This window comes from Sus scrofa, chromosome 2 (assembly GCF_000003025.6).
Source record: "Sus scrofa isolate TJ Tabasco breed Duroc chromosome 2, Sscrofa11.1, whole genome shotgun sequence".
In the NCBI taxonomy this organism is placed as follows: domain Eukaryota; kingdom Metazoa; phylum Chordata; class Mammalia; order Artiodactyla; family Suidae; genus Sus; species Sus scrofa.
The window spans coordinates 88,692,108-88,798,721 of NC_010444.4; the positions used below are offsets into that span (position 1 = coordinate 88,692,108).

Consider the following 106,614-nt stretch of genomic DNA (forward strand, 5'->3'; position numbering starts at 1 on the left):
TATGTTAAATATAATTATCAAAATGTAATGTATAATATATAATTTTCATATGTATATAAATTCATTTCTGTTTATTCTATTGAATAAGTCAATTTACTAGGAAAAAACATTAAATTCACACACCTCGGTGTTCCCGTCGTGGTGCAGAGGAAACAAATCCAAACTAGGAACCATGAGGTTGCAGTTCGATCCCTGGCCTTGCTCAGTGGGTTAAGGATCCATCTTTGCCGTGAGCTGTGGTGTAGTTCACAGACGAGGCTCGGATCTGGGATTGCTGTGGCTGTGGCGTGCGCCAGCGGCTGCAGCTCTGAATGGACCCCTAGCCTGGGAACCTCCATGTGCCATGGGTGCGGCCCTAAGACAAAAAGACAAAAAAAAAAAAAATTCACACACCTCATTCTTTTATGGCAATAATTAAAATGTCATAAAGTACCATTTTCTGAAATGTTTAAAAATGGGTATATAAAAAAATCTTAGTTATTTCCAGAACGTAAGTCATTCCATGATTCTGTTAAGTTTAGGGGAGCTGCACTCACTTTTCCAGATTAATAAGCTACCATTTATAGTGAAGAACAGCTAAGCTTTGCTTTGTGAAATCCTGCCATCTGGATCAGTAGGGGTTCATTACAGAGAGATTCTTTGCTTTATACATAAATTGTTTAAACAGCAAACTTCTTAGCACTTAAAAATAGTCCATATCTATAAATTCTGTCTATATATACACAATCATATCAGTTGATTAAAATGATACACATCTTGTCTGGTACCCCACTTTATGAAATCTCCTCTTGAAATATCAACCATTACTCACATCAATGTTTTAAATGTTATCTTAGCAGACTAGATGTATTTCTTACTTAGTGTATATTTCAAGTAATGTATATGACTTAGGAAGAGGAAAGGACAGAGTCCAGTGCGTTTGAAATGGTGTCACAGGACAGTTTACACTCGTGTATTGTTCGCAGCTTTTAAAATCTATCTTCCCATGTTCATAAAGATGCTGAAGCAACAACTAAAATCTAGCCCAAAGGTATACTGAGTAGGTAATGGGAGAATGGAATATATGTTGAATACTTGACAAAATGTCTTTGTGTATAAATACTTGCTAATATTATTAATTTATATCACAGAATTCATTCATACAGTATAAAGTTGCCTCCTGGTTTTCTACTTCAAATGCAGGAGCCAAGTCTTAGATCCCCCACAGCAGCCAGCAAGCATATCATAGATGCTCCTAGGTGATGGTAGTTCCCCTTAAAGGGGAGAGAGGGACACAAAACAGGTTCAGTTATTAAAAGGACAGAATTTTTTTGCTCCTCTCGGTTTCCAGTGTCTCAGATCCATCTTTTGCTTCTCATCACAAGGTCTTCCCGTCCTTACAGTGATTTCCTCTGACGTCTGTCCTATCTTTCCATTGCATCCTCTCCCCAAATCTAGAAACTTCCTCTTTTGCTGACCCCTGCCTCTCCAAGGCATATCTATCCTTTGGCCTCTAAATACTTCATGCCTTCTGTAACTGCCACCACAGCTTTCTGCTCTGTACCTTTGATTCCCATCATAAGCCTGGGATAATAAGACCATTGTACGAGGAGTTCTCCATGTGGCTCAGGTCACTGCAGAGGTGCAGGTTCGATCCCCGGCTGTTGCTATGAGTTAAAAGAGTCTAGTGTTGCCACAGCTGTGGCGTAAGTCACAGCTGCAGCTCAGATTCAATCCCTGATACAGGAACTTCCATATGCCACATGTGCAGCCATTAAAAGAAAAAAAAAAAAAGACTATTGTGTGAATAAACACAGTTTATGTGCCTTTTCCCATCTTTGTGGGTGCAGGTAATTAAGTGGCCTTAAAATCTCATCCAAGACTAACTAAATACTGAAAACCAATAGAATAAAGCGAGTAAGCAAGGCAACTCCAGAAGAGGTTCTCTTGGATGTATTTTGCAGTGGGGAACAGGGACTTGTGTCAGTATTCAGGGATGATGCTCCAGGAACTTGGGTGTGTATATAATGCTGGTTGGAAGAAGGATTATGAGGTTGGAATTGTTGAAGTCTCTTCCTCAGACAAAAGAAATATCCCCAAATATCTCCACCATGAAGAAAAAAATTCTCTTCTTGGAGTTCCCGTCGTGGTTCAGTGGTTAACGAATCCACCTAGGAACCATGAGGTTGCGGGTTCAATCCCTGGCCTCCCTCAGTGGGTTAATGATCCAGAGTTGCTGTGAGCTGTGGTGTAGGTCACAGACTCAACTCGGAGCTGGTGTTGCTGTGGCTGTGGCATAGGCCGGCGGCTACAGCTCCAATTAGACCCCTAGCCTGGGAACCTCCATGTGCTGCAGGAGCGGCTCTAGAAAAGGCAAAAAGAAAAAAAAAATTCTCTTCTCTTTGATCTTTTTAGGTTTAGATGTATTCATTATGTAGGTGGACTTGTTTGAAAACCAGTTTTTTTTTTTTTTTTTTTTGGTCTTTTTGCCTTTTCTAGGGCCGCTTGCGAGGCATATGGAGGTTCCCAGGCTAAGGGTCTAATCGGAGCTATAGCCATCAGCCTATGCCAGAGCCACAGCAATGCGGGATCCAAGCCACATCTGCGACCTACACCACAGCTCACGGCAACGCTGGATCCTTAACCCACTGAGTGAGGCCAGGGATCGAACCCGCAACCTCTTGGTTCCTAGTCGGATTCATTAATCACTGAGCCACAACGGGAACTCCGAAAACCAGTATATTTTTACATTTATTCTTCTTCAAGATAATTTCTACTTGCAGATATGGCCAACAGTTTATAAAAATTAAGAGAGACCAGCTGACTCTCAATTAAATGCTTATCTGGTCCACAAGTATCTTCCTGCTATTTGGATTTCACAAGCACCAAATGGTGTCTTAAAATTGGCAAATATAGGTGTAATTCCATTGAACATATATTTCTGTAGAAAATGTTGAGTACGAAAACGACATCGAGAGTTGACTGTCAATATATGTTTTCTTTGCATGTACTGTGTATTTGTTTCTGTGTTTTAGAAATACGTTAGAAGAAGGCTGAGTAACAGAATTAGCAGCAGCATTTTAAAATTCCTCCTCACAATAATCCCAGGGATAGTATTATACTCATTTCAGAGAAATGTCCCTTCCAATACAGCAAACACTTACTGAGTTTACTAAATGTTGACATGAGTGATACCATGATAAATAAGATTCTTGTTTCTGAGGGGCTTACACTGGAGGAGATAAACACACATCCATTCTGATGCCTTGTGGATAAGTTCAGGGTATGGGGGATACATTCAGGGTATTATAGGGATACGTTCAGGGTATCACAGAGATAAGTTCAGGGTATTATGAAGTTGTATGGAAGGGATAATCCATCCATCTGCAGACAGCTTGCGGATGAAGCATGGCCAGGCAAGGAGCCCCCGGGACCCAGGAGGAGTCCCCAGCAGAGATAACAACTCCAGTAACGACAGAGAGTAAAGAAGATTCTGGGGTCTGAGAACAGGTAATTCAACACTTCAGGAGGATAAAGTGAGCAGTAGATAATAATGAGAAATAAGACTCCAGGCATAGTCAGAGCCCAAGTGAAGGCATTTGGACTTGGATACACCACGAGTAAATATCTTGTCCCCAGAAGTGATTAATGAGGCTTATTACGGAGTTCTGTTTGTCTCCACAGCCCAAGCTTTTATACTAAACCATATTTACTTCATAGACATTCTTGAAATTAACTACTTACCAAAGATGTAAATAAATCATATTGTAAGAATGGGAATGGGGGGAACAATTTGGAAAAATACTTAAATACCATTACTTGGAAAAAGCCAGTATTATACAATATTCTACTACTTCCAATATTCCTTATACTTCAAGTCAATTGATTAGACATCTTTTACTCTTGTATTTTGTTGTTGTTTAGGGCCGCACCCATGGCATATGGAAATTCCCAGGCTAGGGATTGAATTGGAGCTGCAGCTGCTGACCTACACCACAGCCACAGCAACACAGGATCTGAGCTGCATCTGTGACCTATACCACAGCTCATGGCATGCTGGATCCTAAGCCCACTGAGCAGGGCCAGGGATCAAACCCGGGGCCTCATGGATACTAGTCGGGTTCGTTACTAGTGAGCCACCACAAGAACTCCTACTCTTGTATTTTATACCATGCTATGCACTCCGCTTTTGTTAGCTCTCATCCACATTAAAATAGCAGACTGACTGGCATCTAACTCTGGGCTTATATTGGGTAGGTATCCACAGTAAGCACTCTGCTTTTTGGGTGTCCAGCCACCGCCTTCAGTAGCAGCCCAACATAGATGTGGATCTGAGACCAGATCTTCACATCAAGGGCACCTCTACCCAGGCACACCCACTAGGCCTGATGGGAGCAGAGGTCTCTCTCAGTTCTGGCACTGGGGACTGACACCCCCTCAACGGATGTCAGGAAGGCCCAGTCGCTGAGGATGACTCTGCTGCCCTTAAACCATTAGCATTTTCCAAAGAGGAACAGAGGCCCAAGGACTGTGGCCTCTGCCCTGCTTAAGAGTCATCCTGCCCCCAAAGGACGGGAAGCACCCCTCTCAGTGACCTCAGGCTCCATCCTAATTGAATGTTCTGCATCCTTTCTCACCATGTCTTTTAAGTAGAAAAAGGTGCAGAGAAAGTCAACTATATTCGTTTGGTGCAGAGCAGAGAGAACAATTTATGTTCAAGAATAAATTGTCCAAGCAGTAAATGACATTGGGGTGAATCCTGTAATGAGGCAGGAGAGAAACATTGAACAGTTGAGGAAACTCCAGAAGGAGAAGAAAAAAAAAAAAAAAAAGGAAAGACTGAGAACCAAACTAAAGAACTAAAGAGATTCAGAAAAAGACATCTGACCACAATTGCACTGATGGTGCCGGGAAACTTGAACTAGGGCCTACTCCACCCACAGGAGGTAGCTTGAGAAACTATTATTTCAGTGAAATTCCATTTGAAAACCCTTGTTTTGGAGTTCCCTTTATGGCTCAGAAGTTACAAACCAGAGTAGTATGTTAGGATGCAGGTTCGATCCCCAAGCTGTGGAGAAGGTTGCAAATGTGGCTCAGGTCTGGCGTTGCTGTGGCTGTGGTGCAGGCTGGCAACTGCAGCTCCAATTGGACCCCTAGCCTGGAACTTCCATATGCTACAGGTGTGGCCCTAAAAAGAAAAAAAGAAAGAAAAAGAAAAACCTCATTTTATCTTTCTCTTTTAAAATTTAATTAAATGCCCTGATTCTTTTTTAAAATTTATTTATTGACGTATAGTTGATTTACAATGTTGTGTTAGTTTCTGCTGTACAGCAAAGTGATTCAGATATATATACATATATATTCTTTTTCCTATTTTCTATTATGTTTTATTACAGAACATTGAATTTAGTTCCCTGTGCTATACAGTAGGACTTTGTTGTTTATCCATTCTATACATAATAGTTTTATTTTATTTTATTGAATTACTATTTTTTTTTTTTTTTGTACTTTCTAGGGCCACACCTGAGGCATATGGAGGTTCCCAAGCTAGGGGTCTAATCGGAGCTGTAGCCGCCGGCCTATACCACAACCACAACCACAGCCACGTGGGATCCAAGCCACATCTTCAACCTACACCACAGCTTACAGCAACGCCGGATCCTTAACCCACTGAGTGAGGCCAGGGATCGAACCCGCAACCCTATGGTTCCTAGTCGGATTCATTAACCACTGAGCTATGACGGGAACTCCCTATACAAAATAGTTTTAAATGCCATGGTTCATATCATAAGAACAAAGAAGGTAATTTTTTCAGGGGGAACACGTTGGGTTTTTTTAAGTTCCATACTATAATCTGTTAGAGGTGAATGAGTAGCAAGCTTAAGCTCACTTGTTTAACTCCTGGGATGGAAAATGGAGGGTGGATATATAGGAGAGTAATATAGAATAGGTTTTTATAATTTGAAAAACAAACTTAGCTGAGAAGTAGCAACAAATGTTTGTTATATTATTCCTTAATACCTTTATATATACCTCAAGCATTTTATACACTTTTAAAAAGCAAATTGGAGATTTAGGAAATATTTAGGTAAAGGACAGAGGAAGCAAGAAGGAGATCAGATATCACTTATATGTGGGATCGAATAAAAAAATGACACAAAAGAAATTATTTTTAAAACAAACAGGAGTTCCCGTCGAGGTACAGTAGTTAACAAATCCGACTAGGAACCATGAGGTTGTGGGTTCGATCCCTGGCCTTGCTCAGTGGGTTAAGGATCTGGTGTTGCCATGAGCTGAGATGTAGGTTGCAGACATGGCTCGGATCTGGCGTTGCTGTGGCTCTGGCCCAGGCTGGCAGCAACAGCTCCGTTCAGACCCCTAGTCTGGGAACCTCCATATGCCGAGGGTGCAGCCTAAAAAGACAAAAGACAAAAAAAAAAAAAAAAAAGCAGAAACAAACTCAGAAATTTCAAAACCAATCTTATGGTTACAGTAGGTAAAATCATTGGGGGAAGGGAAGAATTGAGAGGATGGAAATAACATATACACACTACAGTATAAAACTGATGATTAATGAGAACCTACTGTATAGCACAGGAAAATCTACTCAGTAATTTGTAATATAACCCATCTGGAAAAAAAGAATGGATATACTTATATGCATGACTGATTCACTTTCCTATACACCTACCTGAAAGTAATACACATTTTAAGTCGACTCTATATCAATAAAATTTTGGAGTCTTTTTTGGGGGGGTGGAGGGGCTGCACCCATAGCATATGGAAGTTCCCAGGCTCCCAGGGGTCAAATGGGAGCCCACACCATAGCCACAGCAACACTGAGCTGTGGCTGTGACCTACTCACTCTCACAGCAATGCCAGATGCCTAACCCACTGAATGAGGCCAGGGATCCAGCCCCTGTCTTCATGGATACTAGTCAGGTTCATTACAGCTGAGCCATGACAGGAACTCCAATTTCAATAAAATTAAATTAATTTTTTTTAAAAAAAGAAAGAGATCTAGGGGAATAAGATGAGATAAAGAGGAGAAATAAGTAGGGAGAAATAGAAAAAGAGAAGGGATGGTTTTGAACCTAGAGAGCTTTTTTTTTTTTCTTTTTTTTTTTTTTTTTTTTTTTTTTTTTGGCCACACCTATGGTATGCAAAAGTTCCTAGGCCAGAGATCAAATCTGCACCACAGCTATGACAATCCTGGATCCTTAACCTGCTAAGTCACCAGGGAACTCCCTAGAGAGCTTTTTGAAGGGTTAGGCTAGTGTCACATCACACTGTTTACTAGTGACTTGCCCAATTAACTATTGCCCTTATTGAGTAACCATCTTACTACACATGAGGCTCAAAAAACTGCCCATGGCATTCTGATCTCTACAATCCAGTCACAAAAGCAGTTCTTCCAAAGGAAAAAGGGAAAAAGAAAAAAAAAATGGAGAGCAAATGCAATTGCCTCAAGAAGAAAAGAACAAACAATGAACATATATGTATGAATGAACCTATAGCAACTCAAAACTGCTCCCCTTTGGGAGCAGAACTAGATGCCTCAGCCAAGTTCAAAATGAAATCTCATATCCCTCCAGACCCCTTTCTTGTCATTACTGTATAATTTACATGCAAGTTGTCTACATAGTCAATCGTCCTCTATAGCATCTGGTATTTATCATCAGAAACAGATTGGTGAGAGATTCTGGAGACGCTCTTCATATATTGTGGGTTTTAAACATTCCTCTACAAGTCTGTTTCTTTAAAAGTTAATAGTGGGAGTTCCCGTCGTGGCTCAGCGCAAATGAATCCAACTAGGAACCATGAGGTTGCAGGTTCGATCCCTGGCCTTGCTCAGTGGGTTAAGAATCTGGCGTTGCCGTGAGCTGTGGTGTAGGTCACAGACGAGGCTCGGATCTGGCATTGCTATGGCTCTGGCATAGGCTGGCAGCTGTAGCTCTGATTAGACCCCTAGCCTGGGAACCTCCATATGCTGCGGGTGTGGCCCTAAAAAGCAAAAGAAAATAATAATAATAATAATAAAAGTTAAAAGTGCAGCTAAGCATACAGAAATATGTGAGAGGGAGTTAGGGGGATGGGTCATTCATACTTGGGACTCTCTTAATGTGGCCTAAATGAATCAGGGCCAGAGAGGCGATGATAAAGGGGACTCAATTTTACAGCTAAAAAGATCTTGAATCCTGCTGAATAGCATTGAGAACTTTGTCTAGATACTCATGTTGCAACAGAAGAAAGGGTGGGGGAAAAAATGTAATTGTAATGTATACATGTAAGGATAACCTGACCCCCTTGCTGTACAGTGGGAAAATAAAAAAAAATTATAAAAAAAATTAAAAATAAATAAAAAGATCTTGAAAACCTCCCTTTTCAGCTTTCTGATATTCTATGTGTTTACCAGGAACCCTAGACACAACAGCTAGACTGAAACTGGAAACTAGGTTTTTTGAAGCGCCATTCAGGGTTGCCTTAAGGATTTACTTTTTTCTCCTAAAAGGAGAAAATGGAAATGTTTTGGATTATCAATTTTAGGGCGACTAAGATGTGTCAATGATATTGTTTAAATTCCGTGAGTGGGGTCAGCACTGCCTTCAACTGACCTGGGGACGTCATGAGTCTTATGCCTTCCTGGCAGGTGCTTTCAAATGTTGGTGACACCACCGCTCTTGGTATTCATTCTGAAGACACATATCTGAGGTTCTGTCGGACTCATCCTGCAGGATAGACTATTGAGGACATCGGGTTGGACCCTTCTTGCTTCTCCCTTGCTAGAGCTTCTCTTCTCTGTGGTCTGTGGATTTGATGTAGAAATTCAGAAAAATCTAGAAATGGACAAAGAGATGAATCTCATCTGAGAAGTGTTCACCCATTGGGGCAGAGTGGCAACTTTTAGCCTAGTGCAACAGTGGTAAATTTTTTAAATACGTAAACCAATTTTTAAAAGTGGAATAAGAAGAAGAACTCAGAAGTGACAGTAATTAGGCAAAGTTCATGTGGAAAAGCTGCATTTGGCGTATTTTGGAGCAAGGTGGGTTTTCCTTGTTTTTCCTTAGTTCCTTTTGGGATTATTTTAGTGCTTCAGTGCTACGAAACACAAAATATTGTGAATGTCTTCACTTTTACTGTAATATTCTCCAGCTCTTCCTATATTGGCAAAGGGTAATAGATTATGGATTTCTTAAAGTTGAGCAGCTTGTAATTCCATGCGTAATAAAAATAAGCACAGTTAAAAATTAATTTAATAACTAAATTTGCAGTTCTCTGAATTAACTATTCTTTAAGATTTAATTTAGCAGAGGTGATAATTGTGATTCAACTAAGTCATTTCTAACATATTTTAATATACCCATCCACAAAGCATCTTACACTTTGGAAAGAGAGAGCCTGGAATAGAGGGGTGGGCTGGAGGTATGAATTCTAGAGCACTGGAGTCACTGTCAGGTTCTTCCCCGTGTTGGTCTGAGCAGTTAATTCCAACTCCCTAAGTTTTAGATTCCTGTTTTGTGTAAGCAGGGGCAGGATAGGGGGCATGGCTCCCTCTTCTGCGTGGCTGGCAGGGTTTCGTAAGAACCCAGAGAGATGATGCATGTTAGAGGGTGAATGAAATTAAAGCCCAGAGAATTGGTGAGAGAGGCCCAAAGTAAGCCAGTGGCAGAACCTCAACCAGGATGCAGGTCTTCTGATCCCAGCCCTGGGCTCATACACATATCACATACTTTTAATGAAAGACAAATATTATTGTCTTGAATCTTATGGTCCCTTCTCTTCTGGTTGTGTCGATGGAATATTGGTGATGATGATCAATATTAATTATTTATATTCTTCTAAAATGGTAACCATTTAGTTTTATTTGGAGAGTGAAGAAAGCAACAGATGCTCCTGTGGGAAAAGAAAATGAAAGACCTTGATTTGTGTATGTGGGGTAAGATTTTAGGACAAGTATGCCCATGTCCAGAATAAATGTAGACCACTCCTAGCTGAGCATAAGAACATTAGAAAGTTTATTATCACATCACAGCAATTTAACAAAAATCAGATGGATATAATTTTCAGAGAAGAAACTAAAGATACTCTCAAGCTATGTTCATAGTAATACAGTCTTTCTGAAAGATAATTGGTTTGCTTATGTACCACATGACCACACACACAAAAAATGTTGGTTTTCTTTTTTTGTTTTTAGGGCCACACCTGCAGCATATTGAAGTTCCCAGGCCAGGGTCAAATCGGAGCTGCAACTGAAGGCCTACCCCACAGCCGCAGTTGCAGGCCTACACAATGCCACAGCCACAGTGTAGGATCTGAGCCGCATCTGCCACCTACACCACAGCTCACAGCTATGCCATTTCCTTCACCCATCCAGCAAGGTCAGGGATCAAACCCGCATCCTCATGGATACTAGTTGGGTTCTTAACCCACTGAGCCACGATGGAACCTCTCCCCAAAAATTGTTTTAAACAATGATCATCTTCTAGGTAAAATCAGTGGTTTAAATGAAAATACAAAAGTGGTTCTACCAGTGAAAACTAAGGCAAATATCTCCATCCAAGGTAAGGTTACCAGATTAAATACAAGATGCCCAGTTAAATTTGACTTTCATATGAAAAATGGATACATTTTTCATACAAGTAAAAACATCAAATTTAACTCAGCTCCCTGTATTTTTATTTACTAAATCTGGTCACTATAATATAAGGGGCAATTTTGTTTCCAAATAATGCTCCTGAATAAAATCCAAAGTATATGATAGCCAATATGTTTGGAAAATAATTCACTATAAGTTCAAGTCCTACTGAGGCAATACTTCTCAACTCAGCACTACTTACACTTGAGCCTGGAGAGTTCCTTTTTAGGGGGTGCTACTGTCCATTGTAGGATGTTTAGCAGCCATCTGGCCGCTACTTACTAAGTTCAAGCAGCATCCTCCACTTGCAACAACCAGAAATATTTCTAGACATTGCCAAATGTCCCTGGGGAGGGGGTGGGCAAGACCATCTCTGGTTGAGGATAACCATTTTGAAGAAAGGAGCTTATTTATAACCAAGTGTGGCACATGTTTCTTAGGAGAAAACGAGCCCATCCTGGTCTTGAAGAAATAAGAGGAGACCATATTTCATGTTGTTTTCATTTTACAATGTCTTGGGAGGAGTTCCTATTGTGGCTCAGTGGAAACAAACTCATCTAGTATCCACGAGGACACAGGTTTGATCCCTGGCCTCGCTCAGTGCATTAAGATTCTGGTGTTGCCATGAGGTGTCGTGTAGGTTGCAGACTCGACTTGGATCCTGCATTGCTGTGGCTGTGGCATAGGCTGGTAGCTATAGCACCCATTCGACCCCTGGCCCCAGAGCTTCCATATGCTGCAGATGCAGCCCTAAAAAGCAGTAAATAAATAAATAAATGTCTGTCTTGGGAGAGAGGGAGAAATACCAGTAGAGAACTGATGGGAAATGGTTGAGGAGTTGAGCTGGTAGACGTGGGATTTTTTTGCAACCTGAGGCTCTATTGGACAAGCTTCTCTTTCCTCTTTGAGAGAAAAAAGCAGTAGAAAGTACTCGGGAGAAGGCTCAGGTTCCCAACACAGCCTTCATCCAAGCTCTGAGAGAACACTTAGTACACAGTCTGCTGGTTTCTGGAAAAGCAGTGTTTTATTTGGAAAGCAATAACTGAAATTCCAACCTAGACCACCTAGCGGAATAATCATGCATGTGTGTCCAAAAAAAACAAATTGCCAAGAGATGTATTATGAACCAGAGTTGGGAAAATGTCTCCTATTTATTTTTCAGAAAACAATTTGACAGGGAATGTTGCTGTGATGTTGTTGCTTCTATTTTCCCCCAAGAAAACATATGAATTTAGTTTGCTGTCTAAACCAAGAAGGTAATGCGGTTACACATATTATGGGGAGTTTTTATAGAATTGACCTTTCAAGTCTTTGTGGCTCTAATTACTGTTCTGCAGTCTTATAGAGTCACTAATCATTCCTTCCTGCAAGGAATTTTCAGCATAATCCTATTTTCCACTCAAGTTCTACAGGATTCCCAGATGGGAGTGAAAAAATCAAATCTACTTCCAGTAAAGAGAGACTCAAAAGAACAGTGTTTCAAACAAAATGCCAAGGAGAATGCATGAACTTCTAATTCTGCCTTTATTAATTTGAAGTTCACAAATTTGTATTTTGTGAGGATGATGCAAAAAAAAAGTCTAATAATTGAGTCATTCTAACTAAATGCAGGCAAATACTCTGACAAATGTTACTTTAAAAAAAAATGTAATGTCAAGGCAATTCTGCTCTAAGGGCGAATCAACTCAGTTCTGGTCCACAGTTTTTTCTTAGACAAATAATATCACAATGCCTCAAGATACAGCAAAGACCCATTGCCCTTAAGATAAAGTCAAGAATCCTTACTCTAGTCTAGAAAGTCTTAAATTATCTGACTAGGGTTGATCACACCTTCTCCCTCTCCTAGGGTACAGTCTAAGCTGCTCTAATACAGAGACCCAACAGTAGTGTGGCTCCAATAAAATCAACCTTGATTATTCTCTCACATAGAAGACTGGAAGGATGTCGGTGGTCAGGGATCTAGCATGCATGGTGACTTTGACCCATGACACCATCCATTGGCCCATGTACTTTCTTTCTTGTTTCTCCTCCACCTTATGAGTCATTTTCCTCATTCATATGGTCAAAGCTCACTCACCACCACTCTCTCTGTGTTCCAGCCTATAGAAAAGTAGACAGAGGAAGAAACGAGCAGTTTTCTTTTAAAGATGTGTTGCAGGGTGAGTTTCCCAGGAAATCTGTGATGAGGATTAGCATGTAGGAGGTTCATTAAGAAGTGCTCTTGTCAGGGATGCCCACTCTCACCACTGCTCTACAACATAGTTTTGGAAGTCTTAGCCACAGCAATAGACAAACAAAAGAAATAAAAGCATCCATATAGGAAGAGAAGAGATCAAACTGTCACTGTATGCAGATGAATGATACTATACTAGAAAACCTAAGATCAACCCAAAACTCCTGAACTGATTAATAAATTCAGCAAAGTGCAGGATATAAGATTAACATCAGAAGTCAGTTGCATTCTGTATACCAGCAATGAAACATTAGAAAAGAATACAAAAAAATGGTACTTTTAAAATGTACCTCACAAAATCAAATACTCGAATACACTGACAAAGAGTAAAGGACCTATATGCGAGAACTATAAAACCTTAATCAAAGAAATCAAAGAAGATGTAAAGAAATGGAAAGATATTCCATGTCCTGGATTGGAAAATCAATATTGTGAAATGGCCATCCTACCAAAGCAATCTACAGATTCAATGCAATCCTATCAAATTACCATGACATTGTTCACAGAAAGAAAACAATCCAAACATTCTATGGAACCACAAAAGACCCAGAATCGCCAAGCATCCTGAGAACAAAAACCAAGCAGGAGGCATAACTCTCCCAGACTTCAAGAAATACTACAAAGCCACAGTCCTCAAAACAGTGTGGTACTGGTACCAAAACAGACAGACAGACCAATGGAACAGAATCGAGAATCCGGAAATAAACCCTGACACCTATGGTCAATTAATCTTTGACAAGGGAGGCAAGAACATCAAATGGGAAAAGGAAAGTCTATTCAGCAAGCATTGCTGGGAAACCTGGACAGCTGCATGCAAAGCAATGAAACTAGAACACACCCTCACACCATGCACAAAAATAAACTCCAAATGGCTGAAAGACTTAAATATACGACAGGACACCATCAAACTCCTAGAAGAAAACATAGGCAAAACACTCTCTGACATCAACATCATGAATATTTTCTCAGGTCAGTCTCCCAAAGCAATGGAAACTAGAGCAAAAATAAACCCATGGGACCTCATCAAACTGAAAAGCTTTTGCACAGCAAAGGAAACCAAAAAGAAAACAAAAAGACAACTTACAGAATGGGAGAAAATAGTTTCAAATGATGCAACTGACAAGGGCTTAATCTCTAGAATATACAAGCAACTTATACAACTCAACAGCAAAAAAAACAATCAATCAATGGAAAAATGGGCAAAAGACCTGAATAGACATTTCTCCAAGGAAGATATACAGATGGCCAACAAACACATGAAAAAATGCTCAACATCGCTGATTATAAGCGATGCTTATAATTATAATGCAAATCAAAACTACCATGAGATACCACCTCACACCAGTCAGAATGGCCATCATTAATAAATCCACAAATAACAAGTGCTGGAGGGGCTGTGGAGAAAAGGGAACCCTCCTGCACTGCTGGTGGGAATGTAAACTGGTACAGCCACTATGGAGCACAGTTTGGAGATACCTTAGAAATCTATACATAGAACTTCCATATGACCCTGCAATCCCACTCTTGGGCATCTATCCGGACAAAGCTCTACTTAAAAGAGACACATGCACCCGCATGTTCATTGCAGCACTATTCACAATAGCCAAGACATGGAAACAATCCAAATGTCCATCGACAGAGGATTGGATTCGGAAGATGTGGTATATATACACAATGGAATACTACTCAGCCATAAAAAAGGATGACATCATGCCATTTGCAGCAACATGGATGGAACTAGAGAATCTCATACTGAGGGAAATGAGCCAGAAAGACAAAGACAAATACCATATGATATCACTTATAACTGGAATCTAATATCCAGCACAAATGAACATCTCCTCAGAAAAGAAAATCATGGACTTGGAGAAGAGACTTGTGGTTGCCTGATGGGAGGGGGAGGGAGTGGGAGGGATCGGGAGCTTGGGCTTATCAGACACAACCTAGAATAGATTTATAAGGAGATCCTGCTGAATAGCATTGAGAACTATGTCTAGATACTCATGTCGCAACAGAAGAAAGTGTGGGGGAAAAAAACTGTAACTGCAATGTATACAGCTAAGGATGACCTGACCCCCTTGCTGTACAGTGGGAAAATAATAATAAAAAAAATAAAAATAAAAATAAAAAAAAAGAAGTGCTCTTGTGATCAACCTCTGAAAGAAAGCAGAATTGTGCAGAGGGAGAAGTTAGCCTGCAGGACAATCACAATCAGGCCTCAACTGACCCAATATTTAGCCCTGAAGAGGAGATGGTCCTTCAGAGTTGGGATGAGAAGTTGGGCCTTTGTAGCCCTTGATGAATTATTGGCTATGAGCTTCTTCTGGGAGGGGACAGGACCTTGGATGAGAGGGTCTTCAGCTGAGGCAGTTCCTAAAGAGGAGTGTCAGTCAACAACCCCCCAATGGCCAGATGGCAGCATGCACAGCATATCCATGATGGGACGTGACCTGGAAGTTGCACAAGCCCCTTCTATTTATATCTCCTTATCTAGAACACCTAGAACAGCCACCAGAGCTGCAAAAGAAGCTGGGAAATAGTCTTTGGTGAGGAGGCCCTATAACTTTCCTTAACTAAAAAGAAGAAAGGTGAATGGATATTGGGGAACAATCATGAGAGGGAAGGCAAATTATTGCTTGAGTTTGTTCAGCTTTCAGATTATTTTAGATCAAAAACTATTCCATCGAGGAGGCTACCCACAAAGCACAGAGGCATAAAGAGAGGTAAAAGGGAGACAAGAACTAGAGTTTGCACACATCCAGTGATGTCCCTTGAGTAGTGATGGTGACACTAAACTTGGCTAGGTTTTGAAATGAGCCAGGGGCTGGCTCCCCAGAGCTCTGCAGGAAGAGGTTCTCAGGGTCATGCTTCCAATCTTCTCCCCAAACCCCAGTCCATGAAGAGAACCAAATGAAACAGCATCTCCACGACGTGCCCTACTTTGCACTCTGTCTATGTCCATCTCTAGGCTTAGATGCTTTCCTAAGACCTGTTACATATCAGCACAAGTCACTTCATGTAGAGGATAAAAATACTGAAATATGATTCTGTTTTGAGCCAAAGCACCCAGTAATTATACTGACCCAAGTCAGGTAGCACTAGCACAAATGGATCCCCTTCTATGAGTGGTAATTGGACATAATAAAAGTGTATAGAGAGGAAAGAGACTAAGAAAAGCATACATGCCTGCTTCCCCCTCTATCTGAGCAAGGACCAGTTCCTGCCACTTGACAGGACCAGGGGATGGAACCTAACATAAAAGCCACTATCAATAGGCTGAACATAAGTAGATCAGCAATCTCTGAAAAAGCCTGGTAATGCAACTCTCACTGAGAGTGGTACTGTATTGTATAGCATAGGAGTAACCAACCAGCTGATCCTCTTGTGCAGTTGGAATAAGACAAAGAAAGGAGCCAGTGTGCACTAACAGTGACACCAAAGAGGCCAAAACAGATGGAGGACGAGGGACCATAGATTGTCTGCTTTCCAGAATGGCCAATGGACTCCTAGAAGTATTCCTCTCTCCTCTTCCTCCCGCCCTCGCCCCATCTTGCCCGACACACCCAGTGCTGGAATACAGGAGAGACAGGGGACTTCTCAGCTACATAAAGGGAATTCTCCAAATGAGTTAAGTTTCTGCCCTCCCCACCCTTACAAAAAAAAAAAGCTCAGTTTCTGAATTCCAGGGGTGTCTTGCCAGGATCCTACATACTGGTATTTTAAGAATAAAGCGATATCTCCATTAAGTGATATCCCTTCAGCTCTGGGATTTAGCCGTAGCCAGGCAGTAGTGATGGGCTGCCCAAGTATACCCCTACCAGGCAGTAGAGGATAAACATCAAGAAAGCAGACTCCAGGGGAGTTCCCATTGTGGCAAAGTAGAAACAAACCTGACTAATATCCATGAGAACTTGGGTTCAATCCCTGGCCTCACCCAGTATGTTAAGGATCCAGCATTGCCGTGAGCTGCAGGATAGGTTGCAGACACAGCTCAGATCCCGCATTGCTGTGGCTGTGGTGTAGGCTGGCAGCTACAGCTCTAATTTGACCCCTAGCCTGGGAACTTCCATCTGCCATGGGTACAGCCTTAAAAAGACAAAAAGCAAAAAAGAAAAGAAAGGAAGCAGGCTCCAGATCCCCACTGATCTGGGTTTGCATCTTGCATTAGCTGCATGGCCTTGGAAAAGTCACATATCCTTTCTAAGCCTCCATCTCCTCATCTGCAAAATAGGGACATAATAGTAGTATCTGCCTCACCAGGCTTTTATAAGAATTCAAAGAGTTCTGTCACGGCTCAGTGGTTAACGAATCTGACTAAGAACCATGAGTTTAGGTTCGATCCCTGTCCTCGCTCAGTGGGTTAAGGATCCAGCGTTGCCATGAGCTGTGGTGTACGTTGCAGGAGCAACTCAGACCCTGAGTTGCTATGGCTGTGGTGTAGGCCAGCGGCTACAGCTCCGATTGGACCCCTAGCCTGGGAACCTCCATATGCCACAGGCACAGCCCTAGAAAAGACAAAAAGAAAAAAAGGAATTCAAAGAGGTAAAGTTAGCTCTTGGCACAGGGCCCAGAACATAGTAAGCACCCAATAAATCACAGCTGTAATAGTAGCTCCCCCAAAAATAAGCTTCCTTAGAGGAAATGAATCCTCAGATACCCAGCAGACATGACTGTGGCCGCAACTGTTGTGGCCATGGTACCTAGTAGGCATGAATAGTGTTCCCAAAAGATGGAACAGTGATCTCCAGCAGACACAACAGTGGTCCCCAGCAGATGTGGTGGTAACTCCAGAAGCAGAATGGTGCTCTGTAGATGTAGCAGGACCTGCAAAGCTGCGACAGTCTTAGGCTGATTGAGATCAAGAGGTTGCGCTGGGGCCCGAGGCTGTGATATTGTCAAAGTTGGAGAAGAGGAAAAAAACCATGGAGGAGCTGATAGCATTGTTGAGCATGTGTGTTACAGCCCAAGGTACAAAAACTTGGGGTGTGAGCAAAGTGGAAAAGAGACTCTAAATGGAGCCAGAATGAGGAAAATAGGCAGGGAGCTATGGAGTACACTTCTCTTAGCTGGCATTCCCTGAAGAGTCCAAAAAAGGGCTTTACTCATAGCCCCATATTCCAATGCAGTCATGGAGAGAGCCCAGTAGCAAGGCCCTGAAACCCTGGATTTTCATCTCCATCTGCTACTGACGCTCTGGTAAAATAAGTTAACCTCCTTGAACCCCAGCATATCCATGCAAAGAAAGGGGAGGATAGGGTTGTACTCATACCTGAGGCCCTTTCTGTGATGGTTTTATGTCATCACTACCAGATACAGGTAAAGCCAAGGTCTCCCTAACTCTGCTTCTCAGCTGAAGTGTGTAATTCCCAGGAACTTGGAAATGTTATCATTCCATGAAGTAATCTTGAAATGGAAAATTTACATCCTTTATAGTAATTAACATTCAGTACTCAACCTTAGAACATTATCTAAATTTAGATGAGGAAAGAGGAAGCAAGGAAAAAGGGTTACCCTATCAGACTTGGGAGGGGGGTATTAAAATAAAGACCCAATTAGGGGATGGGAAAGTTTTAGTTTCTTTAGTACTGAGTCAGTAACAGCAAAAAACACCTCCTAGGCAGGAGCTGACTGTCTCAGGGATGGACGTCCCCTAGGGAACCTAGGTATCGGGTACAGCCAAGGTGAGTGAGGTCCTTCTGGGGCTGGCATGGCCTGATCAGGAGTGAGAGACCTTCTATAGAAGACTACACATCTCCAGGGAGAAAGGAGGGCACATTCTAAATGGCTGGAGGCTGCCTCACCTTGGGTGGGTAGGAGGGAAGGAGTTAGGCACTAACTCTAGGAGCTACATTGGGAGAGGTGAACCCATGTTTTGTTTTGCTTTTTGTTTGTTTTGCTTTTTAAGGCCACACCCACGGCATATGGAGATGCCCAGGCTAGGAGTCCAATCGGAGCTACAGCTGCCAGCCTACACCCCAGTCATGGCAATGACAGATCCGAGCTATATCTGCGACCTACATCATAGCTCATGGCAACACCGGATCCTTAATCCACTGAGTGAGGCCAGGGATCAAACTCACAACCTCATGGTTCCTGGTGGGATTCGTTTCTGCTGTGCTACAATGGGAATTCTGGTAAACCCATGTTTTGAAGCTCACCCCCATGCTTCCTCACACATTCCCTCTTCTGATAAAGAGCCTCTGACAATCACTGTCTCACAGGGACAGCATCATCCTCTTCTACTAGTGTAAAGTGACTGCTGATTGTCCACATTCATGGAGAAGGTCCCTGGGGAGGCCAGGTGTCACAGAGAAGACTGGCAGATGGCCCCCAGACGGTGTTCCTTTCCATGGCGAAAGCACCAGAGACCTGGGTCAGGGATTCAGTCTTAGAAGCTCTTCTCTTGTCAGGGTGGGAGGGACGCTGAAGAATAATGAGCAGACCGCCCCCGCTGTCATTAAAAGGCAAGTCTCTTGGAGTTCCCGTCGTGGCGCAGTGGTTAACGAATCCGACTAGGAACCATGAGGTTGCGGGTTCGGTCCCTGCCCTTGCTCAGTGGGTTAACGATCCGGCATTGCCGTGAGCTGTGGGTAGGTTGCAGATGGGGCTCGGATCCTGCATTGCTGTGGCTCTGGTGTAGGCCAGAGACTACAGCTCTGATTAGACCCCTAGGCTGGGAACCTCCATACGCCGCAGGAGCGGGCCAAGAAATAGCAAAAAGACAAAAATAAATAAATAAGTAAATAAAATTAAAAAATAAAAGGCAAGTCTCTTATGAGGTTGACATTAGCCTCAGCCTGGCAAGTACATTCTTAGACAAATAGCAGAGAAGCCTGCTATTAACTTTTAACAGAAAGATGCTTGGCAAGCAACAAGGGTGAAGTTTAATGGGGTCAGCCTCTGATCACCTGATGCATCCACTTCTACCACGTGGCCTGTCTGCCACTTGGACCAGAAGGGTTGTGACTGGGCCAGGAGGACACACGTGTCCACCGCCAAATTTTGCCTCACTGACTCTTCCGGTGACACCCATTTCCAGATTTCAGGATCTGTCTGATCAGTTCCCTTTCTGACTGCCCCAGTCTTTCCTTAAATATGTTAAAATCTTTCATCAGAGCAGGTTAAAATCAAGTCTCTGTTCTCTACATAAGATGTGGCTGCATACTGGGTTTACCCATTACATGTGCTCAGCTGGCAAAAGGCTATTTCTTTTCATAGCCTAATCCTTGGGGTCACCCTGTGGTTGGCCTCCTCCCACATAACACCTACTCTACAGTCTTTAAAATGTCATTTTGTTTTATTTCACTTTTATTTTCTGTGTTCTTTTGAATGTCTCCACTGATTTTTCGAGTAGGATTGCTCTGAGAAAGAACCTTATTTTTAGCATAAATTGAATCAAGGGAGATGAAATCTTATAACAAATTCAACTGCTATAATCAGCTGCATTATATCAAAGGAGGGCAGGTTCTTCTCCATTACAGTTTCTACTTGAGAGACAAAATTGTTCATAAATGATGAAACATATATATGTATAGCATCATGTTTAGAATTACTACTAGCTCTAAAAGTTGGCCAGTAATAAGTCCTCATTTTCTTTTTCATAATAGATTTTGCTTGTCTTCTTAGTGGTCTGCAGCACTCACAGCTACTAAAAACCCCAAGCATAGGCAAATTGCTTAGATTTCCAACTGTGGGTGAACTGATTCAAGCAGGGTTGATTAATCCACTCAGCTCTCCCTGTACTGCCACTAATGAAGAAGACTAAAGAGCAAGTGAAATAGCTGCCACTTTCCAGATTTCAATCTTTCATTTGTTTTAATCATTTTATTTTTACTTATTGATCCTTCAATTAAATATTTTTACATTTTTATTTACTTATTTATTTTAGGCCTACCTAATTTCTTCCACAGAGTATTTCAGACAAGAACACAAGATGAAAATCAGGATGAGAAAAACAATAAATTTAGATAATCAAAGTGGGAGGGAAGACTGAAAAGGTCTATAGGATAGTAGCTCATACATAATTATTATGGTGGAAGTGCTTCCAAGTGGTAAAAGCAAAAATGAAAATATAATAGGTACAAAATTACCTATGAGCCGTAAAGAAATCTCCTAAAGTTAAGTTGTTTTTTTTTTTTTCTGGCACTTAGAGCAGAAGAAAATTTCTTATTTCTATCTTCATATAAGAAAAACTCAGTGATATGGATGACACAATCCCAGAGTGTCCTTTAGAGACATGCAAAGCAAAAGAATTTTGTGGTTTTGAGATTTTTTTTTCCTTGTTAAATTTCTTCCTTCTGCTACTTTTTTTTTTTTTTTTTTTTTTTTTTTTGGCTTTTTGCTATTTCTTTGGGCCGCTCCCGCGGCATATGGAGGTTCCCAGGTTAGGGGTCGAATCGGAGCTGTAGCCGCCAGCCTACGCCAGAGCCACAGCAACACGGGATCCGAGCCACGTCTGCAACCTACACCACAGCTCACGGCAACGCCGGATCCTTAACCCACTGAGCAAGGGCAGGGATTGAACCCGAAACCTCATGGTTCCTAGTCGGATCCGTTAACCACTGCGCCACGACAGGAACTCCCCCTTCTGCTACTTTCTGAGCAACAGATCTTCTATTCTTCTAGAGGTTAGCGTGAATATTTTAATATTTAATAAAATCTAAGCTTAATCTTTCTTTTTACCTGCTCCTAAAAAATACAAGGACATTATAAGACTACATCTAATTGTTTTTCTCCCAACTTTATAATCTATAGTACTTTAGTTCTATCTTGCTTTTGAATTCTACAAATTAAACATCATTGTTATTGTTTTATATGATCAATGTTTATTTATTTATGAAAGCTTTGCTCACAATTTCTTCTTGCATTTCAGACTTTAATTCAAGTTCGTTTTCTGAGTCTGAAGTATATCCTTTAGAATTTCATATTTGAAGATCTGTACTCAGTTTTATTTGTCTTTAATGTCTTAATTTTACTCTTAGTCTTTTCATTAATTATAGAGTTTGAGATTGATATTTTTCTCAGCACATTAAGAATAATATTCCATGTTTCCATCTTCCGTTAATGATTACTCATTCCTATTCGGGTTTTGTTAGGATTCTGTGGTTTGGCGTCTTTCAACAATTCTGAAAATTTTTCAGCCATTATCTCTTTAAATTTGTCTCTTTTCCATTCTTTCTAATACCTCCTTCGAAATTCCAATTAGACATATGGACTTTCTCACTCTCTTCTTTTGCTTTTAGCTTCTCAAATTTCTTTTTAATCTTGTTTCTCTGAGCTATATTCTGTATAAGTTCTTTAGATTTATCTTCCCCACTTCACTAATTATCTCTTAATTTTGTCCAAACTGCCATTTAATTTATGCATTATTTTAAATTTCAATTCTATTTTCCATTTCTAGAAGTTCTACTTCAAATATCCTTGGGTTTTTTGGGGTTTTTTTTAAACAATTTTTTGGTTTCTTGTCCTTATTTTCAGGCTTCTCTTTTGTTTCTTGAAGCCTATTAAATACATTTATTGCATAGTTTGGAAGTCTGAAAGTATGACTCTGTGTCTGTTGTTTCCTTTGGCCCTCACCTATGGGGTCTTATTTCCTTGAATGTTCTGTAATTTTTCTTTTTTTCCTTTGGAATATTATCTGTAGGAATTCTTTGAGAACTGGATTAAAGTTGTTGTCCTCAGAGAGGATTTTCTTTGACTTGGGTTGCCTGGAGGCACTATGAGCCTTCTGCTATTTTTTTTTCACAATATAGAGTAGCATGAGTTTGGGACTACAAAACCACAAGAAGCTGCATCAGCTATGAAGCATTCTTGACTGAAAAAAAAAAATTTTAGCCTGAATCTTTCTTTTTTTTTTTTTTTTTTTTTGCTTTGTAGGGCTGGATATGAGACATGGAAGTTTCCAGGCTAGGGGTTGAATTGGAGCTACAGCTGCCAGCCTACACCACAACCACAGCAAAGCAGGATCCAAGTCATGTCTGCAACCTACACCGCGAAGCAGAATTAACTCAGGTAGTCCTGTAGGAGCCTGGGCTTCGATACATTCTTTGATATGACTATTGATTTGTGGTTTAAGGGCTCCAGGGAGTAACATCCCCACAGGCCTTGTTTACTATAGGGAGGGTCCCTACGCCCAGATGGACGTGAATCCCTAACCCCCTGTGACTCAGTTTACGGGAAGAAAAGGGCAAAGAAACTATGAGACCTACAAGGCATTTCCACCCCTAAAACCCCTATTGGATAAGGACTGATATAGGTAATTGAGTAAGGCCAATGGGAGAAAACTACATCTTTCTGGACGCCATGTTGGTACCCCCTCCCCATCTTTAAGGGATGAAAACCCCTATAGGACAATAGAGATCAGGGGCTCCTCTCCCCGCTTCCAGCAGCCCTGGGAGCTACTTGCTTTCCTATAGTAAAGACTTTGCTTGCTTGCTGCCTGTGTGTTCGAGGAGTTCATTCTTCAACTGTGTGAACAAGAACCGGGATTCCAGTAATATCTTTCTGGCATCAACCACAGCTCGGCAATGCCAGATCCTTAACCACTGAGGGAGGGCAGGGATCCACCCCGAATCCTCATGAATACTAGTCATGAATACTAGATGAGTTCATTATTGCTGAGCCACAATGGGAACTCCAACCTGAATCTAATCATGAGAAACAATAGGTCAAATTCAGAATACAGAACATTCTGCATGACAGCTGGCCTGAATTCTTCCCAAAAAAGTCACTGCCTATTCACAAGCAAAAGGGTAGTCTTTTAATTAAAAGAAATTAAGAAACAGAACAATCAAATGTGATGCACTTTGAACAGCTTCTGTTTAAGTCATATTTGGAAGACAATTAAGAATATTAGAATGCAGAGTATATATTAAATGATATTATGGAATTATTATTACTTTTCTGAGGTGAGATAATGATATTGTGATTATATAGGAAGATACCTGATGAAGTAATTAAAGGTAAAGTATCCAATAATTATAAGTTAATTTCAATTGGTTAAACAAACAAAAAAACCCAGATACTTATCTATAGACACAAACACACACACACACAGATATGTTCACATATGTGTAGATATAGGTACTGGCAAATGTATGGAAAAATTGGTGACTCTAGAACTGTATAGACACAAACACACACACACACAGATATGTTCACATATGTGTAGATATAGGTACTGGCAAATGTATGGAAAAATTGGTGACTCTAGAACTGTTCCATGTGCTTTCTCCTCGACTTCTCTGTAGGTTTTAAAACATTCAAATTTTAAATTTTTGTGGGAAAAGACAAAAGCAAGCCAACAAAAAAAATCCACAGGATGGATAAGTGTAGGTAAAAATTCTCAGGGGGATTTTCTCCCCTACCCAAGAGCCAAGATCAAGAAGGGAAATTTCTTTCTTCTCCCCTTCTGAACAGAGGTTTATTTCTTTTCTTTTTTGCTATTTTAGGGCTGCACCCTGGGCATGTAGAGGTTCCCAGGTTAGGGGTCAAATCAGAGCTGTAGCTGCTGGCCTTCCTGTGACTGCGACCTACACCACAGCTCAAGGCAATGCCGGATCCTTAACCCACTGAGCAAGGCCAGGGATTGAACCCTCACCTCATGGATCCTAGTTGGGTTCATTAACTACAAGTCCATGAAGGGAACTCCCCAGAGGGTTTTTTTCCTAATCTCCTCTTACACTGAGGGTGCAAGTCCCTCAGGTCTCAGCTTTATATGGGAGAGGGCATCCTCTGATTGGTCTCTTCACCATGGGAGGGCCTTGGGCATTGTTTATCCCTTCCACCTGTGAAGGTGATAAAAACAGAAGGTAAATACCCCGGGGTTCACCATTTACTCTCAGCGTAAAAGCTGACTTTCATGCTCATCTAACTACCAGGATTCAGGCTCTAACTGTATATTTGGCCTCTATGAGTTTCTTACTTTCTTACAGCTTAGTAATTCATCTGATTTTTAAAAATATTTTCTCCCCCAAAATGTTCATTATTTTCACTAGGAGGGTCATTTAGGGCATCTGGTTCTAGTATATTACCCCAAACAGAACATTTTAAATAAGTTCCATCATGACTATTTTTCTATCAATTCCTATAGAGATTTAAATAGCAGTAATAGCCACAAGCAAGTTTCAAAAAAATATTCCCTATCATATTATTATTAAAAAGCCTCTGGCCTTAATACAGTATATTTATCTTTCAGCTACCCAGATGAAAATATGGTTGTCTTAACACAAAAAAAGTACTCTAACAAGCCAGTCTTTTCCCCTAGTTTATGAAGCGCATTTACTTAGTCATTGTAAAGTCATAATTGTCCATTATGTACCGAAAATGCATAGTAAAGATCATGAAGGAACATCTTCTTGGTAAATCATAAATTCTTTTCATAACAACAGTGAAAACAGCCCTTTGACAAATGTGATCAATCCCTTTTTTCATGCTTTATTTGCTTATATGAGGATCAGACTCCAAAGCCTGTGTCTCTCGTGCACGCATTTTTTTCTTTATTATAGGGGATTTGGGATGCTCTGGACTAAACTACCCTATAAGGATGTGTTGTTTCAACACAAGGCTCCATTTAAAACCAGGGCAGGAGTTCCCACTGTAGCTCAGTGGTTAACAAACCCAGCTGGTATCCACGAGGATGCAGGTTCAATCCCTGGCCCCGCTCAATGGGGTAAGGGTCTAGTGTTGCCTGAGCTGTGGTGTAGGTCACAGATGAGGCTCAGACCTGGTGTGGCTGTGGCTGTGGCTGTGGCTGTGGCCAGCAGCTGTAGCTCCTATTCTACCCCTGGCCTGGGAACTTCCATGTGCCGTGGGTGTGGCCCTAACAAGGAAAAAAAAAAAAATGAAAAACAAGGCAAACCATCCCCCTAGAGAGCTGAGTGGGTCACCACTGATTTCCTCACTTTGGATGAACAGCAGCCTCAGTTGATGAATGGGAACATTTATTAAAGAGAAAGAGGGAAATAAAGGGAAAATGAACAAACAGCTGTTCAGCAACAAGCAAATCACAGAATCATAACATTCCATGATGTCCCACAGTCCCTGATTATAGGAGAAGAATTATTCCCTGGCATCCACTACATGTGTGGATGGAGGATATTTTTATCACGAGATTTGCCTTAGCCTTTACCAGCCCCCAAAGCTCTCTTTTTCTGATCTGTATGTTGGCCAATATATCTCGCCGTACCTGCCCACTGAGGTACCCAGGAGTGAGAAGATAGTGTTTCTCTGTAGTATAGCTCAGCCTCCCCCTTGGTTCTGAAGCTCAATTTTTGCCCTAGGTTACTAAGACAGCAAAAGCATTCATTTTGCTTGTAGTCAGAGTAATTAAAATTTCTTCTAAATCCTGCTGTCCTTCCCTTCTTTTACAAGAGGGTTGGGCGTTCTTTCTCTAAGAACATGCTCTGCTTGTTTAAAGACTGTCAAGGCAACCTATGGCTTCCCCATCTCCCCTAACTTAGGCTCTGGATAATCACAGATTAACAAACTCAGTTAAAAATGGAAATACCTTGGAGTTCCCATTACAGCTCAGTGGTTAACGAATCCGACTGGTAACCATGAGGTTGGGGGTTCGATCCCTGGCCTTGCTCAGTGGGTTAAGGATCCAGCATTGCCGTGAGCTGTGGTGTAGGTCGCAGACCCAGCTCGGATCCCTCGTGGCTATGACTCTGGCGTAGGCCGGCAGCTACAGCTCCGATTTGACCCCTAGCCTGGGAACCTCCATATGCCACGGGATTGGCCCAAGAAATGGTAAAAAGACAAAAAATAAAATAAAATAAAAAATAAAAATAAAAATGGAAATACCTAAACCTCACCCCCTCCCCCAAAAATGTTAATAATAATGAAATAACTATATGCCAGGCTCTAGGTTAAATATTTATATTTATTCCCTCACCGAAAAAGTGCTACTGGCATCTTCAGTCACATTACAACGGGTACCATTAGCCTTTCCATCTTCTGAATAACTCTCCAGTCGAAAGAATAGCTGTTAAATGTCTTCCCAAGGGCCTACAGTATGGAGCTGGGATCAAAGCCAGGTGGTGTGGCCGCAGCGCCTGCTGCATTCCTAACCAGGACACTTCCTCTGCTTGTTTTCACCAGGCTTTCTCGGAAATATTTCAAATTCACACATCCTGGGAGTCGGCTTCAGGTCTCTGAAGTCAGAGCCTCAACCTAGGAATAAACTGCCACTGTTTTTGTTTGTTTGTTTTTTGTTTGGGGTTTTTTTGGGGGGGACTTTTTTTTTTTTTTTTTTTGGTCTTTTTGCCATTTCTTGGGCCGTTCCCACCGCATATGGAGGTTCCCAGGTTAGGGGTCGAATCGGAGCTGTAGCCGCTGGGCTACGCAAGAGCCACAGCAACTCGGGATCCGAGCCGTGTCTGCAACCCCTACACCACAGGTCACAGCAACGCCAGATCCTTAACCTACTGAGCAAGGCCAGGGATCGAACCCCCAACCTCATGGTTCCTAGTCGGATTCATTAACCACTGAGCCACAATGGGAACTCCAAGAAATTCATTCTTATGGCTTCCCATCCCTTAGCCTGCCCAGGAAGCAGGGTTTTCTGCATTAATCAGACATTGATTCTCACAAAGGCAGAGCGGCAGAGTAGAAGGGCCTTGGACCCAGGGTCAGAGACCTGAGTTTGAGTCCAAGCTCTGGCATTCCTTTGCGTAGTCTGTTCAACCTTCCCGACCTTTAGTTTTCTAGTCTACAGTGGGAATTATAACCATCTTATCTATCTCACCTCAAGGTCGTGAAGACTGAGATCAAATATAAACAGGGCTCTAATCTGAAGGAGATAAATTTGATTACTATTATGTGGTTTACTAAGACTCTCCCACAGAAAAGAGAAGAAGGTGGTGGGGTGTGTGTGTGTGAGCACCTATGAATATACATGCATATATATGCATGCATGGATATGAGTGCAAACATATACATACAAGTAAGTTGGATTGTACAAATGAAGATGAAAAATCTAGTCATAGTATCATGGGAGAAGCCCCGTTCCAGTGTGCTGGAGCAAGACTCAGGCCTTGATTTTTGCTGCTCAACTATCAGATATACAGACAACATTGACAGATTGCTGCTGTAACCAAGATAAGTGGGACATCAGTCCTCAAAAGGACTAGCACTACAGTCCTTAGCACTAGCACTGGTAACTTTGGGGAGCTGCACTGGAACGTGCTGGTTCCACCCAGGGGCACTAGGAAAGGAATGCTTACCCTCCTGGGAGAGAGAGAGTGTGTGTGTCATAAAAGAAAAACGAAGGTATCCAATGGGGCTCTTTGAAGTCCTTTAAAAGGAATTAGCACCCAACCCGGGGACACCGTAAGCTTGTCCTTGAGGGACCTAGGCTGCATCCTCACCTTTCCTTCCCCGTCTCTCTTCTTGTTCCCAATGCCTCTGCTTCCTTTGCTCACTTCAGGTTTTTCTGCTGCACCTCGTCCTTTATTGGATTTGTCATGTCTACTTTCCTTTCCCCCTGGTCAATTTTTAAATGCAGCAGCCAAAATTACATCCGTCCTCGGAATCACTTTTGTGAAGGGACATGCCAGAATGCCATAAGGAAATCTCTTTCTGAGAATTATGCAAGTCAGAATTGCATTTTTAACTGACATGAATGATGAAACACATGATATGTACCAATGAAATGTAATGCTCAAATGGCATAATAAAATACACTTGCAGCTCGCATTTCCCTAGATCCATAAAAGGAAGCACGCTTTCCTTAGACAGATTTTTCAAGTCAGTGACCTAGGCCTTCCCACTTCTCCTGAGACTGATGAAACACTGGTCCACTGTAATATCACAGGAGGAGTACTGCCCCTAGAGAGAATGGAGAAGGACAGCAGATTTAATATTTATGAGTTTGTGGTGCTGGGAAGCAAGAGCCCCTCAATTCCTAGGCCCTAGGAGAAGAGAGTAAGAAATGGAATCAGTGGAGTTCCCATCGTGGCACAGTGGAAACAAGTCCGACTAGGAACCATGAAGTTGCGGGTTCAATCCCTAGCCTCACTCAGTGGGTTAAGGATCCGGCATTGCTGTGAGCTGTGGTGTAGCTCACAGACGCGACTCAGATCTGGCATTGCTGTGACTGTGGTGTAGGCTGGAGGCTACAGCTCTGATTACACCCCTAGCCTGGGAACCTCCATATGCCGAGGGTGAGGCCCTAAAAAGAAAAGAAATGGAATCAGCAATGGAAGTCCACTAATATTTGTGGTTTTGTTTGGGGGGAGGGGGTTGGCCACACACTAATATTTGTTTCCTCTTCCTTTCCGTCCTTCCTTCTGCTTACCAGTTAAGTCTGACCTGATGGATAGGACTTCTGAAAATGGATGGCCTAGGACACGGGTCAGTAACTTTTCCCATGAAGGCCTAGAGAGCAAAGACTTTAAGGCCCTGAGGGCCATGTGGACTTGGTTGCAACTCCCCGAATTTGCGTTTGTGCCACAAAAACAGCTGCAGATGAGCGAACGTGGCTGTGTTCCAATAAAATTTTATTTCTAGATCTTGAAATTTGAATTTTACATAATTTTTACATGTCATAAATACTTCTCTTCTTTTTTTTTTTTTTTTTCTACAACCACTTAAACATGTCAAAATTCCTTTTAGCTGACGACCTTACAAAGCAGATGGAGGGCTAGAGGTGGCCTGTGGGTCACAGTTTGCCAATCCCTGGTCTAGAAGTTTTTATATAGAGAGTATTCTTCACCTTAAGCCCATTGAAACTGAAGTTATTTCATCTCTTTTTGCCCATCCACTTTTCCCTAAGTCCATTATTTTCCCCACCCCCTCCCTCCTTTTCTGATTTACAAGTTTACCACTTCTCCTCTAGCTCCACCTACCTGTCTTTTTTGAGCTGGGAACCTCAAAAGACAATAAGGACCATTTGCCAAAGACCCATCTATAAGCATGCAGCCCTGCAGGGGCACTGACAGAGTGGGAGACACAGAGCCTGGGGCAACCACATTGGCCCAGTCAGTGATCGTCCTCCCCCGCTTCCCTCCTGATGGAGCCCACTCCCACAACAGAGGCTGAAAGTACCATCAGCACCTTTCCACCCTTCCTGGCAAACAAGACATGGGTATGTCTGTGACCCACTCCTGAACAATGAGACCTGAGCACAAAGAAGTCTGTTTGGGTGCTTCTGGAAAAGGTTTTCTTTATTGGATAAAGGTTGAGCGCAATGGAGACTAAGAGATAAAAGAGCAGAAGCGGGAATTCCCATCATGGCTCAGCAGTTAACGAAAATGACTAGTGTCCATGAGGTTGCAGGTTCGATCCCTGGCCCCGCTCAGTGGGTTAAGGATCTGGCATTGCCATGACCTGTGGTGTAGGTTGCAGATGTAGCTCGGATCCCAAGTTGCTGTGGCTGTGGCATAGGCTGGCAGCTACAGCTCCAATTGGACCCCTAGCCAGGGAACCTCTATATGCCGCAGGTGTGGCCCTAAAAGACAAAAAAAAAAAACAAAAGCAGAAGCCTCACTTTTGCCTCCTACTTTGGGATGACATCATATAAAGACAGGAGATGCTGAGCTGCAGCATCTATGAGGGAAGTCCAGGAGCTAATCCAGAGGCATTAACACTACAATTCACTGAACTGACCCTGCAACCCTCTCCCTCTGGACCTCATGTTATAGGAGGTGATCAATCCCTGGGATGGGAATTCTGTTACTGTCTTCACACACAGCCATACACACAGCCTGCGTTCTTGTGAAGTTTCTGTTGCTATGGGGATGATGTGACACAGAAAATGAAAAACAATGATAAGAAAACAGCAAAAAAAAAAAAAATTTTTTTTGGTCTTTTTAGGGCCACACCGGAGGCATATGGAAGTTTCCAGGCTAGGGGGTGAATCAGAGCTGTAACTGCTAACCTGCACCACAGCTCACGGCAATGCCAGATCCTTCACCCACTGAGCGAGGCCAGGGAACCTGCATCCTCATGGATGCTAGTCAGATTCGTTTCCACTGAGCCACGATGGGAACTCTCAGAAAACACCAAATTTAATAGACCCCCACACACACATGATACTAGTTATACTTTTTTATGCCTCCTGATTAAGAAAAGTCACATATCAAGAACTTCCTCCCTGGCAACTCCATCCCATCTCTGTCAAAATGTGTCCTTATCTCTCCCAGCAGTTACTGCCCTATCTCCACCTAACACTTCAAGGCAAGTTCTTGAAAGTTATCTTTATCATGAGTCGTACACTCCACTTGCCATTCTGTCATCCTCATTCCTCAAATGGCAGAACTCGGCTTTTCTTTCTCCCATCCCACTCCCCCCAAAGGCTTTCAATAGGGTCACCAATGACTTCTGGGGTGATAAGCCCAAGCATATGCATTTCCATTCCTTATCTTGCCCGATCTCTTCACCGTATTGATACTATTCGCCATGCCTCTCCCATACCACACTTTCCCAAATTCCTTCTGCATCTTTCATCTTGATCGCTGCCTTCTCTTTCTCTACTGGTTGTAAACATTAGTGTTTCTCAGTATCCTTTCCTCATCTTACACACACTTCTTAGATAGTCTTATCTATACCTACACCTTTGCCTGCTACCTGTCAGTTAATGATGCCCATACCTATCAGTCTCTCTCCTGAGTTACAGACCCATGTAACTAAGTGCCTAATGGACAGCTCCACTTGAATGTCTTAAAGGTGCCTTAACCTCAACATGGCCAAGCCAAACTGTCATCTACCCCTCAGTGAATGCCACGACAATCTGCCAAGTGGCCCGGGTCAGAACCCCAGACATCACCTTGACATCTTCAACCATGGTCCTGAACCTAATATGTATTCCCTCTGCTAACAGTGTTCTCCCCTTTCTTTGTCACAGGGAGAATGCCTCCTCATCCTTCATGACCCCAATGCAAAGCCAGCTCTTCTAGGAAGACTTTTCTAATCCTCTCTAACTACAAGTTGCTTTCTCCTCTGCATTTCCCATTTCTTAGGACACATGCCTATTCTAGCCCTTAGCATATTATTTATATCATCTGTTTTTCCAAGCAGTCTATGAGCTGAAGAACAAAGAACTGTGTTCCATTCATCTCAGTATGGCTATTGATTAACACAGTGCTGGGAACATTCTAGAAGACTGTTGAGAAATATTTGTTGAGTGAATTAACAAACATATACATAAATAATTATTTGTTGGATAACTGATGACAGTAATGAGAAAAAGCTAATTAGTTTTCACAACTGATAGGCAAATATCCGAACTCAACACTTTTGTTAATGATTGTATAGCAACACACACAAAATTTTAGACTTTAGAATTAGGGAAAAAAAAAAATATATATATATGGTCCAGCTCCTTTATGAACTTGTTAGGGCTCATTTGTAATTAGCAGTATCAATTTTCCTGTTGACAGTTAACTACTAAAATATTTTATGTGTTAGTTCCTTTAGTAAGGTTAAACATGCCCCAGGAATTCAAGTAATACTATTCATTTGCTTACAAATCTTTCGACAACCCATAGATGAATTTAAATACAATTAAAATCAAATCATCCCCATTCTAAACTCTTCACATCCAAGTAGACAGAATTTTAGCATATTTGGCAAGTTTGCTTTATGTCCTATGATTTCATTGCACTTTGCATCATGATTTCTTAGCAATACATTTAGACATCTGGCACTAAATTTGGGATTTTCCTGGTACAATAATCTTGTTATTGCTAGATTTTGTAGGAACCACCATTTGGATGGATTAATGTATTATTTAATGAAGCAAAGCATTCCTTTAAGAAATGCTAGTTGTCGGGAGTTCCCATAGTGGCTCAGTGGTAAAGAACCCAGCTAGTATGCACGAGGATGCAGGTTCAATCCCTGGCCTCAGCCAGTGGGTTAAGGATCTGGCATTGCCGGAGCTGTGGTGTAGGTCACAGACATGGCTTGGATCCAGCGTTGCTGTAGCTGTGGCATAGGCTGGCAGCTGCAGCTCTGATTCAAACCCTAGCCTGGGAACTTCCATATGCCACAGGTGTGTCTCTAGAAAGACAAAAAAGAAAAAGAAAAAAGAAAAAAAAAATGTTAATTGTCAAAACTCTCTCTGGACTTCAAGTTGGGTAGACATAGTTATTTGTAATAAATGTCCTCACGATTGCATTTCTGGCTATTTTTCTAACGAATTTTTACATGGTATTTAGTAAAGTATATTAAAGAACCTCAATGAGATTTTTTAAATAGTCTACTTAGACGCTTAGCGAGATTGAAATGAGTAATTTTACATACTTCTTTTCTTGCTTCACTAATCTTCAGTGCCTGATTACTAAAGCAAACTATGTTTTTTTGAGTTCTGAAAAAAAAGTTTTTTTCCTTTTAATTACACCCTAATCGAAAGTCACCTGCTTCATTTACAAGGCCCCTATTCGTGTTAACTAGTTTGGAGAGAAGCTCTTTTCCTGTCACTTAATCAAGAATCTTCCTTTATTAACACTAAACTAAAAAGCAGCTCAAAGTGTACATTTTCCAGGGCTGTGGCATAAATGTCATCACACATTAGAATGTAAATCATATTCCCTTTAAACCATCTTTAAATGTTAATTACTATCTTCTATTTCTATTCCTTTTAAGGATTCAAGTAGAGGAAGTTCCCATGTAGCACAGTGGGTTAAGCATCCGGCAGTACCGCAACTGTGGTGTGGGTTCGATCCCTAGCCGGGAACTTCCACATGCTGGGGGTATAGGCAAAAAAAAAAAAATTCAAGTGGAAAACTTGACATAAGTTGGAGTTCCCATCGTGGCTCAGTGGTTAATGAACCCAACTAGGAACCATAAAGTTGTGGGTTCGATCCCTGGCCTCGCTCAGTGGGTTAAGGATCTGGTGTTGCCTGTGATCTGTGGTGTAGGTTGCAGATGAGGCTCGGATCCCACGTTGCTCTGGCTCTGGCATAGGCTGGCAGCTACAGTTCCGATTAGATCCCTAGCCTGTGAACCTCCATATGCCACAGGTGCAGCCCTAGAAAAGACCAAAAAAAAAAGGAAAAAAAAAGAAAACTCGACATAACTAATGATAAATTTAATCACATATTAATAGACAGCTATCAGCTTCTATGTAGCTGTGCTAAATAACAGTATGTTATATGAGTAATTTTTCCCACTTCGGAAGAACAGGAGGAGCAGGACCAGAGTGGGTATTCCCACGCCCACCAACAAAAAGGTTGAAAAGGTTACTCACATTGTCAGGCTTTCTGGTGAAAGCGGAGGGGCTCCCAAGCAGGTCTGCAGATGGCTTCAGAGAGCAGGGAAAGGAGACTGGCTTTGGAGTTTTCATGATGGTTAGGGTGTGAGGCTAGGGAGAGGGTTTCCATACACAGTCGAGAGCTTGCGCAGCACCAAAGGAAGGAGCACCCAGGCTTTCTTATCAACTTGCTCAGATGAGGACCAAAAGGAAAGGGAGTGGTGAAGCTTGAAAGCTCAGCAAACATCAAAAATGGGGTCATACTCTGTTACAACAGTCAGAAATGGAACAAACCTAGTGTATCAGTTGCTACAATATTTCTGTATGGCTGCAATAATATTACATAACAAGCAGCCCCAAAATCTTAATGGCATACAAAAATAAACTCATTGCTCGCATAGCTGGAGTCAAGAAGACAGCCCTGCTGATGTTGCCTGAACCTACTCACCTGTGTGAGTCAGCTGTCTGCTGATTTCATCTGGCTTTGCCCAGTGTGGCTGTGGGTGACTCAGCTCTGCTCCATGTCTCCTCCTCCAACAGGCTAGCACAGCCATGCTGTCACAGCAAAGACAGAGGTAGAAGGGTAAGTCAAGTCCAATCACAAGTATGTTTTAAGCTTCTGCTTGTAGGACCTTTGCTAAATTCCTATTGACCAAGAAAGCTACATGGCCAATCTTAAAAAAGTAAACGATATATAGAGAAGAGTAAAGCATTGGGGCCATTTTTTGCAATCTATGGCAAGAATGGATTATTAACATATCAAAACCTCTTACTCTACAGTGCCAAGAGAAGGAAGGTCAGTTCAATGAGCTGCTCACTATTAAGTGCCAGCACTGGAATTGGGACTACAAAATAAATGAGATAGTGCTAAAGAGCTCACAGTCTGATATTGGGGGGAAATTAAATAAATTAATATAGTCCTAAAATAAATGAAAATTCAGTGCAATAAATATAACAACAGATTTTTTTTATCTTTTTGTCTTTTTTTCCTTTGTCTTTTTAGGGCCACACCAAAGGCATGTGGAGGTTCCCAGGCTAGGGGTCCAGTCAGAGCTGTATCTGCTGGCCTATGCCACAGCCACAGCAACACGGGATCCAAGCCTTGTCTTGGATCTCACCACAGCTCATGGCAACGCTGGATCCTTAACCCACTGAGCAAGGTAAGGGATGGAACCAGCATCCTCATGGATACTAGTCAAGTTCATTAACCACTGAGCCACAACAGGAACTCAACTTTTTTTTTTTTTTTTTTTTTTTTTTGTCTTTTTGCCTTTTCTAGGGCCGCTTCCCTTGGCATACAGAGGTTCCCAGGCTAGGGGTCTAATTGGAGCTGTAGCCACCAGCCTACCCCACAGCCACAGCAACGTGGGATCCGAGCTGGGTCTGTGACCTACACCACAGCTCACAGCAATGCCAGATCCTTAACCCACTGGGCAAGGCCTGGGATAGAACCAGAAATCTCATGGTTCCTAGTCAGATTCGTTAACCACTGTGCCACGACAGGAACTCCAGTGTTTTCTTTCTTTTTTTTTTTTAACAACAGATATTTTAAAGAGGTAGCACAGAGGAGAAAACAACTCTTTCTCCTCATTTACCATAAATTTCATCGCCAATTTAATGAATTTTATCATAGTCAAATTTCCTCTTCATTGTGAGTACATAAAAAGCTGACTGAGTTTCCCCAAAGAATGGCTCCATGAAAAGGCAGCCTCTTTAAAAGCAAAACTAAATTGTTAAATTCTATTAGGCTAGCAGAAAAGCTTTTGATTCTTTTGTTGTTCAATGACAATGGTCATTTAGTTTCAACCAATATTTATTATGTGCCTACCTGTGCAGGCTATTTTGAGGGAAATTTGCTAGGATTTTGGAATGCCTAGTAAAAATGACTACACAAAAATGATTAAGAAAACAGCATTTTCTGTCAACTTACATTTTAGTCCTGCTTACTCTGAAGTCCACTGCATAAAACATACATGAGCAAAACTGTTTCCTTAACGTAGAAGTTGGGATCCTGCAGCCCCCTCTAACCCAGGCCACTCCTGAGGATGCTGTTTGGAGACTTGAAGAGTCTCTAGACTAATTCATCTCACTAGCGTGCAGCCACATGGCCGGAAACATGTGCCCTTTGTGTCTTCAGTGCTCTCTCAGTGTAGACGTGTGGTGACCCGCTCTATACAGTGACTTGAGTGTAATGTGGCATTAACTGAAGCCTGGATTAGAACTATGTTAGATCTCAAATGGAAGTAAGCTTTGAATATAGCTCACAAATTCCCAGGTCCTTAGCTGTAAATGGAATTATAACTAGGGTGTGTGGGGGTGGGTATTCTTGCCCAGTTTGGCAACCAGATAATGCCTTAATCTTCCAGCCTGTAGCAGACAGCTTCTTAAACTTTGAGATGGAATTCTTTTGAGACTTAGAGATAGGGATATAAATACTTTGCTGGATTTTCTCCATTAGTCAAGGCTGTTTAAGAGGGAAAAGTTTGCCATTGTTCTGAAATATTTTTTCCTCTAGTTAATCCACATTATTTTTAGGGGGCTTTGCCTAAGAGTAAGACTCCTTCCTTACGTTCTTTCTCTCTCTTTTAGGTCCTACTCCCAAGCTTTAAACTGCCACATGGAATCTTTTGGGAGGGCAGAGCAGAAGTGGGCAGGCAATGTTTGGAAGCCGGACTGAAAATAAATTTTCCATAAAACACTACCATCCTATAAATGGTTCTGTCTGGATGGGTTCCTTGAGATGTATTTTATTTCCATTAAAAAACTCAAAAACTTTGAAACACTGTTCACATCTCAAAACTTGATCGAGAAAATCTTCAACATTTGAAGTACTGAAGAAAAAGTTTGAAGAAATAAAAGAAACCAAGTGTTCTCTGAACCACCTTAGGAGGCAAAAGGATCCTGGGGAGCCTTCAGGGTTCGTTGGGGAGGGAACCCAAGATGGGCATTAAAAGCCTGTCCAAACCCGGTTCTTCTGTTTAGAAAACAAGAGGAGGACAAGAAGTAGGAGACCGATGGTGCCCAAAGCTAGCGGGTCAGTGTCACTTTCTTGCTCCTTCGCCTCTTTCTTCTCCTTTGTCTCTACCGGGTCCTGTGTGTCCTCACATTCTCACCAGCCCCTGACTGCCCATCCTCGTTCTTCCCATCCTCCTAAACCCCCTCGCCAGCGACTACGCCCACCCACCCCAGGACCCGATCTGCCCGGGGCGCCGTCCACACGTTCATGTCTTTCCACCGCCCACGTTCCCCGCTCCGGCAGTCCCCGCACTTCCCGGCCAGAGGGGATCTCGGCCAAGGGGGCCGCCCTGGCCTCGGCCCTCCCCCGCCCCGGGCCGGCCAGACCATAAAGCGCCCAGCGCAGCCGCCAGCGCACCCAGCTGTGCGGCGCGGAAACGCGAGCACCGCCCCCGACGGCAGCGGACGCCGCGCTCCCCTCACCTGCGCCGCCCGCCGGGCTCCTGACCCAGGCACCGCGCACCGCCCACCTACTCGGGCAGGGCCCACCGTGCCGTACTCGCGCGCGCTCGCAGGGAGCACTAAGAACCAACATGCTGGCCACGCGCGGAGCCGCCCTGCTTCTCCTGCACCTGGCCCTGCAGCCGTGGCTGGCGGCCGGCGCCCAGGCCACCCCCCAGGGTAAGTGGGCGCGAGCCGGGGCGGGCGCCACGGGCCCGGGTCCCTCGGTCTTGGTCGAGGAACCCGCCGTCCCGCTGCTCCCCTTGGGCGAATTTGGTTCCTGCGGCCTCGCTCGGCACCTCTCTGTCCCTCTGGGTCAGAGTCAAAGCATTTTGTGCTTGGAAGTGGTAATTAGCGATTAGAATCTTTAGAGATTCGATTATCCAGCGATTAAGACCAATTCCCCATACAGTAGTTTGAGGGATGCAAAACTTATTTTCAGGCTAAGCAGAGACTAGGGGTTTACTTCCAAGCTTAAGGCGCGGCCCTAACCCTCTAACGCACAGGTTCCGTCTGGAGTAGGATGAAATCCGGGTTGTGTCCGCCCGGGCTCTCTCGGGCCCGCCCTCCCCTTCACCCCTTGCAGCCTAAATCCTTCAACACCAGGAACCACGTTCGCCCAGATGGTCTGAGGATGACACCCCAGAGAAAGGGGCAGTATTTCTCCTTTGTTCTGCCGCTCGCCTTTTTCTGCTCCAACTTTGCTTGGGACCCTGAGGCCTCCTTTGGGGGTGGGACTGATCTCTTGCTTCTTGAGGGAAATGGAACAGGAAGAACTGAGAAATGGGTCTGCTCTACTCTAAAACTTCGATAAATAATTTGAAAAGCCAACTGGATAATCAGCCTTCAAACTCCTTCGTGAGATGGAGGGAAAATAACGGTTGGGCAGAAGGCACTTAAAGCTTAAACAGAATTTTGAAAAGACCGAAAGGAAGGAATTATTTAAGCAAGAGAAGGTCTTATGGCCCTAACTGGCTAGCCCGTGATGATCTTCATCTGTTTGAAATCGATGCCTGGCGTTGATTAATTACTGACTAAGGAAATAAAGCTGGGAGAGACATGCACCTTGAAGTAAAAACTGTTATTTCTAAAACTAGAATGAAGAATGCCTGTGCGGGTCTTCTCAAGTTCCTGTCCTTCCTACTGCACTAATGGTCTGTTTAAACTTTGCATTTCACCTAGTAACTCATTTTGCTTCCGGAGCAGGCAACCAAAATTGTGCGTGCAGGAGGATACTGTACTGCTTTTTATTTGGGTTGAAATATTTTCCATGTTGTCATTGACAGTATTTATTCATTGCGACCTTGCTTCTAGGGAGGTAAGAAAGGAAGCCCTTTTTAAAAATTGAAGGATGATTGACATATAATGTTATTTTAGTTTCAGGTGTACAACATAATGATTTGATAATTGTATACACTGCAAAATGACCATCACTATAAGTCGAATTAACATCCATCACCTACATTTTTTTTCCTTGTGATGAGAACTTTTAAGATCTCCTCTCTAAGCAACTTTCAAATATGCAGTACAGTATTATTAGCTATAGTGACCGGGCTGTACCTTACATCCCCATGGCTTACTTATTTTATAACTGGAAGTTGATGCGATTTGACCTCTTTCACCTACTTCACCCTACCCCCACCCTTCACATCTGGCAACCACCAATCTGTTCTCTGCATCTATGAGTTCTTTTTTGTTCATTTGTTTTTAAGATTCCACATATGAATGAGATTATAGAGCATTGGTCTTTCTCTTACGCTTTTCTCTTATGCTCTTATGTTTTCTCTTACGCTTAATTACACTAAGCATAACACCCTCTAAGTCCATTGATATTGTCATAAATGGCAACATTTTATTCCTTTTTATGACTAAACAGTATGCTATTGTATATATGTGTATATATATGTATATGTGAGATATGTATGTGTATATATATATATATATATCTCAGATTTTCTTTATGCATTCATCCATTGATGGACACAGGATGTTGTCATATCTTGGCTATTTAAATAGTGCTGTAAGAATCTGAGGGTACATTTATCTTTTGAGGTTAATGGTTTTGTTTTCTTTAGATAAATTCCCAGAAGCGGAATTCCTGGATTATATGATAGTTCTATTTTTAATTTTTTGAGTAACCTTTATACTGTTTTCCATAGTGTCTGTACCAACTTACATTCCCACCAATGGCATACAAGAGTCCCTTTTTCTCTACATTCTCACTAACACTTGCTATTTCTTGTCTTTTTGTTAATAGCCATTCTGACAGATGTCAGGTGATGTCTCATTGTGGTTTTGATTTGCATTTCCTTCATGATTAGTGATGTTGGACATCTTTTCATGTGCCTGTTGGCCGTTTGTATCTCTTCTTTAGAAAAATGTTTATTCATATTTTCTGTCTAGTTTTAAATCTGGTTGGGTTTTATTTTTTATTTTTGTGGTTTTTTTGGTTTTGCTGTTGAGTTGTATGAGTTCTTTATATGTATTAACCTCTTATCAGAGATTTGATTTGCAGATTCTTCTCCCATTCTGTAGGTTGCCTTTTTAATTTCATTGTTTTGCTTTGCTGTGCAGAAGCTTTTTGGTGTGATGTAGTCCCACTTGTTTGTATTTTCTTTTTGTTGCCTTTGCTTTTGGGGTCAGAAAGGATGCTTTTTAACACAACTGTAAAGTTTTCTTGGAGTTTCTGCTGTGGCTCAGTGAATTAATGATGCAGCTTTGTCTCTCTGGATGCACCAGTTCAATCCCCTGTCCAACACAGTAGGTTAAGGATCCAGCATTGCTGCAGCTGTGGCATAGGTTGCAGCTCCCACTCAAATTCGATCCCTATCAGGGAACTTCCACATGCTGCAGGTGCAGCTGGGGAAAAAAAAAAAAAAGTTTTCTTATTGCAGACCTTATTTAATATACTTGATTTCATGAGTGTGATATTTTGTGTTACATCAATTCTTTACATTTGAGCACACAACTTCATGGTGTACTGCAGGAATTTTTGCTTCTTCTTAGATGGAGCTGCCTCTTTTATAGAGGCTTGGAATCGGGCTATGTACTTCCTAAATTATCTAGTTAATTTAGTTGCTGTGGATGATCTGATTAAGTCAAGTTTCTGATAGATTCTTTTATTGAGTTAATTAGTCTTGCAGTTATCAGCTCAACTGAATAATTTGCTTATCTCCTTTTTCTTATGAGCTGCTTCGCTAGTCTTATTAGTATGTATTCGATTTTCATACCCTGGTAGTTGGGCTCATCAGTAGCAGTAATTTCATGTCCAACACCAGCAGGTTGTGCTTAGATCCTGGTGCTATTACTAAAGTGTAATAACATCAGGAGAAATTTGTAGGGTCTCATTTCTTTTTCAAAACACTCTCCAAACTCATTACTAACTAATCCCAGTGCTGCCTCTTGAGAGAGAAGCCAGTAGATTAGACAAACCATACAGATTGAAATACGGTAAATTTAGCTTGAGTTGAATTAGGAGATAATCATGGTCAAAGCAAGAATCAGGAACACAAAGAGTTTATTTTGGCATGCAGTTGCTATCTCTTAAACACACGTCTCTTTCCCCAAGATGCCTTGTCCTGAATGGAACTTTTAAACATATTGCCTTATTTCACTTTGCTCTCACTGGTGGAAGTATAAAGTTTCCAGTTCTCTGGAAATTTAAACATTCTGTGCCCCTTTTGAAGTACAGTAGGCAGCAGTCTTCCTGTTTGGGGAATGTGGGATGCTAGAAGGAACATAACAGATATTCTGCTTTCCAACACTGCTAGTATTAAAATCATTACTGTGTAAAGTCCTTGGAACACATGAAAGAAACAATACAGATCTAATCTGAAGACAGATTGTCTTTTTATTAAAAAGAGTAGACATTTGCAAGTAACTAGGCTTTTGCCTGTTGGTTTTATAACTTTGATTCTTTTTCTTTTTGTACAAAAGCAGTGCTTGTTCATTATTTTTTAAAAATCGGACAAGCAAAATAAAAAGAAATGAAACATGTATAATTACACAACCCAGAGATAGCTGGTATCCTCGTTAGCATTTTGTTGAACTGTCTTTCAAATCTTTTTCTATGCAAATATATATATATATATATATATATATATATATTTCAAATGGGAGCCTGTTATACATATAGTTTTATGATCCTTTTACACTTAATATATCAGCAACATCTTTCCATATCTAAATATCCCACTGCATTATCCTTTTTAATAGGTAGTATTCCACTTTTGAGTGAACCTAAATTCATCTAAGGCTCTAACATAGGACACTTAGTTGTTGCCAGTGTTTTGATGTGATGAATATTTGCGGTGCTACAGGGTGTTGAGTATTTGCGGTGCTACAGGGTGGCTTGGGATGGCTAAAATCCCTGTAATCTCTGTCAAGCCCTTCTGTCTCTGCTAAGGACAATTTATGTTTTTATGACAAAGTGCTATGCCAGCAACGATTCAGGCTTCCCATCTCTTCCAATTACATTTTCACATAACTCCTTCCTAAATAGAAACTCTGAAGTTACCACTGGTGGTGAATCTCCTTGTACCTAAATATATTACCATGTTGTCCATTATTTCCTTAAAATAAATTCCTATAGTTCAATCACTAAATCAAAAAGTATGTGTGTCTTAGGGCCTTTGATACTGCTTTTATTGTTTTTCCAATTTGATGGTGAGAATAATCTTATTGTTTATGTTAGCAATTCTTTCACCATTAATCACTTGAACACTTAGATACATATTATATATGTATGTGTGCTTATTTGTCTTTGTAACTCTTTTTATGTAAATGTTCTTTGCCCCATTTTTTTCTTTTTTTCTTTTTCTTTTTTTTGTCTTTTTGTCTTTTTAGGGCCTCACCCACAGCATATGGAGGTTCCCAGGCTAGAGGTCGAATCAGAACTACAGCTGCCAGCCTGCGCCAGAGCCACAGCAATACCAAATCCGAGCCGCGCCCTACACCACAGCTCACGGCAACACCAGATCCTTAACCCAGGCCAGGGATCAAACCCGCAACATCACAGTTCCTAGTTGGATTCGTTTCCACTGTGCCATGACGGGAGCTCCCCGTCTTTCTATTAGGTTACTTATTTTGTTGATTTGTAAAACTGCTTTATAAATTGTGGGTTGATACTGTGACTCTTTTTAGTACCCACACTATTGTATCCAGGAAACAGCTCTGGAGCCTGAAGTTCATGCAGGCTATGGAATTGTTCAAACAATATTTGCATAAACCAAGAGAAACACTAAGTAACTTTTAGTGAGTACTACCCAAGTTTGACTTTCACCTTTTAAATTAACTGAACTGACTTTTTCATAGCTTTCATAAAGTTTGAGAGAAAGTGTTGCTGGCTTATTTCCACATTGAGGTTTTTTGGTTTTTTTGTTTGTCTGTTTGTTTTTGGCTTTTTTTTTTTTTTGCTTTTAAGAGCCACACTTGAGGTATATGGAAGTTCTCGAGGAGTCGAATCAGAGCTACAGCTGCTGACCTACACCACAGCAACGCAGGATCCAAGCTTTGCCTGCAACCTACACTACAGTTCATGGCCGCGCTGGATCCGTGACCCACTGAGTGAGGGCAGGGATTGAACCTGCATCCTCATGGTTACTAGTCAGATTCATTTCTGTTTACAGTGTGCCACAACAGGAACTCCCCACACTGGCATGTCTTAGCAGAGAAATACTGGGCAACTGTAAATGCACAAAAGGGGAACATTTAGGTCTCATAAAAGTGGCACATTGTTTTGCTGACAGTGTATCTCCCACCACCTCCATGCTTTCTGCTGCATCCCCTGTGTCATTTTATCACTGACCAGGAAAAGACAATTGGTTCTGGTCCAGGAGGCACATGAGGGACCCCAGGGCAGACATTCACAGCTAGAACATAAGAAAATCAATGATTTGGATGCGCTCACCTGCCCCCCTCCCTTACACATTAAGTGTTCAGTGCTTTTCCTAATGGACATTTTCTGAATCACTCTTTCTTCAGCCAGATGCTGAATTGGGGGTTTGAAAATTTTGTCTTCTCTTAGGGACTATAACCGAGTGATGAAGAGGATGTTACATTTCTCTCGTTCAACTGTCCAGCCACTGTAAGAGTGATGAGGAAGAGCTGGCAAGTTTGACAGCGTGGGAAAATGATGACAATGTCCGTTTACTTCCCAGCTTCCTGTCCAGTCGTCTCCCTTCAAAACCCGTGTTTGCCCCAAATTTAAGTCTTTGACTCATTGTCCCTTTTCTCCCCCTTTCTCCCCAGTCTTTGACCTTCTGCCATCCGCCAGCCAGAGGCTGAACCCGAGTGTTCTGCAGCCCATCCTGTCAGACCCCACCCTGAACGAGCTCTATGTGATCTCCACCTTCAAGCTGCAGACGAAAAGTTCAGCCACCATCTTCGGCCTTTACTCTTCTGCTGACAACAGCAAATATTTTGAATTTACTGTGATGGGGCGCTTAAACAAAGGTAAGCAAGTTTGTAGAAAGCATTTTCTTAAACATCCTGCTTTGCCTCTTCCGGGATGTGGGGGCCTCCTTTCCTTATGATGGGTCCCCACACTGTTGCTGTCAGTTCTCAATGCCAACTTCTTCTGCGTGTACCTTTACCTCTGTAGAGAGGGGCGGTTGATAGTGGGAGAAAGAATGAAGAATTGCTGGTGGCCAAAATGCCTTTTGACATGGTTCCATCCTCAGGTTTTTCTGGATCTAGTTCTGGAAGGGACAGGACCCAGGACAATTTAGGCCACTCTGTGGGTCCCCTCAAGCTGCTATAGCAAATGCCATAGACTGGGTGGCTTAAGCAAGAGACATTTGTTCCCCCCAGGCCTGGAGGCTGCTGAGCCCAAGATCAAGGTGCCAGTAGATTTGGTTCCTGGTGAGAGCATGGTCCCTGGCTTATTGACAGGCACATTCTTATGTGTCCTCACGTGGCCTTTCTTCACTGTGTGCCAGTGAAGAGAGTTCTGTCTCATAAGGACACTAATGCCATCATGGGACCCCACTCTCATGACCTAACCTAGAGCTAATCACGTCCTCAAAGCCCACTTCCTGATATCATCACATCAGGGGTAGGGACTTCAACATCTGAATTGGAGGGGAGAGGGGGACACAAGTGTTGAGCCCATAACCACCACCAACACTATTCTTATGCTCCTTTGGGAGCACATGGCTTAGCAGACCCAGCTCCTAGCTCTGCAAGCACCTTCCTGGTCTTGATGGAGACAGTCCACCTCAGCAGTCGCATTAAATGAACAGCTCTCTTTTCTAGCTGTTCTGAGCCAGTTGACACAGGTCTGTGCTTTGTTTGGTCCCTCTGCTGTCACATGTTTCACTGTCAAAGTGAGTTCCTACATGTCCTACGAAATGACTTCTGAAGAAAAAGATCACTGCTTTTTCATCTCCTTCTCTTCCACCCATGCCCTGGGGACAACACCTGTTCCTGCTTATGGAGGAATGTGACAGATACGTGTCCATGCTACTTCATGCTTTTAATAAAAAAAAAAAAAAAGAGGGCTGGTCCTTCAGGCTAGATTTTCTCTTTGTTTCATTGTGCTTTTACCAAGTAGGTATTTCTCAACCTTTAGACGCTCTCAGATATTAAGCGATTGAACACTTACATCTGCAGGTGTTAGGTGCTAAAAGGACTTCCTAATCCCAAGCTTTCATAAGATGACAGAGTCAAAAAGCCAGAAGGAATGAGGGTTTTAATCCCTTTTTTGTCAAGTTACAATATCGTCTTTCCCTTCCCGTACCCCTTACAAGTTTGCTTTGTCTGTTCCTCTCTGCCTCTCAGGGGTGGTGCTGAGGTTTTAGGTAATGCTCTGGCCTAAGGAGTGGGGACGTGGTTCATGATTCAATAGATGATTCAACCTTTCCTGCTTTATCTGCCCCCCTTTAGTCCCAATGGGCATGATCTCGCCCATCTCACTGCCTTGATTCAGAGAACCCCACTTCGCCTCACATCTGTTGAAGGAACAGCTCCTCTTCCAACAACCCAGCTCTTCGGTTTGATCTATAAAAACTGCCCTTCATCTAAAGAACAGTAACTTTTCACTAAACCTTCTTTTTTAAATGCCTTGGAAGCTTTTTCTTTGCACTCACTCTGTTCGGTGGCTAAAGGGCCCTCTGTAGAGTGAAAAACTCTGCTTCTAGCCTTTCACTCTCACAGAATCTCACCCTCTATTTCCAGTTTGGCCATTGTGAGAAAACAAGGGGGCAAGGTCTCCCCAGCTGATTTTTTTCTGTTCACTCTGTGTCAGCCAGGGTGATGCTAGATAGATGGATAGGGAGGGGGGTTCTTCGTGCATTTCCTTTGAAGAATCACCAGTCGTGTGAATAAGCAGTGTATACCAGCTGATCTCCACGTTAGGGGAGAAAAAACAAGAGAAAAGGATTGTGAATAGCTCTCTACCTGCCAGAAAAGATAAAAACTTTTAGGGAAAAAAAAAAAAGATTTTTTTAGAGGTGTCCTAAAAGCATTCAGAAATTAAAATTCTCAGAAAACAAAGGGGAATTGATACTAGTATGAGAGTTGGGAGATTTGAACAGTTTGACATAGAGAATTTCCCTGGTGCAAAAGGAAAAATACAGAGATGGGCCATCCCTCAGGAATCTGAAAGTTCTAGGAAGGAGCAGCAGCCCGTTCTGCCTGGACCAAGAAAGGGATGTGGTTGAGTCCATCAAGTCCAAGGAAAAGATGTGGCATCTGGCTGTGACTGCCCATTGAGATGTTCAGCAGTGGGGTTGGGCTGCACCCCTCAGGCCTACAAGTCTTATTGCCCAGCCTCAAGACCAAAGAAAGAGCTCAGAGACAGCGACAGAGATATCCATGGGGTTTTTTGTTTTGTTTTGTTTTGCTTTGTTTTGACTTTTTTTTTTTTTTTCGACCTTTCAGGGCTTCGCCCATGGCATGTGGAAGTTCCCAGGCTAGGGGTCCAATCAGAGCTGTAGCCGCTGGCCTACGCCACAGCCACAGCAACTCAGGATCTGAGCTGCGTCTGCGACCTGCACCACAGCTCGTGGCAACACTGGATCCTTAAGCCACTGAGCGAGGCCAGGGATCAAACTGCCACCTCATGGTTCCAAGTCGGAATCGTTTCCACTGTGCCACAGCGGGAACTCCAAGACATCCATGGTTTATTGGATGGGGGATCTTGCATGTCTGCAGCAAAAGGTCCTGGAGTGACACCCCACTGTGTATGACAGATAGAAAGCAAGACAAGGCACTTGGGAAAGAAGGAGGCTACCATTTATAGGAGAAATTGACCTCAGGTTGGCTTATCAATTACCAGGGAAACCAGCAGCCGAGGGACATTGCTCACAGCCCCTCGAGTTAACCACTATCACGAGGGCAGATGTTTCCCTTTAATAAACTAGCAGGTGGAGCCATTCTGGCCTAAGGATTAGGCCATTCACCTGAGGATAGGTGAAACCGGGTTGCAAGGACCAAGAGAACAGCCATCATAAGTGGCCTGACCACACAGGTGGCCACACACACCTGCCATGATTTGCAGGAGGTGGAGAATCATCTTCCTGGAAGGTGAGCCCCAGTCCTTATTCATCAGGCAAGGCTCATCTCCTTTGCTGTTGCTCAGCCTGGAAAACAGTGAAACAGAAGAAATCAGTGTGTATCTATAGTGACTTAAAATGCTGGAGAGGGAAAGAGGACACAACTTTCCCTTTATCAAAGGCTGTGATTTGAGAGAGGGTGACTGCACAGATAGCATCAAAGAGCACGCTTTGGTTGTCTCTGGGCCTTAGATGAGCCCCTCTAAGAAACTGAAATGTGTCTCATGAAGACGGCAGAGAATGGGTTTGCCGCTGAGCCCTGCATTTCGGCTCTCACCCTCTCCAGGTCATCCCACCATGTCTGCCTCATCATTAGATCAAGTCATGCCTGACCCCAGAGACCTGTAGTGGCTTCCCATTCCAAACTAAATGTGGTGCAAATGCCCTTGCTTGGCATTCAGGGCTTTCCACTATCTGACTGCCACCCAGTCTTTCCCAATTCATCCATCCTTCCTAACCATCCATGCAGCCTGTGCTTTAGCTGAATGGACTACCTACCGTTCCCTGGAACCCACCCCCCAGGCTGTGTCTCCTTCTCTGTGCTTTGGCTCTTGCCCTCTGCTTCCCGCATACAAGCCCTGCACCATCTTCAGATACTGAAATCCTACACATGCAAGACACACCTCAAATTTGTGACTGACACCTTTCCTTATATGACTGTGTGCCTCCACGGAAGGTGCTCCTCTTAGGCAGCCGTGTACTTGAATCACTTACAGGTCTTTTCTCCAATAGGTTATAAGTGCCCTGAAGGCAGGGATGAGCATCCCTTAACTCACCTTTGCATCTACTGCAGCAGGTGGCACTGTGCCCGGTACATAGAAGTGGCTCATGAAGTGATCGAATAGAGTCAGTGGAGGCTGAGAAGAGTAGCTTGGTTTATTAAAAAAGAGAGACGCTATTGTGGAAGTTCTAGAGTATACAGGGTCTGTCACATAGTAGTTCTGGCTCAGAATCATTTTTGAGTGTTGAAGACCATCTGCATGAGGATATGAAAGAGATACAGGTAGTATTTCTAATATAAATGATGTATCAATTTATTCATGATGCAGGTGGTATAATCTTGGTAGGCATAAACATTCTACAGAAACCATCCAGCTGGACAGATGATAGGGTTGATGATTTTCTTGAATCTGGCATAGAGGCAACTTTCCAGTTAGTATCCTGAGTTTTAGTCACAGTTAAAAGTCTTAACAACTGGGTCACCATGCGTACATTTCTGAATCGCTCTTAGGCTCAGTGTACTATCTCTAGAGTGGGGGTGATAACAGCCACCTTCCAGGTTGATTGTAAGAACTGACTTATACAAAGTAGCTTTTTTTTAGATTGTGATGCTCAAATGAAAATTTCAGGTTCCTGGGTAGATAGGTAGGTAGGTAGGTAGATGGTGAGAGATGGAGACACCTCTCTACTATTTAGGCAGCTGTCTTCCCAAAATGATTTGGTGGACTCTTGGCTTGCCTTAAGGAAAGCTTCAGCTTCAGAAAAAGTATGAGAAGACTGCTTCTTTAGCCTTAATTTTCAAGCCACTGTGGAAATGAAAGGAACCCCGAGTAATGACTGGGGAGAGTCAGCCATACTCCTCAGCCTATGTATGATAGGCAAAGTCACATAGTTCCAGGTAGTTGCTCAGAAGCCTGCAGGTTAAAGAGATACTGCTTGAGAGAGACCAAGGAGCTTAAAAATGAGAATTCTGAACCCAGTAATGAAGGGGGAAAATGAGGAGCCTCAAACACTAATAATAATACTTACTTATGGAGCCCTTACAGTGAACCAGGGCTGTGCTAAAGGCTCAACACTCATTTTCCCTTTTAACTTAAACAATATTTTTTTTTTTCGGTCTTTTTAGGGCCACACCAAAGTCATAAGGAGGTTCCCAGGCTAGGCGTCATATCAGAGCGATAGCTGCTGGCCTACATCACAGCCACAACTGGGACCTACACCACAGCTCATGGCAACGCCAGATCCTTAACCCACTGAGCAAGGCCGGGATAGAACCTACGTCCATGGATGCTAGTCAGAATCGTTTCATCGGGAACTCCCACAATATTCTTATGAGCTATCCTTGCATAAGCTCAGTTTTCAAGTGGTCGCATGCAGAAAGTGGAAAGAATTTTCATGAACCTTAGGACAACCCCTCAGAGGGTTGTATTACTATTCATGCATTTTGGGGTTGCCTGGAAAAGAAAGCTGGGATTACCTGAAGGCAAATAGGTTGACGAAAACGAAAAAGTCATGCCAGATTATTTATGAATTTTATGAAGTCACTCATTATATCTTTCAGAATAATACTTGTAAAAGCATTAAATGAGCTAGATAAATGGTACTGTTAGGGATTGGTGAATTGCCTTGTAGCAAAGTATCTAGTGGTTTTTGACAAGGCTCTATATTGGCCATTGAACTTTTCCACGGATCAGTGACTTAGGTGAAAACATCGATAGTACTTTACTCTGTATGCAGTTGGCACAGAGCCGCAAAAAAAGAGTTGAACGTGTTAGATGCCATTATCAAGATGAACAAGATCCTACCAGGCTGACACCATAGGGCACAATCAGATGAAATTTAACTATAATAAATGTAAATCCATCCTCTAGGAAGGAAATCACAGACACACAGGATGTGGGAGACCTGTCCTCAGTGAGTGTAGCCAACAACAGTAAGAACCAACCAGTACTGAGCATGGTGCCTGGCGCTTCGTAGTTGCTCAAAAAACACTTCCTGAATGAATGAATGAACAGATACGGTGATGCACCTTTTTAAGAAGCGTTTTCAATTTTAAGCTTCATTAGTACATACATGTGGCCAGATTAAGGGAGCTAACAGTCCCACTTCACTCCTCATTGTCCAGCTGCATCTAGAATCCTGTGTCTGGTTGTGGACATGTTTCACAGGGACACTGTCAAGTCAGAGATTATCTTAAGGAAAATCAACAAACCAGTACCCCTCTGGGTCTCTCTCTCTTTTTTTTTTAAACCACATCACAAGTCACAAGTTAAAGGGACTGGAGAAATGAAGGAACCAGACAGAAGACATGAGAAAGATGAAAGTTGCCTTAAAATATTTGAAGAATATCATTTAGATTGAGGATAAGAGTAAATCTGTCTATAGTTCTGAAGAGTAAAATTAGGACACACTGGTGGAAGTCAGAGGAAACGGAGACTGGCTCTGAATTAGGAAAATCTGGAGGAGCAATCCAAAAGTGAAATGGGTTTTTCTGCAAAGTAATGAGTTCTTTGTTACTGGAAATGTGCTGGTAGAGGCTGCACTTTTATTGAAAGGATTTGTGAAGTGCGATATTAAGCTGGATGACTTATAATGCTAATATTCTGTGGCTCTACTGAGGCTAGAGAGCATTCCATGGGCATTTAAGAAATTGCTTTGCAACTCTCCTATCACATGACCTTGGGATTCTGTGCATATGTACAGCTCTGTACCTACCAGATAGCTCTGTAAAATGATGCCTCATGATTTACTAAAATATAAAGCCCTTTGCACATGTTCAATATAATTGCTGGGCGTTCTTTCACTGGATGGGTTTTTGTTTGGTTGTTTGGTTTGTTTTTTGGTTTTTTTGCTGTGTATGTGTGTGTTGTGTGTTTTCTATAAACTTGACATTGGTTTAAACTCCTATAAGAAAATTTTGGAACATACAGCCTACATTTTTCACGCCCGGGAGTCACCCAGAGTACTTTCGGGAAAAGCAATTTGCTGATTTACCTTTTGTATGTATTTCCAAAGCACTGAAGGTACAAAGATGCAGTGTATAGGGCATAAAGATAAATGAGGAGAGGCAGACAAGAATATCCATCACAAGAGACATTAATGGCAAGAAGGCTTTTTTTTAATGTACAATTATTTTAAAAGAAGAGGAAAGGTTGACAGCAAGGGCTTTCATCATATATTTAAAAGTGCCAAAGAGCAAAGTCATTTGCCAAGCAAAGCAGAAAGCCCCAGACTACCTTGCTGAGTTTGCTGCCTACAGCCCGAGTCACTCTGAACTCCTTTGCCCAAACAGACAAAATATAATCCATTTCTACTTCTTTAAAGCTGGCACTCTGCTTCATAGCTTTGACATTCGACACATCATAATATTTTTGACTACCACGTCCACTTTTCAGAAAGCACCTTTTGAAAATTCTTTCCCAAGATAGTAATATTTCAACTCTTCGCTGCTTGGGTTTGCTTCATCTCCTGCCAGCCACTGAGATGGCATTTAATCACGTGAGGCTACATGGTTCCTGTGTCAGCCTGCTACCCAGGCACAGAAATGCAGCCATAAAATCAGGCCCCAAATTCTCAAGTACACAAAGAAGGTAAGTTTAGAAGGAAAGGATTTATATAAATAAACCAATAGAAACTGCTTCCCAATTTTTTAGAAGACTGGATTAAAACAAATCAGAGGAGACATGTGAATACTCTATTTTATCTGTATTTCATTCAACATATATTTGTACTGGTGCTTTCAGATGCTATGGTGTATGGTAAAATTAGTAAGAAATGGACTTCTGGTCCTAGGAGTTTATGCTCCTGTAGAGAAGATAAGAACTAAATATACTAGTACTTACATCTGCATAGCAGCTAATAGTTTTGCATTTTCTTGTTCGACCACCACTGAAAGCAAGACAAAGTAGGAAGGGAGGCATTTCTTAGCTCCATTCAATAATTTAAGAAACGAAGAGATAAGGAGTTCCTGCTGTGGTGCAGTGGGATCAGTGGCGTCTCTGAAGCTCCAGGACACAGGTTCGATCACTGGCCAGCTCAGTGGGTTAAAAGATTCAGCATTGTCACAGCTGGAGCGTAGGTCACAACTTTGGCTCAGATCTGATCCCTGGCCAGGGAACTCCATATGCCTCAGGGCAGCCAAAAATAGAAAGAAAAAAAAAAGAAAAAGAAAAAGAAAGGACACCTCCAGGCCCAGGATCACAGAGAGATGAAATATTTGAGCCATGAGTGGAATCTGAGTCCTAGAGAACTACACCTCCTCGCAAAGCTCTGAGAAAGTGCTGGGGAATGTGAATGAGGCAGGTACGTCCAGCCTTGACCTGGCTCTTGGCTTCAGATTTGTAGCAATGACAGAGCAGGAAGGAGAGTGATGGAGAAAGCACATTCCACCACAGAAAGCAAAGGATGAGGGAGGCTGCAAAACTCTAAGAGGGTTGAAAACAGGTTGTTAGAACAGGTTGTTCAGCTGACTGCTCATCAGCAGCATGGCCGGTGGTGGAAAAGTTGGACCAGTCGTGGGATAAGGAGTTTAGACGTGATTTAGGAACCCTGAGGGAGCTGGCCAAGGATGTCATTGGCACATCTGTTGCATTGAGAAGGCGGTAATTGGGTCAGAGCAATCCTATAAGAAGCTCCAGCTGTCAGTCCAGAAAAAAAAAACAACACAGAAAGACCCTCGGCAGGAAGGTGCTTCAGGAACCTGGCAGAGAAACCCAGAGATGGAACAGAGTAGAGACAGAAAGGCTGTTGAAAGACCCGCAGCCTTCAGTCCTAATCAGACGAGTTCTTGGTACCAGCTCTGCCAGAGAACCAAGGCCCAAGCAAACTCGTTTCAGAGAGAAGCAAGCAAGAGAACTGAACATGGCTCTGCCGAATAAACAGATGTGTGTTCTGTGTTCCTGAGTGAGGTGCTCCCCAGGTGTTGAGGGCAGAGGTGCAGTGGACCCAGGGGAGAACCACTTCTTGCAGATTCTCCAGCTTCTGGGCCTGGCTTGTGCCTCCTGGAGGCAGAAGTAGTGGTCCCACCGGTTCACTAGTATATACCCCTCTGTGTTTTGCTCCCTTCTGCTCTGGCTGTGTGTGTGTGTGTGTGTGTGTGTGTGTGTGTGTGTGTGTTGGGCTAAGATTGCACAAAGCAAGCACTGGGACAGGGGGAAAGGAGAGAGGAAGGGAGCCAGGCCTCTCTTCTCCCCACAGACAGCGCTGCTTTGGCGATGGTCAGGGACTCCCCCAGGCTGCGGGGGGGGCAGAGCTTGAGGCTGTTTCCAGACTCATTGTGACTGAAGTGAAAATGTTTTCTGAGCAGGTGCCTCTCTCCCCTCTAGAGTAGTCTTACTGCTTTGAAAATAAAGTAAGTATAGAAGCACTGAAGTAAGGAATTTGCAATAAAAAAAGAAGAAAGAAAAATGAAAGCCATGAGCAAAAGGAGAATAATTGGATCAAGTATGAAGAATGGTCAGTGTCAAAGCACTTGATAATTTTTCCGCTAACAGATGTTGTGAAGATGGAAGTTTCCATCATTCTTCTTTTCCTTTTTTTTTTTTTCTTTTGCTATTGTCACAAGATCTAGGAGTGCAAGGAATTTGTCATTTCAGTGTGGCACTGCAACACAAAGCAAGGCAGAGGTAGAGAATGCCCTTAAATGACAGCATGAACACAATAGTGGGTTTTGCTGCCTGCACGAGATGTTAAATTGCCACTCTCTAAACTTTTTCATTTATATGCGAGAAGCTTTCAATGCAGTCATTTAATTATTCATTGAAAGTTCATATTCACAACATTTAGTGTGCACATGTTATGCATAAAGTACTCCACTAGGTACTATTTATAAAATTAAACTTAGTGATTCAGTTAGGAAAACTAATCATGGCCCACAGGCCCTGGAAGACCTGCTAAAAGCAGGCAGGAGGTCCATGAAAATACATTTCCTTTAAATTCCACAGAAATCCCAGGGGAGAAAAACCAAGGATATTGTTTTTGTTTGTTTGTTTGTTTGTTTTTTATTTTCCCACTGTACAGCAAGGGAGTCAGGTTATCCTTACATGTATACATTACAATTACAGTTTTTCCCCCACCCTTTCTTCTGTTGCAACATGAGTATCTAGACATAGTTCTCAATGCTATTCAGCAGGATCTCCTTGTAAATATATTCTAAGTTGTGTCTGATAAGCCCAAGCTCCCGATCCTTCCCACTCCCTCCCCCTCCCATCAGGCAGCCACAAGTCTCTTCTCCAAGTCCATGATTTTCTTTTCTGAGGAGATGTTCATTTGTGCTGGATATTAGATTCCAGTTATAAGTGATATCATATGGTATTTGTCTTTGTCTTTCTGGCTCATTTCACTCAGGATGAGATTCTCTAGTTCCATCCATGTTGCTGCAAATGGCATTATGTCATTCTTTTTTATGGCTGAGTAGTATTCCATTGTGTATATATACTACTTCTTCCGAATCCAATCATCTGTCGATGGACATTTGGGTTGTTTCCATGTCTTGGCTATTGTGAATAGTGCTGCAATGAACATGCGGGTGCATGTGTCTCTTTTAAGTAGAGTTTTGTCCGGATAGATGCCCAAGAGTGGGATTGCAGGGTCATATGGAAGTTCTATGTATAGATTTCTAAGGTATCTCCAAACTGTTCTCCATAGTGGCTGTACCAGTTTACATTCCCACCAACAGTGCAGGAGGGTTCCCTTTTCTCCACAGCCCCTCCAGCACTTGTTATTTGTGGATCTATTAATGATGGCCATTCTGACTGGTGTGAGGTGGTATCTCATGGTAGTTTTGATTTGCATTTCTCTTATAATCAGCGATGTTGAGCATTTTTTCATGTGTTTGTTGGCCATCTGTATATCTTCTTTGGAGAAATGTCTATTCAGGTCTTTTGCCCATTTTTCCATTGATTGATTGGTTTTTTTGCTGTTGGGTTGTATAAGTTGTTTATATATTCTAGAGATTAAGCCCTTGTCAGTTGCATCATTTGAAACTATTTTCTCCCATTCTGTAAGTTGTCTTTTTGTTTTCTTTTTGGTTTCCTTTGCTGTGCAAAAGCTTTTCAGTTTGATGAGGTCCCATGGGTTTATTTTTGCTCTAGTTTCTATTGCTTTGGGAGACTGACCTGAGAAAATATTCATGATGTTGATGTCAGAGAGTGTTTTGCCTATGTTTTCTTCTAGGAGTTTGATGGTGTCCTGTCGTATATTTAAGTCTTTCAGCCATTTGGAGTTTATTTTTGTGCATGGTGTGAGGGTGTGTTCTCGTTTCATTGCTTTGCATGCAGCTGTCCAGGTTTCCCAGCAATGCTTGCTGAATAGACTTTCTTTTTCCCATTTGATGTTCTTGCCTCCCTTGTCAAAGATTAATTGACCATAGGTGTCAGGGTTTATTTCCGGATTCTCTATTCTGTTCCATTGGTCTGTCTGTCTGTTTTGGTACCAGTACCACACTGTTTTGATGACTGTGGCTTTGTAGTATTTCTTGAAGTCTGGGAGAGTTATGCCTCCTGCTTGGTTTTTGTTTCTAAGGGTATTGTTTTAAGCTACTATGTGTATCTTCTTAAACTGTTACTGTGAGGAGCAGAGGTTGTGGCCATAATGAAAATAAAGAGATCCTGAGTATATATGTCTATGACCTGAGTGAAGTCTGGTGGTCCAAGTGGATTTGCAAAGCTGTTCAAAATAGTAAAGAAATTGACATTTTTACAATATCAAATAGTGCATGTACTTGGGCTCAGTTTTCCTCCTCTTGTGTGCCTTGTGTCTCCATTTCCAGCCATGCTGCTGCTATTATAAATTCTCAACAACATTAAAGCGGTAAAAATTCTGTTGTATCCCATATTTAAAAGAGCTCAAGAATTTCTACTTGCATCTTTTTTTCTCCTCATACCACATTTTATTTAAGTCTCACCAGTACTTTACTTCAGGAAATGTCATGTTGTTCTACAGTCATGGCAAGGCCTTCTAGCCAGCCTGTCTTGCCAGGTCTTACCAATTCTTTTCTCTCAGCAATTGGTGGTGACCACATGAGCATAAGAGAAGGTCTCCTGATGGCTCTTGGCATCTCTCTTTACCACAGAACCTGAAGCCAATTGGCCCTCTCCAGCCATGGTCAAATGGAAAAGCAAATCTAATCAGATTTTAGAAGGGTGGGGAAATTAACCTAGAAAGTCTAATGTATTTGGAGAAAGTCTTCAAATAGATTCTGAAATTTTCATTGTAGAGATTATTTTCTTTGGCCGTACTGCAATATAAACAGGTCCTCCTGGCTGACTACTCCATAGCGGCAGCACCCAGTTGGCACTTCAACTTTACAGAAAAGGTACCTGAGGAAAGATGGTCCAAGATACTTGCCATGAATCATACAAGCTGACTGCAGCACAGTCTGGATTTATGTGTGGAATTCCTTTCTTTTTTACTTTTTTTAATCGTTATATAAGTAATACGTATTTCTTTTAGAAAAATCACTGAAGACGAAGAAAAAAAAAACACACATCATCCAAGCACCCAGCCATGACCGTATTAATGTCGACATGTTTCCTTCCAGTTTTGTCATATGTGTATATACGTATATGTACATAAATCCATATATTTTACAGAATGGAAATTTTACTGACTTATAACCATTTTTTCACTCTACCACTTTGTGGTGGACGTGCCACAGAGTCCCCCTTTTTTTTTGCAACCATTTATGCCCTCAGTTTTCTAACTGAGCATTGTTCAAATTTGAGGCGAGGTTGCCGAGGGACAACAGGACAGATTACACTCCATTCAACATATGCTTGCAAAGGCCTGTCCATGCCTAGCATTCTTTTAGTCATGGCCTAAACCACACTGACTTGCGGAGTCCAGTCCTGTCGCTCAGTCTGTCCTTGAGCAAGTCCCTTCACTTCTCTGAGTTTCACTTTCCTCACCTGTCATCATTCCAGTTTCATAGGGTTGCAATGAGTAGCAATGAAGCATTTAAAGCAACCAAGGGTAGCACCCAGCCCTGTACTAGTGCTTAGTAAATATGTAGTGAATTAATACATTGGTGCCCTCACGAGCTTACTTGGATGTGAATTGATCTTTGATGGTTTCTGCCTGCACAGTGTATTTACCACTGTCTGAAAGTACATGATATTTTCATATTTGCTGCTCATTCTCTGTTTGTTTGTTTTTGTTTTGTCTTTCCAGGGCTGCACTGATAGCATATGGAGGTTCCCAGGCTAGGGTTCTTATTGGAGCTGTAGCTGCCAGCCTGCGCCAGAGCCATAGCAACATGCGATTCGAGCCGCATCTCTGACCTACAGCACAGCTCACAGCAACGCCAGATCCTTAACCCACTGAGCGAGGCCAGGGGTCAAACCTGCAACCTTACAGTTCCTGGTCAGATTTGTTTCCACTGCGCCACAACGGGAACTCCCGGTTATCTGTCTCTTCATGAGCACAAAACATCCTCAGCCACCAAGTGGGTGCCCAGTGCCTAGAACTATGCCTGGCACCCAAGACATTGAGTATTTCTGCTTCTGACTGGCTTGCATCTTTCTGACGACCCAGCCTTGTCCTTGTCACCTGGAGGCTGTTCAGCACAGAATCACCCCCATTCCCCTGAACTCCTCACTGACCGATCTGTGTTTGCTTCCAGCCATCCTCCGCTATCTGAAGAATGATGGGAAGATTCACTTGGTGGTTTTCAACAACCTGCAGCTGGCTGACGGCAGGCGGCACAGGCTGCTCCTGAGACTGACCAACCTGCACCGAGGGGCCGGCTCCGTGGAGCTCTACCTGGACTGCACCCAAGTGGATTCCATTCACAATCTCCCCAGGGCCTTTGCTGGCCTCTCCCAGAGTCCCGGATCTGTTGAATTGAGGACTTTCCAGAGGAAGGCCCAGGTGGGACCCCACAAACCATTCTCTGACGTGGAAAGATGGGTCCCTGAGGCTCAGGAAACACAGAAGAGTGGGCTGAGGTCAAGAGTGGGCTGATTCGGGCTTCATGTGAGAATCCCTTGTAGAACTGAAAAACCAACTGTTAAGAGGGCACACCCTCAAGACAAATTAGATCAATTTATCAGGGTGGTACCTAGGCATCCCTATTTTAAAAAATACTGAGTCTTACATGAAGTCACAATTGCGAGCTGTTTCTTTAGATGATGAGTGGAGACTTTGGGAATATAATTGTAAAGTAGGAAAGGAATAGCAAAAAAATTTTTAACTGTCTTAGGGTCATAGGGTGATCTATTTTTAATCTTTCTATAACATTATTATTTATTGGGTTTTTTTTTAGCAAAAGTAAAAAAGAATGATTGGAAATTGCCAAGCACCAGGAACAACATTTTTCACAGGTCTTACTAGAATATCCCTTACCAAAAGGACCTGTTGTCAAGGAAGTTCTTTGAGGCCTTAAAAATCGCATCACCTTTGTCTTCCACTGTGTGACGCATTGATGGCAGTTTGGTTTTTTTTTTAATCGTAATATTGTACCTATGGTAGAAATTGCTACATGTATTTCTTTTAGAATTTTGTGATAGGAAATTCTTTGTTTCCTGTAAATAACCAGTATTCTTTGTCTTTTCTATCAGTTATTACTATAACTGGTCATAGTTCCTCAGTTTCGTCTGATAGGAAAGTCAGTGCCATTATCAGTAACTATTTTCATCACTTGTGGCCCATTAAATCAATCTATCATAAATTGATAAATCAGTTTATCATTGTTATTATCTTCTTTATCTTGATCATCAGGTTCCATCTCTGTTTCATTATTTTAGTATGTATGCTTTCACTGAATTTCATGTGCTTTTTAATAAGTTGTTCTAAGCCCTTTGCACAAAGTAGGATGTAAATAGTGATTTCCATTATAACTGGGAATGCCAAGAAGTTTTAGATAATACTATAAAAACCAAGAATCTGATACTAGAATTTGTATTTGAAAAATAGGAAGCATTTTCATGCAGAAATTTGAAGAAAGTCCAAATCTGAGTTTGGAGAGAGAGAGAAAGAGTGATATGTATATTTAGTATTGATTTATATATAGATTTATATAGAGAAAAAAAATTAGTGGAGAGATATGCTGAGCTTTCCTTCTGAATCCCCACAGTAGCCCAAATAATCAGAATAACAGTCAGAAATTGTGTCACTGACCATTTCTCAAATTAGTATCCACCACCAAATAAGTCAGTTTCTAAAAGCCAGGAGTCAGCCATGACACAGTCATCAGAAAAGGATGGAATTTTTTGGCACTTTTTTCTTTCTTTCTTTTTTTTTTTGCCGTGACTGTGGCATGCAGAAATTCCTGGACCAGGGATGGAACCCATGCCACAGCAGTGACAACACCAGATCCTTAACCTACTGTACCACAAGGAAACTCTGTGGCATTTTTTTTCAAAAGTTCTACCTCCTTCGACTATCCACAAGGACCACAGTGCTCTCTCTTCATATTCACCTTCTCAGTCAGTCAGTCAATCAATAGGCACATTTTAAGCACTAGAGATCCTGTAGTGAGTAAAAGGGTCATGGCCCTGCCTCCATAGAGCTTATGGTCTGATTCCAACATGACCTCTTCTATGTAGTGTGTGTCGCATACATCTTAACAACTAAACTAAAAAGCAGAAACTCTCAGAAAATCCTTAGGATACTTACTTCTAAAACAAGGATGGGGCTTTAGGATGGCAGTCAACGTAAACATTTTCTGTCATGTGTATAAGACAGTGAATATGGAGAAAAGCTACAAAGGGGTGAGGAAATTGACTCCATGACCAGTAATGAATGATTGATACCAACTGGTGATGTGAAAATATACATCATAGAGTGCTGTTTATTGGGAGTTCCCTGAGAGCCTAGCAGATTAGGGATCCAGTGTTGTCCCTGCTGGTTCAGGTCACTGCTATGGCATGGGTCTGACCCCTGGCCTAGGATCTTCTGCATACTGTGGGCATGGCCAAAAAAAAAAATTTTTTTTTGAATATATACTATTTATTCATTCTTGTAGCCCAAAGAAACCAGAGACTTTGCCAAAATCTGGAGCCAGGACATCCTAAAAACAATAGTATTTAAAAGTGGGATCAGTGTCTTAATCATTACAGTCAACACCCCATAAACAAATAATTCTTATGAGGTTCCTGTTACAAAATAACTTGTTTACCCTGAAGGACAACTCTCAGGCCACACTGGATGCCAGCATTTTCCTAGGCTCCTGGCTCCTTCCATATTTGCATCTGTCAAAAGGATAGGGCTGGCAGGCGTCAGGAAGAATGCAGACCCACAGAATTATGTCAGGTCTCAGGATCCACATATTCAGGCCTACTCTGCTTTGAAAAATGTGCAAGTCTGCTAGCTCCCTGGCTGTCAAACGGCATCAGCAATGTGTGGTATGAATCTGATTTCTTCCAGGACTCCTTGGAAGAGCTGAAGCTGGTGGTGAGAGGCTCACTGTTCCAGGCGGCCAGCCTGCAAGACTGCTTCCTGCAGCAGAGTGAGCCACTGGCTGCCACGAACACAGGTGTGGGCTCTGAGACATTTGCACACCTCCATCAACCCAGACAAACTCCCAGGCCTCCCAGTGGGCTGGGTCCCCATCCTAAAAGGTGGACTGTCAGCAGAGCAGTCCTATAGGATGTACCGACAGAAATCAGGCTCTTGTGCCAAAGTCCAGGGCAAGAAATATTTTCATTGCACTTTTATTTGTATGACTCGCATGAGTTTGGACTAACTAGTCGTGGCATCCTTATCTTGATTTTTTTAGGTGAATTCGATGAATTACCTAAATTAGATGGATTACCCCAAGTTACATTCCTCTCCTCTAGGCTTTGGGTCATGATAATTCTCTGGGAAATCATTTGTTTTTGAGTCGCAGTAGAAGAGGCTGTCACTGGCTCAGTGCTCCTGACCTTCTGCCATTCCTGCAGGAGACTTTAATCGGCAGTTCTTGGGGCAAATGTCACAACTAAACCAGCTGCTGGGAGAGGTGAAGGATCTTCTGAGACAACAGGTAACATGCAGGACATTCCATCAGATGGGCCCTAAGTCTTAGAGAAGCTTTGCTTAGCATTGCTGCAGGTCTGCAGAGGTAGGGAGGGGGACCTGAAGCCAGACCTCAGGTGGCCCTATGCAGCCTCCACCCTGGAGCTCTGCCAGAAGGATGCTAAAAATGGGGACCAGCCTGTGATAAACACCAGGGCTCCTGATGGAGAGGGAGCCCCAAGGGGCTCCTTGCATGCTTCTTTAAGGACTATTTAGTTTGCTATACACGGATTCTTTCACCCTTGGATTTTGCATCAGGTATTCCATTTCCATCCTTTTTTTTTCCTTCCCATTTCTAAAGGTCAAGGAAACATCATTTTTGCGAAACACCATAGCTGAATGCCAGGCTTGCGGTAAGTGCTTTTCTAGTAACTGGCACATTCAGAGCTGGACGAGCAGATGCCGGCTGATGAAGGGCCTGGGTGGGTGAGCCTCCGCTGGCTGTGGTTTTGGAGGTTTGGCACAGAGATGGAGGGAAGGGGGAGAATGTTCATCGGGAAACTAAACTTCCTTCTGTATCAGCTCTGTTTTCTTGACGATGACTAAGCCTATGGATGGTGGTTTTTCTCTAGGTCCTCTCAGCTTTCAGTCTCCAACCCCAAACACCCTGGTGGCCCCCGCACCCCCAGCCTCCCCGACACCCCCCGTGCGCCGGTGTGACTCCAACCCGTGCTTCCGCGGCGTCCGATGCACTGACACCAGAGACGGCTTTCAGTGTGGGCCCTGCCCCGAGGGCTACACAGGAAATGGGGTCACCTGTTCTGACGTGGATGAGGTACAAGTTCAACTACACGGCGGGGAGCGGGGGGGAGGGCCCTCCCCAGGCTCCCCTTGGACACCCTACAGCTTTATGGGAAAAGAAGCCAGCCTGATGACTCAAGGATGACTTGGGTTGTCCTCCAGGCTACCCAGAAACCATTCCCTCAGGTCTTACAAATGTTAGTGTCAAAATTTTTGCTAAAACCAACTCCACTCCCTCAGGAATCCTTAGGGACACATGAGCTGTGGGAAGGAGGAGGCATGACACAGTTGGGGCCATGATCCCATGTCTCTGTCTCCAGAGACATAGGATGGTGTGGCTACAGGGCTGAGATATTGGCCTTCAACTCTTAACATTGAATATTTCTCTTAAGCAGTCTCTATTACAGTTGGTTTTCTTTCCCACACATTTGCAAATGTGGGAGAGGAAAGATTTGGGTAAGGGTGTATTTCAGGGGTTGCAACTGATATCTTCAGGCTTCCTAAAATAGAGGAGGCAAGAGGAGCCTCAAACCAGCAAGATCTTTTCCTCTCTTGTTTTATTTATTTATTTATTTGTATTTTTGTCTTTTCTAGGGCCACATCTGAGGCATATAGAGGTTCCCAGGCTAGGGGTCGAATCAGAGCTACAGCTGCCAGCCCACACTACAAGCCAGAGCAACACCAGATCCGAGCCGTGTCTGCGACCTACACCACAACTCATGGCAGCGCCGGATCCTTAATCCACTGAACAAGGCCAGGGATCGAACCCACAACCTTATGGTTCCTAGTCGAATTCGTTAACCACTGAGCCACAACAGGAACTCCCAGCAAGACCTTTTTGAGGAGGCTCTGTAACCTATGAGTAACCAAAATGCCCATAGATGGAGCCGGAAAGACATTCAGCAAACCCAGGCTGTTTGACTGGCTGGCAGTGCCTCTGAAGGAGACTATTTTGGTGTCCGCTAGTCCAGCCTTAAAGCAGGGTTCATAGCAGGTAGCAAGGCTGCCCCCGGCATGTGCCTTTCCCCTCCCATCAGGCCACAGGGAGGCAGGCAGGAGCTTAGCTCACATGCACAGATCTGCAGGTTCAGGTAGCTATTCTGTCCCCAGGTAGTAAACAATTAAGACAGTGTCTGCGAAGCCCTCAATTGGAGGAACATCTGCCCATGTTTCATAGAACTGCATCTGGTTTTTGTCTGTGAGCTGGAATTTTCCTCCTTTTGAAAGGGCAGGAAGTGGTCATGTTTTTTACATTAGATGAAGTGGTTAGGAAAAAAAAAAAAAATCAGAACACATCTCCTAGACCGTGAAAGAAAGCTTTGGAACAACCGTGGACTTGATAGGGCTCGAAGGCAGGCACAGCTCCTGATGGATCCCATCTTACTGAGGAAACCAGTGCCTTGGCTTTCGTTTCAGTAGCCAGTTGAGTCCAAAGGCATTAAAACCAACAGCCAGCTGACAAGTGGTCCAGCAGCACTGTCCTCTCACAGAGATTTTAAAATTCCAAGTTAGAATGTCAGGGAATTTACACTGGGAGAGAGACTGGTTAACACCAAGGACCCTTTCCATCTGGCCGTGCATTATTCTGTCATATGCAAAGCCCACGATAAGGCAACCTCCAGACCAGGCCATGTGAGTCAGGGATTCTGTGAGTTAACTGTGCAATTGGAAGCCTCATTGCCTTTATCATTTCAACCACCCCCAAAAAATGGATGGTTCAATGAATCAACAAGCTTGTGCAAATAGAGGAACAGAAGTTTGAGAGTGTTTGCTCCATGTGGCTGAAGACTGAATTTTTGTTTCTCTCTAGTGCAGATACCATCCCTGCTACCCAGGCGTGCGCTGCGTGAACTTGGCTCCTGGCTTCAGATGTGACGCCTGCCCAGTGGGCTTCACGGGGCCCACAGTGCAGGGTGTTGGGATCAACTTTGCCAAGACAAACAAGCAGGTGGGCTGAAGTTATGGTCTTTGAATCTCTAATGACCGACAGAAAACCTCTGGTTGGTTCCCGCCTCTTTCCATATAACCCTTGACCTCCTTGAGCAACCAGCGGTCATGTGGAATATCCTGATGCACTGTGTTTGGGGAGTTTTCCAACTCATTTCTGAATATATCTGTTCATCAGCGCTCATGAAGAGGAAGCTTGCAAATGGGGCTATCACTTGAAAAACAGGGAATGAGGAGTTCCCGTCATGGCGCAGTGGTTAACGAATCCGACTAGGAACCGTGAGGTTGCGGGTTCGATCCCTGGCCTTGCTCAGTGGGTTAAGGACCTGGTGTTGCCGTGAGCTGTGGTGTAGTTTGCAGACGCGGCTCGGATCCTGTGTGGCTGTGGCTCTGGCACAGGCCGGTGGCTACAGCTCCGATTAGACCCCTAGTCTGCGAACCTCCATATGCCGAGGGAGCGGCCATAGAAAAGGCAAAAAGACAAAAAAAAAAAAAAAAAAAGAAAGAAAAGAAAAACAGGGAATGGGATAATACTGAATTCATGGCCTGATGCAGACTTGTTGGTAGCCATTTGAGCATTTTGTCCCACAGAGTAACTGAAGAGTCGGGGAAAGAAATAAAAGCTTGGAAGAATTAGATCACTTTTATAAAGTCACTGTTGCTGATCGGAAGCTGTTTTAGAGAGGAGAGGATTTCAAGAGTAGAAATAATCCCCTAAGGAAACCCCCCTTTCTTCTTTTAAGCCGTAAATTGCCATAAAGCACTTGAGCGCTTGGTGACAGTCTGCATTTATTTCCAAATGTTCTGTTAGATCCCAGTCATTATTTAACTGACTGACTGTGAAATTCTTTTTGATGTTTTCAGCCCTTAAAAATGATTGGTCTATAAATATATTTTACTACCTTAGGGAAATTATTAGCTTTGAAGAAGGGTACGAGGTTCATTATTTGCTAGCTGCCTATCAAAGGATTCTAGAGGGCATCATTTTTTTTTAGACTAGAAAAAGGCAAGTTAGACACATAGGAATGACAAGAAGCCATGGGAGTAATGACCTAAAGTTTTTCTTCCTCTTCTCTAACGACAAAATCTCCAAGACCAAACCGAGGAAAATAGACTTCAAGAAATAGGTGCTTTTTGTAAGCTAGGCAGGAGTGCCTCCAGTGGATTTCTAGCAACATGGTTGACCAAACTCAAGTTTTATTTTATTTGTTTGTTTATTGTTTTTTTAGGGTCACACCCACAGCATATGGAAGTTCCCGGGCTAGGAGTCAAATCAGAGCTGCAGCTGCCAGCCTACGCGCCAGCCACAGCAGCGCTGGATCCGAGCCACGTCTGTGACCTATACCACAGCTCACGGCAACACCAGATCCTTAACCCACTGAGAAGGGCAGGGATCAAACCTGCATCTGCATGGATACTAGTCGGGTTGCTTACCACTGCGCCATGGCAGGAACTCCCTTAACAGTAAATTTTAATGCATGCCATTATCAAAAGAAATAAAAGGAAATGTGCAGGTTCAGGAAACAAAGAGGGAATTCAGAGTCAGAGCTGTGGGTGCAAGCTGATGCCACAGCAGCTCGTGAAAGATGGGATCTAGGTGTAGGTCATTCAAGTGGGAAACTGGGGTTCAGGCCCTGTGTGGGTACCGCAGATGCAGTCTTGAACCTTTAGAAAGACCTCACACCCTTGAAGAAAGCCAGAAGCCTCAGAGACCTACACCACTCATCGCAAGGAGGTGAGAAAACTTCCTTAGCCCCCCAAATCAACAGGAACCTTGATGTCAGCTTTGGGACGTGGTTGACAAAAATGAGAATTGCCCACAGCCAATCAAAGCTTGTACCACATGCAGTTGTGAGCTCCAAATCAGTGTTGCACCTAGAATACAGAAATACAAGCCCCCAAATTGACCTAAAAAACAGCCCTGGAGCTGTAAAATCCTCAGGACCCTGGCTAATGTCCAAACCATATCACTTTGGGAAGAGACTCCAAAACTCAGGACCTGTGGGATACCCACAAGCTAAAGCAGGGCCCCTAAAGACAAGACTCAAAAGAATGGGAGCAGAAGGAGGCTAAAGATTTTTCAGACAAAGAAGCACCCGTGAGGAAAAATAACAAATGTAAAATAAGTTCAAAAGGTAAGGAGAAAAAGGAAAAAATAGACACCATAGTTGAGGGACAGGGCAACGTAAGAAAAAAGAAAAGAGGCAGTTTTCAAAAATAGCCAAGTAAAATGTATTCAGTGAAAAAAAAATTGTTTTAAATATATGTGAATGTTGTAGAGACGAAAACTACCTCTTTTAGGCAAAGAATAGACTGCAGATTTTGGTATATCTTGAAATGGTAAAAACTGGGACTCTAGGTAAAAGAGGAAGAAAGCTCAATTAATTGACCTACTATTAATTATGTCACATATGATATCGTCCTTAATTATCATAGTAATGCTTTGAAAAAGAAACTCTTACTTTCAATTTGCAGGCAATTTAACTGAGATTCAGAATGCTTGTGGAAATTGTGCAAAATCACGTAGCCAGCAAGAGTTTTGATAGAAATGCACATCCATCTTATTATTTTATTCATGCAGAAAGCATTTACTCATAATCTGAAGTAAGCCACAAACTGTTCTAGGTAAATACAGATCCAATAAACTTTGAAATTTTCTTTTAAAAATGATATGTATAATTTTATAAATATATAAACTCATTGGCATTCAAAATTCAATAGATGGGCAAGACAGCTGGTGGGGAATTTATAGACTGGAAAGGATATCTAAGGAAATCATCTATAATTTAGCGCAGAGAAATAAAGATAAAGAAGAACAGGGAGAAGAGGTTCAGAGTCACTGAGGTGAAGAGTTGAGGCGATTGAGAAAGTCCAGTATTTGTTTAATTGTAATTTTAAGGAAGGAATAGAAAGAACGGGAGCAGAAGGAAGCTAAGGATCTTTCAGAACTGAAGAAAGGGATCCCCTGGGTGGAAGAAATGCATTCTGTCCAAGCAGGATGAAAAAGAATCTTCCTGATTTAAAAAGGTTGTGGAACAGACAATTGGATAAGTTGTCTTTTGTGAACAGCTTTAAATACCAGAGAGTCTGGAGTTCCCATCGTGGCTCAGCAGAAATGAATCATATATGAGGACGCAGGTTCAATCCCTGGCCTTGCTGTGAGCTGTGGTGTAGGTCGCAGACACAGCTGGGATCCCGCATGGGATAGTCAGTGACTATAGCTCCGATTCAACCCCTAGCCAGGGAACCTCCATATGCCTCATGTGTGGCCCTAAAAAGACGATAGGTAGGTAGGTAGGTAGTTGACTCTCTGGTATCTATCTATCAACTTGAAATTAGGTTGAGTACAGACGGGTACAAACACAGGGAGATGGCTAAAGTGATGCTCTGATCACCAGCCTACCTGAAATTCTGTGTCAAAGCTTCACACAAAGACGTCAAAACGAAGTGAAATGTATGTGCATGTCTACTTAAACGAGTGTCTCTCTAAACTTTTCTGTATCAGGTCTGCACAGATATTGATGAGTGTCGAAACGGAGCATGTGTTCTCAATTCTATCTGTGTTAACACCTTGGTGAGTATTTGTCATGTTTCCTATTATCAAAGACCAGTTATTAAAACGAGGATATGACTATAAATTATAACCCCAAAATACGTGGAAAACACGTGGGCATAATATATTTGATTGACAAATGAGGATAAAAATTTGTGCTGAAAAAGTTTTTAACACAAGAGTAATTTTATGGGAGTTCCCTGGTGGTCCAGTGGTTAGAACTCAGCACTTTCACTGCTGTGGCCAAGGTTCAATCCCTGGTCTGGGAGCTAAGATCCCACATCAAGCCGCTGTATGCCGCAGCCAAAAAAAAAAGAGTAATTTTATCCTTAATTTTATAAATGCCAAACTTGTTCATCTTCTATCAAAGCTTTTTGGATAAATACTTATTGAATAAAATGTTACCAATCTTGTATTTTTTAAAGTGCTTCTTAGTTTGTATGAATAGTTTCGTATTCCAGAAAGCATTTTACTGGCGACAATGCAATTTCCAAACGGTATTCATTATTTTCATTGAACTTCCCAAAAGTCATTTATAGTAAATTAAAATGATAGTACTTAGGGGTCTAAAATGTAATCAAATCTAGGTTTCATTTCTCAAAGTTCCCGTCCACCGTTTCCAAAGTGATAGGCGTGGCACAATAGACTGTCATTGAAAGAACCAGACTCCAGGTAGGACTGCTTCTCCCTTACTGTATGTTCCTGGCAGAGGTTTTAAATCTCTAGGTTCCTAGTTTCGTTATATGTCAAAGCATTTGATAAATATCAGGTCACTTCTTTTCATCCTTACACCAACCTGTAAATAGGCACTATTATTATCCCCATTTTACAGTTGAAGGAACTGAGGCACAAGGAGAATTAACTCATTAGGCCAAGGCTACACATCTCATAAGATGTCCACTCTGGCTGCAGAGCCCTGTTCTACCCACAGTGCTATACTGCCTGGGCATATACTGGGACTTACTGCTTCTGAGGTTTTTTTTGTTTGTTTGTTTGTTTTGTTTGTTTTTGGTCTTTTTAGGGCCACACCTGCAGCATGTGGAGGTTCCCAGGCTAGGGGTCCAATCAGAGCGGCTACAGGTCGGATTAGACCCCTAGCCTGGGAACCTCCATATGCCATGGGTGTGGCCCTAGAAAAGACAAAAAAAAAGAATTCTCTGTGTGCCTGTTTCTTTGTCACTTGATTGTTTACAAAAAAAAAAATCAATTGTAAACAAGACAAAGGAACAGTGAAAAAAAAAATTCTAACTTGCTTTTTATTTTATTTTATTTTGCATTTTAGGGCCAAACTCTTGGCATCTGGAAGTTCCCAGGCTAGGGTTTGAATTGACCGGCCTATGCCACAGCCACAGCAACTCAGGATCCCAGCTGCATCCGCATCCTACACCACAGCCCAGTGCAACGCTGGACCCCTGACCCAATGAGCGAGACCAGGGATCGAACCCACATCTCCATGGATAGTAGTCGGATTCGTTTCTGCTGCACCGCAACAGGAACTCCCTCTAACTTGCTTTTTAATTAAACCATGTCCTTTGTCCCCAAGCAGTCTCTCACTCCACCTCCCAGGACTTGATTGGAGCTTTCAGCCCTTTCCCTCCACAGTGAGGCTGGCAAGTCAAAGTGGGTTGGCTCACGGCCACTCTTCTGCCTTCGTCCTATTCCTGCACGTCTCTGTGGCCTGCTGCAGCAGCTTCCACCAAGACCTGGGTATATTGGTGGTGTCTCCCCCAACACGTTCACAATCTTATAAGACACACACATAAGCAGAAGCAGGCATAGGGCTCACTTCGTCCTGGCATCAGTCACCCTCTAGAAATGAGCACATTCACAGGACCTCTGCTCACTCACAGTTCTGAGCCTCTGGCTCATCATCTTCCTCTCTTTGCAGGGATCTTACCGCTGCGGGCCTTGTAAACCAGGGTACATCGGGATCAGATGAGGGGCTGCAAAATGGAGAGAAACTGCAGAAATCCAGAGCTGAACCCTTGCAGTGTGAACGCGCAGTGTATCGAAGAGAGGCAGGGGGATGTGACGTGCGTGGTAAGCCTGCGGTCCCTGGCTTTGTCATTTTCCCTCTTCCATTTGAAGTCCCATCCCTCTTGGGTTTCTTCTTGCCTCGGGGTAAAAGGACTCAAAAAGGAAAACACTCCCATCCAACGAAACAAGGGCTGGTAGTAAGAGTCAGCAGAGTTTTCAGGGAGCAGCCTGAAATCCTCCTTGCCATCCGCCACCGCCTTTTCTCTCCGCCTCGGGCTGTGGGTCGACCCAAGCCCCTCGGACCCCTCAGTGGTAGAGCCCCTGAGCGGTGGGCACCCTCGGTGTAAGGCCTGGGAAATGAGCGGCAGGAGAGAATAGAGCACCTTCCTGCCTCCCGACTGCTATGCTGCCTGTTTCTGTGCGCACACAGCTGCCATTTCTGCCCTCACCCTGAAGATGTCCATTTCCACATCTGGCTGACCGCCCCAGAGGGGTGAGCTGCAGTGCAGGGAGTGGGGGTCTGCTGTTGTAAACCCTGGGAGAGAAACCTTCTTCCTCCAAGGCCGCTCTTCTTGGCGTCCGCCTCCGCCAGGTTCAGGAGCAGCTCAGTGGATGCTCACTCTCCTTCCCCCCTGAGGTTCCCAGCCTGGGAATCCGACTTAGCAGGAGGAGGCCAGGAAGACAGCAGCACAGGTTCAGCCTCGCATGAGTCTCCAGCCCGGCAGGTGTGTAGGGGGCCCTTGGTGAGGAAGGAGGCACATTGCTGCCAGCCCGCCTCCTGTCCCAGGCTCCCCGGAATCTAGACACTGCGGCAGAATCAGCCAGCTTCCACATCTGCTCGCCTCCTGCTTCCTCCCCAGGGAGCCAGGCCCTTCAGAGTCTGGGATTCACTGGGTTCCTGGCCATCACCCTGAGTGGCAGGTTGGGTTCTGGGAGACTTTTTCTCTCTTCTTTATACTTCAAACTCAGATTTCTCTATGTGCGTAAAATTTTCTACAATGAGACTGTCAAATAGGAAAAAATGAGACGAGTCACAGCTCAGTTAAAGAAATAGCTGTAATGACGTTAGTGCTGTCCAGCAATGCAGATTGTCTGTCTGTAACAAGAACTGATGAAGAACAAGCTGGGTCAAAGGGGGAGGAAAAATCAACAATTTTTCTTACTCCTATTGATGGGGCATGGTTATTCCCATTGAGAGGCAAGTGTAGATCTGTGTTTAAATCCTCATTTTCGGTGCACAAATTAATGACTCCCCTGGGATGGTGGGTGATGGGGCTCTTAATATGTTTTTGAATTTGTAATAAGGCACAACGACAGATGGTAAAGGATTAATACACTTGGTGCGACTACCAAAATAATCTGCCAGAAAATGGCTCATTAAAAATGCATTTGTTCCTAGAGGAAAAATTTTTTCTTCCTTAAAAATGAGTCAAGGGCCAGACCCCATGGCTGAGCTTTCCAAGCCTCCTAAAGGCCCTGCAGGAGCAACTGAATGGAAATAAGGGTAGTTATGGGAGGGGTCTCTTTGGAATCCTGCCTCCTAAATCTCTGGTTGCCGAAGAGGAATGAGAACAAACAGGCTGCCGCCGAGAAAGCCACTGGTCTTCAATCACCTTATTTTGATTAATGAGGGCAGGAAATCTAAGATTTACTTGTATCAGGTTTCTTTTCCCTTGGCCTTGACTCTCTTCTCGACACTCGTACCACCCCCTCCTCCCCCGCTGCCTTGCTGATTCCCTGTCATTTTCCAGGCCCCGTTCTCCTGTGTTCTCCTGCTGTTCTGCCTGTTCTCCTGTGAGCCACCATCCTGCTCCTGGGCTGAGCTCCCAGGTCCCAGGCCAGGAGACCACTTATGGAAGGATTTCCTTTGCCTGGGGTTTATCATTCATCCTTTAGTTAGGCCAACTAGGATATGGAATATCAGAGGAAGAACTCGCAGGGCATGTTAACTAACTGTAAGTGGCCAAAGACACTGAACTGGGCCATCTTGCGTTCGAGTCCTAGCTCTGAGACCTTGAGCAAGGGACTTAGCCACTCTGAGCTGAGCTGACTCTTTTGGAAAAACGGATCATGATGACCTTGCGGCATCGTTGTAAGTATTAGAGAAAATGGCAATAGAGTGGTGTGGAATAAGTGTTACATGAATGCCTATTGTGCTGACTGTGAAGGCTTGCTCTCAGCGGCTGATGGTGGCCATGGAACTCGGGTAGACCTTTCCAGGGAAGTAGAAAACACACAGACCCAGCAGTGCCCCTGTGGGAAAGCACTTCTGTTCAAAGAAAAGAATAGAGGTAAAGCACCGTGGAAGGTTCCTCTTGTGGTAGAAATTGATCTAGAAGACCATTCGATTCAGAAATATGACTCTGGCTCCAGAATGATAGGGAAAGGACCACAGCAGCCACTCTACCCATGTGTGCATTCATTTCCACTGGGAGAAGAAATCAGATTATCATATGGAGAACATTTTGCCAGTAAGTGAGAATTGCCAACACAAATACCCTTTGAACTAGGAATTTCTCACTAAGAAACCAGCCCATGTGCAATGTACTAGAATTATTTGTGGCAGCATTGTTAGCGATAGAAAAAGGTTTTAACAACTTGACACTCACCAGTGGGGGCCTGGTTGAATTAATTGAGGCACATGCATTCATTCCACCTTAGGTATGATAATGATACATCTGTGCCCATTAAAAAGAATGACACAGACTACATGCAGTGATTCAGAAAGAGCTGCAAGATATAATATTGATTTCTTTAAAAAATCAAGGTGTGGGGAGTTCTCGTTGTGGCCCAGCAGGTTAAGAACCCAGCTGGTATCCATGAGGATGTGGGTTTGATCCCTGGCCTCCCTCAGTAGGTTAACGGTCTGGCGTTGCCATGAGCTGTGGTGTAGGTTGCAGACTCGGCTTGGATCCAGCGTTGCTGTGGCTCTGGCGTAGGCCGGCAGCTGCAGCTCCAATTCAACCCCTAGCCTAGAAATCTCCATATGCCGCAGGTGCAGCCCTAAAAGGAAAATAATAATATTAAATAAAAATCAAGGTGCAGAGCAGTGTACATATCTGCGCTACCAGTTGTGCTAAAGGACAAAAGGAGCAAAAGAATGCGTGTTTGCTGGTCTCTGCCTGGCCTGCCTCTGAAAGTATTCATGAGGATTGCCTCGGTTCCTGAGCCAAGGAGCAGGAGAGAGAAGTTTTCACTCTACCTCTCTTTGTGCCTTTTGAATTTTGAACCATTAGACTATTCCAAGCTCAAAGTAATAGCTTTAAAATCCTACCCCACAAAGCTTTCTGGCTCTGGGCCCTCCCTCTGTGGATGAGGCTCTTGTCGGCCACCGAGCCTCCCACCAGGCTCAGCTCCCAGGCTTTCTGATGGGCTTTCCCTTCACAGTGTGGGGTCGGCTGGGCTGGTGATGGCTACATCTGTGGAAAAGACGTGGACATCGACAGTTACCCAGACGAAGAACTGCCGTGCTCTGCCAGAAACTGCAAAAAAGTAAGGAGGGCAGATGGGAAAACACACACACACAGAGTCTGGCTTTCCAAAGCCACATCTTATATGAGGGAGTGGTTCTGGGGGTTTCATTTAAAATTGTGTTTCCTAAGTAGCTGCATCTCAAATGTACCAGAGCAGCCAGCAGTAAAGCAGGGGCGTTCCTGCTGTGGTGTAACAGGATTATCAGTGTCGTGGCAGTGCCAGGACACAGGTTCGATTCCCCGCCTGGCACAGGGGGTTCAAGGACCGGGTGTTGCCGTAGCTGCGGCCTCGGTTACAGCTGTTGCTCAGATCCAGTCCATGGCTGGGAATTCCATATGCTGCAAGGCAGCCCAAAAAGAGAAAAAGAAAAAAGAAAGCAGGGCAGGCCCAATCGGATTTGAGGTCAGAAATAGTTTTTGACTTGAGAGGTGGAAGATGGGGGTAGGGGAAATGGAGACAAGTTGGTGGAAGGGAACAGAATTTCACTTCTGAGATAAGATCTAAGGAGCTAATGTGGTGACTATATATGGTGACTATAGTTTAGTTAACACTGTGGTATAATTGAAATTTGCTAAAAGAGTAGAACATCAGTGTTCTCAGCAAAAAAGAAGGGGGTAGAGTTCCCGTGTGGCGCAGCGGGTTAAGGATCCGAGTTGTTACCACTGTGGCTCAGGTCAGTGTTCTGGCATGGGTTCAGTCCCCCGCCCAGAACTTCTGCATGCTGTGGGCATGACAAAAAAAAAAAAAAAGGAGGGGGGACGTTCCCACTGTGGTGCAGTGGGTCACAGGATCTGGCATTGCGGCTGCAGTTCAGATCCCATCCCTGGCCCAGGAACTTCCATATGCCATGGGTGTGGCATAAAAAAAATGGGAGGGGGATAAATATGTGAGGTGATGCATATGTTAATTAACATGATGGGAGAATCCCTTTACAATATATATGTCTATCAAGTCATTACATTATGCACTTTAAATGTCTTACAATTTTATTTGTTATACCTCAATAACTCAATGAAAAAAAAAAAGGCAAAAGTTCTCTCTCTGAGCTGTGTTTCTCCGACTTAGGACAACTGCAAGTATGTGCCAAATTCTGGCCAAGAAGATGCAGACAGAGATGGCATCGGAGATGCTTGTGACGAGGATGCTGATGGAGATGGGATCCTGAATGAGCAGGTAGGTTCCTGCTTTGCTGGGAGGGCCTCTGAATTGCCTCAAACCAAGGATGCTGGAAGAAAGCCCATAAAGTCCACTATTTCTCTTAGTCATCCCCAGTGTTGGTTTCCATGCCTGTGTTCCCATAGCACTGCCACTTTTTATTCTAAGATTCTCAAATATTTAAAGTATAAAACTGACAGCCCTGGGCCTCCTGAGTTCTGGCATCTCATGAGGTTGGGGGTGGAGGTCGGCTGGCATCCACAGTAGGACCAGGCACACCGCAGGGATTCAGTAAAAGTCAGCAAATACTGGCGTTCCGGTCATGGCTCAGCAGAAGGGAACCTCACTAGCATCCACAAGGACGCTGGTTCAGTCCCTGTCCTTGATCAGGGAGTTTGTGAGCCGTGGTGTAGGTCACAGACATGGCCCGGGTCTGGCGTGGCTGTGGCTGTGGTATAGGCCAGTTGCTACAGCTCCAGTTTGGCCCCTAGCCTGGGAACCTCCATATGCTGCAGTTATGGCCTTAAAAAACCAAAAAAAAAAAAAAAAATCAGCAAATGTCTGTCTTCTGATTCTTTAGGATAACTGTGTCCTGACCCACAACATGGATCAGAGGAACAGTGACAAAGATATCTATGGAGATGCCTGTGATAACTGCCGGAATGTCCTAAATAATGACCAGAGAGACACTGATGGGGATGGAAAAGGAGATGCCTGCGACGATGACATGGATGGAGATGGTGGGTTTGTCTTAGTTGTCTTTTACGTGGGATCCATCTGTCCTTTCTCCCTTGTTCTCTCTTAGGAGTGGGATAGAATTTCTGACTCTCAGGGCCCTCCTTCACTGGGTGGTTCCATGTGGCCCTGCACCTGAGGGAGGGGGACCGAGGAAACTCTATGGCCCCCTCCCCTCTTTTTTTTTTTTTTTTTTTTTTGCTATTTCTTTGGCCTCTCCTGCGGCATATGGAAGTTCCCAGGCTAGGGGTCAAATTGGAGCTGTAGTTGGCAGCCTACGCCACAGCCACAGCAACGTGGGATCCAAGCCGTGTCTGCGACCTACACCACAGCTCACGGCAACACCAGATCCTTAGCCCACTAAGCAAGGCCGGGGATCGAACCCACAACCTCATGGTTCCTAGTCAGATTTGTTAACCACTGAGCCACAACGGGAACTCCCAGCCCCCTTTCCTCTTGAATAACCCTGGTATTTCGAGAACTCAGCCTCACTGCCAGCAACTTTGTAGGAACCCCTTCAAGCAGTGTCTTGTCAGGGCCGTGCCTCTGTAGGACATCTGTCTTCCAAGGCTGTACCTTCCCCTCCTCCCCACCCCCCTTCTCATGTCTCCGAGTCCTGGAAATGGAGGACCGAGGGAGTGAGAGGCCCTGGGCAGGGTCTCAGGCTACAGCCCCAGGTCAGTCTCCTCCCAAAGAGAATCAAGCATTTCCCGGAGACTGGATAGCCCTCCCCTCCGCTGCCACCCCATTCTGGAAAGAGCTGTCAGGGAGCTGCATCGCCCAGCCCCATGGCCCACAGAGGGGGCCTCACATGGAAGTCTTTGTGAATGGGACCCCTGGAGCACAGCTCCGGAGCCTCCCAGGACTCGAGGAAGGGTGTTTATTCCTGTACAGCTTCCACAGTATGTAGACGACTATCACAAGGTGTAGGCTGGATCCAGTAGCTTCTGCAAAACATACCACATCACAGGGCCTTGAAGGAAAATCCTTTTGGAAATATACTCACCCGGGGTTCTGGTCATGGCGCAGTGGAAAAGAATCCAGCTAGGAACCATGAGGTTTTGGGTTCGATCCCTGGCCTCGCTCAGTGGTTAGGATCCAGCGTTGCTGTGAGCTGTGGTGTAGGTCGCAGACCTGGCTCAGATCCCGCGTTGCTGTGGCTCTGGTATAGGTCGTCAGCTGTAGCTCCGATTCAACCCCTAGCCTGGGAACCTCCACATACTATGAGTGTGACCCAAAAAAGCAAAAAAAAAAAAAAAAAAAAAAAAAAAACACACTATCCCCTCTCCACCAATCAACACACACACCCCACTCCAGAATATCCATACCGCTTTAAAACACTACCCCTGATGGTAAACCAGCTCAACAAAACCAAAAAAAGCTCCCAGTTGTGGCATGTGCCACTTTCCATGATGTAAAGCCACTTTCCACTCCTACCATCACTGATTTCAAGCTCCCAGACAAGATGACACGACCGAGCGGGAAGCCGGCAAGAGAGGGGCCTGCTGGGCTTGGCCCCAGTGCACCACTGCTGATTCCCAAATCCCAGGCCCAGTCATAGCTCACACACCCACGAGGTCCTCCCTCTCCAAGGCCGGCCCATCCAGCCCTCATGTCACCCCCATCTGGTTGCAGTAACACCCCCTTTGAGATCTTGGACCAATTCTAGTTCTGTGGCTACATGCCTCAGGTCGCTGTTCATTTCTGAGTCTCCCGGAACCCATCCATTGATGGCCCCTCCAGATAATTGCTGCAAAGGTATTGGTTCTTTGAGGTTGGCCCTAGGCAGATGTCCCTCCCTGCCTGCCTGGGTGCAGACCTCATCTCTAGCGTGCCTGGCAGTCTAGGTTCCGGGCCTTTCTGTGGTGTTTGCTTGACTCAGGGAGGCATTCTTTTCTCATAGGAATAAAAAACATCCTGGACAACTGCCCCAAAGTTGCCAATCGTAACCAGCAAGACCGGGATGGTGATGGCGTGGGGGATGCCTGTGACAGTTGTCCTGATGTCAGCAACCCTAACCAGGTGAGTAGGGCCCAGGGGAATCCAGGCTCTAGGCTGAACTCCCCTAGGCAGAGACTCGTCAAGACTAGTGTCTGGAAGGAGCTCCCGTCATGGCACATGGTTAAAAATCTGACTAGGAACCATGAGGTTGCGGGTTCGATCCCTGGCCTCGCTCAGTGGGTTAAGGATCTGGCGTTGCCATGAGCTGTGGTGTAGGTCGCAGATGCGGCTCGGATCCTGCGTTGCTGTGGCTCTGGCGTAGGCTGGCGGCTACAGCTCCGATTGGACCCCTAGCCTGGGAGCCTCCATATGCCACAGGAGCAGCCCTAGATAAAGGCAAAAAAAAAAAAAAAAAAAAAAAAAAAAAAAAAAAAGGCTAGTGTCTGGAAGAACACAGCAGAGCCCTCTTGCCCAGCTCTTTGCGTTGCCTTATTCCTAATGGCAGAAGCAGTGGAGTCGTATACTTAGGCGTGGAGGTGATGGGGAAAGTGTTAGGGGAGAGCTGAGGCGTCCAGACTAATCCCAAAGGTGGTATGGTCCCCGTGACATTAGTGATAGGAGTTTAATGATGCCCCACACACGTTCTCTTCTGCTTAAAGAAAACTGTAACATGGAAATTAAGCTTTGGGCACCTCGTGTTCCTTTCATCCCCAAACCTCTGCAGCAGCCTCTGGATGGACATTTCCAATTAGGTTCAATCAGTGATGAGCTGTCTGCCTGCGCTCTCCTCCTTCCTGTCTGGAGAACTGGGTACCATGTGTCACATATTTTTAAAGCCCTGGGAGAGGGGCGTCACAGTTGCCCTCTGACTCCCTGCCCGGCTGGCTCAGTTCCGCAAAGCTGAAACAAAGCAAGATCCGTGTGCCGTGTCTCCGGGCGTGTGGCTGGCTCCCTTCCGACCCAGGTCCGCGAGCCACGTCTCCGCTCGCCGTGCTGCCCCGGCGCCCTGCTCCAGTCGGCTCATATGGTGTGTGGGCAGCCCATCCTCAGAGCTTGATATTTTGGAAGGCTTTTTTGAAAATTCAGCATTGTGCCTACACCAATATGGTGTTGTCCTTTTGCAGTTTGCACCACCCCAGTTCCAGAGAAATAATTCCTGAGCTCTAGGGATGATGGGCCAAGGTCTGCCTTCTCTGGAACACTCTGTGCATGCAGGCCCAGGGAGAAATAACACGTTCTGTTCTCTCTGCAGTCTGACGTGGATAATGATCTGGTTGGGGACTCCTGTGACACCAATCAGGACAGGTATGGCACGTCTCCCAGCTGCATAGGGCCAGAGGAAAAATCCAGACAAAATTTCCTCTCTCAGAGCTTTCTGCTGCTACCACGCTTTGGGATCTCTCTGGGTAGATGGAGCCACTAGAGGGACAATAGCCCTGCCTCTGGTCAGGGTCACTGCACCTCCACTGGAAGGTCTGTATGGGGGCAGTGACAGAATCAGGAAGGGCCACTCAGTGCTCACGCAACTGAGCATCTGTTATAGGAGAGGCAGCATAGCATCACGCTTTAGAGAGGGGCTCTGGAGTGACACAGCTCATAGAAATCCCAGCTCCGCCACGTACACATCCCTTAATCTCAGGCAAGTTACCTAATCTCTTTGTCTCAGTTTTTTCTCATCTGTAGAAGAGGGGTGACAGTGGAGCATAACTCCTGGGACTACTGTCCAGCTTGAGTTAAGTGATGGAAAGTACATATCACAGTTGCTGTTACATAGGTAGCACTCCATAGATAGGAGCTCATTTGCTCTTCAATTCTTCAGCTCAGGAAAGCCTCTCCATCATCCCCAAATAGAAAGCTGTGAGTTTGCTGAGGGATCACTGTTAATTCATTCCAATCCTTGGGATTTTTTCACTTGGTTTTCTTTATTTGGGAGAAACAGTTCTATGCAGATGAACATTGTCAATGCATCTAGCCCCACAGGGATGGAGTCCCTACGTTATGACATGGGGCTGGATCAGATGCCAGAGGAACATCAAAATGAACATCACTGCCGTCGAGGCACCTGTAGTCCAAGACGTCAAACCCTTTCATCTCCATAAATAATCACAGGGCAGCAGGGCAGGGATGAGAGGGGGAAAGGCAAATGTCTACAAGGCAAAGCAGGAAGAAACGTAGCCTCCCTTCCCAGCCCCTTCTTAGAGGCTGCCCTACCGTCAGCAGCTCTCAAGCCCAGCTTTGCTCAAGGATGGCTCCTATAAAGTCCCATCTCTGTCCTTGTGCTCCGCATCCTTGCCGCAGAGTACATGCCAGTGACCTTAAACATACTTCTCAGTCTCTGCGTCTCAATTTCTTCCTCTGCAAAGTAGAGGATTAATGCATCTGGCAAGTGATGGTGAAAATAAAAGATAACACAGGCAAAGCTCCAGGCATGGTGCTGGCCCTCAGGTGACCTGCAGAAAATGGTAGCTGTGGTATTATTATTGTCACAGCAAGAGGAGAGGCAAGACGGTGACAGTCTGACCTAGGATGTCTGTGCTTTTGAGTGGAAGGTGGGTCTGGTACCCTGACAACTTCCCTCAGTGATGCACATCAGAATGTCCCCTGCTGCAGGTCGTCCTGCACTCTGCTTGCCATCTAAGTGATTTCTAAAATATCCCGTCCCACCAGCCTCTAGCTGTTTGCCTAAAATAAGTGACTCGTTCCGCTTCATTTTCATTCCCATAAACTTGAGGACAGAAACTGCTTGGTTTTGCATCAAAATGTTCAGGGCTGTATGGAATGGCTGCTAATGGAAATAGCTCCGTCTTGTGATTTGGAAAGCAGCTCTCCACATGCCTAGGAATTCCACTCTTGGAGCCCCATCATCTTTGGCTTGTCCGGGTTGACCTCTCCTCCTCTGGGACCCATCCGGGAAGTGCTGTGGCCTGAAGGGCAGGGACTGGCCCTGGCCCCTCTTCCTCATCCCAGCATGGACGGTGTGGGGTCAGTTTCTGGCCCAGGATGGGCCATGGGTGGAGGTGGTCAAGGGAGTATTCGCTTTAATCCATAGTGACCATGGGAGGCCTCCGTCCACTTGGGGAAGCCCAGGGACAGGGCAGCCTCATCCTCAAGTGGCCTCGGCCAGGAAAGAAGAAATGTCAGGGGTAGTGAATGAGGCTTCTAAGAGGTGCATTAGACCAGGACCGAGCCCAGCCTGGGTGCTTGGTTTTCGGGAAGGGCGGCCCTGCTCTCCTTGCCCTTCTCCCTGCACCTTTACCTCTGATCCTTCTCATCTACTCACCAGACACAGCGAAGAGTATCGGCAAGGAAACGCCATCAGGCTTCCCAAGGGCCGACCCTAGGAATATTTAAAAATACTTAATATGTTTAAATGCAACATGCAAAATTCTAATCATTTCATCTTCATAACACCACTGTAAGTAGGCTCTTCCTTTTTTTTTTTTTTTTTGCTTTTTTCTTAGGGCTGCACCTACAGAATGTGGAAGTTCCCAGGCTAGGGGACAAATCGGAGCTGTAGCCTGGCACAGCAGTGCAGGATCCGAGCCACAGTGGCATCCTACACCACAGCTCACGGCAATGCCAGGTCCTTAACCCATTGAGCAAGGCCAGGGATCGAACCCACAACCTCATGTGTACTAGTTGGGTTTGTAATCCGCTGAGCCACAACGAGAATACCCGAGGTAGGCTGTTCTTGTTCCCATTGTATAGATGAGGACGCAGAGCTGTAGGGGGGTCAGGTGTCACATCTGGGGCCACATACCAGTGTGTGGCTACGCCAGGACTCAGGGCAAGCAGATGGCTGCGCTGTCCCTGTGTTCCCCTCCCACGTTCTCTCAGTCGGGGGTCACCATTGCACCAGGATGGTTAGGAGGACCTGGTCACACATCACAGACATTGACCGTTATCACCTTGAGCAAGAAATGACCTACTTGTTCCAACAGGTTGAAGATGTGGGAAATGGTCTCTAAGCCCCATCTGGTGGCCTCATCCAGGGACCTGTGGGTTTGATAAAAGACCAAGGGGTTACGACCCCAAACCCCACTCTCCCTCTTGTTGTGCCCTCTGCCGATCGGTGACGCCAACCACCTCTCCTTTCTCCCACAGTGACGGAGACGGGCACCAGGACAGCACGGACAACTGCCCCACTGTCATTAACAGTGCCCAGCTGGACACTGACAAGGATGGAATTGGCGACGAGTGTGATGATGACGATGACAATGACGGCATCCCAGACCTGGTGCCCCCTGGACCGGACAATTGCCGGCTGGTCCCCAACCCAGGCCAGGAGGACAGCAACAGTAAGTGGGCTCAGCCCAGGGCTCCCTTCAGCCAGGCACGTAGTGGCCCCTCTCCCAGCTTCTTTGAGCAGCCTCTGCTTGTGTGGACAGGAGGCGTCCCGTAGACACCGGTTTCCAGCTCTCAGAGAGGAGCTGCATCTGTGCAGCCCCAGGATGAGGCCACATGGGGCGGGAAGCAGCCCGGGCGCCCACTCAGGGCTTGGAGAGCCGCTCTGCCATCTTCCTCGCGCCTTTCACTAGGAGTCACAGGGAAGGAGCAGGGCGGAGAGGAAGTACGGCAGCCCCAGTGTCGGGGACAGCGGGTAGTCGGGGGTTCATAAACCCTGATGGCTGCAGGGGCCAAGCTGCTAAGGAAAAGTATGCACAAAGCCAGAAGTGAGACAGCAGAGTGAGGATGGTGGTGAGGGCATGCTTGTACCCAGCTGTGCAAATGCAATTTTTTTCAATAAAAAAATTATTTTTATTTTTAGCTTTTCGGGGCCGCACCCACATTATATGGAGGTTCCCAGGCTAGGGGTCCATCAGAGCTACAGCTGCCAGTCAACACCACAGTCAGAGCAACGCCAGATCCAAGCCACGTCTGCGCCCTACACCAAAGCTCATGGCAACGCGGGATCCTTAGCCCACTGAACAAGGCTGGGGATCGAACCCAAGACCTTATGGTTCCTAGTCGGATTCATTTCCACTGCGCCACAATGGGAACTCCTAAAATAGATTTTATTGGAGTCTAGTCGACAACAGTGTTGTACAGTATCAGGTGTATAGCAGGGTGACTCAGTTACACATATAGCCATTCCTTTTCCAATTCTTTCCCCTTGTGGGTTATTTCACAGTGCTGAGTAGATGTCCCTGGGCTCTACAGCAGGTCCTTATTACTTACCGATTTTGTATACAGTGAGTGGTGTGTATAGGCAGTCCCCCCTTCCAACATTTCCTCTTTGGTAACCATACATGTGGTTTCAAAATCTTTGAGTCTGTTTCTGTTTTATGGAATAAGTTCTTTTTTGTTTCACTTTTATTAGATTCCACATATTTGTGATCTCATATGATGGATCTTTCTCTGACTTCACTCAGTATGATAATCTCTAGGTCCATCCATGTTGCTGCAAATGGCATTATTTCATCCTTTCTATGGCTAATATTCCATTATACATATGTTGCACATATTCTTTATCCAGTCCTCTCTTGCTGGACATTTAGGTTGCTTTCCATGTCTTGGCTATTGTATATAGTGTAAACACTGCATATATCTTTTCAAATTATGCTTTTCTTCTGGGAATACCCAGGGGTGGGATTGCTGGATCATATGTTGGTTCTGTATTTAGTTTTTTCATTTTGGGGTTAGTTAGCTTGGTTTTTGTTATTGTTTTGGGGGGATTTGGGGTTTTTTTTGTTTTTTTTTTTTTTTTTTTGGCTTTTTAGGGCAGTGCCTGCAGCATATGGAAGTCCCAGGCTAGGGGTCCAGTAGGAGCTAGAGCTGCCAGCTGCGGGATCTGAGCCATGTCTTCAACTACCCCATAGCTCACAACAATACCATCTTTTAACCCATGGAGCAAGGCCAGGGATAGAACCTGCATCTTCATGGATACTGGTCAGATTCATTTCCACTGTGCCGCAACGGGTAGTCCCAGTTTTTTTAAGAAACCTCCATACTGTTCTCCATAGTGGCTGCATCAACTTACATTCCCACCAACAGTGAAGGAGGGTTCTCTTTTCTCCACACCCTCTCCAGTGTTGTTTGTAGACCTTTTGATGATGGCCATTCTGGTGTGAGGTGACATCTCATTGTAGTTTTAGGCAAATACAAATTTTAATATCATCCTGTCAAGCTGGACGGAACATACTGCGGACTAGATCCATCCTAAGGATCACTGTAAATTACTCATGGAGAGATTTTGGCAACAATAATTTCCCTGCTTTTTAGCATCACAGACCAGAAAGTACTGTAGACATTTGCTTAGGTGAGGTCAGGCTTAAGAGCCACCAGTTGGTGAAACCTCTGTCCTAGAGGACACCCAGGGCTTCTTGTCAGTTCAGCTTTGAACAGCTGGGCTCCAGGGTGAGGCTGATCCTAAGATACTCTTTCCATGCGGGTTGCAAACTGAGGCCCGGAGCTGGGGTTGGGCTTTGTCTGCTCCTTGTTCAGCCTCTCCCTGTCGTGGAGAGGGTGTCGCAGGGTTTGTAGGCGTTATCTAGCTCCCCTCTTCCTCCCCTCCCGCCCCAGGCGACGGCGTGGGAGACATCTGCGAGACCGACTTTGACCAGGACCAGGTCATCGACCGTATCGACGTCTGCCCGGAGAATGCCGAGGTCACCCTGACCGACTTCAGGGCCTACCAGACTGTGGTCCTGGACCCTGAAGGGGACGCCCAGATCGATCCCAATTGGGTGGTCCTGAACCAGGTGCGTGTCATGGGATCGGCAATGGCTCAGCACAGGTCCTTCTGAGAACAGTACGGGACATTTCCAGGGTGCTGACTTGAGCCAGACACTGTTCCATGTCACATTTATTCCTTACAACAGCCCTGTGACAGGGCATTTTCATGAGCCTCATTGTACAGATGATGAGGTCAAGTCTTCGAAGACTTGAATGATCCCTCAGGGTAGCCCTTTGCTGCACGTAGCAGCTAAGATTGTTGGGTTTAGGATCTGGGCAGCCTGACCCTAGAGCCCTGCTCCTCATCTCTGCAGTAGACTGCCTCCCATGTGCCCTCCTCCTTGTTTCACAAAAGAAGGCAGGCACAGGGAGGCCTAGAAGATGTCCCAGTGTCACCCAGCAGGTCACATTCCTTAGAAGCAGTTCTCAAAGGGTTTATTGAATCAGCTTAAGTGACAGTTTTAGCACAACTATTTCTATTCAAGTTTGGACATTTTCTGTTTTTTTGTTTTTGTTTTTTTTCTTTTATGGCCACACCCATGGCATATGGCAGTTCCTGGGCTAAGAATTAAATCCAAGCTGCAGCTGGGACCTCCGCCACAGCTACAGCAATGGTAGATCCTTAACCCGCTGTGCTGGGCCAACCCATGCCACTGCAGAGACAACACCGGATCCTTAACACGATGCACCACAGCAGGCACTCCTGTTTGTTTGGTTTTCTGCAGCTGTGTGTTTTCTCTGAGCACCTACATGGGTAGAACAGATTCCTCGGATGATGAAATCTTCAGCTGGAGATCAGGCATCACTGACCAGTGATTCCTCGAGATTCTGGGCTCCCTTGAGCTTATTCCATCCCCTCTGAGGTTGCTCCTAACTCCCTCGACTCTCTCTGCAGGGCATGGAGATCGTGCAGACCATGAACAGCGATCCCGGCCTGGCCGTGGGTAAGTCTTGGAGCTCCGTCAGCACTTGTGTCAGATGCATGCTTTCCCGCTGCTCCGGTGGCTTGTGTTTTTTTTCTCATCATCTTCTGATCTCTACAGGCTACACGGCTTTTAATGGGGTTGACTTCGAAGGGACCTTCCACGTCAACACCCAAACGGACGATGACTATGCTGGCTTTATCTTCGGTTACCAAGACAGCTCCAGCTTCTACGTGGTCATGTGGAAGCAGACAGAGCAGACATACTGGCAGGCCACCCCATTCCGAGCCGTTGCAGAACCCGGCATCCAGCTCAAGGTGAATCACCCTTTTTTCGGGGGCACTTCACCCTCCTTTTCAATTCTGTCTTACCCCAAATGGCATTTCTTTGTCTGAGAAATGGATACATTTGCACTCGCGTTCAAGACAGGGAACACTGGAGCCCACCCGGGACCTTGCCTCCACTCCCGTGTGCGAGCGACGTGCTCCAGGCTGGGGGGCTGAGGGTGAGAATGTCAGCCCAGTTAGGCCCAAGAGGTGGGGAAGATTTGGGGGGTACCCATTCAGGAAACGGGCTCGTGTGTTTCCTTGATGCGGCCAGCTTCGTGTGGGAAGGCTGCCTCCATCACCCCTGGCACATGGAAAGGCAGATGTCAGAGTCCTCACTGCCACATGGGGGAGCAGTGGCTCTACAGCAGGAAGAACATGGACTGGGCCAGTGGAATGCATCCACAGCTGATCACCAGAAGGTTGAGGGTCACTGCAGTAGAAATGGCATTTCAGGGTTTTTGCTTCGTGCCCAGATCCAAAGCCACCGGACCCTAACCCCATGAATTCCCACCTACTCCCCACCCTAGGGATGTGGGAAGGGTGGTCTGTGTGTTGTTCTGAGCCCTCGCACATGTCATTGTCCAGGCGGTTAAGTCTAAGACAGGACCAGGGGAGCATCTCCGCAACTCCCTGTGGCACACGGGGGACACCAGCGACCAGGTCAGGCTGCTGTGGAAGGACTCCAGGAACGTGGGCTGGAAGGACAAGGTGTCCTATCGCTGGTTCCTGCAGCACCGGCCCCAGGTGGGCTACATCAGGTAGGTGGGGGTACCCCGTCCTTCTGGGCACCGGGAGCAGAGTGCACCCTCCTTCTGCATCGAGGAGCCTTCACTTCCCTGAGCAGATGGTCCTGGAGGGCGTGCCCAGACGTCAGGCTCCCAGAAGAGAGGTGGGAGAACTCTAAGTGCCCCAGTGACAGCCCAGAATGCCCCCACAAATTTCTAAAACACTGCTGCTGGGGTGCGGGCCCTCCCAAGGAGGATCACTGCTCTGGGAGTCCACCAACTGATTCCAGTCAGACCTGGGGAAGGGCAGTGATATTTAACTTTGATGTCTGGTCCGGGGAACTCACCCGACAGCCGGCATCACAAAGCCGCTGGGTCGTGTTGTGATTTCTGATTCACCCATCAGACACCCCAGCCCTGACTGCCTGGACATTAGGGCCAAACTGGGGGTAGAAGGACCTTCTGTGGGGGGAGGCCTCGGGCACTGGATCCATGATTCCCCTCTGCCACGCCGACCCCAGCCACACTCCCACGAGGTCCCTTGGGGCACTTGTATCATCACTTACCTGAGAACATTTCATGCTGCATGAGCCCCCTGTGGTCTGATAAGTCCACCAGGGCAGCACCCGTGTCTTATTTTATCTCATTCTCCTTCGTGCCTGACCCAGGGTCTGGTCTGAACCAGTCCTCATGGGAGCCAGTGTCATCTGTCTCATTTCCTTGTAGGACTGTTTAAAAAACAGCTACTCTCAGGAGTTCCCTCAGTGGTTAACGAATCCGACTAGGAACATGAGGTTGCAGGTTTGATCCCTAGCCTCGCTCGGTGCGTTAAAAGATCTGGCGTTGCCAGGAGCTTCGGTGTAGGTCGCAAACCCGGCTTGGCTGTGGCTGTGGTGTAGACCAGCAGCAACAGCTCCGATTAGACCCCTAGCCTGGTAACCTCCATATGCCACAGGTGCGGCCCTAGAACAAGACCAAAAATAAGCATAAAAAACAACTATTCTCAGAAGCTAGGATGCCTTACGAATCCATCTTTGGAATTTAGTTGGTTTTCTTTTTCATGCCTCAGACTTGCAGATCAACATCCACGCCAGCTCATGTAGTGCTTTTAGGAAGGGAGGCTGATCATGTTTTCCCGACCTGGGCAGGAAAGCAGCCTACTGGAAAAAGGGAGATCGTGAGGGCTAATTCATATTTTGTTCTTCTTGGAGACATTACCTCAAATGTGATCTGCTTGTCTCGTAGTAAAATAATCATTTTCTCAGCCCTATTAAGTTTAAGGCCCCTCTTTTACAACAAATACACTGAAAGGCCCCTTCTTCTGTCCCAAAATAAAATCACAGAAAATATAAGCTCCCTGCCCATCTAATTGTGGAAAACCTGATCCCTACTACTGAAATAAAAATTTATAACAAAATCCTTTCAATGCTTTGACCCAACCATACCAAAACACAAAATGAGATGGACGTTTGCACCTGTACCTAGAATCACCAAGGAGGTGAAGTCCTGTATAGATGTTGTGTTGGGGACACAACAGTGGCGTTGCCAGGGGTGATGTGTGCGTTTCTAAAGTGGTGGACAGCTCTGAATTTTCAAACAAAACCAAGTTCAAGTACCTTTGAACAACACGGGAGATAAGTTCCAGGACCTTCCATGGATACCAAGATCCATAGATGCTCAAGTTCTTATCTATCTACAGACCCAATCCCCCTCCAATCATGTAGTAAAGTAGTATTTATGGGGAAAAAGTCTGCATGTAAGTGGACCCATACAGTTCAAACCTGTGTTGTTTCAGGGTCAGCTGTACTCAACAGTTTCTCAATTTACCCTGGAAAATCAGTTCCTATTAGTGCAAAAAAAATACTTGGTGTTCACATATAAGCAAGAGATTCTAGGCCCAGATGACTATAAACAGGCTCTTCACCTCACCCAGTGCCTGGAGGAGACCCCCAAAAGGGTCTGGAGTAGGACAGACATTGATTGAACAATCAAGTGTCTCCAGGGCCTTGTAGCCACTTAGCATCCCAGGCTTCTGTCACTAAGGACCATGGCAACAGCTCAAAATGCCCCCACAAACTTCTGAAACGCTGCTGCGGGGGTGTAGGAGAATCACTGCTCCGGGATTCCACCAACTGATACCAGTCAAGCCTAGGGAAGAGCAGCGTTTTTTGTGGGGTTTTCTAAACTCTTTTTTTAGGGCTATACCTGCAGCATATGGAAGCTCGCAGGCTAAGGGTCCAGTCAGAGCTACAGCTGCTGGCCTAGGCCACAGCTGCAGCAACGTGGGATATGAGCCCCATCTATGACCTACATGCAACTCATGGCCACACCAGATCCTTAACCCACTGAGCAAGACCAGGGATCGAACCCATGGCCTCATGGACACGAGTCAGGTTTGTTACCACTGAGCCATGACTGGAACTCCAAGAGCAGCATTTTTTAACCATGATGTCTGGGGCAGGGTACCTCACCGGACAGGGAAGTCACAAAACCCAGGTCCTGGGTCCCGTTGCGATTTCTCTTTAATTCATCAGCATTTACCCGTGGAGTTGGATTCTGTGCCCATCATCACGCTAGGCCTTTGGAGAGAGAAGAGGAGAGGACATAGGCACATGGTCCCAGTCTAGTAGGGAAAGTGGGGAGCACAGCCCCAGGAGCCCAGTGCAGGTCTGTGAAGGGTGTGGTATGAAATAGAGCAGAGACGCAAGTGGATAAGAAGTGGGGCCCCTGAACCTCATGTTGGGCACTTCCCCCTGACCTTGGTTTGCATTTCATGGAACCTCACTCTGGCTGTGTTGTCTGCAGGGTGCGATTTTATGAGGGCTCCGAGTTGGTGGCTGACTCCGGGGTCACCATAGACACCACCATGCGTGGAGGCCGGCTTGGCGTGTTCTGCTTCTCCCAGGAAAACATCATCTGGTCCAACCTCAAGTATCGCTGCAATGGTACCATATAGCCTTGTTACTGCACAGTGTTTCTACTAGAAAAAAATAACGCCCCCTTATTTTATAGCATATCCCCACCCACCGCCCCCAAAACCCAAAGTTCATGCCCCGTATTCACCGAAACCTGATCATCGCTGTGTAATCCAAGTAAAAGGTGGATCTCCTTTCTCCCCTTTGATAGGTGGGGAAATTGAGACCAAGAGAATTACACTGCTTGGCTTAAGATTTGGGGTTCAATGAGAGAGTCAATCAGGTTTAATTGACAGGCACTCTATTTTCCTCCAGCTCAAAAAGAATCATAAACTCCAAAAATCCACTCTGTCTGCTAATTTTCTTTAGGCCTGTGAATGAGAGCTCCTGGGCTTTAAGCCAACAATTCCCAGAGCAGCCTGAGGTGGAAAACGACTGCTGGGTCTCTGGGAGCCTTGCTGGGTGGGCCCACAGCGACCCCTGCAGGCAGCCTCCCAGCACAAGAGGCACAGGGATGCGGGCTGGGGGCGTGGGGCGGGAGTGGGCCTAACCTCCTGTGCCTGTTCTCCCTTGCAGACACCATCCCAGAGGACTTCCAAGAGTTTCAGACCCAGAATTTCGATCGCCTGGATAACTAAACCGAGGAAGCAATCCACAACTGCTTTTCCAAACACTAAAGCCATATATTTTTTAACTTCCTACAGTTTCCTTTTTATACACTGTGGCTTTCTTTTACCCACCCCATATACCAAACTTTTTATATGAATGTGGCAATAAAGAAGAGATAATTTCTAAAAACCAGATATTGCTCAGTCTTTGATGGTGTGTGTATGCTGTTCTCTGCGGGGTCCATGTTCAGCTTGCAGGGGGATCTTTTTTTGCTGAGGTGTGAGTTTGAGCATATGCATCAATCAAAAGGCTCAGGCCAAAGGGCTCATCTTCTATCTCTCTCTCCAGCTAACTTCAGGCAGAAGCCTAACAGTTTCCATGCTAACTTCAGCAGCTGCCTTATTTTAGGTAAGGAGCCTCAGAAACACTGCTTGGCACACCTTCCCTATAAGGGACTTTTCCTGACTCATCCTGGGGCCAGATTTGTCCAGTTCTGCCCAGAATTCTAGCCCAGCACCTTCCACACACTTACTGTGTTTACTTGTATATTTGGCTCCCCCTAGTGGAATGTCATCTTACTGAGCCTAAAGGACTATGTCAGCACAATCTGTATAATCTGAGTACCTGGCATGTAGTTGCTATCCAGTAAATTTTCACTGGCTGAATGCCTCTTACATGACAAAGACAGCAGTGTTGATGGGTCACATAGGCCCCCCTACAACTCAAGAAACTGCACACAACATACACCCTACCTGCATTGGTACCAGCAGCATTGCTGTATGTACTGGACAGAAACTTGATTTTTTTTTTTTTTAGAACTGCACCTGCAGCATATGGAGGTTCCCAGGCTAGGGGTCCAATTGAAGCTGTAGCCACCTGCCTATACCACAGCAACACCAGATCCCTAGCCCACTGAGTTGAACCTGCGTCCTCATGGATATTAGGTTCCTTAACCTCTGAGCCACGACGGAAACTCTGAAACTTACTTGATTTTTATAAATTCCCTTAGATTTTTGTTTCAAGGACTATTTCTGGGTAGCAATGTATTCTCCTATTCCAGAATTCCTGGAAATATATCATAAATAAAGGATAAACAGTCATTACCGTTTCATTATGACTTCAGTAGTCAGCAAATACAATGATCAATATGAGATGTGGAGGAGTTCAGGCTACCTCTCACATGAAAGCCTCTGACATACACATGTATGTTGCTTCAAAATTCAGGATTTAGATCTTCAATCAAGGTATTCGATGAATGGACAGAACTCAGGGCTGTCTACCAATTGCTCCCTCAGCTGACACTGTCTCATGTCACAGGTGGATCCTGCTGCAGGAGCTGCTTCCCAGGATTTCTGGGCACCTGTGCTTCCACAACTACACATCTTTCTCAGTTCCCAAAAAGCCCAGGAAGAAGGAAATTCGTATGTTTAAAAGCTGTCATCTCTCAAGCTTCCGCCCTTTCCTTGCTTTCCGTATCCCACTGGAAGGTCATTTCCTGAACCCTTAGGGCTTCCAGGAGCTCTTTGCCCCACCTGGTCTTCCACCCACTCTATGGTACAGTTAGGTTATACCTTTACAGGTATACTAGGAATTTTATCCTATAAAATTGTAGTGCCTTTTGGAATCCTTGACACTTTAGTAGGCAGTGTGTGATGAAGGCTACAGATCCTCTTGGGGGATTTCATTCTAATCACTAAAGTACATGCCAAACCCTGTACATAAAATACACTTTAAGAGGAAAGTGTGTGTGTTAGTAGATCGGCTCTGGATGTGAATCTGAACTGAAGTCATTGTATCTTGATCTAACTTTCAGTGAGACCGATATCTACCAAAACCATCCTATGCTCCTATATTCTCCCCTACACTGCCTTCCTGAGGAGGAAAGAGGCAGCCTCCCTGCCCCACCGTCACACTTCTCTCTGCTGTAGCTGGGCAGGTGCTCCCAGTAAGCACAGGAAGACTTCTCTAGATAATCAGTGCTTCTGTGTCTGTAATCTCACTGGTTCCATGGGTTTGCGGGAGATTCAGAATGTAACACTATACTTTAGAGAGCTTATTACATTGTATATAAAAATTTCTGTCTTCCCAGTCATCAGAGGGCAAATAGAACAGTATCCAGTTGTGTGCTTAAACCAGCATGTACCAGCTCAAGAGAGCCAACCATTAAATTTTCAGGAAGTTTGTGAGCCAATTGTTAAACTGTTTATTTTTGAAATTGGCCATGGTGGGAGTATTCACACCACAGAAATTGGCAAACGTACAAATCAGAGCTCCAAAGAGCTGATTATCAAACATTTAGCAACACACAACTGGACACTTATCCCTACTCATCCATCACTGACAACTTGAAAGTTGGTGTAGAAGGCTGGAAACTTTCAGGAAACCTCCTGTTTAAGAAATACTCCTAGAAGGAAACTGGAGGAAGTTATTTGACCATGATTTTGGCAATGATTTTTTGCACATGATACCAAAAGCACAAGCAACAAAGGCAAAAAGCGACAAATGGGACTGTATCAAACTCAAAAGCTTACGCAGAGCAAAAGACACAGTGAACAAAAAGAAAAATACAACCTGCAGAATGGGAGAAAAAATTTTCAAACTGTATATTGGAAAAGGGTTTTAATATTCAAAATATATACATATATTTTGCTTGTTTGTTGCCTCCCTGGGTGCTTTATTTATTTAGTCTTTTTTGTCTTTTTAGGGCCACACCAACAGCATATGGAGGTTCCCAGGCTAGGGGTCTAATCAGAGCTGTTGCTGCTGGCCTATGCCAGAGCCACAGCAACACCATATCCAAGCCACATCTGCAACTTACTCCACAGCTCAAGGCAACACCGGATCCTTAACCCACTGAGCAGGGCCAGGGATCGAACCAGTGACCTCATGGTTCCTAGTCAGGTTTGTTTCTGCTGCACCATGATGGGAACTCCCAAAATATATTTTTATGGACAGAATAGAAAACCCAGAGATAAACCCACACACCTATGGTCATTCATCTATGACAAAGGAGGCAAGAATATACAGTGGAGAAAAGACAGTCTCTTCAGTAAGTGCTGCTGAAAACACTAGACAGCCAAATGTAAAAGAATAAAATTAGAATATTCCCCAATACCATAGACAAAAATAACTCAAAATAGTTTAAATACCCAAATTTAAGGCCAGATACTTTAAAACTCTTAGAGGAAAATAAGACAGAACATTCTTGGACATAAATCACAGCAATATCGCTCTTTTTTTTTTTTTTTTTTGGCTATGCCCACGCACATCGAACCTGTGCCCCACAGCAGTGTCCCAAGCCACTGCAGTGACAATGCTGGATATTTAACCCTCTGTACCAAAACAGAATTCCAGCAACATCTTTTTGGATCCACCTCCTAGAGTAATTAAAATAAAAACAAAAAGAAACAAATGGGACCTAATTAAACTTAAAAGCTTTTGCACAGCAAAGGAAACCATAAGCACAACAAAAAACAACCCACAGAATGGGAGAAAATATTTGCAAACAAAGCAACCAACAAGGGATTAATCTCCAAGATAGACAAACACCTCCTGCAGCTCAATATCAAAAAAACAAACAAGCCAATCAAAAAATGGGCAGAAGATCTAAATAGATATTTCTCCAAAGAAGACATACAGGTGCCAAAAAGCACATGAAAAGATGCTTAACATCACTAATGATTAGAGAAATGAAAATCAAAGCTACAATGAGGTATTACCTCACACCAGTCAGAATGACCATCAAAAAATCTACAAACAATAAATGCTGGTAAGGGTGTGGAGAAAAGGGAACCCTCCCTTACGCTGTTGGTGGGAATGTGAATTAGTACAACCACGACGGACAACAGCATGGAAGGTCCTCCAAAAACTGAAAATAGAGCTACCACATGATCCAGCAATGCCACACCTGGGCATCTATTCAGAGAAAACCATAATTTGAAAAAATACAAGCATCCCAATGTTCATTGTAGCACTGTTTGCAATAGCCAAGACAGGAAAACAACCTAAATGTCCATTGACAGAGGAATGGATAAAGATGTGGTATATGTATACAACGGAATACTACTCAGTCATTAAAACAATAACAAAATAATGCCATTCCCAGCAACATGGATGAACCTAGAGATTATCACACTAGGCGAAATAAGGCAGAGAGAGAAAGATATGTATCATATATCACTTTTATGCAGAATCTAAATTTTTAAATGATACAAATAACTTATTTACAAAACAGAAACAGATTCACAGACTTAGAAAACAAACTTATAGTTACCAAAGGGGAAACGTTAGAGGGATAAATTAGGAGTTTGAGATTAACATATACATGCTGCTATATATAAAATAGATAACCAACAAGGTCCTACTATATTGCACAGGGAACTATATTCAATATCCTGTGATGAACCATAATGGAAAAGAATATATAAAAGAATATATCTATGTATAACCGAGTCACTTTGCTATATACCTGAAACTAACACAACATTGTAAATCAACTATACGCCAATATACAATTTTTTTAATTATTAAAAAAAAATCAAGGGTCTGGCAATTCTGCTTTCATTTCCCTTCAATGATCAGTGTTCACATGGGTGCCAGAAAATCCAGGGGAATAAAATCTTAAGTTCACTGTTTTGTTCACAAAGATGTCTTCCATTTATTGCATTATGCATAATGATCAGGTAAAAATGGGTCTCTTGGAGTTCCCATTGTGGCTCAGCAGGCTAAGGACCTGGCTAATATTCATGAGGATGTGGGTTCCATCCTGCCTTGCTCAGTGCATTAAGGATCCGGCATTGCCACAAGCTGTGGTGTAGGTCATAGGTCAGACATGCAGCTCCAGTCTGGCATTGCCATGGCTCTGGTGTAGGCCAGCAGCTACAGCTCCAGTTCAACCCCTAGCCTGGGAACTTCCATATACCATGCGTGCAGCCCTAAAAAGGCAAAAAAAAAAAAAAAAAAAAAAAGGCTAGGGGTGGGGTGAGTGTCTGCTTGCTTGCTTCCAAACAAATGCCATTAGAGATATTTGTATAGATATTTTCTATCCTTTTTAAATTTATTTTCTAATGAGACATAGACATGTCTTTTTTTTTTTTTTTTTTTTGGTCTTTTAGGGCTGCACTTGCAGTATATGGAGGTTTCCAGGCTAGGGGTCGAATCAGAGTTACAGCCACCAACCTACACCACAGCTCTCAGCAACACTGGATCCTTAACCCACTGAGTGAGACCAGGGATCAAACCTGCATCCTCATGGATACTAGTCAGATTCATTTCAGCTGAACCAGGACAGGAACTCCAGACATGTCATTTTTAAAAGAAATTTCTTCAAAAATATATCTGGAACACTGGAAGAATGAATCAAATCTAAAATAATTCCATAAATAAAAGCTTTTACCAGCATCAAAAACTCCACAAAATATACTTTTATACAATGCAATAACAAAAAAAAATCCTATTTCTAGATGGGCAGAGAGCTAAATAGGCATTTTTCCAAAGAGGACATCAAAATGGCCAACAGGCAGAAGAAAACATGCTCAACAACACTAAGCATCAGGAAAAAGCAAATCAAAACCGCAGTGAGATCCAATTCACCCGTTAGAATGAGCATCATCAAGAAGACGAGAGGTGCTGGCAAGGATGCAGTGAAAAAGGAACCCTTATAACATTCTGAGTGGGATGTAAATTTGTCCAGCCACTATGGAAAACAGCATGGAGTTTCCTCAAAAAATTAAAAAAATATCTACCATAAGATTCAGCAATTTCACTTCAGAGAATATACCCAAAGCAAACATGAAAATAGGATTTCAAAGCACTATACACACTCCATTATGAAGCATTATTCACAATAGCTGAGATACAGAAACATAAATGCCTAATGGATGAATGGATAAAAAAAGATGTGGTTACATATATACAATGAAATATTATTCAGACATGAGAAAGGCCAATATCCTGCCATTTGCCACAAAATGAATGAAACTTGAGCACTTTATGCTAAGTCAGAGAGAGAAAGACAAATATTGTATGATATCACTTATATGTGGAATCTAAAAACTCATGCTTTTGAAAGGACTATAGCTCACTTTCTCTCATGAAAACAACAAAATTACAACCAACTGCTGAACAACCTTCAACAAAATAGGCTGAGAACTATCAAAAAAGATATCCTACTCTAAAAGACAAAGAGGAGGCTACATCAAGATGGTAGGAGAAGCACTTACACAATGTAAGCAACCCTATACCCACAGGTGGGCAGCCCACAGACTGGAAAGTAAGACTTCATAGGAATAGGTCAGACCTGCCTACAGTTTTTGGAGACTCTCCTGGGAAAACGGTGGCTCATTGTCGGGGAAAGACATTGGAGGCAAAGGTCTCAGGAGTAATACCAGTGTGAGCTCCTCTAGAAGAGGCCATTTTGGAAAAATATAGCCCTACCCATCATGGCTTAGAAGCCCCAAGCCAAACAACAAACCAGGTGGGAACACAGCACCACCCATCAGAAAACAGACTGCCTAAAGACACTCCCCTCCTCCAAGGTACACACCCACCTCAAATCTCACCCAAAGACAAAGCCCCACCCACCAGAGGGATAAAAATCAGCTCCACATACCAGTGGGAAGGCATCAGTCACTCCCATCAGGAAGCCTGCAGCAAGCTCCCTTAGCAGCTTCAGCCACAAGGAAGACAAACATCAGAAGCAAGAGAGGAGAGGTTACAACCATATTGTCTGCAAAAAAAGAGACCACACAAAAAACCTCTACAAAATGAAAAGGCAGAGAATTATGACTCAGATAAAGGAAAAAGAAAAAGAAAAAAAAAAAACAGAAAAAACAGCTAATTGATCTGGAGATTACCAACCTCCATGAAAAAGACTTTAGACTATGGATAGTAAAGATGATTCAAGGAGTTCCCACCGAGGCGCAGCATAACTGAATCCAACTAGGAACCATGAGGTTGTGAGTTTGATCCCTGGCCTCACTCAGTGGGTTAAGGATCTGGGATTGCCGTGAGCTGTGGTGTAGGTCACAGACATGGCTCAGATCTGGCATTGCTATGGCTGTGGCAGAGGCTGGCAGCTACAACTCCACTCAGACCCCTAGCCTGGGAACCTCCATATGCTGTGGGTGTGGCCCTTAAAAAAAAGACAAAAAATAAAAGTAAAAAATAAATAAAGATGATTCAAGATCTTGGAAATAAACTGGAAGCGAAGATTGATAAATTACAAGAAACACTGAATAAAGAAATAGAAGATTTAAGGATTAAGCATGTAGAGATGCAAAATACAATAACTGAAATAAAAAATTCACTAGAAGGAAGAGTTTCCATGGTAGCTCAGCAGTATCAAACCTGACTAGCATCCATGAGGACATAGGTTTGACCCCTGGCCTTCCTCAGTGGGTTAAGGACCTGGCGTTATGCACTATGGTGTAGATCGCAGAGTGTCTCAGATCTGGTGTTGTTGTGGGTGTGCTGTAGGCCAGTAACTACAGCTCCTATTCTACCCCTATCCTGGGAACTTCCAAATGCCATGGGTGCAGCCCTAAAAGACACACAGAAAAAATTCACTAGAAGGAACTTACAGGAGAATACAGGAAGCAGAAGAACAAATAATCAAAGTGGACAATAGATTGGAGGAAATCACTGAAGTGGAACAGAAAGGAGAAAAAAGACTGAAAAGAAATTAAGACAATCTAAGATAACTCTGGGACAAATGTAAATGCACCAACATCCTTATTATATGGGTGCCAGAAAGAGGAGAAAGTGAGAAAGGCCAGAGAAAATATTTGAAGAGATAACTGCTGAAAACTTCCTTAACATGGGGAAGGAATCACTCACTCAAATCTAGGAAGCACAATGAGTACCATATAAAATAAACCCAAAGAGGAACACCCCCAAGACACATATTGATCAAACTGACCAAAATTAAAGACAAAGAGAAAATATTGAAAGCAGCTGGGAAAAGAAATAAATAACATACAAGGGAACCCCGAGAAGGTTAGTGGCAGACTTTTCAGCAGAAACCTCAAGGCCAGAAGGAGTGGCACAATATAAAGTGATGAAAGGAAAAAAACTCCAACAAAGATTACTCTACCCAGCAAGTCTCTCAATCATATTTGAAAGAGAAACCAAAAGCTTTATAGTCAAGCAAAAGCTAAAAGAATTCAGCACCACTAAACCAGCTTTACAACAAACACTAAAGGAACTTCTCTAGGTGGAAAAGAAAAGGCCACAAGTGGAAATAAAAATATTACAAATGCAAGGCTCACCAGTAAAGGCATATGCATATAATATATAGGTAAAAGTAGGAAATTATCTACACACAAATACCCCACCAAAACCAGAAATCATGAGAAGAGGAGGGTACAAATGCAGGATACTGGAGCTGCATTTGCAATTAAAGAGACCAAAACTTAAAATGATTGTGTGTGTGTGTGTGTGTGTGTGTGTGTGTGTGTGTGTGTGTGTGTGTGTATTCCTATATCAAAACTTCATGGTAATCTACAATAGATACGTACACAAATGAGAAAAAGCAATCCAAACACAACACTAAAGATAGTCATCAAACCACAAGAGAAGAGAAAAAGAGAAGGGAAGAAAAAAGACCAACAAAAGTAAATCCAAAACAATTAATAAAATGGCAATAAGAACACACGTATCAATAGCAAAAAGACAAAAAAAAAAAAAAAAAAAAAAAAAAAAAAAAAAAAAGAACACACGTATCAATAATTACCTTGAATGTAAATGGACTAAACGCCCCAACAAAAAGATGTAGACTGGCTGAACACATATAAAAACAGACCCACATATATGTTGTCTTCAAGAAACCCACTTCAGTTCTAGGGACACAAATTGAAAGTGAGAGGATGGAAAAAAATATTCCACCCAAATGGTAATCAAAACAAAGCTGTTAGAGTTCATCAATGAATTTGGTAAAACTGCAGGATGCAAAATTAATACACAGAAATCAACTGCATTTCTATATACTAACAATGAATGATCAGAAAGAGAAATTAGGGAAATAGTCCCATTTACCATCGCATTAAAAAGAATCAAACACTGGAGTTCCCGTTGTGGCGCAGTGGTTAACGAATCCGACTAGGAACCATGAGGTTGTGGGTTCGATCTCTGGCTTTGCTCAGTGGGTTAAGGATCTGGCATTGCCGAGAGCTGTGGTGTAGGTTGCAGACGCAGCTTGGATCCCGAGTTGCTGTGGCTCTGGCGTAGGCTGGTGGTTACAGCTCCGATTAGACCCCTAGCCTAGGAACCTCCATGTGCTGCAGGTGTGGCCCAAGAAATGGCAAAAAGACAAAAAGACAAAAAAAAAAAAAAAAACAAATACCCAAGCATAAATCTACCTAAAGGGACAGAAGATCTTTACTCTGAAAACTGTTAAGACACTGATGATTGAAATCAAAGATGACACAAACAGATGGAAAGATATACCATTCTCCTGAATTGGAAGAATCAATATTGTCAAAATGACTATAGAGGCAAACTGTAGATTCAACCTAATCCCTATCAAATTATCAATGGCATTTTTTACATAACTAGAACAAATATTTTAAAGTTTGTTTGGAGGCACAAAAAACCCAAAATAGCAAAAACCATCCTGACAAAGAAAAACAGCTTGAGGAATCAGGCTCCCTGACCTCAGATGATACTATAAAGCTACAGTCATCAAAACAGTACGGAACTGGCACAAAAACAGAAATATAGATCAGTGGAATGGGAGAGAAAGCCACACACCCATGGTAAACTAATCTATGACAAAGGAGGCAAGAATATGCAATGGAGAAAACACAGGCCCTTCAATAAGTGGTGCTGGGAAAACTAAACAGCTACATGTAAAAGAATGAAATTAGAACACTCACTAACACCATACACAAAAATGAACTCAAAATGGATTAAAGACCTAAATATAAGACTGGATACTATAAAACTCTTAGGGAAAAATATAGGCTGCACCCTGTCTTACATAAACCATAGCAATATCTTCTCAGATCCACCTCTTAGAGTAATGATAATAAAAAGTAAAATAAACAAGTAGGATCTCACTAAACTTAAAAGTTTTTGCACAGCAAAGGAAACAAAATGAAAATGAAAAGGCAACCCATGGAATGGGAGAAAATATTTGCAAACGAAATGACTAACAAGGGATTAATCTCCAGACTATATAAACACCTCCAGCGGCTTGATACCAAAAAAGTAAACCCCATCAAAAAATGGACAGAAGATCTAAACAGACAATTCTCCAAAGAAGACATACAGAGGGCCCAAAAAGCACATGAAAAGATGTTCAACATCATTAATGGTTAAAGAGATGCAAATCAAAACTACTTAGAGGTACCACCTTATACCAGCCAGACTGGCCATCATCAAAAAGTCTACAAACTTTAAATGCTGGAGAGGGTATGGAGTAAAGGGAACCCTCTTACAGTGTTGATGGGAATATAAATTGGTGCAACCACTACGGAAAAGAGTAAGGAGATTCCTCAAAAAACTAAAAATAGAATTACCATATGACTCAGCAATCCCACTCCTGGACATCTTTCCAGAGAAAACTGTGACTCAAAAAGATACATGTACCCTAATGTTCATTGGCAACACTCTATACAATAGCCAAGAAGCAACCTAAATGTCTATCAACGAAGGAGTGGATAAAGAAATGTGGTACATATACACCATGGAATATTACTCAGCCATAAAAAGCAATGAAATAATGGCATTTGCAGTAACATGGATGGACTTATAAATTATCATGCTAAGTGAAGTTAGTCAGACAGTTGAGACATAAACATCATGTGCTATCATTTATATGTGGAATCTAAAAAAAGGATACAATGAACTTATTTGCAGAACAGAAACTGACTCAGACTTTGAAAAAACTTACGGTTACCAAAGGAGACAGGTCGAAGAGGGGATGGGCTGGGGGTTTGGGATGGAAATGTTGTAAAATTAGGTTGTAATCATGGTTGCACACCTGTAAATATAGTAAAATTCATTGAATTAAAAAAAATAAAAACTCATGCTTTTGAAAAACAGTGAAATGGTGGTTACCAGAGGATGGGAAGTAAGGAGATAAGGTTGCTGCTGTTTATGGGTACAAACTTTCAATGAGTAGTAAATAAGTCATAGAGATCTAAAGCCAGTACAGAGAAGATACACTATATTATATGATTACCGCCCAACTTGCTAAGCTAAACTAAACCTTAATTATCCCAATCACTAAAAAGAAATGATAATTATGCAAAGTGATAGACATGTGAAATGTCACTACAACAGTAATTCCATTGCAACATATACATTTATCAAATTAACATGCTGGAGTTCCCATTGTGGCTCAGTGGAAATGGACCCAACTAGGATCCATGAGGATGCAGGTTCAATCTCTGGCCTTGATCAGTGGGTTAAGGATCCGGCATTACTGGGAGCTGCGGTGTAGGTCGAAGACGAAACTTGGATTCTCTGTTGCTGTGGCTGTGGCGTAGGCTGGCAGCTGCAGCTCTGATTTGACCCCTAAGCCTGGGAAATTCCACATGCCGTAACTGCAGCCTAAAAAGCAAAAAAAAGAAAAAAAAATTAACATGTACACAAATCCACACAACATTGTACGTCAAATATATTCAATTTTTAAAAAGCAGTGAGGTGGAAAGAGTTATGAAAATCGGAAAGCACCTGAGAGAGCCTAGCCCAATGCCAGCTATACACCGTGGGAATGGACTAGCAGGTGTGATGCCGTCTTCCCCAAGTTGCCACTTGGGATTTTTTTTTTTTTTTTTTTTTTTTTTGTCTTTTTGCCTTTTCTAGGGCTGCTCCTCTGGCATATGGAGGTTCCCAGGCTAGGGGTCCAATCGGAGTAGTAGCCGCTAGCCTACACCAGAGCCACAGCAACGCAGGATCCGAGCCACATCTGTGACCTACACCACAGCTCACGGCAATGCCGGATCCTCAACCCACTGAGCAAGGCCAGGAATCAAACCCGAAACCTCATGGTTCCTAGTCAGATTCATTAACCTCTAAGCCACGACAGGAACTCCCACTTGGAATTTTTGAATGTTTCTACTCAACCGTGGCACAGTGACTCAAATTCCTGTTAGAGTTTCATTTAGGTTAGTTAGATCATCCTTTGAAGCTTATTAACACCTCTAGGGGTCAGAGTAGCCATCGTTCACTGACCGACTAGAATCAACTTGTCTCATTGCCTATCCAACTCCTGACTTCTCACTGAGATCCAGGGACCTGAGGGTGTGGGAGGTGTCACTGGGAAAGGGAAGGGTAGAGTCACCAAGGCAAGAAGACAGTGCCTGGGTAGATCCCACTGGGTGTAGGTTCTGGGGCAGGAGGAGGGCGCTGAGAACATCAGGAGATGCCCTGGGGTTTGGGGGCAGGTATAGGGAAGGCAGGGGAGTACATTTTGCCTCCACTCAAGAAGAGAAAAAAAAACTTTTTTTTTTTTTTTTTTGGTCTTTTTGTTTTTTCTAGGGCTGCACCCACAGCATATGGAGGTTCCCAAGCTAGGGATTGAATCAGAGCTGTAGCCACTGGCCTACACCACAGCCACAGCAACGCGGGAACTGAGCCACCTCTGAGACCTAAGCCACAGCTCAGGGCAATGCCAGATCCTTAACACACTGAGCAAGGCCAGGGATCAAACCCACATCCTGATGGTTCCTAGTCGGATTCATTAACCACTGCGCCACGACAGGAACTCTGAGAAAGGAAAGTCTTCACTCTCCCTTCCCAGGTTACTAATCCTGTATTTCAAAATTAATTAACAACACAGATTGCAAAATTTTAAGTTTATAAGTTCAACTTAAAAACTGTATTACTTAGGGAGAGGGAAGAGAGATAAATTAGGAGGGTGGGGTTATCTATATATAAAATAGATAACCGACAAGAGCTGACTATATATCACCAAGAATTATACTCAATATTTTCTGATGATCTACAAGGGAAAGAACCTGAAAAAGAATGGATATATGTCCATGTCTAACTGAATCACTGTGCTGTACACCTGAAACTAACACAACATTATAAATCAATTATAATTCCATTTTTACTCTAATTATTTTACTATACTCTATGCAAATCTACTTATTACCCTATTGCAAAATTCATAATCCCTTTTAAGCTTTTAATTGTTTAGTCCTATTTGCAAACTTGATTAAATTTTCTTAAGCATTTAAAATGGCATTTACAACCTAGAAATAGACCTATCTAAAGAAGCAAAAGAGTTCCCTGTAGGTACAGGTTAAGGATCCAGCATTGTCACTGGTGTGGCTTGAGCTGCAGCTGTGGTGCTGGTTTGATCCCTGGCCCTGGAACTTCTGCATGCCACAGGCTCAGAAAAAAAAAGCAGCAGCAGCAGCAAAAGATCTGTACTCTGAAAACTTCAAGTTGCCAATGAAAGAAATCAAAGATGACACAAACGGATGCAAAGTTATACCATGTTCTTATTTGGGGGGGGGGCAGGGAATGCACCCGCAGCATGTGGAGGTTCCCAGGCTAGGGGTCTAATCAGAGCTGTAGCTGCTGGCCTGCACCAGAGCCACAGCAACGCAGGATCTGAACCGCATCTGCGACCTACACCACAGCTCACAGCAACGCTGGATCCTTAACCCACTGAGCAAGGCCAGGGATCGAACCCTCAACCTCATGGTTCCTAGTTGGATTCGTTAACCACTGAGCCACGATGGGAACTCCTACCATGTTCTTAGATTCGTAGAATAATACTGTTAAAAATGACTATACCACCCAAGGCAATCTACATATTCAATGTGATTGAATTACCTATCAAATTACCAATGGCATTTTTTACAGAACTAAAACAAAAAAAAATTTAACCAAAGCTACAGCTACCAGCCTATGCCACAGCCACAGCAACTTGGGATATGAGCTTCGTCTGCAACCTAGACCACAGCACAGAGCAACGCCAGATCCCCAGCTCACTGAGCAAGGCCAGGGATCAAACCCGAATCCACATGGTTACTAGTCAGATTCATTTCCTCTGCACCATAAGGGGAACTCCCTGTTTTGTTTTTTGTTGTCGTTTGTTTGTTTTCTTTTTTGACTGCCCCATAGCATATGAAGTTCCTGGGCCAGGATCAGATTTGAGCAGCAGGTACAACCTACCATGTAGCTGCAACAACAGCAGATCCCCAATCCCTGTGTCTGGGGTTGAACCTGTGTCCTAGCACTCCAGAGACGCCACCAATCTCGTGCCACAGTGGGAATTCTAAGAGCAGATCTGTTTCGTTTTGTTTTGTTTTCCAAGTACTTTAAATACCGCATAGTCAAAGACAATTCCCAAACACCACGCAAAAATATTAGGACAATGGGTTCAGCATCTCTATACTTAATTTTAACTTTTCTCAGGAACAAAATACCTTTACCCACTAAGGAAACTACACAGTTTCAAAAAATTGAGGGTAAACTCAGTGGACTGAGGTTGTTTACTAATAAGCCAAAGATTTGGGCAAGGATGTAAGATTTGGAGCTCTGGACAGTGGATGGGATTTTTCTTATGACCTGAAAATGGAGGTTGAGCCTTCCTACAGCCCAGGGTTACAGGACCCCAAGTGTATGCCTCCAAAGGGGGAAGCCTCATCACCAGCTCCACTGGTTTTGTATGTAAATGACCTAGTTCTCAAGTTTCCTCACCTCTAGATTCTTGTTGCAAGAATCCAAAGGAGCCATAAATTGAGTTTTCTGTGTATAAAAGCTGCTCTCATAAATAAAAACAAAACCAACAAAAACCAGCCCAGTGACAACACTGATAGGGTTTTTTTGGGGGGAGGGGGTATGCTCAGAGTCCACCCTCTGCCTGAATAGAAGGAATGGGGAAAAGGGGAAATATGAACTGGAGCGGGAGGTCACTGTCTCAAGGTGCTATTCCACCATATTCTGAAAGATCTCAACTGTTGGTGATCTAAAGTGTAGGGCTGGAGTTCCCCTTGTGGCTTAGCAGTAATGAACCTGTCTAGGATCCATGAGGATGAGGGTTCAATACCTGGACGCACTCAGTGGGTTAAGGATCTGGCGTTGCTGTGGCTGTGGAGTAGGCTGGCAGCTGCAGCCCTGATTTGACCCTGGCCCGGGAACTTCCATACATCAGGGGTGCAGCCCTAAAAAAAAAAAAAAAAGGAATTCCCACTGTGGCGCAGTGGAAACGAATCCAACAAGGAACCATGAGGTTGCAGGTCCGATCCCTGGCCTCGCTCAGTGGGTTAAGCATCCGGCATCGCCATGAGCTGTGGTGTAGGTCGCAGACGCAGCTCACATCCCGTGTTGCTGTGGTTCCGCCGTAGGCCAACAGCAACAGCTCCAATTAGACCCCTAGCCTGGGAACCTCCATATGCGGCAGTTGCGGCCCTAAAAAGACAAAAAAAAAAAAAAGTAGTGTAAGGTCTCCGACATGATTCTTCTTTTTCAAAATTTGAGCCCACACCCTAAGAGCAGAGCGGGGGCTCTGGGGAGCCCAGCTTGTAATGACAAACAGGCCCATGACGAGGAGCATCACTGCGGTCACCCTGGAAATAGCGCCCCCGTGTGGTGAAGAACAAGTTTTTACCAGTGGCCAAAGCAATGGTAGGGGGTTGCCCACCAAAGAGAAGGCCCTAGTCTCACATTTTGAAGTCATATAAGCCCAAGGATCCTGAATGGCGGGGGATGGGGGCAAAAGAAAAGTCAAGGGTGGATGGGAGGGGCCGGGCTAAAGGGATCTGCGCTTGGAATAGAGAAGTGGGAGAGCAGGACCACTCCCCACCCACACCCCCAGCTCCAGAGGGTGTCTCTGGGACACAGTCCATCCAACTGCATTCCCCAGAGGCAGACACAGGCAGCTCCAGATCCACATGCAGAAATGGGGAGGCTGCAAAGCACATGAACTATTCTAAAATAAAACTCCTGTGCATGTGTTGTTTCTATAAGAAGAATTGGAATATGTGATAAGAAAGCGTCCAACCCATGAGCAGTTTAAATGGGCTAAGGAGAAAGTTGGCTAAGAGGAGTATAGATGATTAAGTGATATAAATGGAAGCAATTAAAATAGAAACAAAACACACAGCCTTGATTTTAACTCCCAACTCACACTACCAAGCTGGACCCCAACTCAGTTTCCTGAGCCACTACAAATCAGACTTGGATTCAGCTCCTACTGTTTAAATCGACCCTTAAAATTAAAAGTTAGAGTTCCTCCTGTGGCTCAGTGGGTTAAGAACCCGACATAGTGTCTGTGAGGATGTGGGTTCGATCCCTGGCCTCACTCAGTGGGTTAAGGATTCGGTATTGCGGCAAGCCCTGGCATACATGGTAACTGTGGCTCAGATCTGATGTTGCACAGCTGTAGGCCTACAGCTGCAACTATGATCCAACCTCCAGCCTGGGAACTTCCATATGCCGTGGGTGCTGCCATAAAAAGAAAAATCAGGAGTTCCCACTGTGGTGCAACAGGATTGGCGGGAGTCTTGGGAGCCCTGGGACACGGATTTGATCCCCTGCCAGCACAGTGGGTTAAGGATACAGCATTGCCACAGCTGCAGCTTAGGTCACAACTACAGCTCAGATCTGATCCCTGGCTCAGGAACACCATACGCAATGGAGTGGCCAAAAGAATAAAAAAAGAAAAATTTAATTGATTAACTAAAAGCTGCCTGTGTCTAGACTGGGCCACATCCTTCATCCTAGTAATTCTACAAAATAGCCCCAAGCCAAGTGCTTCTGATCTGTGGCTGGGTGGTGGAGCCAGGTCCCAATCCTGCTCTGGAGGAGAGCCCTTGGAAGTCACAGTTTCAGCTCTAAGTACTCTGAAAAAATGGAGTTCCCGTCATGGCACAGCGGAAACGAATCCAACTAGGAACAATGAGGTTGCAGGTTCGACCCCTGGCCTTGCTCAGTGGGTTAAGGATCCAGCATTGCCCTGAGCTGTGGCATAGGCCGAGCTGTGGTGTAGGTCACAGACGCAGCTTGGATCTGGCATTGCTGTGGCTGCGGTGTAGGCCAGCAGCTACAGCTCTGATCAGACCCCCAGCCTGGTAACTTCCATATGCCGTGGGTGTGGCCCTAAAAGGACAAAAAAACAAACAAACAAACACAAAGTACTCTGAAAAAAGGATTCATTTCAGTCTTTTACCCAAGCTGTGAACTAGGACACAAATTTTCCCTCTATGAAGTTTATGAAGTATTACCAAATGTATACACTATAAAGCACATCGGGAATCACTGTCAAGAGTATACACGTCTACAGAAAAAAACTTGTCTGGCTATGTATAACCATGGGTTGCCAAATTTCAGGTTTTTGTCTAAATACTTCTCCATTAATTGTTTATTATATAGCATCCGCTAGAGTAAATAGCAGCAGACTTCTAATGTCTAAGAAATGTATGGAAAGAAAATTCTCACTAAAGTTTCACTGAAAAATTTCTCCATTAGTTTATTTTTAATGAGTTATCCTCCCAAGTCTGTCCTATTCCCATGCCTCTCCCAGCAGAATTCTGAGGATCAGGGTTTGAGAACTAATGTCTCACAAGTCTCTTCCCATCCTGTGGTTTCTGTGAGCTCCTGGAGGACGAGGACTTGCAACACTCCTCATACCCTACCCGGGGGCCTTCGCTAGAACATTTGTTGAATTAGAAAAGCTAGTTGCATCTACCCCACTAGCGGTAGGCTTCAACTTCCTATCGTCCCCATAGAATCCACTAGGTGGCAGCAATCCTCTAAAAATAGCCCTATTCTGAAAGACATGCTGCTTGGTTTTTGTTATTTTGGGGTTTTTTTTTGTTTTTGTTTTTTTTTTGTCTTTCCTAGGGACGCTCCGCGGAATATGGAGGTTCCCAGGCTAGGGGTCTAATCGGAGTGTAGCCGCCGGCCTACACCACAGCCACAGCAACGCAGGATCCCAGCCGCGTCTGCAACCTACACCACAGCTCACGGCAATGCCAGATCCTTCACCCACTGAGTGAGGCCAGGGATAGAACTTGCAACCTCATGGTTCTTAGTTGGATTCGTTAACCACTGTGCCACGATAGGAACTCCAGTTTTTGTTTTTGATTTTTGTTTTTCTTTTTATTTTGGCTCCGGGGCCAGAGATTGAACTCACACCACAGCAGGGACAACACTGGATCGGATCCTTAACCTGTTGAGCCACCAGGGAACT

The 106,614-nt window shown here is 43.9% G+C and overlaps 1 protein-coding gene, 1 long non-coding RNA gene and 1 other non-coding gene across 3 annotated transcripts; 2 read left to right on the plus strand and 1 right to left on the minus strand.

Moving 5' to 3' along the window:
- THBS4 (thrombospondin 4) lies at nucleotides 37,424-88,652 on the plus strand. The gene is given in 23 exon segments (XM_021084490.1): nucleotides 37,424-37,674; nucleotides 43,744-43,947; nucleotides 57,388-57,635; nucleotides 60,132-60,240; nucleotides 60,647-60,729; nucleotides 61,063-61,114; nucleotides 61,334-61,536; nucleotides 63,313-63,450; nucleotides 66,955-67,023; nucleotides 68,891-68,927; nucleotides 68,930-69,042; nucleotides 72,367-72,471; nucleotides 73,519-73,626; nucleotides 74,189-74,348; nucleotides 76,247-76,365; nucleotides 77,537-77,589; nucleotides 80,389-80,582; nucleotides 82,807-82,985; nucleotides 83,855-83,903; nucleotides 84,003-84,199; nucleotides 84,797-84,969; nucleotides 87,742-87,881; nucleotides 88,428-88,652. Coding segments are annotated over 23 exon segments (2,883 nt in total). The 5' UTR covers nucleotides 37,424-37,586; the 3' UTR covers nucleotides 88,490-88,652.
- Nucleotides 67,200-67,271, plus strand: TRNAE-UUC. The gene has a single exon. It is a non-coding gene; the product is annotated as a tRNA-Glu (tRNA).
- LOC110259409 lies at nucleotides 79,910-87,783 on the minus strand. Its single transcript, XR_002341785.1, has 3 exons — nucleotides 87,695-87,783; nucleotides 87,408-87,515; nucleotides 79,910-80,280 (listed from the first exon to the last, which is right to left on the minus strand). It is a non-coding gene; the product is annotated as an uncharacterized LOC110259409 (long non-coding RNA).